General features: G+C 47.9%; 4 protein-coding genes across 13 annotated transcripts in view; 2 read left to right on the top strand and 2 right to left on the bottom strand.

Moving 5' to 3' along the window:
- Nucleotides 1–7,318, bottom strand: part of nfil3-2 (nuclear factor, interleukin 3 regulated, member 2) — an 11,825-nt gene extending 4,507 nt beyond the window's left edge. The window contains exons 1-2 of the mRNA XM_018738681.2: nt 6,968–7,318; nt 1–667 (exon numbers count right to left, since the gene is read on the bottom strand). The exon at nt 1–667 is cut by the window's left edge and continues 4,507 nt beyond it. Of these exons, the coding sequence (XP_018594197.1) occupies nt 1–36 (36 nt within the window). The 5' untranslated portion in view covers nt 37–667; nt 6,968–7,318. The remainder of the gene's footprint in view (nt 668–6,967) is intronic.
- A 7,220-nt stretch (nt 7,319–14,538) lies between these two features.
- nfil3-6 (nuclear factor, interleukin 3 regulated, member 6) lies at nt 14,539–57,460 on the bottom strand. Its single transcript, XM_018738407.1, has 5 exons — nt 57,386–57,460; nt 56,215–56,441; nt 17,145–17,214; nt 15,901–16,084; nt 14,539–15,763 (listed from the first exon to the last, which is right to left on the bottom strand). The coding sequence occupies exons 4-5, from the start codon at nt 15,909–15,911 to the stop codon at nt 14,539–14,541; spliced, it is 1,236 nt and encodes a 411-aa protein (XP_018593923.1). The 5' UTR covers nt 15,912–16,084; nt 17,145–17,214; nt 56,215–56,441; nt 57,386–57,460.
- Nucleotides 47,850–72,768, top strand: plppr2a (phospholipid phosphatase related 2a). 7 transcript variants are annotated; one of them, XM_018738673.1, is made up of 8 exons: nt 47,850–48,492; nt 50,471–50,585; nt 58,883–59,071; nt 67,749–67,869; nt 67,968–68,218; nt 68,436–68,612; nt 68,761–68,888; nt 69,813–72,768. In XM_018738673.1, the coding sequence occupies exons 2-8, from the start codon at nt 50,520–50,522 to the stop codon at nt 69,916–69,918; spliced, it is 1,038 nt and encodes a 345-aa protein (XP_018594189.1). In that variant the 5' UTR covers nt 47,850–48,492; nt 50,471–50,519; the 3' UTR covers nt 69,919–72,768. The 7 variants fall into 7 exon arrangements, with proteins under 7 accessions (XP_018594189.1, XP_018594184.1, XP_018594187.1 ...); XM_018738668.1 differs by having other exon boundaries at nt 68,761–69,895; XM_018738671.1 differs by lacking the exon at nt 47,850–48,492 and adding an exon at nt 50,200–50,314 and having other exon boundaries at nt 68,761–69,895.
- Nucleotides 72,769–85,597: 12,829 nt separating this feature from the next.
- Nucleotides 85,598–107,120, top strand: tlcd4b (TLC domain containing 4b). 4 transcript variants are annotated; one of them, XR_001965456.2, is made up of 8 exons: nt 85,598–85,739; nt 98,249–98,443; nt 99,559–99,648; nt 101,755–101,813; nt 102,580–102,674; nt 103,020–103,093; nt 103,383–103,829; nt 103,947–107,120. XR_001965456.2 is itself a non-coding variant. In XM_018738641.2 (7 exons), exons 2-7 carry the CDS (start codon nt 98,298–98,300, stop codon nt 103,711–103,713), a joined length of 795 nt encoding a protein of 264 aa, XP_018594157.1. In that variant the 5' UTR covers nt 85,598–85,739; nt 98,249–98,297; the 3' UTR covers nt 103,714–107,120. The 4 variants fall into 4 exon arrangements, 3 of the variants coding, with proteins under 3 accessions (XP_018594157.1, XP_018594159.1, XP_018594158.1); XM_018738641.2 differs by having other exon boundaries at nt 103,383–107,120; XM_018738643.2 differs by having other exon boundaries at nt 85,598–85,701; nt 103,383–107,120.
- The last annotated feature ends 2,096 nt before the right edge of the window (nt 107,121–109,216 follow it).

Consider the following 109,216-nt stretch of genomic DNA (forward strand, 5'->3'; position numbering starts at 1 on the left):
ACTGGATGCTGGGACTTGAGACGGCAAGCTTTCCATTATTGTCGGGCAGGGGGACGCTTGGAATTGTGGTACTCGGCTACCATCGAAGACTTGAGTTCCTGAACAAGTTCTACGACAAGGGAACGGAGAGGAGTTGTCTTTCGAGGGATCTTTTCTATGTGTTCCTTCCCTTTTCTCTTCTGGAAATTCTAAGTGGCTGGATCAGAAAAACCTTCCTGATGTACTTGTGCGTTTCCGGGGGCGAACCGCATTTGTAAATGTGTGTGTGTTCTCGCTTTACATTTCTGCCAGTATTTTTGAAGCTCAAGTGTCTAAATTAGCTAGAAAGATGAGAAAGAGGTGGAAAGCAACCTGAGCCTCCCACATTTAACAAGGGACCGTAAGCAGCGCAAGGCGCAAAGTCTTTGTCTCCCGAAAAGGAAAGGACGCTCTGCCGTTCTGCTTTCTCTCAGCTTTGTGGGCGTTGGCTTCACAAGGAGACGCCTGTAGCCTGGAGACAGGGATGCATCTGACCCTCAGCCTCCCTCTTGGTTGGCCGTCTGGTCCCTCCGAAAGAGCCGATCTGACAGCAGCGTGCCCGCTGCTCGGGGCGCTCCGCAGGATGTAGGTCACTCCGTCTGGCTCAACTTGCCAGGCTCCTGGGGGCACCGTTTCACCCTTCAGCAGCCTGCACAGCAGAAGAGTGTGAAAACGAAGAATGAAAAGACTCGTGAACGTTCGAACAGCATGCAGTTAGATAACATTGTCATTAACGGCCATATTTTCAGACAAATGGATGCCGACGCGCTTTCAGACGTTGCGCAGGTAATTTATTCTACTTTGCCTAATGTGTCTGTGAGGGCCTTTGTTGCGAATCCCTGTTCGTGCGCCACGTCTTTTTTTGTGTTCCCAACTGCAGCCCTGGCTCCGAGCGCAGAGCCTGCCTTAGCAACCGCTGAATAGTCTGCAACCCCTAGCAACCGTGTCTGACCTTTGCCTACTCAATTGATCTGCTCTGTCTGTGAACTGTGACCCCTGCCCTCCAACTTGTCTGGGGGGAGAGCTATAGTCTGCGTGATGTAACGGCAGTGAAAACGGCACTTTTATTCGTCGCGCTACATTTCTTCGCAAGCACCATTTGTCCCAAATCGCATTTCTGTCCATTAGGAAAGGAATCCGGGGCGATTCTCCGTAGTTTATCTTCAAGACAAATACCGCACAGTTTTAACAGACATTACAGTTTTGTCCTGGTTATTTCTTATAATACTGAAAACCACGTAGCGCATGCGGGTTGGTCGACATGACCCAGTGCCGTTGTCATGAATTCCGCAGCGCCGCAGCATCACAGTGGCGCAGCGACTGAGACTCAGCACAAATGTGAAACGATCCCCTGCGAGCGGCACGGTGAGACCCGCCTCTGTAAATGGCGATGAGGAGCATCATTGTGAGCGAGGAGGTACGTGTGATACTGCGTTCAAGCGGAAGAGGGACGGAACAAGAGCTAAAGAAGAATTAAGGAAGCGTTAATAAGATGAGGCGGTGAACGTAAAACTTTGGATCCGTGCGCTGCGCCAACCTGGCTGTCAAAAAGGGGCATAAACAAATGAAAAGAGCAATGAAAGAATTGGGCCGTGAAGAGCGCAGGGTGAGCTGCAGTGGGGGCAGGTTGAGGAATATAGGTCAACTCCTGAAGGATTTTGGGGTGGGAGGGGAAAGTGCACGGGGTGTTAAGTAATTTGTCTGGCCTGCTTGTGTAACACTAATGTGCTCATGTAACTTTGGCTTGTGGCGGAGGGGGCCTCAGTTGAAATTTGCAGTTTGGGGTACAGTTTCTAGAGCTTTCTGGGCCTTTCTGGAGTTCAACTTTTACACCACCTAGGTTGGCAAAACTCTAGGCCCACATTTAAGAATGATGTCAGTATAAAACTAGTTCAAAAATGTCATGCGATTTCTGCCAGTGTTGGTGTTTTTTCAGTCTCAGGTTTCACAGGTATCTCTGGCTTTTACCTACAGCAACTGGTTATGGTAGTGCTGTGTGTGTGTGTGTGTGTGTGTGTGTGTGTGTGTGTGTGTGTGTGTGTGTTTGGCATAACATTTAAGTTACGGACACAGGTGAGGGTGCATACAAAGTGCAACCTTTTCAATTATTTTGTTTTCATTCATTCATTCATTCATTCATTCATTCATTCACTCATTCACTCATTTATTCATTGACTCATTAATTCGTTCATTAATTCATTGATTCATTCACTGTCATTATACAGTATGTGGGTATTGCTGTATCGCACCCTCTTGGACTTTCAGTAAACAGAAACTCTGAGTAGTCAAAAGAACTTTGTTGCGATGCAAGAAGTATCTAGGTCAACCCCAGCCAACGTACACGCCTCCCAAGCCTCTTCAGGAAGAGCTCAAAGTAGAAGTATGCGTCATTACTACTGCTGTCTCTTTTTATGTGGCATCTGTTGCAAAAAGGACGATAGCAATTCCATCAGGAGAGGCTTGCTAGGGCCGCACACGATGTAACGATAGTTTAATCTGACTCTTCTTTAAACTGTTCGCTCTCAGCACGGCACTTACATAACCACACAGAGCACCACCGCATCTCGCATGGCGAGTGAAGACCTGTCTCCCGTTCTTTACATTTCTCCCCATCTCCAGCTTCTGGATGGAAAGAGGAAAAAGCAAAGAGGAGGAAGGCCTTGCTTCTCGCCATGCCTTCCAATGATGGGTGACTATTTCACCTCCTCTCTGCCCGCTGAAGGCCAGGAGGCATCAGCGGAGCAGCACTTATGGAAACGTTCTACTACCATGTCCCACTGACCTGGAAACACAGCCTTCTGCCTGCTGCACCATGCTGGAAAATAGGTCAGCAAAGCTTGCAAGCACAGCGGCAAGAGGGAGTGAGGGAGAGAATTAGAGCACGCTCTAAAAATAGAGGGAGAGCGAGCACTCCGAGAAGGAGGATGTCGGTCGAATGGGGAAAGACGAATCCTACACAAGAACGCCTGGCGGGAGCAGAAAACTAGATTATATGCAGCGACGCATCATGCCTAACACTAATCCCTCATCAGTCCAAGCTCTTGGCTGCGCGTTACGACGACAAAACGGCACACAAAAGCAAAACAACTTACGTCATTGGATACGTCACTGTTTTCACCGTTTGCCTGCCTCTGCTATGAAATGGAAATCTGAATGTTTCTGATTACAACAATCTTGTTTTATATGACACACTAGCTTCTTATTAGCATATGCAGCATTCATATAGTGTTCACACTAAGTTTGTGTTGAAACAAAACTAGACTCTTTAGACATAATACATCGAGACCACAGCCATGCTGTCTGGGATCCTGTCCCGGCAAGCAAAGCAGGACTCGGTCCCCTGTTTTCCCCCAGCCCCGTGGTGTTGGAAATCGAGGTTGAGCCCTTGCTCTGAGCTGAGCCTCTCACCTCCTCCACGACACGCTTCCCCCGTGCACGTGGAGGGGCCTCCTTTGCCCTACTCCTACGCCTGGGCTTTATCCTTGAGCGGGGGTGGGGAGCACACGGAGAGTCTCGGACAGCTGGGTTGAGTTCAGAATACCTCCTTGTGTAAACACTGGTGTATATATGAAAAAAACCACCCCTCTAGGACATCAGGCACCTTGCTCACATGGGCCCTACAGCCTGCAAAGGACTGGAATTGATTTCTTCCTATCAAAGGTTTTGTTGACAGAGCTGGTAAATTAGTTTTGTTTAATGCCATGTGATGGATGTAGCAATGCAGTTCTCAACCAGGAAGAAGTTAACTGAGGAAATGTCATGTCAATCGTTGTATTGTTCTGTACAGAACTTTAATGAAAGCAAATGATACAGTGAATACGTGTCTATGTCTGCTGGAGCACACTGGCACCTAGCAGTACGTGCGTTTGCAGTACACGATGTCATCAAGACGTGTGAAATTGGTATATTTCAAAGTAAAGAGCATGAAAAAGAGCGTAACATTTCCTAGAGGGTTTTTGATGAAGTCTGCAGTGCCAGGAAGAATATACAACCAGAATTTAAAATGAAATTGAAAATCATTAAAAGCAGGCCTAAACATTACAACAAAACTAGCAATACGTTCTGCTGTTTCGTAATATGTTCTTGTCCACGTTCCAAATCAACAAAATATTTCTGGAAAACACTTCCATTTATTTTGCAAATTCTTTTCTTTTTCCCAAAAGCAGCTTACAACAAACACTATGTAGTATTTCGCTGAAACCTTTCCACCCAAGGTGACTTATAACGGTAGACACACTACAGTACAGTACCTGCTGTCGTTCGTTTACCTATGAAACGGAGCAACACAAAAACTGACTGCAGTAAAATGATGCATTTTATCCATCAGGTATCACCGTACCTGTCTTGCAAGAGTCCCTCAGCTTGCTGGCCTACAAGTGTATTTTTTAGGCTTGCAGCCTTGGGCTTGTCCCCAGGGGGGGACAGGATTTATTTTGGTGTTCTCATGCACTCAGCTTCTCCAGGGCTCTGTGTGATGTCGACCCTCATTCATCTTTGACTAATATGAACTACATTCGAGCTGCTGGCAAAGTGGTTCGGGGTTAATGCGTTGTGATGCTTTCCAACCAGTTGCATCACGTACTGCGTCCAACTCCAGTAATTTTTTCTTTTATTACGCAACCACAGGGCATGCGTGTACGACCCCGAACCTTAATGTGCGAAGGCGATGTGAGAAATCAAACCATTCCTTCCTTCCTTCCTCCACTTGCACGCAGCGCGGGGAATGCCGTGCCACGCGCGCTGCTTTTTAGAGAGCTCAAGCAATTTTTGAGGTTGAATTTTGAATTACCATGACTATAATTACAGTCATGATTATAAATGAATATTTTTTTTCATTACCTTCATGAATGTACCATGTGTTTCTCGGCGTTCACTGTTATAATCGCAGATTCCTTTTTCTTCTAGTGAACACTTAAAGTGAAACATGCCCAAAATGGGTGATTTATGATGATGATTATTATTATTATTATTGTTGTTATCAGCAGCGGCTTCTTCATTCTTGTAAATTCCACGGAATTACTGAAAACACATTTGCGCGGTACGTTTTTGGTTTGTTTCACGCTCACCTTCATCATTTATTATTTTTTTCAGTCGAACCCTGTGTTTTGCACCGTTCTTTTACTTACAGTAGCAGGATAATAATAAGAGCTTGTATCACTGGCGTCAGGCTGCTAAAATTAGTCACTGCGGTTATGTAATTTCGCGCGTGATATTACAGCGAGCGCCACTCTCTCTGCCACCGCGAGAAAATAAAAAGTGCTGTTCGTGCGAGGATTTCCGAGCGACACGACACGCCACGCAGCGATGATCTGTGTAAATAAAAAGGACACGCGCCGTGGACACGCCGTGCCTACAGCCGCGCTTCCCCACAGTCACGACCACCACTCACACAGCGGAAGCCGGCTAGTTTATTTCCCGCAGGAATCACCTCCGCGAGACTCCCTCGGTCCCCCTCCAGCTGCCAGGATGTAGTGTCGCGCGCCCTGCCTACGTCGCAGCGTCAATTAAGCGCGTTACGGGGCCGCGCCAGCGCCACGAAAACCGTCGCAAGTAACGAGGACGCGCACGAACCAGGCAGGCTTCTGTCCGGGCGACTCGTCTGAATCACCATGACGTCACTGCGCGAGTGATGAATAGAAAATGTGTCACCTTCGCTGGAGAAACGCAGCGCTCGCAACATTACAGCAGTTTTCGCCACGCGAATGTAGTATTCTCGGCTCCTTGGGATCATCGTCGATCGTGTTTTCAGCACGTAGCGGCCGAGGGAATTTCCTCACCCCAAAATAGCACACAAAACTGCGCGCGTGGCGCAACAAAGGCAAATACTGCCATCCTACCGCCCCGCCACCAAAAAAAAAAAAACCAGACACATGATTGCTACATGGTCCATGGTGTATAAACACTGAAATACATACAACAGAACAGCACACGCAGTTCTAGTCATCTGTGCGCGGCGTGATTCTCCCATCGGATACAGTCAGCGGAGCAGGAAGGGGTTACTGGGTGGAATATTACTGTAGTACACACACCACCCGCGTGGACCTCTGCAGAGATCCCGCCGCACGTGACGGCGAGAAGCGTGCTCCCGCTGCTCGCGTGGAATTTTTCCAGTCCGCCCGCGTGGATTCCTAACCCGATTAAAAAATGCGCGTCAGCACGAGGGAAAGTCACCGATTTTTAACGCGCAGGAATTCGCGCTCCAGTTTTGACAGGCGCGCGCTGCACTTTTACCGCACCTACGTGACGGAGAAGCGTAAGAAAGGCCACCAATGGAGGGGACACGTTTTTAAAGAGGCAACTATCGCGCGGAGTCCAGGCTGCGCGTTCGCTCAGCGGAGAATGGAAAAAGAAGCGTGAAAAGCAGTTCGATGGCACGTGCGAGCGCGCGCGACCACGAGCTCATAAAGAAAACATTAGTAATAAATGAATAAAGACGCAGTTCGCAGCACTGCGGAGCATCCGCCCGCCACACACACACACACACACACACACAGGACGGGACGGGCACACGGTAACAACAGAGCACCGTGCACAATCACTTCAGTGACACGCAGTGTATATTTCTTTCATACGCTCACAACACGTCCTTCCCCAGTGTGTGTGTGTGCGTGTGTGTGTGTGACTTCCATCATGCTACTGCTGATGTTCCTGGTCCCTCTCTCCACCTGACAAATTATAACAGCCTGCTCTCTAGACTCTATTTCACGTGCACTCCTCCCTCAGTCAATATTGATTATTTATATTCCTTTAGCTGAGAAATCAGAAAAGCTCCACCTGAGTCGTCGTGCGCAGCAAATAAATAAAGCAGCGAGACGCGCCGCGACCGCGACGCCACGCACACGATTGCGGAGACGACCTTCTTCGCTTCGGTGCGGACGAACGCATAAAGTAGTAGCCAGAGAGTGTGTCACGCGTGTTTTGTACAGGACTGTGGGTCGCGAGCTCGTACCTCCGCGCGCGCCTCGAAATCCACGCACAGTGTCCGCAGCAGCGGCGTCTCCGTTTCCCTCTCCGTGTCTCTCCGAGCTCCGTCTCCTCGCCGCTCCGCTCAGATGCACCATATGGATATGCGCTCGTGCTCCTCACGCTCTGCGTCCGGCCGCGAGCCGAGTGCCGCCACTCCGCACCCCCTGTGTTTTGCTTCGGATGCTCGTTCCGTGTCGGTGACGCGCTCCAGTTTCCCTCCCCTCTCTCTCCTGGCTTTCTGTCTCAAAATGTATGTTAGTAGGTCAGTAGTTGCATAACAGGACGCTTTGGGTGCCTAGTCACGTTTTGTTTCTCTCTCTCTCTTTTTCTCTCTCTCGCTCGTTCTCTCTCTCTCTCTGTCGCTTGCACAACCGCCCCCCCCCCCCCTCCGTTCTTAGGGCTCCGGTTTCCTCGTGCAGCCCGGACTGGGCGGAGGGGGGGGGGGAGGGGCTCGGCTCCGTGCCACGCTGCGCTCAGATGTAGGCCACAGATACCCATAATAAGCGCGCTAAAGCGAGGACGGGAGAGACACAGAGAGAGAGGAGAGGAGAGCAGAGGAGAGACTCACGGGCTGAAAAAATAGAAAACCGAGGAGACATTTTTAGAAACAAGCCGGCAGCCGGCGATATAAAAAGCTCCCGTTTTAAAGGACTGGAAAAATGTTTGTTTTCTTGATGTTTGGCTTGAGCATGCATGTCTCAAAAATATTAAGCAATCTTTTGTCTAATATATATATACTGTATACATATATAGATAAATACCCCTTGTTAATTTCTGCATTTTATAAATATCCATACACACTATAACAGAGATCAAAAAGGGGAGGACATGTCTCCGGTGGTGTGTCCCCCACAGCATCTGTGTATGATTCCTCCTTTTGACTACTGCTGGAAATAGTATTTGACCTCCAAAACACCTGACGGGTTGTGACACCCCTGCTGTATGGGTTTATGTGCTGTGTGTTTCAAAGCTCAGAGTCACTTATTGTCTCAGTGTGTGTCATTGAGGACATCTGGTGTTTCTGCATTAGAAACGCTGTGATTTCATTTGGTCTCAGCAATGTCACGGGTCTCGATGAAAACATCCGTGTGAAGTTCCTCCGTATCCGGAACGCTTCTCGAGCGTGCTGTCGTGCTCGCCACGTCCTTGCCCTGATGCGTTGCCGCCTGTTGTCTCGTTAAAATACACGTATGGCAGAAAGGATAGAAGTCCAGTCGCCGGACTCAGGAGACAAACGGCGCATTTATTCTAGGCGTCCCGTGTGAATGAAATTCAAAGGCAGAGAGAGACATCATTTGGTGCTGTGTAATATTGAATGCATTAGTATTTCCTCATACCTGGTGTCCTTTGAAGTCAGTTCTCAGAATCCAGCCATGGCTCACTGATGATCATTCTTTTCAGTACGTCTCAAAACTCATATTTTTTACTTGTCACTTCCTTGTAGGTCTGTAACAGATTGATGTGCTAAGTTAAATAACAAAGGCTGAATCAAGAATCCCTTGGGGAGCTTATTAAGATTTCATTAGGCCCTATTGAGTCAACGAGTGAAAACATAATGACTTCGCTGCGGTTAGGAGGAACTGAACAATGAACACACACTTCTAGAATAAAACAGCCAACTGTACGGAAGAGGGGTGCGGTGGTGCAGCGGGTTTGCCCGGGTCCTGCTCTCTGGTGGGTCTGGGGTTCGAGTCCCGCTTGGGGTGCCTTGTGATGGACTGGCGTCCTGTCCTGGGTGTGTCCCCTGGCCCTATGCACACCGTTGCCGGGTTAGGCTCCGGTTTGCCGCGACCCCGCATGGGACAAGCGGTTTCACACAGTATGTGTTGTACAGGAGTGAGTTTTGCTCTGTGGTTTCACGTGACGCTCGTCTGTCGTTTCCCATCGCTTTTCATGGCCTCGGGTTCTCTCTGTACCCCAGTGTTTTCTTCAAAAAAGATCACTGTCTGATTAGAAACGTCTCCGCGGGTGCCGCACAGGCAGCCTGAAATGCTGACATTTACATTACTGGATGCCTCACGCTGCGCTTCCTGAGCTCTCCCCGTGACTCTCGTTTGATATCTGTACGTTTTTTCCTTTATGTTTACATCCCCGAGCCCATGAGCGCAGTCTGACGTCTCCTTGTCTCATCAGCCGTCTGTGCTTATGTCATCCTGCGGTATGACGCTGTGAAATCAGCTTGCTCTGTGGGTTCACACCTGAAAATGGAAACAACTGCCTGATAAGAATATGGATAAATATATTCTATCGTGTCCACAAGCAAACTCCTTCCTCCTGGAAGCCAGCTACTGTAATCGGTGCTATTTCTCCCTGTTTTTGTTATCTTCTTGGTCCTCGTCCTTCCACCCCAAAGGTTGGAAATGCGAGATAAGAGCTGGGGGTTGATAGTCCTCTGACCATATGCTTTCCAGGCTTGCATGAGTGCTACCAGATATACATCCTTGCCTGTGCTATCAACACTGCAATAAATCAGCGCGTGCTTTCCGGCAGGCTCTGGAGCCGATCCTCTCCTCGTACCCGGCTCTCGTTTGAAGTAGAATTCTCATTTCACGCTGTGTCATGAATGAGCGGGACGGACTGCAATGGCCTGTCTCTCAAGTAACGCTCTTCACATTGTTGTCTGTACCAGTGTATGTATTTGCAGTTAGTAACTGAGACGGCATTAGTGTAGCAGATGCAGACACAGTTATTGCTTTTTATTTGGAATCCTGGAAGTTAAGTTGTTGCAATTAAATCTCAATACTGAATCTTGAGGTTGGAAGATGCAGGGGGCAAATGGGGTCCTTTTTTATTGACAGCTCAGCTGCCGGCTTTATGTGTGCAAGAAGATTCCCTCCGGTGAGAGGAGAGCAAAGATCTAGCATCATACAGCCAGTGTGTTCGTCCTACCCCCTGCACCAGAGCCACCTCCCCTTTGTTCCCTAGCTGACTGAGACAAATTCCGAGCTGAAGTCTTGGCTTTGAACTTGACACCCTTTTTCCCTCCCATCGCCTCCTCTCATACGTTGCATCTCGGCCTCCTCCCTCCCTTCCTCATCTGCAACGGTTCCCATGGCAACTGTCGCACCGACTGCCTAGCAACAGGCTTTCTCTCCTGCAACAAAGGAGGGGCCTCGAATGGGAGGTGAGGGGGAAGGGGTGGGTTGGAGGAGGGAACCATCGATGCTGAACCCAGACTCGCTCACCCGTCAGTTGAGCGCGTAGCAACCATCCCAAAGCGCACTCCCAAAAGGCACCGCGCTCACACCCACCACCACGCAGAGTGCATGTGGACTGCCTTGAGATAGCCTCGGGAGTGATACGGCACTCTCCCTTTTCAATTTTCCATTCAGGTTAAACTTTCGAGGAGTCGGCTGTTTGCATTTCCTTCATTTCGGTCTTTTGCTTCTTTATGGGGACTTGAGAACTTGGGAAGGGGGAGACGTAGGAGACATGTAGGTTAATCCAATTATTAATACAGGGAAATCCTGAGCCCAGTTTCATGTGGCATAGATTCACAGGTGACAGAGAAGGAGCCAAATGTTTCCTCTCATAACAAAGCACACTGAAATACCGTGCTTTATATTGCAGAACAGAATGGTAAAGTGACTAAAAAAATGGGTCTTTGCTACCCTCTAGTGGTTTAGAGTTCGAATAGTGTTGTATCCATCCATCCATCCATCCATCCATCCACCCATCTATCCATCCATCCATCCATCCATCCATCCATTATCCTTAAGTGGTTGTCCAGTGCAAGGTTGCAGTGGTCCAGAGACTCTTCTGGAAGCATGGGGAATCAGTCAAAATACATTCCACACGAGACACTAATCCATCACAGGGTATTTACATACACACTTATTCACTCACACTTAGAAACATATTACAGGCAATTCAGAGCTACCGCTTCACCCAAAAAACATGTTTCTGGACTGTGGGAAGAAACCAGAGCACCCAAAGCTAACCCATGCAAATGTGCAATCTTCACACAGGTTGAGCTGGATTCAAACCCATGTCCGAGCTGAGGGCGCAGCTGACTTGGGATACATCGCAGGTATCAACCAAGAAATATTACTTCTATCATCAGCTTTAATAATAGATTTAAAAAAAAAAAAAAACTTACTGCTTGACAAATAGCAGTCAGACTCAAGAATAGGCCACAGTAAATTTAGTTGCTTGCTGGTCAAGCAAACTATTTTTTGCAACTGTGAGCTCCTCCTATTAGCTGGGTGGCACGCTGACACAGCGAGTAGCACTGCTGTCTCACAGCGGCTGGGTGGTGCAAGAGGATGTGGGCTTGATCCCTGCTCAGTCTGTGTGGAGTTTGCATGTTCTCCCTGTCTCTGAGTGGGTTTTCTCCTGGTGCTCTGGTTTCCTCCCACAGTCCAAAGACATGCTGTTCAGATTCACCCATAGTGTGTGAGTGACAGAGAGTGTGTTCTGCTGGTGTATGGATGAGTGACCCAATGTAAGTAGTGTATCTAGCAGTGTAAGTCACCGCGGTGAATAAGGTGTGTGGGCTGATAACGCTACACAGAGTTCATTGTAAGTCGCTTTGGAGAAAAGCATCTCCTGAATAAATGTAGTAATTTCCTTACGTTTTATTAGCAAGTCGAAAAAAATGTCGAGCAAGTGTTTAAACAACCCTAAAGGTCCATACATCTGGGTTCCACATGAGCACATGACATTAAAAAATAGAATGTGTGTATGGTGCTCATCTAAGGCGCACTGTTTTAAGCATTATGTAAGGGAGGCACTTAGGTTTTCCAGGAGAGATGCTGACCCTGGAGATAATATGTGCTAAAAGCCTTGCTGTATCTCATGCCCTCTTTCGTTTCTGCTTTTATCAAGACTACGGTTTCATTCAAACAGAAAAATCTAGTGTTCACTGTCAGCAGGCTGGGAGAAGTCAAAAAATCAATAACTGTTTCAGGCTTAAAATAGCTTGTTTTTCCGGTGCGCTTGTATTTCTGACTCACTCAGCAGGGCACAGTAGTGGACCACGCCATTCGTTCACAACTGTGCCCTTAAATGACACCAGGAGCAGACAGAAACACATCCCTCTTCTGATCAAGTGTTTAAAACAAGGACCGAATGATTCACACATCAAAAATGGCAGATTAAAGATCTTAGTATTATCTGAGTATTAGTATTGTCTAATTCCTACTGTTAATAGGAATAAATTTGTTTGTGCATTTTTAAATGTTTACATGTTTATTTTGTCTCAGAATTCCTCCCTTAGAGGGCAGTGTGGTGGTGCAGTGGGTTGGACCGGGTCCTGCTCTCCGGTGGGTCTGGGGTTCGAATCCCGCTTGGGGTGCCTTGCGACAGACTGGCATCCTGTCCTAGGTGTGTCCCCTCCAGCCTTTTGCCTGGTGTTGCTGGGTTAGGCTCCAGCCTGCCGCGACCCCGCTCGGGATAAGCGGTTGTTGATGGTGGATGGATCATGCCATGGTGTTACTGAACAGTGTTTCTGCACAAAATGACACAGCGCACAATGATATTCACCCAATGGGATTTGTTCTTGAGTGTTTGCAAGTGATTCAAGTGCATCGCAGTTAAGTCTGAGCAATGCCAGGTGACCCATATCGCACCTCCCCGGTGTTCCTGCATAGTACCAGTCAAAAGTTTGAGCGCGCCTGCTTGAAACAACGCGTTTCCTCGGCCGGAAAACGCAGAAACTGGACACTCGAGGAGTGGATGCTGGTCTTTCCAGATGATGAGTCAAAGTTTGAAATGTTTGGGTGCAGCCTCTGGGTATTTCACAAGATGCAAAGGGTGAGTACATGAGCTTTGCCTGTGCAGCTCCCGCTCCCCGCCGTGGAGGATGCAGCGTCGAAGTCTGGGATTGCTGTGCTCGTAGCAGAGTTGGTGATCTTTACCAAGTCCGTGTCCAGCTCAACAAGCATGGCTATGATTTCATACTCCAGAAGCGTGCAAATGCGAGAGACAATTAACAATGAAAGGTATGCTTTGTCTTTTGTCCGACGGAATCATGATGTGCGTGACGTGGGAATGTTACATCCCTTGGATGCCGCCACTCTTCATATCTCTGCGCTACCTGCAAGTTGTCTCGTACAACCTGTTTCATCACTCACCCTTTGTCCTCACTAAGCACGCGTCACTGGTGCTGTGTTTCAGCAGTTTCCCGCTTATGAATATTCATGTCCCCTCCCTTATAGCAAAACACACATATATCGACAAGCTGCATTGTTCGGGGAGCTTCTCTTTGTCGTTGCCTCCCAGCATGCTGTTTGTACACATACTTGGAGGGAATAAAGGCTTTAACGTTTCAGATTGTGTGTCTGTTTGACCTAAATTCCACGACACTGCTTGATCAGGATTTTGCCAAGATAGCAGTCCCTCTTCTACAAAATACTGGACCAAAAATACGGATGATAGCGGAAAGAGCAAGAACTATCCGGTGAAGAATAAAACTGAAAAGCAACCCAAACTAATGACCTGCATGTAAAACATTGTCAGTAAATAAAACTGTAAAACTGCTTTCCAGCAAGTATACTGAACATTTGACTGATTCCACAGGGCTTGACTTATTGTTTTCCATAGTTTCAGTCCTTGCTCTTAGGTAGACTGTGGAACGGTCTGAGATACAGCCAACTAACCAATGTCAACAACCGCTCGTCCCGTGGTGAACCGGAGCCTAACCCGGCAGCACAGGGCGCAAGGCTGGAGGGGGAGGGGACACACCCAGGACGGGACGCCAGTCCATCGCAAGGCACGCCAAGGCACCCCAAGCGGGACTAGAACCCCAGACCTCCTACACAGCGGCCGAGATGCAGCCATGTAAGTGAAATAGGCAAGAAGCAATGACTGCTGCCTTCTGAACAACATCACTCAGTAATGTCTTTTACTACAGGAAACTTGGAAATCAAATGAAAATTAGTGTATGAGTCATTTTATTTTTTTCCCCTCCATTTATGCTACAGTCTCTTCTGTATGAACAAAATGCTGCGTTAATACTGTAGACTGCCCTTATTTTAGATAAACCGCAGCTCTTTGAATTTTGACACTTGTGCAACCAACATGATTTATGGCATTTTATCATACAAATACAGTAATATGCAGATTGGCATGAATAACTTATGGTGACGTAAGTCAAAAGTACGTCTTTTCCTACTGTGTTGTGACATCTGCAGCACTCTGGTGGGATTGAGGGCCATTCAGATGAGGTCTTCTTCTTGCACATTTCTTCGCAGTGTTCGTCGGTGTACCAGGTCCATTGGAAGCCATCAGCCAAATGTGCGCTCTTAGTTTCCAGCTGGTTTGAAATTCAATGTTATGGAAGGTTTGTTCCAGTGGAACAATTTGGTTCATGCACTGTGCTTACTGTCCAAAACTAAGGTGAAGTGATGATCCCTGAGCCTGGAGGAGGTCTTCAACACACGGTTTGAGTAATTGTAGGATACGAAGATGGAAAGCAGTGTACTGCTGAACAGAGACCTTTCCAGGTTGGCAGGAAAATGGTGGCAAACAGTGGTAATGAGTCATATTCCGTGAGATTCCAGAACGGTTTTGGGAAACAACCCCTGTTCTTCTTTCTCACTGGGATCTCCTCGATTAGTCCGCCTTGGAGATCAGCTTCTGGGAGAAAAGCCACTTCAGCTGGGCCACGTCCTCGCTGAGGCAGTTCAGCTGGTGTCTGAGGACACTGTTCTCCAGGCGGCGCCGAGAGATGGCCGAGCTGCGGGGAGACTGGTAGCAGGGCTCGCTGGGCCGAGGGCAGAGCCACACTCCTTGGCCACTATCTGCCAAAGGCTGCTGGGGGTGGAACGGCTCTTCCCCTCCATAAGGAAGCCAGGGCCTCTCTGGCTCTGGCAGAACATCCCTGCCTCCCACATGCTGTGAGGGTCTTTTTTCCCCAGGGTTCTCACCCATCCTGCAGCTACTGCCATCACTCCATGTCACTTTCAAGCGCAGCTTGTGAGGGAGGCACCTCGCACTGTCCCCAGAGTCCTGCCTCCCTGCCACCTCCCCAGAGGGCTCGGCCACAGCATAAGCCCCCACGCCACCCTTGCATGCTGCAAGGCGCTCCCCTTCCGGAGAGCGGGGCTGTGATTCGTACCCAGAATTCTCTCCGTGTGACAAGGACAGTTTGCCGGGCTCACTTAATCGGTCCTCGAGGATCACGGGGCTTCCGACACTGGAACTTCCCGAGGTGGCGAAACCGGAGTCGTCAAAGATGCAGCCCATGTCCCTGGCCCCCGTCCTTCCATACAAACCACCCTGGGTGGGAGGCACGTGGGGTGGGGTCAGTAGGGTGCCTGCGTCACTGCAGAGCCCGTAGCAGTGGGGCCTGCGAAGCAGGAGGTTGCAAGGAGCTGCGGGGGTAGGCTGGACTGCTCGATCGACCGTGTTCTCGACAAGACCGAAGCGGAACTTGAGCGCCAGCAATTCGGCCCGCAGGCGGGCGTTCTCCTCCAGCAGCGCCAACAAGCGGCGCTCCAGCAAGGCGTCGTGCACCCGCCTCCTCTCCCGCGACTGCTTGGCTGCCTCATTGTTCTTCCGCCGCTTGTCCCAGTAGCTGTCGTTCTTCTTGCTGTCCGGGGTGAACTCACGCCGCTGCCGCAACATACCACCGGCCGCCGCACCCCGGGACCCCGCCGGCCCGCAGGGGCAGCCCAGCAGAGAGTGAGCCGGCAAGCTTCTGCAGGTCAGGATGGACACGGCTTCATCTGAGAAGGAACAAGACACCTGCGAGGGCTGCAGCACCCAGCCGGTTCGCTCGCCCTGGTCCTGGGGGTCCTCACACATATCCTGCTGGTTGCTGTAACGGTGACGCCACCTAGAGGCACGATGACGACATCACGTGGGAGCTTAGTATTCTGTAAGGAGTTACAGCGCACCGGTGGAATCAGTTCTCTTTGTGAAAATCCTGACAGATGTGACACTTCTATCATCCAGTGCATCTCATGTTCTCACCTTTGTGGCATGATTTACCACGTCAAAGTCCTTACTGCCCAACATTGTCGTCAAAGCTTCTGGCCAACGATCGTGTGGGTGCCTTTGTCGTGCTCGGCATGGAAAGAAAGCTGTGCGTGTGCCCATGCGACTCTGTGACGTTGAGATGTGGAAATGCGCCGATGTCTCGTTTCTTCCCGAAGGCCTGAAGGTAAAGAGCGCAGTTCAGGGCTTGTGCTTGAAAAAGGGAGGAAGAGTGTTTCTTTTCAACAGCCGGTCAGCTTTCAGTTTCAAAGTGTCTGCATGACATTAAAAATTGAAAAGGCTTCCTTTAAGTCTTAGAAACTGCCAGAATTGAGACACTTACTGGAAAATCTTGATTGACTAACCCTAACCCTAACCCAACAACCCATAGTTGGTAGTGTAGTGGTTAGCTTTCCCAACTTTGGGTGTTAAGGTTGCAGGTTTGATCTCCAGCTGTCAGACTCTTGAATAGCATACTTACCCTAAATTACTCCAGTGAAATTTTCCAGCTCTATAAATGGGTGAACTGTAAGTTTGTAACAATTGTAATCTTAACATTATGAGGCTGAAGAAAAGCACTAGATAAAAGAGTAAATGGACTTTTAATTTCATAATTTTTTTAAATTTAATGTGTCTCGATGTGGGGGGTGTGGTGGCACAGCGAGCTTGTCTGGGTCCTGCTCTCTGACAGGGCTAGGGTTCGAGTCACGCTTGGGGTGCCTTGCGATGGACTAGTGTCCCATCCTGGGTGTGTTCCCTCCCTTCCACTGTTGCCCTGTGTTGCCTGGGTTAGGCTCCAGCTCACCGCAACCCCGCTCGGGACAAGAGGTTTCAGTCATCATGTGTGTGTGTGTGTCCTGACAACAATAAGATACTCATGGGGATTTATAGAGCGAATAAAAAGTACTTTCTTACTGAACATGTGCAAACCTCATGTCGTATCTTTCTCCGTAAGGTCCAGAACCGACACCCTTGAACACACCGAGTGAAGAACAACTGAAATAATCCATTAGTTATTTTTTCCACACTTCACGTTTTCATGCGAACAGCAGTTCTAGTGTTTGTGTGACCTTTCCACTCTAATGCTGTCAAGCAAGAAGCAAGACGACCTTTAGAAATCATGAATACACCATAACACTAATATATATTTATAATTCCTGATGTTATCACGAAAACGGGCCGATCCCGTGAGTTTTGAGCACAGTTTTTCGACCACTACTTAAAGAGGGGTTGGGTCTTACCCGTGCAGGTGATGAACTGAGTCCAGTCGTGTGGCTCCAAAAAACACTGATCACTTCTTCCTTCATCAGCCTGTGTGCAAAAGTTAACACACGATGTTACGTTGAGAGTCATACTCCAGCTCATAGAGACACACTGCCTTGTGTGCTCCAGAGCAGCGCCTCTCTCTCTTCGCCTCTCCTCCCTTTCAGTGTGTCTGTGGTCTCCGCTAAGGCTCCCTTTTCCCTCCAATATATGCTCATCTGAGGTCCTCCTCTCACCTCATGTGAACCACGTAGCCCTTTTGGAAGAGCCCTCCTCCTTTACAGAGCTCCTCAGTCTGCGTTCAAGTCCCACCCTCTTGAGAAAAAGCTCCGATGTTTTTTCAGATATCCTCTTACCTCACCCCCCTCCCTCCTGTTCCAAAACATCTTCAGTCACATGGTCGCCGCCATCCTTCTGACACCATTAAGAGATGCAGAGCTCTGAAGATGCTTCCGTGTCCCGTGCTCCACCACCGCTTACCACACAGGTGAAACTGGATTTTTGGTTTGTTTTCAACAGAAGTGTACGAAATGCGTGTCCGGCTTGGACACTGTGTGATTCGGACCATGTCAGTGCTTCACTCTGTTTTACTCTGTATTTGTATTGTGGTCCTGAGGATATCAGTGAATGAGGACAGAGGCTCTGAAGTTCATTTAAATCATGGCATGAGAGATCACAGAGATGTGTGCAAATTAGTTTCTTTAATAGAGACAACATTGAGTAAAACGACATGCTGGAGGAAACCTCCATTATTTCGGTATCAGGGAACTGAATATAGTCTTCATAATAAAAATCAGTGCACAGCTATAATTAATATGTCTTTTGAATATGGAAGATGCTGTGTATCACAAACTGCAAAGCACTCATTTTTGGTTCAATGGGTGACTAGCGGGGGGGTGCGGTGGCGCAGTGGGTTGGACCACAGTCCTGCTGTCCGGTGGGTCTGGGGTTCGAGTCCCGCTTGGGGTACCTTGCGACGGACTGGCGTCCCGTCCTGGGTGTGTCCCCTCCCCCTCCGGCCTTACGCCCTGTGTTGCCGGGTAGGCTCCGGTTCCCCGTGACCCCATATGGGACAAGCGGCTCTGAAGATGTGTGTGTGTGTGTGTGTGTGTGTGTGTGTGTGACTAGCTTAGGTGAAATCTGAAGAAGGCAGGATTTAAATCCAAAGATCCTGACTTCCTCTGGCCAAGGTGTTTATATTTGGCGTTGGAGTCTGAACGCTGTTGACATCTGCAGTCCAGGGATGCTGGTTTAGACATGTCTTTTGCAGGATTTTCAAAGCAGCATAGCTGTACTGAAAAGAGAGAGCAAATACAATGTTTCTCGTGCACATGAGTGCTTGTGTACTAAGTGCACTGAGCACATGTGTGTCTTTAGTACAACAGTGGTGTCTCTAACCTAGAGTGTAGCAATTACTTTTTTTTTATTTAGGGGCCAGCAGGTGGAGTAGTAGTTAGAGTTGCTGCCTTGTGCTCAAAGGACCCAACTTTGAATCCCATTCCTGTGTCATACCCTTGATCAAGGTATTTATCCTGAATTTCTCAGTAAAATTACCCAGCTGTATTGTAAGAAAATAAGTGTAAGTAGCTGGCCACTGCACTTCTCTTTGCAGAAAAACACCAGCTAAACAAATAAATGCAAAAGTAAGTCTCCTAGCTGTTTTCCAGGAACTTGGGCTGTGCTGAAGCGTTCAGTCCCGTAGCCGTTCACGCAGATGGAGCGCAGCACTCGTGACCTTGCAAGACACTGAAAAACACACATCTATGGCGAAGTTCACAATCGAGCATATTAACAGAGCCTCGAGCTGCTTAGCCAGCCGTTTGCTTTCCGGAAAGGCCGATGGAGAGTTTAGGAAATCCTCTTTTCTAGAAACACCAAACGTAGTGAGGCACCCTCCTTCATGCAGCTTTGACACTCCCGCCAAGATAAGCGGAGAACATGGGAAATTACTTCATTGTTCATCGGCTGTGCGACTTTTCAGACAAGCAGGAGCGAAACATCCCGACCTTGTCTGCATCAGTATGAAATGCGTTTTTTTTTTTTTTTCACCATTCTGACCAACATGTCTAATTCAGCATCGTCAAACACGGTGACGTGATTTCGCTGAATTACTTTCCCTCTCTGTGCATAGCTCCCTTGTGCGGTTCGTTTTATGGCCTTGTCTGTCCGGAATGCGCTCGGAACAGCGGTGCGCTTGTGACATTATTTTAAACTTCTCCCAACAGCATTATGTAACAATGCTCTTAGCTTATTACATTTTTTTCCACCTTTGAAAATTTTTCATTTGAAAACGCTGCAGTTGTGCAAACGGTGCTACATTAAGCAGACTTTCCACTGGTGATGAGCACTTAAGGGCTATGAGCCTCTGCATGGGCAGGAGCTTCAGTGGCCACTGCTTCTCATCTGGTTTCCCTTCTTCACTTTCAGCATCAGGTCATGTTGCTCCCAGTACAGCCTTGTGTTTGGCAGCTGAAAACGTTGGCCTTGGACTTCTGCAGGACACTGCTTTCACTGGTGTGGCCCGCTCTTTGCGGGCCCACACACACACAATCCTCTTCATTCAGCACTGGCAAGACTTCAGCTCAGCAGAAGGCCAGAAATAAAAGTAAAAAGATCAACAACCACACTGTGCTCAAGGGTGACATTGACCCGTCGAAGTGAGGATACTGCTATACGCCTGCCATCCCACCAGTCTGTTGTCTCTTATGTGATCTGAGCTCCCCCACAAACGCACCGATCTGTAAAGCTTGTTCCTAATCCCCAGCTTCAAGTGCATGCTGTGCTCTATTAATCTCGGTTTGTGGAGCAGCCAGAAACAATCAAAGACTTGCACTGGCCAAACCTCAAAGAATGAGCTGGTAGAGAATGAAAAAAGGGAATAGAATTCACAGAATCATGTATAAACAGAGTAAATACTCCCTCTGTTATATTCCACAGGATGCTTTCTTTGTGAGTATCTTCACTTTTTAAAGCCCTTATGCATTAAGTGAAAATCAGACCTCTTGCTCAGTTTAAAACCTTTCAATTGTCGTGAGACATGGACAATGAAAGTGTTTAATTTTGGTCTAGATTTACATTGAGCTGCTAAAAAGCTATTTTTAAATGGCAGCCAAATTGCTGTACTGAAAATAATTTAGAAAAAGTACATTCAGCATCGAGCTCTCTTCTCCTTTGAACATACAGCAGCACACTTTCAGAGAACATATGGAACAGTATTAACCTGTACGAACTGTACAGCAGCACTTGTACTCACTGGAGTCTCATTCCCAGTTGTTTCAGTTGTGTTCACACAAAGTCACACTGTCATATACACCTGGGGTCCTTGTTGTTCCAGGCTAACACAGATGGACATGTAGATACATAAGACTTGCCTCCTGATTTAGACATACTGTAAATAGTCAGCAAAACCTCTCATTTATGTCTTCTTACATTTATTCATTTCGCTGAGGCTTTTCTCTGAAGCACCTTACAATTGTTCACTCATTTGTACAGCTGAGTAATTTCAGTGCAGTGATTCAGGGTAAGTACCTTGCTTAAGGGTACTGCAGCCAGAGGTGGGAATCAGACCTGCAACCTTTGAGTCAACTGGCAGCAGCACTAACCAATACACTACCAGCTGTCTTACCTTTTTGCCTCTATGCATTTATTCACTTAGTAGACATTTTTCTCCAAAGCAACTTCTAATGAACTCTGTGTAGTGTTATGAGCCCACACACCTTGTTCACCAAGGTGACTTACACTGTTAGATACACTACTTACACTGGGTCACTCATCCATACATCAGTGGAACACACTTTCTCTGTGACACTCACACACTATGGGGAACCTGAACAGCACGTCTTTGGACTGTGGGAGGAAACCCAAACACAGAACATTCAAATTCCACACAGACTGAGCAGGGATCAAACCCACATCCTCTCGCACCACCCAGGTCCAGAGAGACAGCAGCACTACTCGCTGTGCCACCCACATTCCTTTTAATCCATCACCTGAGTTCTGTTTTTGACAAAGCCATGGAACACTGGTTGAATGTTCTTACACAACCGACAAGAAAATATATTTTATTGCTACGGGCCGTACCCAAAGATCCCTCCACAAATTTATGTCTATTTTTTCCCGCTAGAACATTTGACTTGTATCAGAATTCAAACTGATCATGTAAATTAATTCTGGAAGGTTTTGTCACCTTTTCAGAACTTCTGAGATAGTGGCACACAATCAGCCCTGCTAAATACTTTTCCTTTGCATTGCATTATACTCTATATCTGTATTCACTGGAATTTTTATAGTCAAGAGTCCAAAAGCTTTATTGCTATTTACGCATTCATTACACTGGAGATCTTACACAGTTTCTCAGAGTATAGCAACAAATAGGAGCAGAAAGTGAAACAGACTGTAAATGCACTAAACTCTGTAAAGAACTATAAACAATACAGCAAATGCGTCGTAAAACTATACCCACTAAACACAGAAAAGTACTTAATAGGTGGGTCACGCTGACCGCATTGACCCGTGACTTACATGTCAAGGAGAGCACCGCTGCGAAAGTGTGTGAGATCCCTTGTACTGCTACCCCTCGACCCGAAGGTACTGTATGTCGCACGGATACTGCAGTGACTGGTGTTCCTTGCAAACAGAGACCGGGCCTTAAAACGGGGAGAGCAGTGATTGTGAAGCAGTGTTTCCCCATTAGGGGAAGTGAATTTTACTGCAAAGCACAAATGAGGTGTGAGCTAACAAGGTTATGGAAGACACTCCAGAAGGCATCTGCAGCTGGTATTTGCGAGCCATCAGAAAGGCGGAGATGATTTTGTGACTCATGCAGTCCTTTAGCACGCAATCCCGTTTTGTCTCCAAAGGGAAAACTTTGAATTGTGTCTTCTCAAAACGGGTCACTGAGAACAAATCTGGGGTGCAGACGGTGACACGGTGACTCGCAGTTTTTAGCCTGAGTAAAGAGTAAAAAGAAGGCTGCGTATATAACCTTTCAAAGGTACCATTTTTCAGGTTACTCGGATAGGAGACATGTTGAATTAATGATATTAGCAGTGTGTTGAACACTCTTTTATGTCAGTTAATAGCATTATATATGTGAGTTGGCAGTCAGTCATTATCTGCAGCTGCTTGCCCTGAGTGGGGTTGCGGTGAACCAGAGCCTAACCCGGCAACACAGGGCACAAGGCCAGAGGGGGAGGGGACACACCCGGGATGGGACACCAGTCTGTCATAGGGCACCCCAAGCGGGACTCAAACCCCAGACCCACCAGAGAGCGGGTACAGGCAAAACCCACCACACCACCGCCCCCCCCTTGAAACCGATGATGTTGATTTCAAAAAACTGGTTTCTCGAAAGACAATAAAATACACAATTACACACACATTGTCGGAACCGCTCAACTCATTGGGGGTCGCGGGGAACCGGAGCCTAACCCGGCAACACAGGGCGCAAGGCCGGAGGGGGAGGGGACACACCCAGGATGGGATGCCAGTCCGTCGCAAGGCACCCCAAGCGGGACTTAAACCCCAGACCCACCGGAGAGCAGGACCCGGTCCAACCCGCTGTGTCACCACACCCCCCAGTGCACAATTATTCTATGTTAAACAGTCAATAATATACAGTATAAAATACATGCAACAAGAACATTTGTTTTAACCAGTTCTTTCCTGATGTACGAGTAAACAGGCTTTTTCTAGTTTTGCTTTTATGAAGGAGACTTTCAAGTGAGCATGGTTGCTCTCCATACCCCTCTGACATCTTCAGACTTGGGCACAGAGTAATAAAGCAAGAGTTGAAGGGTTATGCAAACATACGGTATGGAACTTAACTTCAGTGGTGTCACATAATTCGTAAGTACTTAACGAAGCAGAAAGAGAACGTCTGGTCCGCAGTATTGGAATCCTAGGCATGCAGAGAATCAGTATTGTTTGTTGAATTTTACTGACATTTTAAATAATGTGGAGAGGTTTTGAATATGGGGGTGTGGTGGTGCAGTGGGTTTGACCAGGACCTGCTCTCCAGTGGGTCTGGGGTTCGAGTCCCGCTGGGGGTGCCTTGTGATGGACTGGTGTTCCATCCTGGGTGTATCCCCTCCCCCTCCAGCCTTATGCTGTGTATCGCTGGGTTAGCCTCTGGCTCTCTGTGACCCCACATGGGACAGACTGTTCGTGTTTGTTTCTGAATTGTACTGAAGACTTTTTTTTTGGAAAATTCACAACTTTAGTGTCACTTAGTTTATGTGAGTATTGAAGCACAAACCAGGAAAGGCTTGTTTGCACAATGTTTCCATATTACACCAGTAATTGTAGTAAATTCTTGCCATTGGGCTCTGTTTATTAACAGGAAAGTACATTTGACAGATACTTTTAAATTATCGTTTGTCCACCAGCTGTTCAGCTGAGAAGCTCATTAATTGACCATCTAAGCATTGCATTTTCTTGATGAGTTTTACGAGTTTGCACAGGCTATTTTCGGCCTTCCATACTTCTCTTAGCCGAGTGCAGTGGACCTCATTTATGTCAGTAAGTACTGATGTTTTGCTGAAAAGCCTTATGAGGCCAGTCGCTTGGCAACCTGCCTTGCTGTGGCGCTCGTACTTTAGCAGCGCCTTATTTTTTTTTTCTCTGACCAGATTTTCCCTCAATTCCTCCGAAGGATTAAGAATCAAAGTGTCAAAATGATAAGGTTTTCACTCTGGAATCCCGAACGCAAGAGACGATGTGCTACAGAAAAACATCAGGAATCCTGAGAATGATAATGTAACAAACAGTCAGTTGAAATTAATTACGTGATTTAATTGTCATATCGATAAGCAGTTATGTCACTAACAAAGTTAGGTCCATCTACCTATTTATCCACCCACCCATCTACTGGCTACTCCTTCTGAAGATAGAGGGAAAATGATAGACATGATTAGAAACAACAAAATGTGTACAAAGTGTATTTGGTGGTACTGGACACACAAATCTAGGGTGCTACTTTACCCCTCATACCTTGTTTTATAAAGAAATGATCAGTTTCCATTTGCCAGCGAAACGGTTGTTACCTTGGGCAAGCTATTGTTGAGTGTTTCATTTCTCAATCCTGTTGATGACCACTTTTCAAGTGCGTGCTGTCATGGTGTACACAGGACTCCAGCAGACGGACTTAAGCGCGAGTGCTGTTTTATTTGAAAGGGCAGGGAAGCGAATGGTCAGGGACAGGCAGGGGTCAGTCGATCTACAGACGTCGTTCCGAGGGACAGGCAGAGACAAAAACCAGGTGGACAGGCCAGAAGGTGAAGTAGCCGGGCAGGAGAAACACAAGAGCGAGGTGAGGGAGAACGGGTGATGACGAAGCGTTGCGGTTTGCTCTGACGAGGTTCCGCACGCAGGAACGTCCGCGCTGCCTCTTTGTCCCTTGCCTCCTGATCAGCGGCAGGCGCGGTCACTTGGGCTGGCGGTTGGGGGGCATCACATATGCTGGACAGTCACCTGTCCTTGTGTTCATTTCCTGTTTGCCTGTAGTTAATCTTCAGCCTCCAAGGACGATGTGTGTTGACTTTACCCAGCAGCACTCAGTGGTCAGAAGGACGATGTTTGCATGTGTTTGAATCATGAAATGTGGATGTTTAGAGCGATTTTATATTTGAAACAAAAATTTACCCTTGAGTCTGGGGGGCAAACCAGAAGCAAATGTAAAAACAGCTGTTTTTAGTGCAAAAATAGATATCACACTGCTTTCCATGTAAGGCTGACTTTTTGATAGATGCTGGAATACTTGTCTCCAGGTGTTTAAACAGTTTTTTTGGTGTGAGAGGATGAGAAGGAGGGAGCGGAGGTGGAAGTGGGGTAGTGTGAGGACACAGCCACAAGTGCAGTCAAGGACAGAGGAACAATTTGCGACTACCCCTTACCCCCCATCACCAGTGATCCAACAGAAGGACATTAATAATCCTCTGTGTGACTTCTGCTGCCTGAAAGGAACTAGATCCACACATGCGTCTGTCTACTTGGCCATCAGTGCAAATGGCTAGGTACAAAAGAAGCCAAATGGAATTTGCTCATCACAAAAGTGTTTTCTTCTCATTTCCAGTGTACCAGTGACTCATCTGTAGACAAAAGTGCTCAGGCAGATGCAGCCCTTCCCCCAGCAACATGAAGGGAGGGCTCCTATTTTTTGTCTGTGGCATGCTTCCAGAGGGAAGTCACACTAGTGGCAATAACACGTCCTTTTTCTCATCCTTCCCTCCATCACATTTTCCATCAGGGTGGTCTAAGTCACTCATTTATCCCTGCATAATTCAGTGATTATGTGAAGGTCTGTCCGAGCTTTTCAGAGAATTGGGAAGCTTTGCACACCATGTGTGGGAGGAGGCACCGGTTCAAGGCTGAACCTACTGGCTGCGTCTGGAAACAGCTGGAAGACAGCAGTGGAGTGATCAGGCCACACTCGTTGGCTTCCTTGTATTTGGCAGGCTTTGTGAATGAGGGCACAAGACCACAAGCTGGGAAGTTGCAGCAATTTTTTAACAGCTGTCTTAAAATTGTATTGAAGATATAATTCGTGGTCTGTGCAAAATTCACAGGGGTCAAGCCCAGAATATTGAACTAGATGCACGTTAAATGTGTTTTGAGCAGAAAACTGTTCAATGATCTATGACATCGTAGGAGCTGGGTGTGTGTGATAAATATTTTCTTCTAAACGGAAAGTAAACTTCAGAAGAATCGCAAGAGTAACTTTGGAGCTGTTTGGGTAGCAGCCTGGCCGAGTCAGAGATCACAAAAGCTCTTAACCCAGAGCTTCAGGTTCTTCAACATTTTAACATGGTCAACAGTCCACAGCTTCAGAAAAGCACAAGAGAGATCCGGAATCAGTGTCTAAATTAACGATCTCTAAAAAACATGCCTTCAACCTTATCAGTAAGATGGAGTTCTGCATTCCACCGACTCAAAATGGGGAGAAGAACAGATGGTGGACTGCTGTTTTGTTCCAAGCTGTGTTCGCAGTTCAAGCTTGGAAGACACACATTCAAACATCAATGACTGAGAACAGCTCAGGAGTGCAGATTTGCAGAGCACAACCTGTCTGTTCTGGACATAAGGACAGCCTCATCGATAGACCTCATAAAACAATAAACATTCAGACACACCGGAATGATCCAAACCAAATGATGATTTCACTTTTTCTTTCTATGTGGTGGATGGTGGTAAGCGATGCGTTTAGTGCCTTGTCTTTTGACGTGCAAGCGGTGAGTCACCATGCCATTGGTTACATAAGAACATCTCATTTTCTCCCTTCATTCAGTGCCTGTTGCTATGAGTCATTGTTCTCTGTGCGTCTGGTGTAACCCTGTGCAGCATTAAGAGAGAGGGGTTCATCTTCTCTGCTATGGCCATTTCCAGTTATTTTGCATATGAACCCAAAGTCTTAGATGTATACATCTGCACCTCAGATTTTAAGCATGAATAATAGATTACAATACAGGCGTGTGCTAAGATGTTTTAACAAAATCAAGCTTTATGACACTATAGTGTTGTCTTGAAGCAGATGAATTGCTGAACGTGAGATGCGGTGGCTGTGGAGTAAAGTTCAGAGAGAAGCTCCTTCAAGCAGACGATGGTTTCGAGTTTGTGCTGGAACCCAGCCACCTGTGCTTGAAAGGCCTGCGGAGGCATTTGGGTGACCTGAGAAAGAGTGGGTTAGATATGGGCTGCCGGTAATGCAAAGATTACTCAGGAGCCTCACTCTGGTCAGCAAGACCTTGGATATCTCCAGTGGAGGAGTGGAATGGAGGGTCCAGTTTCTCCTCATCTCTCTTGATCCCATCAGCAAAACCTATATTGGAAAGGCTTTCCAGATATGGTATCATCAGCAAGGTGTAGCGCTTTCATGATGTGGTGGTGGTGCCAAGAGTAAAGAAAGACTGGAAAAGGGACTGGCAGAGACTGAAACCCATGAGTGAAATACAGCAGCAACACATCAAGTATGTCTGGAGGTACTTTACAGAGGTGGTGGCCTTTTCTTTTTGGTTCATGGGCTTCCTGTCGTTCCCCTAAAACCTACCCTGTCTGTTTTATATAGGTACTGAGGGTTTCAGAAAGGCCACGTTCACACTGTGCATTGTCGGCTGGGGGCCTGGTGACTCTGAGATGCTTAAGACTCGATCCTGAGCAGTCAGTGAGGAGGCTTTGCATTCCCAGAATTCTGTGTGCCATCCAGGGATCACAAAGTGGAGAAGATTTTTTGTTCTCTCTGCTTCCAGATCTCATTGCTTCTGCTGTCTTCTGCACCCTTTCATCCATACTGCCACCTGGAGCCCCTGGCAGGACCAAACAGGACCAGTTTTCACGGAATTCTTAAATTACTCATTTATTTTTCCATCCCAGCAGCCTTGAGTGTGTTTCCCTCTTTTGCCTTTAGATTCACCCAGGATACTGGGTACATGCTTAGAGCAGCCATCTCTGCCTAAGGGGAACAAACTCTCCAGAGCTCTTAGCCTTTTCAATCTATTTCTAGTGTGTCTCAGAGCTGTGGAATCACTCATGGCTCTGCCAGCATCTGGCTGTGCAGCTCATCACCCTGCATGGGCTTCTGCATTCATGGATGCAGAGGATTAAGACACCTTCTAAGTCAGACAGGATGGTCAGGCAACCCCTGGTGCTTTTGCACAGCCAGGAGCAGAGCAAAGGGTCATCTTAAATCACACCTATAAAAAACTAAGTGGAGCTGCTACTGCACTACTGCTGCATGGTGTTCTGAAGTATTTGCTCAAGGCTCGTCGTGTGTCCTAGTCATGGTCCACTGTGCTGCAGCATCTGCTCCCTCTACCGTCCATCAGCTGAGACTGCTGCTCATGGCTGACTGCCAGCGTCCCGCTGGTGATGTTGAGAAGTAGGTGAAAGTGATCCAGTGGTATTGCTATCATACTAAACGCATTTAAACATCTTCACCAGGTCCATGCTATCATTCAAAAATAGTCCAGTCTGTTTTTAATTTCAATGCAGTTTAGTGATAAAACATACTTTGTACTGCAGGAATCCCCATCTGCTCATTTTATGAAACATCACATCATATTCGGTACAGATTACTTGTGTTATTCTGGGTAGTTTACACACTCTTATGAGAACTGGTTTACAAGAGAGTAAGAGATAAAAAATAAAGAGCACGGGATAGTGTGTCGTTCAGTGAGATTTAATGAGTGAACAGTACTGGAAGGAATTTAGTTCCAGAGAGCGGGGAACTGGGGGATTTGTGCATGATGCTGCCTCCCCCTCCTCCTGCAGGGATCCAGTTCTTCTCAGCTCATGACAACAACCCCCCACCCTTTCTGCCCTAAAACAACAAGGGAGACAGTGAGCTGCCTTTAGGCAAAACCAAGAAGCTGTAGTCTTCAATATTTATAGGAATCAAAAGCATGCAGTTTTGCAGAAGAAAGAGCAGCAGGACATTCCAGTGGAGAGCTCTGCTTGGGGACTCAGATGCCAAAAGGCATTGTGGTAACACCAAGTAATTGTCCCTGGTGTCACAGAAGCTGTGCTGGATGGCATGCTAATGAACGTCATCATTCATCGCTCTAACAACCCATCTCACGGTGAGGATGGACAGGCATGATGGCTTATCATCTCTGACCTCTTGCAGTGGGTCTCTAGGGCCACTGTGCACTTGTGAAAGCTGAGTCAAAGAGCACAGGGACAATATTTAATAGTTTACCTTCTGTCCAGCACCCTGCAGTCTTCCCTACTACATGCTGGGTGCATCATTAATTCTTACCCAAGGGGTTTGCACATGTACACATGAGAGATTTCTCCACTCTCCTAATTAGGATGCAAACAAACAGAAATACTTGGGTGTTGAACTAATGAGCTGTGACGAGCAGTGCTTGCCTGCGGCTTTAAAAATAGCCACATACGAAAGATGGGCCTGGCGCTACAGCGCCGCGGGGCATAGCTGTGACATCATTCTGTCCTGCTCCGGGAATCTGTTGATGGAGTAACGCCAGTGCACTGATGACTTCCAGTGTTGACAAACTAAGACCCAACCATTTATGGCCAATTTCAATATACGGCCTCTGTCCCCCACTTTTCTCCAGTAGGACAATTGCCTGGAAGGTCTCTGGCTTGAACAGCCCCTCCAGCTCTTCAGCATGGAAGCATCTTTACCTTGTGCTCTTACTGTCATATGCATCTTCTGATGTATCATGTTCTGTACCTCCCCTTCGAGCTGGGTAGTAAAAGAACTTGACTTGTAATGGAGGGGTTGTGTGTCCAGGAAGGGGCCTAGAACTGGGCACTTAAACTGTATTTTAAAATAATGCATGATTAATGCATAATTAGGGGGGTGTGGTGGTGCAGTGGGTTTAGCCGGGGCCCGCTGGGTGGTGGGTCTGCGGTTCGAGTCCTGCTTGGGATGCCTTTGATGGACTGGTGTCCTATCCTGGGTGTGTCCCCTCCCCCTCCGGCCTTACGCCCTCTGTTGCCGGGTTAGGCTCCGGCTCCCTGCGACCCTGTATGGAACAAGCGGTTCAGATGGTGTGTGTGTGTGTGTGTATTTTCATGGATTTCTAAGAGTGAGATCTGTGAAAGTCCTTAAAATGTACTGAAATACAAGCTCTTTGGCTTATGCAACAAGCAGAAAAATTGAACTCACCTCACCATATCTGAAAAGGTGTACACCACCACCTCCCTTTAAGAGGCTCCTAAGTAAGTGCTAAACCTTGTTTCGACAGTAGTGGCATTTAGAAATGTCATACTCTGACTTGTGACAATGTTCTCATCTTTTGCACAAACTTGCAGTGTAATATTGTGCCTTACATAAGAGATCAGCCCAAATCAGCCTCCAGCGCCCGGTGAAGGACAGAGGGTGTCAGAGAAGACACTGCAGTGAGCGCTAGTGGGCTCCTTCTCCTCTCGCTGTCTCTCCCTGACTAGATGTGTGACTCACTGATTAGCGCTCGGGGCGTTTTGACGGACAGGGACTCGGGTCTCTCGGTGACTGGTCCTCTTGTATTATGATACAGTAGATGACAGCAATCTTTATTTTCAGAAATGTTCCAGCACTGTCCTTTCTGTAAGTTTTCTGTACCTCCACGCTTGCAGTTTTTCACTAGTTGGGCTCCTTAACCACCGTGCCCTTTGCTTTGAACATCGTAACAAGATGTGATGGAGGTGGCGGAAGCTGAGCTAAAGACCTGCATGGCAGAGAACTATGATTCCTCATTAGGTGACCCATTAGATCCAGTATCCGACGGCTGTTACAAGAGCTGACACATAACCGGCATCCTGTAGTGCCGGAATGAAGTAGCGCAGGTTTGGTGGACGCCCCTGGGAGCTGCAGGAGTGGGGAAAGGCGAGGAGGGGGATTAATGAGCTAATGAAGCACATAGGCAATCAGCATCAATGTCAAGTCTCCGTGCCCCCGCATCCAATGTCCTTCGACAGCCCTGGGCCCTCAGAGTCACAGCTTTACCAGCAGTCAGGGGGCCACCTGACCAGCTGCAGTGACATACTCAATACACTCAGTGATCGGGCAAGGAAAGAGCAATAGCTGTGGGGATGGGGGGCAACACACAGAGAGAGGAAGAGAACCAAGAGGATGTAAGTAAGATAAATGTACTGTACAGCAAACAGTCAGAGATAAATAAATAATCTTGTGCTATATAAATCAGCTAAAGTCTATCTTGCTCTAGATAAAGGACAAAGGTTGCACATAACTCAGCTCAACATTAAGTCATCAGTCACTGGCTATTAGCAGTGTCCTGGGTGCAGCTATGTGTGCATAAAAAGCATCTCAGCATCACCTTCACAACGTACTGTAGCTCTTACTTTATCAAATAAATGCGATGTCGAATGGAGCATCTGATGTGCGTGCTACCGTGGTACACAGTAGTGAACACAGACTTTCAGATGCTTCCTGACAGGCGTCAGCTTCAGCAGCGCTGATTTGTGTCGTGAACCTGAATCATAGATGGGGCAAGAAACAAACCCAGAAGAAAGATTAGCTGCACAGAGGGATGAAACGGAAAGGGGAACGGAAACAAACAGAAAAACAACTTCCTTACAGCTCAGTGCTTCCGTGCTAACGCTCACGCACATCATTCTAATGACGGCCTGTAAGCGAGACATGTCGGTGCTCACGCATTTAGCCGCTGATGCGTGGAAAGCTGATATCCCCCAGTATTGCTCGCTGTTGCCCTAATGTGCTTATGTGCCGCTTGCTTCCGACCATAATCATGTCATGCCACCGTTGATTCCGGAGAAGTGCAGATGAAAAGAGGCAGAGGCAGGTCTTGTGTGTATGTCAAAACAGCCATGTACATGGCATGGTGACTGCAGCTCTCCCTCAGATGACAATGAGCCCAAGTGGTGCCACACATGGCATAACACATAGATAGATAGATAGCAAAGGAATATGACATGAGGATATACAGTGCCATGAAAAAGTATTTGCCCGCTTCTTGATTTTTCATGTTTTGCGTATTTGTCACAGTTAAATGATTGAGATCATCAAAACAAATTTTAATATTACACAAAGATAACCCGAGTAAATACAAAATGCAGTTTTTAAATGATGATTTCATTTATTAAGGGAAAAAAGCTGTCCAAACCTACCTGGCCCTATGTGAAAAAGTAATTGCCCCCTAAACCTAATAACTGGTTGTGCCACCCTTGGCAGGAACAACTGCAATCAAGCATTTGCAGTAACTGGTAATGAGTCTTTCACATCACTGTGGAGGAATTTTGGCCCAGTCTTCTTTGCTGAATTGTTTTAATTCAGCCACATTGTAGGGTTTTCGAGCATGAACGGCCTGTTTACGGTCATGTCGCAGCATCTCAATCGGATTTAAGTCCGGACTTTGACTAGGCCACTCCAAAACCTTAATTTTGTTTTTTTTGAGCCATTCAGAGGTGGACTTGCTGGTGTGTTTCGGATCATTGTCCTGCTGCATAACCCAAGTGCTCTTGAGCTTGAGGTCACGAACTGATGGCCGAACATTCTCCTTCAGGATTTTCTGGTAGAGCGCAGAATTCATGGTTCCATCAATTATGGAAAGTCATCCAGGTCCTGAAGCTGCAAAGCAGCCCCAGACCATCACACTACCACCACCATGTTTGACTGTTGGTATAATGTTCTTTTTATGAAATGCTGTATTAGTTTTATGCCTGATGTAACGGGATGCACACCTTCCAAAAAGTTCAACTTTTGTCTCATCAGTCCACAGAATATTTGCCCAAAAGTCTTGGGGATAATCAAGATGTTTTTTGGCAAATGTGAGACGAGCCTTTGTGTTCTTTTTGGTCAGCAGTGGCTTTCGCCTTGGAACTCTCCCATGGATGCCGTTTTTGCCCAGTCTCTATCTTATTGTTGAATCATGAACACTGACCTTAACTGAGGCAAGTGAGGCCTGCAGTTCTTTAGATATTGTTCTGGGTTCTTTTATGAGCTCCTGGATGAGTCGTCGTTGCGCTCTTGGAGTAATTTTGGTAGGCCGGCCACTCCTGGGAAGGTTCACCACTGTTCCAAGTTTTCTCCATTTGTGGATAATGGCTCTCACCGTAGTTCGCTGGAGTCCCAAAGCCTTAGAAATGGCTTTGTAACCCTTTCCAGACTGATACATGTCAATTACTTTGTTTCTCATCTGTTCTTGAATTTCTTTAGATCGTGGCATGATGTGTTGCTTTTTGAGATGTGCTTCACTTTGTCAGACAGGTTCTGTTCAAGTGATTTCTTGATTCAACAGGTCTGGCATTAATCAGGCTTGGGTGTGGCAAGTGAAATTTAACTCAGCTTTCCAAAAAATGTGGTTAATCAGAGTTCATTCATGATTTAACAAGGGGGGGTGGGGGGCAATTACTTTTTCACATAGGGCCAGGTAGGTTTGGACAGCTTTTTTCCCTTAAAAAATGAAATCATCATTTAAAAACTGCATTTTGTATTTACTCGGGTTATCTTTGTGAAATATTAAAATTTGTTCGATAATCTCAATCGTTTAACTGTGACATATGCAAAGAAATAAAAAATCAGGGAGGGGCAAATATTTTTTCACGGTACTGTAGCAGCATACATACAACAAGCAGTGGTAAAAGACACTGGAATAACACAGGTACTAAAAAAGTATTCCAAAAAGTAAGGCTGTCATTATCGATTATTTTGGTAATTGAGTAATCGGACAATTCTTTTGGAGAGTAATTGAGTAATTGTTTTTTATTCACAATAAAAATAGAATCAAGTGAACAATAACATATCATGCTTTGCATTTCAAAATTGAAAATAACGCCATGGTTAATTTTTGTAAGGGTTATAATTCCTTGATTTGTGTGATTACACACACACACACACATTTTCAGAACCGCTTGTCCCATACGGGGTCACGGGGAACCGGAGCTTAACCCGGCAACACAGGGCGCAAGGCTGGAGGGGGAGGGGACACACCCAGGACGGGACGCCAATCCATCGCAAGGCACCCCAAGCGGGACTCGAACCCCAGACCCACGGGAGAGTAGGACTGCGGTCCAACCCACTGCGCCACCGCACCCCCTCGATTTGTGTGATTAGTAACCATCAAATGTGCTAACCCAAGCGGGAGTTTATGAGTTATGAAATCGCGATGAAAAGTAATGTGAACATTTTGAAACATGGATATATTCACGCCTTAACTTCATATTTCGTCAGAGTTTATTATCATCTACATTCCACTAAATAGTGCTCTCTGACGGGTGTTTAAGTAGTGAAACTCTTTATAATACAAATATATCATACATGTATCATGTTCGATCTTGTGTTTAAAACGGCGTGCAAATTAAAAGTATTCAAAATGATTAAAGTAAAGCTAGTAGTGAACTTACCGTGCTGACGGAGCATCTGTTACGCCTGGATGTTGCCTTTTCAGGTGCTGTAGCATTGCAGATGTGCTGTTATTGTATTTAAGTTGGTTTTTGCACAGACTGCAGACAACTATGTTATTCTTCTAAGTACTTCTAATGTGAAGTGTTCCCACACCGTTGACATTTTTTGCCGTTTTTTGCAAGGACCCTCGTCTGTGCACCGCCGCCTTTCCGCCATTTTGCCGAGTACTCAACACGGCAAATTATACTCGAGGATTTTTTTTAAACCGGGTACTCGAATTCAATCGAGTAATCGTGACAGCCCTACTAAAAAGAGGTAGTGGATGCAAATGAGTGAAGATGTGAACTGCTTGTCTATGACCACATGTGGAATCATTTCTGTGGGCTTCAGAGCCTCAGGCCCTCAGGGTTGTCATATTGGGATGAGGAGGCATCTCCGCTGCACAAACAGGATGAATTATTGAGCGGTGGGAGACTGCGAGTGGTGAGAGAACATAGCCTACATCCCTTCCTAAGAAACCGAGTGAGAGGCAGTGGTATGTGTTTGTGTGTGCATGTGTGAATGCGCGTGGCGAACGTCAGCGTCATGTTTGCTGAAGCTGAGCTGCTTGCAGGGTTGCAAATCACTGCTGAGCGCAACGCAGAGCAGGTGGTCAAGGATAGTGGTGATGGTGGTGAAGACGTCTATAAGCTGGCGCCAGCCGCTATCCCTCCACGGGGTTTCGGGAAGCGAGGCCGTGCTTCACCTGCAAGCTTCAACAATGTCACCTAACATGTGTCGCTTTGTGTTTGCACTCCAGACGTTGCAGCAGGGTCACTTGTTAAAGCGAAGGGTGACTCAAAGTTCAGGTGCAGTCAGAGCAGGTCATTCTACCTGCAGCTTTGTGGGAGACACTGTCTTCCCAGAGACACTTCATTTCCCGTCATGCGCCCCGCGAGGATTCGGTTTGCTCATGGATGAGCGAGGAGGTGATTATACGTCCCAGAAACCAGTCATGTACAAAACCCGAGAGCCACGGGTTCCTGGTGCCTGATGCATTATTCACCTCCTTCTAGGCAATCGCTTATTCTGCATTCAGAATAGTCCTCTTTTTTGAAGCCATATCCATATCCTTTTGAGTGGGTGTGCGAGTGTGCGTGTAGCGTAGGGGTCATGCATGCACAGTGAAACGTCAAGGCGTTTCTGAAACAATCTCCAGAATAACTTACAGAAAACTCGCCCACCTCCTTAAGCATGAGGTCAGGGAGAAGGTGTTCTAGCCAAAGTGCACCACTGTGAGCTCTAATGTGTGCGCTAATGTGTTTTATGTGCCAGTACGCTCTCGGCAGCTAATGAGCCAGAGAGTACAGCAGCAGTTTGTCTAAACAGAAACCCGCAGGTCTGGGAATGTGGCCAGGGATCGTCAAACACAGCGGGACAGAAGCCAGAAAGACTTCCAGAATCCCCCCGGGCCTTCCTGACGGCCAGAAGTGGTAAATGGAAGGACGGTGTCTTGGGCTTTCACTGGTAATGTATTAGGAGTGTGGCGTAATACTCTGTAAAGAGGTGGACAAGGGCAAGGACGACTAACAGTCGCCCAATTTCTCCAATGAACTTCATTACTGTCGACCTGCGTCTCTCAGATCTAATCCTGGCAGGTTGATTTATGTACAGGTTTTTGTTCTACATCAATAATTTAGGACTTTCATAAAATACTTAAGGCTGAATTTGAGTGGCTTAGCTTTTTACTTCAGCACGTCATGGTGGCACAGCAGGTAGCATTGTTGCCTCTCAGCGTGCGGGGCAGCTCAGGCGTGTGGGGCAGCTCAGCGTGTGAGCAGTTTGCACATTCTCCTTGCGTCTGCATGGGTTTCATCGCGGTGCTCCGCTTTTCTCCCGCAATACAAAGAGCTGTGTTTCAGGTTAACTGATAACTCATTAATGTGTGAATGTGTGTGTGCTTGGCTACACTGTGATGTCCTGTCCAGGCAGTATCCTTTCTCAGCCTTTTACCTGCAGATTCATCCTGCCTAACATCTGCAGGATCCGTCCTTACCTCACAACAAACTGTGCAACTACAGCTGGTCCCCGATTTATGATGGGGTTACGTTCCTGAAACCCATCATAAGTCAAAAATATTGTAAGTCGAAAATGCATTTAATACACCTAATACACACCTCTGCGTGGCGGACTAGGAGATGCGGATCGCTCTCACTGCCCAGCATTGCGAGAGAGAATCGTCCCACATATCGCTTGCCCGGGAAAAAATAAAAATTCAAAATTCGAAGTACGGTTTCTACTGAATGTCTATCGCCAGCTCACCATCGTAAAGTCGAAAAAATTGTAAGTCGAACCATCGGAAATCAGGGACCACCTGTACTTGTCCAGGCCATAGTGACATCCCATCTGGACTATTGCAACTCTCTCCTGTCTGGCCTTCCCACTACTGCCACCAAACCTCTATAGCTGGTACAGAATGCTGCTGCCCGAGTTGTTTGACTTTCCGAAGTGTTCCCGCATATCTCCTCTACTCGTTTCTCTGCACTGGCTTCCTATAGCTGCCCAGATCAAATTTAAAACCCTGGTTCTGGCCTACAAATGCATCAATACAACTGCTCCTAGCTATTTACAAAACTTGATCATTCGCTACACCCCAACCAGACCACTGCACTCTTCCATGTCTGCCCCCTGGGTGGTCCCACGCACAAAAAATAAAGCACAGAGGTTCTTGGTTTTGGCTCTGTTGTAGTAGAATGACCTCCCCCTCTCACTCAGAACTGCTGAATCTTTATCCACATTTAAAAAGGGTCTGAAAACTCACCTCTTCCAGACTCACTTTGCCCATGATCTCTTAAGTTTGTGTAAGGTGTAAATGTTCATACACCATACCTTTAAGATCATGCCCAGATAAGCTTTTACACAGCTACTCCTGTAATGTAAGCAAATGTTTGTATATCTCAAAAAAAAAAAGAAAAAATTAGTTGGAAGGTGAATAGGAATCGTCGATATTCTGATCAAGTTTTCTGCAGCTACTCGTGTACTGAACATCTATTCATATGGTGGAAAGAAACAAACTGTACTTAAGAATCACAGGTCTCCAGCTATGTCGCTTTCTGCTAATGTAATGCACACATTGTATTTTCTATGAGATGTATGTCACTTTGGAGATAAGCGTCTGCTAAATGAATAAATGTAAATAAATATATACCCAATGGCTCCGGGATAAGTTCTGGACCACTGTGACCCTGAGTTGGATAAGAATCTAGCGATAGTGAGCTTCTTGTTCCAGCTATTCATGGAGAAGCAAAAGAGCCGACCACGCGCCGGCCAGCCAGGAGAAGTGAGAAACCGCATCATCCTTAGGCTTGTCCAAGAACTGGGACGTGGAGTCATACGGGCTTGTTCAGTTCTCCAAGCATAATCACTGCTCCTTGCCTGCTTTTACACAAGCATATTCAAATTGTTACTGAAACAGCCATACGTTTTTATCAAGGCTGGGTGACCTTGTGTTTCAGCTGCACATGTGTTCCAGAAACAGGCTGTACCAAAGCATGAGCCTGTGCCTTATGAGCCTCTTTGAGACCAAGGTGGTTTGCAGTGGATTCCGAGCACGTCCCAGCCTTGAACCCGTGTCCATTTCCAATGCAGTATACCGTGATTTACTGTGATATACTGATTTGAAGTGTAGCACTTTATGCACACACAGTAAAAACACTGAAATGTCTAAGAAATCAGTTTGCATATTGTACTTATGATCTGAAGTTTGCGTGTTCTCAGCAGAAATACAAGTAGCTCTTGTAGCCTTTGGAAAAAGACTTAACTTCTTTTTTATTGCAGTAAATAGCTTCATTTCTGTTTTGCAAAGCAGTGCAAACTAAGCACATGAATTAAAAAAGCTTAAGCAATTTTTGTATAGCTCCTTTGTCAACTTGTTGCTTCATAGCACTCGGTAAAGGAGAATGTAGAAACCGCAGAGACATGCAACAAGTATTGACACTTCAGGCGGTGCCTCAGCGGCTTTCTGTCTTCTCAGCAAATGTCCAGTGGAGGGTCTCACAGTGTAAACAGTGGGAGCTCACAGGTGCTGAGCCTCTTCTTCATGAAGAAAGAGTGTCTGTCAATGAATCATGATGAATCATGTTGTGGAAGTCCCACCAAAGGCCTCATCTCAGTGCCGTCTTCTTGCCTGGGGCTCTGCGTGTGAGTGGTATACACACTCTCAGATGCTATCAGCTCAGGTTTTCTCCCAGTTTTCTCGCCGTACATGAAGGCACACTGTTAAAGCTGAGCACACGGCCCTGTGTCTGCTTATACAGCTCGAGTAGCTGCTGAAGGCATCAGTGAATGTTCATCCATATTTCCATGGGGGGGTGGATTCAAAGTCCTCTCATTCCTTAATGCCTTTGGTATGCTCCAAATACATTTACACGCCTGTTATGTGTTTTGAAGCTGTGAAATGTCAAAAAAGGCGTCAGTGCACGTGCGAAAAAGGTGAGAAATAAAAAGGAAGGGCTTGGTGGTGAGCTCTGAAAAATCCCATGCTACAAAAAACCATGTACGGACTTTGACTTTTTCAGCCTCTTGTTGGTGATCTGGAAGGGTGCGAGAGCTGGTAATAGCTCTCGTGAGTGGTTTCCAGTTCACTTCCCACATCAGCCCTGCTGTAGTACCCTTGAGGAAAGTACTTAACCTGACCTGTTCCAGTGAAATGCCCAAGTGTTTGCAGGGACAATATTATAAGTTTCTTGGTAAAGCAAAACTCCACACTGACAGAAAAGCAAAGTCAAAAGTCAAAAGAGATCCATCCAAAAACTTGCATGGTTCCCAGAAAATGTTCATTTTTATGGCTTAAACTGTGACTTACTTTCTTATGACTGGTGAATATGTATTGGTGTTACATATTAAAAACTGGCTGGACATTCTTGCAGGCACAGCGCTGTGAGCGGGTGGTGGAGATATCAGCTTGGAACTGGCAAGCAGGCACTCTGGCATCACGCAGAGAAAAGCTCCTGGAGCTGTACGCACAGCAGGAGAGAGTGACTGCAGGCTGCGGCGGGGGGCTCCGGTCACTAGCCAGTCTCCTTGTTCATACTACTGGTACCCCACAAAGTCAGGGAGGAAGCCATATAAGAAAGTGCCATAGGACCTTGGAAGATGAAGCTGAAGCTGTGTCAGTTCCATCCATCCATCCATTTTCATGCCCGCTTGTCCTTCTAGGGTCGCGGTGGCAAGAGGGAGAGCAGAGAGGCCCAGACGTCCCTGTCCCTCGCAACTTCCTCCATCTCAACCCGAGGGATCCCCAGCCGTTCCCAGGTCAACTGGGAGATATAATCCCTCCAGCAGGTCCTGGGCCAACCTTGGGGCCTCGTCCCAGTTGGCCCGTGCCTGGAATACCTCCAAAGGGAGGCGCCCAAGGGACATCCGTACCAGATGTCTGAACCACCTCACTTGGCTCCTTTCAATGTGGAGAAGTAGCGGCTCTACTCTGAGTTCCTCCCAGATGTCCAAACTCTTCACCCTGTCACAGAGAGCGAGTCCCAACACCCTGCACAGTAAACTCATTTCAGCCGCTTGTATCCGTGATCTTATTCTTTTGGTCATTACCCAGAGTTCATGACCATAGGTGAGAGTAGGAACGTAGACTGACTGGTAAATAGAGAGCTTTGGCTTATAGCTCAGCTCCTCCTTCACCACTACAGTCTGGTACAGTGACCGCATTACTGCTGCCGCTCCTCCCAGTCTGCAGCCAATCTCACGCTCCCTTCTCCCCTCACTCGTGAACAAGACCGCAAGATACTTAAACTCCTCCACCTAGGACAAACTCTCTCCCTTTACCTGGAGGGGGCATGCCATCCTTTTCCGTGAGGGAACCATAGACTCAGACTTGGAGGCGCCAATCCTTATCCCAAGCACTTCACGCTCAGCTGCAAACTGTTCCAGTGTGTGTTAATGGCATCTCTGTGATGATACCAAAAGGACAACATCATCCGCAAAAAGCAGAGTGATCACTTTCCAACTCCCACATAGAATGCCCTCCTGACCTCAGCTGCGCCTTGACATCCTGTCCATGAAGACCACAAACAAGAGTGGGAACAAGGCACAACCTTGGCGGAGTCCAACACCCACACTGAACAGGCCTGACTTAATGCCCAGTATGTGGACACAGCCCTTGCTCCGTGTGTACAGAGACCGAATGGCCCGCAGTAGTGGCCCCGGTACCCCATACTCCTGAAGCACCTCCCGCAGAATTTCTCGGGGAACACGGTCATAGACCTTCTCCAAGTCCACAAAACACATGTAGATTGGAAAGGGTAAAAAGCCGGTCCACTGTTGTAGCGTCCGGACGGGAGTCCGACATGGACGCGCGTTGCTATTACGTCCAAACACAGACGAAATGTAAAATGATCTCACGTGCAGTATGATGTTAAAAGTGCACTGTGCGTATTGTAAGACATTCGGTGGAAGTGAAACAGGAAACACGAGACCAGGAAACACACACGATGTTTGAACTACGGTGAACAGTGAAACGCTACTCTGTGAGTATGACCGCAACCCCGAGACGTCACGAAATACCGGACTGGAACGATTGACCAGGACTGGAGAACAAGAGGGAGGAACTGACGGGACGGGCACTCGGGACTGGAACATGAACACCTAGGAAACAGACTGAGGGAACAAGAGACTACGAATCGCCAAGAGAGCACAATAGAACCGCTGATTAAGAATCCGCAAGTAGTTCTGCTCCGCTGGCTCCTTTTATACCTCCGTGTCCTACGAGACTGTGAGGTGATATGTGAGCGTTAACTAGCGGCACTGAGTGGCGCCACCTCTGACCAGGAGGGGCAGTGACCCCGTGGGACGTGACAGTACCCCCCCCTCCAGGGGCGGCTCCAGCCGCAGGACGCTGGCGCAGAGGCCGATCTGGATGAGACTTATGGAAGTCCTCAATAAGAGCCGGGTCCAATATGTCCTGTGCTGCACCCAAGACTGCTCCTCCGGCCCATAGCCCTCCCAGTCGACCAGATAGTACAGCGTACCCCATCTCCATTTGGAGTCCAGGAGGGTCCTGACGGAGTAAGCAGGAGAACCATCCACATCCAACGGTGGAGGTGGAGAGACTGCTGGGCTCTGCAGGGCGGAAACACAATGGGGCTTGAGGCGCGAAACATGAAACGTGGGACAGATATGATAATGCGAGGGCAACTGAAGGCGGTAAGAAACCGGGTTGATCCTCTTCAGGATCTTGAATGGGCCGATGAAACGGGGGGCAAGCTTCCTCGAGGGCAAATGTCGTTTGAGATCCTGGGTGGACAACCACACTCTCTGCCCCGGTTGGTACAATACAGTCCTACGCCTCTTGTCGGCCTTCTCCTTTTGGCTGGACACCACCTTCTGGAGACGGACATGTGCGGATTCCCACACCGATTCACTCCTCTTGTACCAGTCGTCCACCGCTGGCAACCCAGTGGTCTCCATCGTCCACGGGAACAGCGGAGGCTGGTAACCGAGCACACACTGGAAAGGAGTTAAGTTTGTGGACGGATGGACCAGGGAGTTCTGGGCGTACTCTGCCCAGGGGAGGTATCTGCTCCAATCTGCTTGATTCTGAGCACAGTAACTCCGCAGGTAACGTCCAATCTCCTGGTTGAGGCGTTCCACTTGCCCATTAGACTGTGGATGGTAACCAGAGGAGAGGCTGACTGAGACTCCTAAGCGGGCAAAGAAGGCCTTCCAGACCCTTGAGGTGAACTGGGGTCCCCTGTCCGAGACGATATCCTCTGGCAGGCCATACAGCCGGAAAACATGTTGGAACAGCAGTTCCGTGGTCTCCAGGGCTGTGGGCAGACCTTTCAGAGGGATCAGTCGACAGGCTTTGGAAAAGCGATCTATGATGACCAATATGGTGGTGTTTCCATCAGAACACGGAAGATCAGTAAGGAAGTCCACCGCTATATGGGACCATGGACGGTTGGGAATTGGGAGTGGTTCAAGAAGCCCTGTTGGCAGCTGCCGTGGGACTTTGGCCTGGGCACATGTGGTGCAGGCAAGGACGAAGTCTCGTACGTCCTGTTTCATGGATGGCCACCAGAAGCGTTCAGAGAGGAGCTTCAAGGTTCAGTTGACCCCTGGGTGTCCTGTACTTGGACCATCATGGGCCCAGTGTAGGAGCTCGGACCGAACGGTGGACGGGACGTATTCTTTGTCTTGGGGCTGCTCGTTGGGACCGGGTTCTTGACGTTGGGCCACTTGGATATTGTCGAATAAAGCCCAACGGATAGGAGCCACAAACTGCGTCGGGGACAAGATGGTGTCTGGTGGGGAGAGCTGAGGCGATACCTCGAACAAGCGGGACAGCGCATCGGCCTTGCCGTTCTTGGAGCCAGGACGATAGGTCACCGTGAAACGGAACCTGGTGAAGAACATGGCCCACCGCGCCTGTCTGGAATTGAGCCTCTTTGCCTTCTGCAGATACTCCAGGTTCCGGTGATCAGTTAACACTAAAAATGGGTGAGTAGCCCCCTCTAACCAATGTCTCCACTCTTCCAAGGCTATCTTTATGGCTAAGAGCTCCCTGTTTCCTACATCATAATTCTTTTCAGTAGGAGACATTTTGTGTGAAAAATACGCACATGGATAGAGCTTCAGGGGATTTCCCTGGCGTTGTGAGAGCACCGCCCCTACCCCTGCCTCAGAAGCATCAACTTCCACGATAAAGGGCAGTTTGGGATCAGGGTGCTTCAGGATTGGAGCAGAAGTAAAACGCTTCTTTAGGTCTTCAAAGGCCTGACTAGCCTCAGGGGTCCAGGTCAGGTGCCTAGGGGCTCCTTTTAACAGAGTAGTCAACGGGGCTGCAACGAAACTGAAGTTCCTTATGAAGCGCCTGTAGAAATTCGCAAAACCTAGGAACCGTTGCAGGTCCTTTACTGTCTTTGGCTGGGGCCATGACAGAACTGCCAAGACCTTCTGTGGATCCATCGTGACCCCATTGGGTGTTAGGATGTACCCCAGGAAATCCACAGATTGCACATGGAACTGGCACTTCTCCCCTTTCACGTACAGCTTATGCGCTGCTAGCTTTTGCAACACCTCCCTGACATGTACAATATGCTCCTCATGGGACCGAGAAAAGATCAGAATATCATCCAGATACACCAATACTGAGCTATTAATCAGCTCTCGGAGTACTTCATTAACAAAAGCCTGGAATACGGAAGGTGCATTCGCCAGGCCAAAAGGCATGACCAGATACTCATAATGGCCTAGGGTGGTGCTAAAGGCGGTCTTCCACTCATCCCCTTCCCTAATGCGAATCAGGTTATATGCGCTCCTAAGGTCCAGTTTCGTAAAGATGGCAGCACCGGAAACCTGTTCGAGGGCTGACGTGATAAGAGGCAAGGGGTGCGGGTACTTCACAGTAACGGCATTTAGCCCCCGATAATCAATACACGGGCGTAAACCCCCGTCTTTTTTCTCAACAAAGAAAAAGCCAGCGGAAGCTGGAGAAGTAGACGGCCGGATTAGTCCGGCTTCTAGTGCCTCCGCTATATACGCCTCCATTGCCTGATGTTCAGGTTGAGAAAGAGGGTATATCCGCCCCCTACGGGGTGTAGTGCCAGGCAAAAGATCTATAGCACAATCCCAAGGTCTATGAGGGGGCAGTTCTGCAGCCTTGTGTTTGCTAAACACCGCCACTAGATCTGCATACTCCCTTGGAATCTGCAGGGGCAGATCTGCATTAGGGCTCTCTATGGATGTGGAGTTACAAGACGTCTCCAGATGTTTGGGACACTGCTTTCCCCAAGACAGCAGTTTCTCCTCACTCCAAGAAATAACAGGGTCATGGGCGACTAACCACGGATATCCCAGAATAATGGGGTGATCAGGGGACTTAATCAGATAGAACCATATCTGTTCCTTATGGAGTGGCCCTACCTGCATAGTAACGGGCTCTGTGTGCTGCTCTACACGCCCAGACCCGATTGGAGCGCCATCAATAGCTTTAATAGCCAGGGGTTTGGAGCATGGGGCACAGGGCAAGCCCCAGGACGCAGCAATATCACGATCCATGAAATTCCCTGCAGCGCCACTGTCTACCATAGCTTTTGTCTCCTGCCGCTGGAAACCCCAGGATACTGTAACTGGTAATGTCAACAGGGAGGTATGGAGAGATACATCAGTCACCAGTAAGTCGGTCCGTTGGGATCCATGGGGTAGCCGCACTGGACAGGAAACCTGAACGTGATCTGCAGCTCCACAGTAAAAGCACAAGCGTTGCAGAAAACGGCGCCTCCTTTCCTCCTCTGTCAAACGCCCGTTACTGAGTCGTATTACTCCTTGCCTGACGCACTGTTCTTCGAGCCTTGCACAGCTGACAAGGTTGCGTGCTTTAGCTGGCTCACTGTCACATAGGGCAACCGCAGGCTCAGCGCGGGGACCCGAGGGGGCATCAAGACACGTCTGCTGATAATGCGTTTGTGAACTGGTCGGATCGGCGCCATGCCCACAGCGACTGAGGAGTCGTGTCAACCACTCCAATTGATCCGTGATGCGGCTAGCGGCGTTTGTGCAAACCAGGAGTTGGTCTTGGTTCGCCTCTGTCAGATCTGCCAGTTCACGCCATTCTGCTGAAGTCATATTAGCAGGCGGATTCTTCTGTAGCGTCCGGACGGGAGTCCGACACGGACGCGCGTTGCTATTACGTCCGAACACAGACGAAATGTAAAATGACCTCACGTGCAGTATGATGTTAAAAGTGCACTGTGCGTATTGTAAGACACTCGGTGGAAGTGAAACAGGAAACACGAGACCAGGAAACACACACGATGTTTGAACTACGGTGAACAGTGAAACGCTACTCTGTGAGTATGACCGCAACCCCGAGACGTCACGAAATACCGGACTGGAACGATTGACCAGGACTGGAGAACAAGAGGGAGGAACTGACGGGACGGGCACTCGGGACTGGAACATGAACACCTAGGAAACAGACTGAGGGAACAAGAGACTACGAATCGCCAAGAGAGCACAATAGAACCGCTGATTAAGAATCCGCAAGTAGTTCTGCTCCGCTGGCTCCTTTTATACCTCCGTGTCCTATGAGACTGTGAGGTGATATGTGAGCGTTAACTAGCGGCACTGAGTGGCGCCACCTCTGACCAGGAGGGGCAGTGACCCCGTGGGACGTGACAACTGTTCCAAAGCCAGGACAGAATCCACATTGTTCTTCTTCAATCTGAGATTCAACTATCAGCTGGAGCCTGCTTTCCAGCACCCTGGCATAGACTTTCCCAGGGAGGCTGAAAAGTGTGATACCCCACACACTCTCTGGTCCCCTTTCTTAAAAATAAGGACCACCACCCCAGTTTTCCAATCCAAAGGCACTGTCCCCGAGGTCCATGCAACATTGGAGAGGCGTGTCAGCCATGACAGCTCTACAACATCCAGGGCCTTAAGCTTAAGTGGTGCTTTGCCACTGTGGAGCTTTCCAACTACCTCAGTGAAATGGACTCTGATACCCCGGAAGCCTCTGGCCCTGACTCCTGTAAGGGGGCATATCTCTCGGGTTTAAGAGTTTCTCAAAGTGCTTTTTCCACCTCCTGACAATGTCCTCATTTGAGGTCAGAGTTTCACCAGGTTTGCTGAGCACAGCTCAGGCGAAGCTCCTCCAACCCCTCCTGAGCTGCCGGATGGTTCTCCAGACCTCTTTGAGGGCAACCGATAGTCATTTTCCCTAGCCTCTCCAAACTCCTCCCATGCTCTGGATTTTGCTACTGCAACCGCAGCCGCTGCCATCTTTTTTGCCTGCTGATACCTATCTGCTGAGTCAGGAGTCCCCAGAGCCAATCAGTCCCTAAAGGCCTCCTTTTTTAGCTTGACGGCTTCCCTCACCACCGGTGTCCACCAGCGGGTTCTTGGGTTGCCGCCGTGACTGGCACCAATAAGCTTTTGGCCACAGCTGTGCCTGGCTGCTTCCACAATGGAAGTTTTGAACAGGGTCCATTCAGACTCCATGTCCCCTACCTCCTCCAGGAATGGGAGAAGTTCTCACGGAGCTAGGAGTTAAAATCATTCCGGACAGGGTCCTCTGACAGACATTCCCAGCACACCCTCACTATGCGCTTGGGTCTACCGAGTCTGTCCATCAGTTTTCCCTGCCATCTGATCCAACTCACCACCAGATGGTGATCGGTTGACAGCTCAGTACCTCTCCTAACCCGAGTGCATAGAACATGTGGGCTCAAGTCAGGTGAAGCAACTACAAAGTCGATCATTGACCTTTAGTCCAAGGAGCTCTGGTTCCAAGTACACTTATGAGCATCCTTGTGTTCGAAAATGGTGTTTGCTATGGACAAACCATGACTAGCACAGAAGTCCAATAACATTTCACCCTTCGGGTTTAGATCATGCAAGCCGTTCTTCCTGATCACCCCACTCCAGATTTCCCAGTCATTGCCAACATGAGTATTGAAGTACCCTGTCTAGAACCCCACCCACTCTCTCCAAGAAGGTCAAATACTCTGAACTGCTGTTTGGTGCATAAGCAAACACAGTTCCTGGTCTTTATATTTGTCTTTTTCCATTTCTACTTTGCATGGATTTTATTGTGTGTATGAGTGATGTTCAGTTTGGAGAAAGACCCTGGAAACTCCAGCATGAATTTACATAATTTCAGTCTTTTCATTTAAGTGGGTTTTCGGGCCACCGGATGTTTATACGTGTCACTGCTTTAGGGCAAATCCCATTGAACTGGGTGGTGGTGGACCTTAGTTTGTGTGCACATGTTTGTGTGTTCATGCATGTGTGTCTGCACGGTACATGTGTGTTTGTTTTCCACAGACTGCGGTTTGCTATTTGTTGGTAGACTCTTCATTCTGGCCCTGTGTCATCTTCCCCAAAGGCTGTTTTCCTTGTACATTCATGCATTTGGATGTGCTCATTTCCCCGCATGTGGCACACAGCAGAGTGAAGATGTGATCCTCACCCTTACATCTAGAGCCTGGATGTAACAGCGCTGCTGGCTTTCTGTGACAACTACCGACATGCACTACACACACCCTTCCTGCCTCTGTTTTCCACAGTCGGTAAGGACACAATACGATGTGGCCTCACTGAGCAAACAGCGAACGGGAATCCGTGGCTCCACAGACCACAACTGCTTTGGTCATGTGTAGATTCCAGCTTGGACTTTCACAGCACCAGAACCCTGTGACAATTTGCTTCAAGCGCAGTAACTGAGCCACTGCCTTAGTGTGACACATTCAGTACCACCGCCAATTGTGGCTTTCGCCATTACTAGGCTACCGTAGAACAAGAATAAACAATTTCATGTTTGTTTTTCTACGGTTTCTCAGAGTTGCTTCTCCCATCCAACCCTCCCACCTAATATTAGCATGTGTTTCTTTTTTTTTTCTTCTGTCCTCCTCTCGGGCTTTGAAGTTGAACATGTATAAGTTATTTTGGTCAGAAGACGGAGCTGCTCTGGCACACAGCATCGGTGTACATTCCCCAACATCCAGCCCTGCCTGCGGCTTCAACTTGTGAAGGCAACACAAATTTCCAGCATAAGAGAAAGTAACAGATAAGGAAAGACAGAAAGACTGTGCCTGAGGATGGAGATGCACAGGACCAACACAACACTACATGACTCACGGTGCCGGATGTGGTTTACGATGGACTTTTATGCAGAGAAGATGCATAATGAAAAATCGAGCGTGAGTGTGTTTTATTATTGCGGCCAGCTTGGAAAAGTCAGTATGGTCCCAGGAAAGCCATGTCGCAATGACAGCCCCTGCGGCCGAAAAACCACACGACTCAGTTTGGGTGCAACATATGTGTGACTCTTGCTCTTTTACATGTACAAGATCGGTTGTGAATTGAAATAGACACCATTCCACCAGAGTGTGAGGAAGCAGTGATTCGGTCCTTCTCCGCTGAAACACACCTGAACTCAGACTCTCATGGTTCCTCCCGCTCTTTCCCTTTTTTTTGCTCTTCCGCCATTCGCTGAGAGAACGACCTGCTCTGAATACAAATGAGCTGCTCTCATTCTCGCTCATGCAGACTCTCTCTCTGTCTCTCTCTCGCTCTCTCTCTCTCTCTCTCTCTCTCTCTCTCTCTCTCTCAGTGTCTCTCTCTCCCCCGTTTACCCTGGTCTTATGCAGCTGCTCTGAAAGACACCGGTATTGAAGACACCAGTTTGCAGTTAATGACCTCACATTCACTGCTTGCAGGGGCGACCTGGGGAGAATCCGCTGTGCTCCACGCATGGAGAGAGGGAGAGGGCACGAAGGACTGCCAGGTCATTCGTGCACTTGTGTGAGTTTTTGCTCCTACGGAGCCGCAGCCTAGAGAAGGATCAGAGCCACGTTTCCTTTTTGACGAGCGGACGGAGACAACAGGAGAGACAGCACAGAGCAGGAGCTGGAGATCCGGAACCTGGTTGGCAGGCGCGTCACGCTGGGCATGGCCTCTGTGTAGGATACCCCCACGGAGCTGCAGAAGAGTACAGCAGGCTGGTATTTACGGTAAGGAGGTGATGCGTTGTTACACCTCTCTCTGGTTATGGAAGAGTGAAGCATGCAAGGAGGGCATTGTCCTGGGCTCACGATATGGGCTGTATCCCTCGTCTTAGAGGGAATTCAGTTTTTCTTTATGCCCAAAGGAGGCTCTCTTGGTTAAGGCAGTAAAAACAGGACCTGCCCCCCCAACCCCCATATCACTTGAACGAAGGTGTAGTGTGAGCAACTGAGGGAATCCCCAAAGAGTAGCCACTAATTACCCAGCAAGCCCACTCTTCTCACTGCCCCCTTCCCTCCGTTAATAGCGGTGGGACCATGCTGAGCAGGGGGTTGGAGCATATTTATGTTCGGTGGGGGACGAGGGAGCTGGGGATGGCGCCATACAGCATGTAGCAGTCTGCTAATTAGCATGCAAACACACCTCTGTGTGTGGTCTGGTGTGATAGCGGCAAGTGAGACAGGAGATGTGCTGCAGAGACCAGTGCAGGGCTGTGGTGCCTGCAGCAAAAGGGCTGGAAGAGAGCCTGTAGCTGGGGGTGGGGGCCGATGGCCGGCGAGGCCAGTAAGGGCGTCAGCGAGTGTAAGACTGCATCGCAGACAAAGCATCAGAACTCCAAATGGACATTTAAGAATAGTCGTGCGTGAATTAAGCCACTCGCGGTGTCCAGTTAGCATGTGGGGAGGTGGGAAGGAAGACATATGGCTGCCCATTCTTTATGTGGGGACAGTGCGGCTGCAGGGTGTTAGAGTCTGTTGTATTAACTCACATTATGTTCACTTGTGGCCTTCTCCACAAGTCCCTTACGTTGTGATCATTTTTCGTTTTCTGTTTTAGTTCTCCTTACGAAGGGCTTCCTGCATAGCGCTCTCTGTGTCTCTTTCGTTTCGTGCCTCATTGCTCAGCCTAGGACAAAGATCCCAAGTGCTGCTGGGCATGTGTTCGAGGCTGCCGCTTCAGAGCCCGGCCAGTTCGCGTGCGGGTCTCTTATTTTGACCCGAGAGAGGAAACGGTGTCGACGGAGCTTCCCCCGCAGGGTGGCAGCCACTTGCACCCACAGCCTCCACAGCAGCGGCCCCCTCGCTCTCATCTCAGCACCTTTCTCCAAAGGGAAAGGCGGACAAAAGTTTCGCTCCGTCCACCGGTCGGCTGCGAGCCCCACGCTTTGCGTGAGCGTTATTCAGCAGCATTGACCCTCTGTTGTTATGTGGGGTCAAATGAAGGAGAGAATCAGGTGTGAAACCCCTATCTGAGCGGAACGGTCAACTGCGCAACCAAGCAAACGTGCCACCTCACGTTTTCAAGAAAGTACACGGGTTTCGCCCTCTTGCATTGCCGCTGCCGCCGTACAACAAGTTCACCAGATGCTTGAGAAACGCTCGTTTGATTTTTCTGTTGTGGCAACTGGAACGAGGCTCAGGGTGCGTGTGCTTTTGCCGACATTTCGGAAGCCCGACTTCCCCTTGAACAGGCGCCGCTCTCTTAGTCCAGCCGAATTATGCGGCTCCCCTCTTCTCGCAGCGCCTCTCCTACGCAGTGACACTTACAGGATGTTCTGCCAGGCCGGTCGCCTGCTGGATACAGAAAAACAGGCCTGCGTGCCATCCTCTGTGGCGCTAAGTGCTGGGACTCATGTCTTATTCATTCACCTTACACACCCTTTGTCCATGAGGGCCACGCAAGCCTGTAAAAGCTTTCAAATGGCTGGAACGCTGTCACAGAGCTGGGCTCACGCTCAGGCTTCACACCGGAGATGCTCCGTTCCTGCGGGGAGAGGGCTGATGGATGGGTTCGGATCTGATCGGATGGTGGTTCTCCTGTGGGTGGCGGGTGGGTTCGGAACTCGCTGGATGGCGGTTCTCCTGCTGAGATTCACCTCCTCGATGAATTCAGCGCCTCTCAGTCGGAAGAGGTGTTTCGGCGCCCGTTTTCCGGGCTTCCTCGGCCGGCCACTTGTTGACCTCATGCCTTCGCGTGTTCCCGCAGCGGTGCGAGTCGGGCGCCCACGCTCGCGAGAGGGGTCTCCAGGAGCAAGATGGCTGAAGACAAGCCCAGGGTCAAGACCAGCAGCTCCATCGTGCCCTGCTTCCTGTTTGTGGAGGTGAGAAGGTGCTGCGTGGTGGCGACACAAGCAGTGAGCGTGAGCACTGGCTGAGTGAAACTAGCCCAGTACTGTTACTGACGAGCTTTTAAAGGCAGATTTCAGCTGTTCCTCCGAACACCGTGTTCTCGTACGTGGGAGAGACTGAGATGTTAGCACGCACTCTGCGGGGCAAGGTTCTTGTTTCGTCGCTGCATCCACATTGGCTTTTAATGATGATGTGAATATTAAAACTAGGCTCTGCAGTCTCTTAGATGTCTTTGATCGCTAAGTGATTCAGAGTGTGTTAAGCGCTCTCAGAGGCCATTATTAATTAATCCTCAAGCTGAATTTTGCTCTCGATTGGTCCACACTCAGTCCCTGTTTTTTATTTTTTATTTTTATAAATACGTATTTGCTTCTATGGATGCTACTTATATTTCACGTTTGCTATTTGTTCGCCACATATTTCCCACATTTTCTGTAGCGATTGAGTGAAAACATGGGAAAGTACTTACTGTCTGTTCTATTAGGTGCTCTGACAGATTGTTGATGACAATGTGAATGTGTGTACAGCAAATACTGATATTTGTGAATGTCAACTGAAGCCATAAATGAGCGTCACATTTTACCAGCACGCCTCATTTTTTTTCTTGGAAGTATTCGAAATATCGTGTGCGGGATTGCCAGCTGTCTTTAGTCAATTAATATCCTCGGTATTAAGAAACAAGGGCTACTTGAAGGAAGTATTTCCATCATTGAACTGCTGCAGCACTTACATGTTCTGGCAGAATGCAAAAGTACTGAAAATGTGTCCCTTGTGGATGAATAAATTTTCATTCATTCATTCATTCATTCATTCATTCATTCATTCATTCATTCATTCATTCAGGGGGCTCCAGTGGGCTTTGGACAGTTTGCTGCAGCTATGATCACATCCACAAGGGGGCGCTAACGTTACACTGGTGTGGCTGGACGGCCCTCAGACTCTGTTCTTCTAAGCGCAGTGCCACTAATCACCAGCAAGTGCTCGGCCTCCTGTTTGTCCTTGATTTCTTTCCGATTTGCAAATATTCTGCATTGTTTTGATAGGGAAAAATAGCATCGCTACTTCGGCGTGCTCCCACACACCGACAGCAGCATATGCCTGGGATGCATCACGAGAAAGAACTGGAGAAGAGAGCTTTAGGTGCCAGCTCTGATTGCGACACCTCGCTCCGCGCGACTCGCTGCCAGGTTCTCTGGCGGGCGACGTTTGTCCAAACCTGTTGGAACGAACGGAAGCGCGTTTGATCGGCGGGAATCCAGAGCTTCGCGTTCACACCGCAGCCATGTGACGCACGCAGGCGAGGTACCGCCGCACCTCTGGTGTCTTGCAGTCTGTCTCGGTGGAACCGTCCACCGCTGCTGCCGCTACAGTCCAGCACGAGGGCAGGAGACTGTGCTGTGGGCCAGACGAGCACAGGAGCCTCCAGGAACCGCCACTGTCCGCAGCAGTCTAGCGTTGCTGTTCAGTGACAGAGGAGGGAGAAACAGGGTACCCAAACTGCAGAGGGAGCGACGTTTGCTGCTCCGCTTTGCTGTCTCCTTGTTTCCCGACAGGCGCCGAAGACTGAAAGCGCAACAGCTTGTTTCAAGTGCGACTGCGCTCTCATTTCCCCAGTCATCTCGTCCGCCCTCCTTTAGCAGAGGTGACCGTCGGCGCTTTCTTCTCAAGGCTTCCCGGAGCTCGCATCTCAGTCTTCTCATAGCATGTCTCGCTAAAACTCTCTCCATCGGCGTGTCGATTCCGTAAGACTGTAAAACCGGTGTGATCGCATACAGACGGTGTCATAAATGGACAGTGACAGCGACAGCAACAGCTCGGCCTGGGGAGCACAGCGTCTCGGTCGAGAGCGATGGGTCCGGAGAGTGTCAAGTACAGAAGATAAGGAGCAGGGAAGGGGTTCATGTCAGAGAAAGAAGACAGATGGAAATGGAGACGTGTAAAAGCTAGAGCAGTGTGTGTGTGTGCGGGAGGGGGGGTAAGTCAGGGCAGATACAGAGGGAAACAAAGTGAGGAGAGTCTTCATGTCTGAGCTGAGCTCTGATCGCTCTCCAGAATATGTTCCTTTCTCTCTCTCTCTGTGAGATCCTCTTTGATGGCATCCAAAAAAAAGCGCCATCCTCTTAAAGCCGCACGCAAAACCTCACTGCTATGGTACAGCTGCGGCACTCTGTACACCTGCCACCTCCTTTCCAAGCTTCATGTCATCCTCTGGGTGTCCCTCTACTCCTGCCCCTCTCCATCCGATCCCTCAAACATCCGTTGTCCTCCACTACTGACGCTAGTGCATAGTCTTCCTCACCTCCCCTTATTTTTTTTGCGTTGAAGCAGTATAGGGTCAGTACCTTGCTCAAGGGTACTGCAGCCAGAAGTGGGGAGCAAACTTGCAACCTTTGGGTCCAAAGGCAACAGCTCTATCTACTACACCACCAACTGTCCACAGCTCCCATGCTTAGGTTTCCTTCTCATTTGTCTGTTAGACACACTCCTTCCCTTCCGTTCCCATTGTGCGTCATCAGTACCGTTTTACTTTCCATTTGCCTACACCCCATGGCAACAGACGCCAGCAGAGACAACGAACCGATTTTTTTCCTTCTCTGCTCTCAAAATGAAATTGTTCTCCCGTCCGAGACTCGCATGAAACTGGCTGAGGGAATGTTGCTTTCAGCCAACTTTTTTTCAGCAGAAGTATTTTGTTGAAATGCTGCGCTAAAAAGACCACATCGCAGGGAGCGATATGGAAACCAGGTCGTTCTTCTGTCGAGAAACGTAAATTATGAATGACTGCAAATAAACGATTGGATTCAACAGCGTTACCTTCATAAGGACACCCCTTTAATGCTACATGTTCGTGTGTGCGTGTGCTGTGTGTGTATATCAGTTGTATGTATAGGTGTGCACATAGTTACTATGGGCAATAAGCAGTGTAGTGGTTAGACCCAGGTTCAAATCCCACCGTATACTGTGTTATCCTTGAGCAAAATACTTTCTTCAATTGCACACACACACACTATCTGAAACCGCTCGTCCCAAGCTGGGTCGCCGTGAACCGGAGCCCAACCCGGCAACACAGGGCTCAAGGCTGGAGGGGGAGGGGACACACCCAGGACGGGACGCCAGTCCACCGCAAGGCACCCCAAGCAGGACTCGAACCCCAGACTTGTCCTACAGTGGGCACAGGCCAATCCCGCCTGGTGTGTGGGTAGTTGGGCTGAATTGTATATTGGCATTAAAGTGTGTGGCTCATGGTGTCCTGTGTCTCAAATGGCAGTCAGGACACGACTGTGGTGGAGAATTCCTTATTTCACATTTACATCACCTGCATCCGAGGCCTCCTCCTCCTCGTCACACCCTAGAACAAGTCGTCCAGCTGAGTCATGAGCGACATCCCGCCGAGGCAGTCCGGCACCCTTCCGAACGCGGCATTTCTAGACGCATTCCGATGTCTCCTTCCCGCACTCACCTCTCTTCGTCCTGACAGGATCCAAAAGGATGAAGCGCAGCACAGAGCAAACCGGAGTCACGTGTGTGTTCCCAGTCCTGTGTCCATCCCCTGTCATCATCGCTCGGGTCCCCTGCCATGACAGCCTGGCACAATATTTCCTATGAGAGCTGGAGTTCTGCGGGGCACCTAATGGACGCGGTGCACTTTAAAAAAACACCAGACAGCAGTTTAATGCACCGGAGAACAGAGGGACCCCGCAGTCGGTCTGGATGGAGCAAAGAACGAGTGCAATAAATGAATATAAATTACACACGCACACCATCTGAACCGCTGTCGCGGGGAGCTGGAGCCTAACCCGGCAACACAGGGCGTAAGGCTGGAGGGGGAGGGGACACACCCAGGACGGGACGCCAGTCCATAGCAAGGCACCACAAGCGGGACTCGAACCCCAGACCCACCGGAGAGCAGGACCTGGTCCAAGCCACTACGCCACCCCGAATATAAACTAATTTATAATAATGAATAAATGAATATGAAAAAGCCTCTATGCATGCGAACCAAGAGAGCCACATATTTTTCCTTTTAACCGTTACATGAAATGTTTTAAACAGCTCCAAACAGAGTTCATTTTTATATAAATGTCACTAGTTTAGCATGCGAAATGTCTTCTGGGAATTGTCACGTGCTGATGGGGTGGGTGGAGAATTGGTGCAGGATTTAATGGAACGTGTTTTGTGGTTTTCTTGTCGAACTGGTTACACGTGTGCCGCGTGTGTATTTAGAATGGTTGTGTGTGATCCCTGAAATGAGGACGTAGCTGTGGGCGGAGGGGACTGTGTGTACGGGGGGGGGTTGTGACGTTGGCCTGCCGCCCAAGGCTGCCCGTCTGTTGCACTGCGACACTGCGTAGCGGCTGGGTCACTCGCTGGAGGAGCCGCGCTGGGGTCGTGGCATGCGGAATTCAGAGGTGCTGAAAAGCCGAATAAGCGAGAGAGCTGTCAGTCCGGCGGCACTGCCCAGGACTGATCCGACAGAAGGTTGAAGGGCAGGAGGGGGGAGTCGAGAGGGAACTTCGTCTCCATGTGTTTTACTGAAACACAGCTGATTGTTGTGAATTAATTTCTGCAAGATGTTCTTCTGGGATTAGGGGGCGCAGGTGGCGCAGTGGGTTGGACCGGGTCCTGCTCTCCGGTGGGTCTGGGGTTCGAGTCCCGCTTGGGGTGCCTTGCGGCGGACTGGCGTCCCGTCCTGGGTGTGTCCCTTCCCCCTCCGGCCTTACGTCCTGTGTTGCCGGGTAGGCTCCGGTTCCCCGTGACCCCGTATGGGACAAGCGGTTCTGAAAATGTGTGTGTGTGTGTGTGTGTGTGTGTGTGTGTGTGTTCTTCTGGGGTGACCAGATGATGCAGGGTTTGATGTTCTTAGTTATCAATCCAGGTGGGAGGAGAGCACATAGCTTTCCTGTAGGAGACATGAGCCCTACAGGGCTTGCAGTAGATAGATCCTGGCTGGACTTTTACATTTATTCATTTAGCTGATGCTTTTCTCCAAAGCAACTTACAATGTTAATCTACCTACAGTTATAATTACTTAATTAATCTAAGCATTTATTTCCCTTTTTTTATACAGCTGGGGGGGTGCGGTGGCGTGGTGGGTTGGACCAGGGTCCTGCTCTCTGGTGGGTCTGGAGTTCAAGTCCCGCTTGGGGTGCCTTGTGATGGACTGGCGTCCTGTCCTGGCTGTGTCCCCTTCCTCTCCAGCCTTGCACCCTGTGTTGCCGGGTTAGGCTCCGGTTCGCTGCGACCCTGCTTGGGACAAGTGCTTTCTGTCTGTGCGTGTGGGATTTGAACCTCTGGCCTTTGAATCCAAAATCAGCAGCACTAACCACTACAATACCAGTTTTTAGCAGGATATGCGTTCTTTCACATCCCGACCTTTGTCTTTGCACACACTGTGCCTCAGCGGTAGCCTCATCACGTTACTGCGACGTCACGCTCAAGGGAACGCGGCACGGCACCGAATGCTCCTTGATTCATGGCGTAGGAAATTGTCTCCCAGTTTCAAATGCACCAGGACTCGTTAGCTCCTTAATCTCGTTAAGGCTCACTTAATCCCCACACGCCATGCATCGAAGCTCACGACTTACATCCAAAGCTACTTACGCAGAGCAGGTTGGAATCGTTCGCATGCGGACGGTACGTCTTGAGCGCGCCTCATGGACTTTGAAATGATGACTTCAAAAAGTACAGCTCTTTCGCTTCTGTGGTGCCCGATAGGTTCCGATCATGTTTCCTCCCAGATCTACAGTTTCTCCTGAACCGAGGAAATGATTTTCCCCTTATCGTCTGAAACGCGTTGAATGACACACCGTATGTTGCTTGTGTGGTATCTGCAGATGGTACAAAAATGAAACACCCGTTGAAACTCGCAGAGGTAGAGCAAAGCCCCTCGTGGACCACATTCAAGCAACATGTGCAACAGTGTTTTCTCAGATTTAGTCTCTGAAGTTTATTTGGAGTCACAACCGAGTGTTCTGGTACCGGGATCTGCGTCCGATGGGGGGCTTAAGATCTCGAATGTTCAGAGGATCCGCCCTCACGGTCAAACACACATCCGCTGCATGCAGAAGAAGCCGTCATCAAGTCGGAACCACCGTGACACAATACATTCCCCAAAAAACGCTTCATTTGTGTGGACGGTTGTCACGGCACACAGTGAACCGTGGCATCAAAAGTTCTGCTTAGGCTCATGGATGCCGTATCTCAGGATGAAGCAAAGGACCGTAAAAAGAAATCAAACAAATGGGGAGCTCTTTCTGTGCAAGACCTTTGTTTGTAATGAGGGAGAACGACAGTATGAGTATGTGTTCAGGCAAAAATGTGGACAGGTGAAAGGTTCCGTAAACTGGAAGTGGGGGTCGCTTGCGTTTCGTTTAGGTCGTGGACAGGAGAGATCTTACAGGACTTGCAGGACATTCGCAAGTGCTGCAATGCCTGCGAGGGACAGGCGTTAAGAAGCAGTGGACGTCCTCATTTGAACGCCCCTGATGCCCGGCAGAGGCAGAGAGGTGGTTTGAGGTCACTATACTCACAGACCTCTGAAGACAGGAAAAGAAGACTGCGGTGCAGACAGGCGACGCACCTTAAATCGGTGTGGATGAACATGTCTCAAAGCTGAGGAACAGTCAGCAGCAGGCACACTGGGGCACACCGTTTGTTTGGAAACATGAGCTTGGCTGGACATCCAGGAACGTCAGCTGGGTTCATTTAAGCAGCCGAAAGCCAATTTGAGACTCATGAGGTCAGAGCTGCCCGGTCTGGACCATAGACCAACCTGTTACTTAGAAGTCTTCGGCCGTCTTTCCGCGTGTCAGAAGACTCTCCGAAAGACAGCTGCGTGACATCCCGGGTGGACGGACTGGCTCGGCTTGACTCGGCTCGGCAGGGGCTCCCGGCGGCGATCTCTGCCGTAGGCGATGCTCGTGTGGCCATTTCCCACGCTTCCTCCTCGGAAAGTTTATTTTTTACGGGGGCTCCCTGCAGTCAAAACAAACCTGCGTTTTCATTCATGATTTTCATTAGCGGATGAAAATGCAGAGTATATCGTCAAGGCTTCCCTTGGGAAAAAGAAAAAAAAAAAAAAAAAAGCCCACTTCACCATGGCGACCGTTTCTCAGAAAACCCTGTTCAAAAGCCGACCTAAAGCAGCAGCGTAGAGGCTGTCATTTTGCACGGGGGGGATAAAAAGCGCTGGTTGAGGCCAATCTGCACTTCACCTTTGCGGGAAGCAAGAGAAGCAGATCGCGGTAAATTTTCACCAGCCAACGTGTTTGCACCTGCTTCTATAAATAACCGTGCGCTGCAGCTGCTGCTGGTGTCTGTTGTTTGACCGCCCCTCGGGGAGACTTTGGAGGCTGAGCACTGAAGAATTTGCCCTGTGGGGCAAGACGGGGTGCCTCTGACGTCCTGACGCTCCCAATACTTCTTCCTAATGGAAGATGAGGCCGCCACTCTCCCCGAAATACTGTCCCCCCGAACGCCGTGGGGGGAGGAGGAAGGTGCGTGTGGTGGGGGGAGCAAACCTGTGTTGTGGGCTCACGCTGACCTATATTAGTGTCCATAGTGGCAGGGTGCAGAGGGGCCGGTGCACGTCCCGCGCCGAATTGTGCTCTCCACATCGTCTGCTCGCGTGCGCTCGCATAAACGGATGCCCGTCAGAGCTTGCAGCAGGGAAAAAACGAATGTCGTGAGGGTATTATCAAAGAAGGAGAGACGCTCTTATTGGAAGGGGAGCGTAAAGGCTCTGAGTGATTCGTTTAAATTACTGCAATGATAAAATATTCACTTCTCCGAGTACACAGCATTGCTTTTTGCACTTTCTAAATATACGCTCGAGCTATTCAGGAATAAGCTCACACACACCAGTGCTGAGAGACACACACAGCGCTCCTCCCTCCCTCCCTCCCTGTCCTCTTGCTCCCACTCTCTCGCTTCCCCTATCTCTCTCTCTCTCTCTCTCTCTCTCCCTCTCTGTCATTCTGGGTTTTTGATTTTCCTTCGTACTCTACAGCAGAATGCACGCTCTCCTCTTCCTCCGCATCCCGCCTCCCTGATGCCTCCTTTCCAGCCTCCGCCGCTCCTCCGTGCGCCTTGCACCTGACCTGTTTCCTGGCGCGGCTGACCCGCTTCCCAACACCACAGCCTGCCCCCCAGCTTCCCTGTCCTCTCCCTGGAGGATTACGGTTCTGTATGCATGTGTCCGTGGACCTCGGAGAGCAGTGCCTGGCGTGTGTGTTACCTGCCTGAGCTCGGGACCATGTTCTACTTCCAGCTGGTGATCATGGCCGGCACCGTGCTCCTGGCATACTACTTTGAGTACACGGACACCTTCCCCGTCCACATCCAGGGCTTCTTCTGCTTCGACAGGGCGCTCTCCAAGCCCTACCCAGGACCGGACGAGGGCAGCAAGGTGCCCCCCGTGTTGGTGTACTCACTGGTCACCGCCATCCCCACTGTCACGGTAAGACCGCTGCCGCCGCCGACCTCCTCCCTCCAACTGGGGGCTCACGCCGTTGGGAAGAGTGTGCGTGTCTTCGTGTTTGTGCGCGTGTGCGCGTGTAAGCATGACTCACTGTGCGTTAAAGCATGTCTCCGTGTGTCTCTTGCTAAAATGGGAACAGATTGACAAGCTGTGTGAAACCCCCCACCCCCACCCCCACCCCGTTGCCCTCCCCCAGGGTTTCGGTAGAGGCTGTGCGGATGCAGCATGTCACTGTGGACCCAGGCAGAGTGAGTGTCCAGGCATGAAGGAGGGAAAGAGAGAGAGAGGGATAGGCATGTGTAGTGGGGGAAGGAGTGAGGAGGGCTTGTAAGCACAGGTTTGAAAAGGAGACACTTGGCTCTGCTGTACAACCTACCGGCTCGCAGACACGACCGCACGACACTCAGACCACATCAAGGTGGAGGATGTGAACTCCAATACACAGGCTTACAGTATATCTGCATTATTTACCTTTCTCTCTAGTAGCCTGAAGGACTTTGCTTGTCCTGCTGCCCCACCTTGTTCACTGAAACACTTTGCTTGGAAAACACCACTCCAGTTAAGTTCCTTAAGCAATATGCCCCTTAGCGTCACAGTTCCTCTTGTATGTCTCCAATGCCAAGACTCTATTTGAGATTCGGTACGAGGAGAGGGGTCGGAGTCAGAGCAGGCCAAGGACGGAGTCGCAGGCAGGGGCGCGGTAGGGGGCACGGTGGTGGAGGGGTGCAGAATATTGTGACGAGAATAGGTCGAACAGGTCGGTTTGCGGTCCAGACTGGGCAGCTCTGACCTTTCGGAGTTGCTCAGCGCTCTGGCTCTCCAGCCTATAGGTCAAATCTCTCAGCAAAACTCAAAGTCACTGACAGAATTCATGACCTCAGCTGAGTTTCCACCAGCCAGTGAGGACCGACTTCGCTAAAGACTCACCTGGAGAGTCCTCGACAACGCTAACATTTCGTTTGTCCTCACTCACCTCCATGCGGTCGGCCTTCGTTTCACTCACTCTTGAGGTTCTTGATTTCGATTTCGCAATGTTGAACAGCATATTTGACTGCCTAGTTTTAATAAAGAGGGGGTGCATTGGTGCAGCGGGTTTGGTTGGGTCCTGCTCTCTGGTGGGTCTGGGGTTCGAGTCCTGCTTGAGGTGCCTTGCGGTGGACTGGCGTCCCGTCCTGGGTGTGTCCCTCCTCCTTCAGCCTTACGCCCTGTGTTGCTGGGTTAGGCTTCGGTTCGCCGTGACCCCACTTGGGACGAGCGGTTTCAGCGCGCGTGTGTGTGTGTGTGTATTTTTAACTTAAAAGTAAACTTTTCTTTTACTTTTCTGTCTTCTTGCTCACTTCTCGCAGTAACATTTTTACACATGTCAAGTCTTGGACAGAAGGACAGATTTTTCTGCACCCTGTCGGTACTGCTTGACCGTACAGGAAGCCACCCGGATTTGTGAGGGTGTCTTTCTTTAGGGAGCAACATCTGGCTCTGTTGTATGTAAAGCAGCAACCTGTTTGTCACATGTCCTGTTCTTTAATCAAACTCTGTCCATCAACAGGCAGGCAGCTAGAAGCAAAGAGGACCATACGCTGTCAACAGTCAGGGTACTCTTCGTGGGTCAGTCAATAGATGCGGGCTAAGGCATTAGCCTAAGGGACTTTTGTCCCGAAAACGGTCAGTAATTGATCGCATAACACACATGGCATGCCAATACGCATGCAGCATGATCACTAAAGAACTGCCAATTTTGAGCAAAATGTTGTAGGTTCAAGTCCTTGAAAGGGAGCAACTGTTGTGCCCTTAGGAGAGTAGACTGAAACTGAATTATTTCACCATAATTTCCATTTGTATAACTGGGTACAAGCGCAAAAGTCTCTTATTGAAGCCAATACAGATTAAAGCATCTGCTGTGAAATCAATAGAGAAGCTGGCAAGGCAGACGGTTTAAGTGGGTCAGAGGAGCTATCGGAAAGCGACAGTTTAACTGCGTTCTACTTTTTAACAGTCTATTCCGAAAAGCTGAAAGACGGAAACTGAGCACAACTGGTGAACGCAAGGATGAGCGTTCGGCGTTCCGCTCCCATCATTCGGCAGGCAATAGTCAGTGTACAAAAACAGGCTATCAGGGTTCAGTAAGCAGCTGTCAGCAGAGAAAAGTCGAACGTAAATGTTCAGAAATTGGGACTGTATCGGAGCTGGTGTCAGACCGAGCATCTAACGTGATTCCGGAAAGCGAGGGGCTCGGTTTCTCTCGCCGAGCCCTTGCACGCTATGCCGTGTCCAGACTTCTGAATCGATATTGACCTCGGTTTTGCAGAACTTCCTGTTCTTTCTCCAGCAGAATGAAACGAGCAAGAGTACGAGTCCGGAATGTGCTCATGTAAATCACACCCTCACATTAGCTATGTTCTGTTAAGCAAATTTGAAATGCCCCGAATTATTCCGTGTTTCTAACAGAAAAACAATGCCCGTAAGCAATTATGCTAATACGCAGATTTATCTCAATGAATCCATGTAATTGCAGTGAGACTGTGCATAACGACAGAAGTGTTGCGAGAAACTTTTGCAGACGTGATCCTTTCTCGGGTCGTGATCATTTCTCCTCGAACCTTTAAAAAAAACCTTTGACATTTGGCATTTTGGCTCGCTCAGGGATCGCTTTAGTGCACGTCAGATGAATTATTCCAGAGTGCAAGTGAACTTTAAAATCCAGCTTCTTTTTTAAATATATGTATGTATATACGTATGTATGTACGTACAGTATGTATGTATAAACATATAGCTATATGCATGTGTATGTAATATATATTTACATACATACACTTATATATATATATATATATATATATATATATTTATATATATATACACATATATGTGTATGTTTATATGAGTGGGGTCCTGTCAACATTTACCCCCAAGGCAGTAGGAGAACTGCTGTTGCTGGTTCTCTTTCATTTCTGAAAACAGGGTCACATGCGACTGCGTACAAATCTGTGCCGAAATTAAATTTGTCCGGCTTATACGGTGCTAGAACGGCTTGAGAGGTGGCGGTAGGCTTTGAATGGTGGTTGTAAGGATTGAGCGATGACCGCACAGGTTGAGTGGTCGCTTTATAGGACGACCTGCGGTATAAGCTGGCTGCGACGGTGCAGTTTTGCGGTGGTGTGCAGTGTTACATACACTAGAGCCATACTTGGCGCAATGGAGAAAGAACTTCAATCACGTATGTCCGGTGAGAGGCTTGCTGCTTTATGTACTGCGTGGCAAATATTTGTAAAACTATTAATATATACAATACCTACCATGAATCTGGTTAAATCACATGATAATAGCAGTAATAGACACACACTTGAACGCACATCAGACTCAGACAAAATGCGATCAAAAAAATAATCATTTTCCAGTTTTCACTTTTCTCGTTTAAGATTCAGCATGTCACTTACTATGATTTTTACACGTGCGGCCCTCGTACCAGTTCACAGTTAGTTCACCGTAATAATTGTGAGCCTTGGCCAAAAAGTCGGGTGCCCCGGGCCTAAATAAGTGAACAGATGGAGTCATCATTGGGCTCAGTCCTGCAGAACCTGTAGGGGCCCTCACCCATCAGGATGACGGTTTGTCTAAACGTGAATGCACAGACTAACAGGATGGTTACCTCCCTATCCCCTGTTCGGTTTCTTAACCGCTATCCCTTGGAGTGTTCATAGCCGCACGTTGCATACTCTGCGACCTCGGATGTCGCCGGAAATGAGCGAGGTTATGCTAAGATGAGACACATAAAGACAAATTGAAACAGAACAGTGTACCAACCAGTAGCTAAGACCTTCGGGTTCAAATGACAAGAGCAAAAATCTGACCTCTTTCACTCCGTATCCCAGTTGATTAATGGGTGAAACTCATGTCATGTAAGTTTCATTCGATAAAGGCTCGTTTCCAGGAAATTGATTCCATGACGTCATGAACGCTCCCATGGAAAGACTTCCTGTGGTGCTCCCTTTGTTGATACATCGCTGCAGCTTTCTCTCCATTATTTCACCTAATTAACGCTCTCCATCACAGCTACCTGCCAGGCTTTACTCTCTGTAAGTACCCCTTCTCACTGCTTTTCGGGTACCTTCTTTAAATACTGACCGTGGGTGATCGAGATCTGGCTGAAACTGATGTGCCGCTTCCGTGTTTTGTCACACCGCAAGTGTCCAGCTGTTCAGAAATGGGGTTGCTAAAGAGGAGCCCAGGGAGACGATATGTTCATTTGCCAGCCGCACCAATTTTGTCTCTCTCTCCATCATGCAACAGCTGAAAGAAGGAGCGCTTTCGAAAACACAGCTTATCACTTCCAACTTTGTCACCACAGCTGCATTTCTGCTAGTGTCTCAGGTTATCCATCCTCTAAAAAGTGCAAGGGCGGTTCCCTTCGTAGAAGCAACCCCCCAATCTCTTGCGCACACATCTAGTTCTTGGAGCACCGAGCTCCAAGGTAGACATGTTTAGACAAGGACGAAAATGCATCGGGTGAACACGGGTTGAATCTGGAAATAATGGGCAATCTGAAGCACAACAGTACTTTTGATGCGCTCACATCTGTTGCTTTGAAACAGCTGTGTTAAAACGGTGGAGGTCTTGCCCAGGCCCTGGTTGGAGCACTCCTTTTGCTAGAGCTGATAAGCCATCATCACAGCCAATCTCTCCAAACCTGGAGCACCCAACCAAAGCCCCTCACTCTTCTGCCCTCTTTGAGGCAAAACACCAGCTTTCAGTCAAAAGATGGAACATTAGTTTGCTGAGCAATTTAGAAGAGAGGGAAAAAGAGAGACAATTTAAAGTCGGTTGCCCGAACTTCCCTGGAAAGCTCATCAGACGCCACTATATGCTGGCATCTTGTACAGCGTGAGGATACATCTTGGTTGAGCTGAGGTTTGATTTGTACGTTTGGGCATCGATTTGTGCTGTCAGTAAGACTAGCTCTGTATTTATATTTGAGGAAGCGCGCATGCATGACTCTCTCAGCCAGGAAAGGCTGTTTCTGGAGCAGAGCACACCATACGTGTGCATGATGGGATTAAAGCTCTCCTTGCCACCCCTCCTTAACTGTGTCCTTTTCATTGGTCCGTGAAAAAGAGGATCTGAGGCAGTCTGCGAAAGCATGCTGCGTGCTTCCTGCTATCGGGGCCTAAGGATTTTGTGTGGCCCATCTTACTGGCCAGGTTTATTTTTTCACCTATCAGCAACCTGGTGGCTATAGCTGAAAAAGGGGAGAGGTGAGGAGAGGGAGAGGAAGAGTGAGAAAGATGAGCAGGACATGTTGGGGAAGGGGGTGGCATGGATGTGCTGCTGAGAGACGCAAGGACAGATGGGATCGGCGTGAGGGGCACACTGCGTGACGCTGTGGCCAAGCGATGCCAGTGGATTGGAGGGATTTTTGCCATGGAAGTGGGATGACTGGGACGGGCGGGCAGGTGAGCATGGGGCAGTGACATGGACAATGGCCCTACGTTGGATGCTATGGGGCCCTGGGGGGGCAGCGGCTTGATGGGATGTCCTCACAGTGGAAAATGAGAAGCCAAAGGAGAGAGGATAGCAAGAAAGAGGGAAAAAGAGCGACACAGAGCAGGAGATGTAAGAGTGAGGTGTGAGAGGGGCCTGACAGAGGGAAAGGTCATCTGTAACCCCCAATCGATCAGTGGCAGGAAAAGGTGCAAAACACTTGTGACAAGAGGTAGGGAACCAACACCGTTCTCATCTGTGTCACTCTCCATGCACTGTTTATCTGCCACATGTGCTGTGCTTCCTTCACCCCACCTCCCGCTCTTGTGCTAACTGGATCTCGATCTCCTCTCGTCGTCCCTCATCCTCACTTCATTCTGCTTTCCCCAATTCCTGCCAATTGTAGCAGTTCTCCAAATTATTCCATCCCTTTTAGACTACACACAGACACACACTGTCTGAAACCACTTGTCTCAAGCGGGGTCGCGGCAAACAGGATCCTCACCCAGCAACACAGGGCATAGGGCTGGAGGAGGAGGGGACACACCCAGGATGGGACGCCAGGCCATCGCAAGGCACCCCAAACAGGACTTGAACCCTAGACCCACCAGAGGGTGGGACCCAGCCAAGCCCACCACGCCACTGCATCCCCTATCTTTTAGTCTGCAACACGTGTTGCTTGCCTTCCAAGCAGCATCACTGAAGCATGACCTGGCATCCAACACTAAGTTGGAAAACTGTGGACCTTTGGCAGCAAACCCCAAACTTCAGCCAGTTCCTTAACAGATCAATGGATTTGATTCGTGCTACATCCGTTTCGCTGGCTGACTGGGTATGTCGCTTCGCTTTTGTGCAATTTCAAATCCTCATGTTCCTTTCGATGAATCGTCTACGGCACATCTGTGCGCATGGCATGAATCAATCGGCGCAGTTTAGCGAACACTCGTCTTTGAGTTCATTCTCTTAAATGAAGTCTGTGGATAGCGAAGCAGGCCAGTCAAGTCTGCAGCTGCTGAACTCTAACTAGCGAATTTCATGCGTCACAGAGCAGGCGTACACGTCAGCTGAGGTTACGCTTCCAAGTTGAAACGGCTGAAGCATTCAGCCTCTCCAAGTTTGTGGTCATGACAAAGGTAGTCAGAGAGTTGAGGAATTGGTTCAGCTTTGTGCTGCTTTTTTTATTTGCCCTGTTGAGAAATTTGCCTCATTACCATCCTTTGACATCCGTTTTATCTAAAGCATCTCTTCATGTCCTTAAACACAACAGGAATATTTACTAAAGACATTTTCAAAAGAACAACATTTTTGAATTGCCTTGAACTTTGACAAACTCAGGCTGATTGTGAAATGCAGTGTCTTTGAAAGGATGTAAAGTCTCCCCCTTTAGAGTATGAAGAGGTTTTCAAAACTGCATTCCAAAGCTCCAAAATCCAGTCCCGTTTTATGCGATATTCAGATTTGTCCCATAAAATCAGTGCACACTACATACCAAATACTTAAAAAGCAGCAGCAGTACTATAGTAAGTGTTATGGAGTTCTTAGTGGCAGTGCACCCCGTTACATGTGCAGGTCAGGACCTTCTGTGGAAGTGACTCAGCTCTTACTCGCTCTTTTTCTTCTGAGGTCTGCAAAGTTGGGCCAGATCTAGATGGGTAGGTGTATAAGGTAAGATGGTTGAAGACCACATTTTCAACATTGAAACCCATTTCCTTGCAGTATGATGTAAGTTTGTACAAACTTATTAGATAATCGCTTAAGGTTGGTTTGAAAAAGCTTCGTTTTGAATGTCTCTCACTAAAGACAGATGGAGGGGGTATGACAACAGCGTGTGGATGTTATTCTAAGATCTGCTGCCTAGAAAGTTATCAGTGTAATAGTGATCAGTTTTACTATCAGATGTATAATCAGGATTGTGATTAGTGTTGAAGGTCACCTTCCTGATAAAGGTAGCATGGTCAGGGAAGTTGTCTGCTGCCTCCACGTTCCTCCACCAGAAGCAGGTGGTGTGTTTCAGCTTCATCCCCAACGTGCTTCTGGTGGAGATCTGCTCCTCCACCAGACTCATACTTGCCATAAAGGCTTTGAGTATATTCATCTTCCATCAGATTCACCGCAGGATCCAGTGAAGCTCATTTTTTCCCTTTCCATAAATACCACAAACGGCATCCACCTGTGGCAGGCTCCTGCTCCTCTGCCTCGTGCTGCTTCCAGCAACTTAGGACTGAAGCATTTAATTTTGTGGCTCACACATTGCATCCCCTCAATCACGTATCTGTGGTCATAGGACCTGCGGCCACGGTCGCTTGACCGCAGATGCCGAATGATCGAGGCAATGTAACCGTTGACGTGCCTAAGTATTGCACCTTTGTTTTGAACTCGAGCCAAAAGGAATCGGGCTTCTGCGAGCGGTGTTGTTTGGGAAATCATTTGCTTATGACAGCATTCCTACAGAATTTTGGGAGAAGTAAAACGAACAAATGACTGGCACAAGCATGGTCTTTATTGTCATCATAAGAAAACGCTCTTAACTGAAGCAAACCTTTGCAAATATTAGTGTAAAATAGCAACGGGAGTATTTGAATAAAAACGGGAATGCTTTATGAATTGTGAACATGCGCATAAATAAATGTACGGTAAATATATCAACGAGCTATGAGTTCAAACAGTTGGAGAGGGAGTACATGCGGGTGCACACTCTGTTGATGGTGATAAACGAATAAGTGCTCAGGATGGACAAAAGCAAAGACTTACGGGGCTTATTGCGGTCGACTTAATGCGGGGGAAGCGGACAATCCGACAGCCGGCACGGCGGTGATAAGTAGATAATGGGGAGTTCGTAAGGAAAGAAATTGTTGGCACGTGAACGTAGGAGCCATTACTGCATAGTCTGCGTTAGCAGGAATGAGCCGGGAAGAGGCGCTTGGGTGATTCGGCGATGTCGGCGTAGGCGTGAGGATTCTGCATGCGCTGCGAACGAGGTCCAAACCAGCACGAGAGGCCTTCGTCTACACCCCCATCATTTTTTTGAAACTTGAGCCCAAAACGAAGATAAGGTGTATTTCTCTTCTTTGCCCGGATTGAGTGAGTTGGAAGTTTGCCCAAATGTCGATTTCGCCCCTTTTCCTTGGAAATCCCGGTTTCTTAGTGCTTGTTGCTCCTGTGCCGATGTCCCTGCCTGCAGATACTGGCAGGTGAGCTGACTGCATTCTTCCTCAAGTCTGATGGAACTCAAGAGAAGACCATCGTGTCGGCAGATTGCTGCTACTTCAACCCCCTGCTGCGCAGGATTGTTCGCATCCTGGGTAACGACGCACACCGCACGTGTCCTTCAGTGGTACGAAGAGCAAGTTCTTTCCGCCGGCCTGGTGTCTGAACCCGTTGCGCTCCCTCCTCGTGTCAGGGGTCTACTCGTTCGGCTTGTTCGCCACGACCATCTTCGCCAATGCCGGCCAGGTTGTGACGGGAAACCAGACGCCCCACTTCCTGTCGGCCTGCCGGCCGAACTACACGGCGCTGGGGTGCCAGTCAGCGGCACAGTACATCACAGAGCGGCGCGCCTGCACTGGGAATCCACTCATCGTCGCGACTGCCCGCAAGTCCTTTCCCTCCAAGGATGCTGCACTCAGCTTCTACTCTGCTGTCTACACGGTGGTAAGAGCTTCTCACGTGCAACATGTCTTACTCAACCATCCACGCTCACCGTCATCTTCTTACTCAGCATTTAGTCATTAGGTTCAACATAAAGCCAAGCTATTCTTTACCTCCTGAGAGCTACAAAAGTATAGTCCTTTAGTTGGTACAGTATGATCCTAAGCAGACAGACTACCACTCAAATAGGTCTTACTCTGTGTGTGTGTGTTTGTTCCAGATGTATGTTACACTGGTGTTCCAGACCAAAGGCACACGGCTCACCAAGCCCACGATGTGCCTGACGCTGCTGTCGCTAGCCATGCTAGTGGGCGTGGTGCGCGTGGCCGAGTATCGCAACCACTGGGCCGATGTGTTGGCGGGATACTTCACTGGCGGTGCCATCGCCATCTTCCTGGTAAGGAACAGGGAAACGGGAAGTAGGTGGAGGAAGACTATGGAGCTCTGCTACAGGAGGACACAGCGCTCGGTCGCTCCTGGACCGGAGCAACGGAAAATTTCGTACTGGTCCTTGTCATTGTAACACCTCTTGTGTCCATTCTCAGGTGACATGCGTGGTCAACAACTTCCACCAGACCCGGCCCCCGGCGCCCCCCTCGCGACCGCAGCGCCCGGAGTCCGTGCTGGGAATGCCCGTGATGACGTTGCCTTGCGTGGAAAGTCCACTCGAAAAGTTAAGTGGCCCTCAGGTAAGGGGCGGGGAGCTGCAGAACTGCACAGATTTGGAAAAGGTCGCCCCCTCTGTCCTCTCCTGTGTCCCCTCACGCGGCCCCTACACACCTGGCATCCGCATGCCCGTGCCTCCCCTCCCCAGGACGCACGCAAATGTGAAGCAGCACACACGGCTCTGTCCTGCATCGCAGCCATCGACAAAATCCTTGCTGTCCAGGCTGACACGAAGGCCATTTCTGATCTCTCGTTCAGATCCAAACACCGAGCACAGGCAGCGCTGCTGTCACTAAAGCGCTCCTGCAAGACTGGGCCCTCGCTCTGACCCCTGTCCTCAACAGTTTGCGCTCAAGGCCACCGTGCGTATTAATATGTTTACGCAGAGTCCGCTTCGTGTTGTGCTGCGACGAGTGACTCGGTTCAGCAAGCCCGCGTTGCTTTGAGAAGGTCCGACTCCCCCCTCCAACCCCACCCCCCGCCCACCGTGCGGTAAAATTTTCGGCTAAAGGGCACGTACGCCGAGGACAGTTTCGGAGCCAGCGACACGCGCCTCAATTAGCGGAGATGGCCCCGAGACAGGAGCTCGCGGGGTGTCTCCCAGCAGTGCGCTCTTCGGAAAAAATCAGCCGAGACCGGGAAGTTCTGAGACGAAGGCGTTAATGAGATGACTAATGTGTCCTCTCCTCTGTCACCGTGCATCCCTGCTCTTCCCTCACTTGCTCTGTGTTCCTTGTCATGCTCCTCCTCGCTCTCCTCTCACATTCGTCTCCACTTTCCTCTCCCCTGTTCCAACCTCTCCACCAACTGTCTTCGCCCCCAAAATCTCCCCGGCTTTCTCCTGTCTCCCGAACCCTCCTTCTGCCCGACCCCTCGTGCCAATGCTTCTTTCACTCGTGTGCCCATCCCCGCTTCTTCTTCTCCTCTGCAGACTCCGCGATCTCCGTTCACTGAGATCACATGACCATCAGCCTTACAGGTTCCCCGCCACCCCCGATGTCCTCATACCGTCTCACTCCATTTCCAGTCAAGTCTAGACCAGCTGCCCGAGCGCCTCCACCGATGCTCCACCCACCCTGCGCGCCACCCCCTCCACCGCTCCTACTCCACACAGGTGTAGACCCTGTCTTCTCTTTGCCACGCACGCACAAACACACACACACACACACGCGGCGCTGAATTCTCTAACAGGTTCCCGCAAGGATACAAAGCCGAGCATCACATTGTCATGTGAGGTTCTCAAATTTTCTAGGTATTGATCTAGAGATTTTTTCGTCAGGTTTTATAAAGCTTTTCATACAAGTAGAAAGAACACCAGTGTGTTTGCCTCGAGGAATGTGCGAGCAGTGCACGCATCACGTGTGTACCGGTACGTCTGTCTTTTCTTACAGCTCCGCTTAGATTTAGTTCTCGTCTTTTTGCTTGAATAGTCACACTCATTGATTCCCGGGGCTGCGCCTTAGTTCCCTCTTGATTACATGGAAGAAGTGGCTATACGCACGTGCGATACCGGTGCTTGGCGCACACGCCAAACACACTGCAAAGGAAGCACGCCCTAGGGACCAGCTTATCGACCATGTCCAGTCCCTGGGACAACACCCGACCCCCGCCGGTCTCTTTAGAACCCCGTCATACTACCTGTGTCGGCCGTGCTGTAGATCCACGAAGATTAGGATTTCAGGGAGAGGTCCGTGCGAGGTAGCTCCTCTAGTCTCCCCACTCAAAGCACACGCTTTTACGTGGGATTTTGTGGATTTTTTTTCTAACTGGCGGGGATTTGTACGTTCCAGAGTTCTGAATTATGGACAAATTACAGTTTCAAGGGTCACATTGTGCATCACGCCATCAGTTGTGGAGCGTAGCTTTCAGTTACATTTCAAGTAACCTTGTGGATTTTCTTATATGTTGTAAAGTGTTCTGTAGCGCCTGCACGGGAGGGACCACAGGAACGACGTTACTGTGCCATATGTTGCAGGGGCACTTTGTCTTCTTATTGTGACCCGGTCAGCACAGCAGTATCAACACCACGGCCCTTTCACGTGGAACGCAAAAATCTCATATAACCACATATTCTGCTATTGCCTTCAGCTCTGATGAACTCTGTGTATAATGTACATGTCTGTTAATTAACGTCTCTGTTAGCAGATCGTTTATGACTTTGTTAGCGGGTTTTTCCCTGTAGTATTTTTTTTTTTTTACAGTTGCAAAGTAGCTGTGTTTACTTTCCTTCCCATGCAGTCTGTGAATTGTACTCTTTCTCTCCGCTCTGTCTCCACCGCGGCTCTTGCGCCCGGCGCCGTTTTCGCATATTCTGTGCAAAATGTCTGGCTTTTCTCCGCCCCTCCCCCACAGGGGCCGCCGAATGCCCATCTCTGTACATAGGACTTTTTGGTTTTGAAATGCGATTTCACGCGGATGTCAGAGCACCTGCCCTGGCCGCCTTCCGATGTCCCCAAACACCAGCACTGCCAGCTGTGTCACCGTTGAACTTCAGTGTAGCGTTTGGTGAGAGGAACCTGCGTTGTGTCTCAGTGGTGTAACACCGGTGGTATGTCACCCTAACCAACTTGCATGCAACAGAAGCACCTTGTATAGTGTGGCAAAGAAGCAGCAATGTATAACTTATGTAGTATAATAGCACAGACAAATTTCTCTATTTTGTATATGTGTACAAGTTGTTCCCAGTGTCACAGGCAACGACAGAGTAGCTCTGTTACTGGAGCCACAAGAAAACTAAGACTAAGACTGCAGTCTCGGGGAGGCACTGAATTTTTAGAAGTGCATAATGAGTGGCGTTGAAGAAATCTTCCCCCCAGAACCAATTGGTCGCAGGAGATCCCTACAAAACACTCCGATACCTAGACACTTTTCACGACAACATCGGCCGATGGGAGAGCCCCAGGCAGCTGGATGTCTCTCCGATCGGCTTGCGTTACCTTTTATTTATAAGCTCCTACACCGGTCATCATAAGGCATGGCAACACTTTCTAAACTTCCCTTGCGTCCTACGCAAAAGTAATCCACTCCGAACAATTTGTCCCTTTTTAAAAAGTGTGTCGGGATGCATCCTAAAGGTCAACAAAATTTCTTTGCGTCTCCTTTCCCTACCAACATTCTCCATTGAGTTAAACAGAGCATGAAGCCAAGGCACAAGATACATTTTCCGAACATATTAACTAGGACATATTAATCACTTGAACGGTATTAGCTACTTGAACGTATTTTCACACCGCGGTGACGTCGCCATTAATTCAATGAGCCTGTTGCGTTTCCGTAGCGAGGTCTTCTCTCCATAATCGTTGATGGAAAGCCACGAGACCCTACGTGTGAAACAAAAAAAAGCAGTAACTTCTGTTCTCCGGGTGTCTTTGGTTGGTTCGATGAAAATCCGAGTAACCTGGTGAAACCAATTACCATGTTTACATTAAAATTGCAGTACAATCGTTGACTTAGCTGTCAGCAATCAACGGGTTCTTTTACTAGTCTTTTATCTGATATGAGATTTGGTAAGGCACCTCTTCCGTAAATTATTTACTGCTTCATCTATGAATAAGGGTTCTCTGTTTTGTGTTCGTGTTAAGTTTACCTGGAGAACATCTTTGCCTTCTTCCACAGAAGATAGACAGAGGAAACAAAAGTTTTCCAGCTCATCCATTTGAGTGGTGTGGCAGGAGGTGTAATGGCTGGGATGATGAAGGGCGATGCCACTTTTAGTTGTGCGGAGAGTCTCAACTCCAGTCACATAGCGGATTGTTTCTCTTGCACCTTAACCATAATGCTTCAAAACTCTGTTGCTTTAATGGGTTTTATTTGGTGATGTGAATTCCAAGGGTTATGATGGTGCTGTTTTTGGATGTTTTTTACTTAGCCAGCCCTTTTTAAGAATAAGAAAAAATGTGTGTGTGTATATATATATATATATATATATATATATACATATATATGTATATATATATGTATGTACATATATATGTATGTACATGACATAGTGAAGCGCGAGCTGTCTGATGCACCATGTCATTTGAAGTGTTCTGAAGGTGACACTATTTTTCCTTCATATTATGACATACCTTCCTTTTGTAAAGATTTGTCTGATAAGAAAAATAAAATATGTATTGAAATAAAAAATCTGGCTTCTTTGCTTTACTGTTATTTAAAGCCGTTGTATGATCTCCAGTTTCTTCCCACATAGTCAAGAAACGAGTTTCTGGATAACTGGTGACCCGAAATTGCTCAGAGAGTGTAAGAGACCGTGTGTGCTTACCCTGTGATGGACTGGTGTCCTGTCCAGGGTGTACCCCATGATAGCCTAACAGCCACTGATTCCAGAATAGGCTCTGGACCACCAGAACCCTCACAAGGACAGGCGGTTTATGAAAGTGATCGAACTGTACAAGTTGTCCAGTTACGACTCCTAACCGCTACTTGATTTTGTCACATCTTTGCAGGTGCAGATGATCTGAATGTCATATCTCATGCATTCACGGAAACTGTTTTGTAGGGTTTTAGTAAGAGATGTTCCGTATTCATACTGCCCTCCCATGGTCATCATGGGCACAGTAAGTGCCAGGGTGACGTGTGTGGGTAAAGGCATCAAGTACGAAACACTTCTGTTAAAGCTACCCTTCACCTGCTCATTAAATACTCATGCATTTAAATTCTCACCTCTTCTGACTGCACACTCAAACCTTGGGCCACAGTTCTCTCAACCCTCAAGCCAGGCACCTACATGCTAACACACTTACCCTGACATATTATTAAAGCCCAATTACCATAGTTATATATATTTTAGTAAACTTCGCACAATATCTGTGTATGTTGCAATATTTCCGTTTTTTTCAACTGCCTTATTGTGCATTGAAATTAATTTTTTTTTTATTTTGAAAACATAAACATTCATTTATGTATGTTCTTCACCTCAAGTACCGTGCAGGGCAGTTTTTCTGCTTATCATTAAAACTGCTGAAATTATTGATAGAAACTGTTGCAAAACTGTGCTGAAAGTTACGTTATAGTTCATTCCTGCACTTATTATCTACTGAAATAATTTTGTTTTTAGGCTTACAATCTGACAAAATGTGACAGTTACCCTAAAATTAACATTGAAATATTTCTGAAATTAATTGCACCTCTTAAACATTTAAAAAAGACTTATCGATACAACTATTATATCTCTGTAAAGCTTAAAGTATTTAAACATTTTTCAACAGACTGTGAAGAACTTCCAACTATTCCACTTATTGGGTAGGTAATTTAGGTCTTCAGGAGAATATAGTCAGCATTTTTATTCCTTGCAGCAGTTCCTTAGAGGGAGGCATGGTGGTGCAGTGGGTTTGAGCGGGTCCTGCTCTCCAATCGGTCTGGGGTTCGAGTCCTGCTTGGGGTGCCTTGCAATGGACTGACATCCCATCCTGGGTGTGTCCCTCCCCCTCGAGCCTTGTGCTGTTGGGTTAGGCTCCGGCTCCCCATGGGACAAGCGGTTTCAGGTGGGGGGGGGTTCCTTATCACAGTTTATTCACAGATTTTAAACAGTGAAGGCATCTCACATTATATGTACAGTATATATTATGTACTTTTTTCAATGTATATGTGTGTATGGATAAAGTGGAATTCTGAATAGAGCATATCGTGTGTATCACTGTGATCTGAGCAGTGTATCCTTAGCAACGGTATCTATGATTAAATATTTATTAAGTGAAAGGAATACTCCAAGGTAGCAGTAAAATGGTCTCAGCATACATAAAGCCAACAGACAACTGCATTCATTCATACACGCAAACACACCGTAGCACAGAGAACCACAAAGGGCGTACGTACACACACATACTCAGAAAGGCGGACAACCCAGAACACACTCATGGAAGCAAAATGATAAAACACATCTAGAAAGAATCACAAAGAACACTGGCATGCACAAAAATAGAATCATGAAGAGTACACACTCTTGCATATAGAAATACAAAGGAAATACACACACACACACGCGCACGCACACGCACACAAAACCCCCTCTCGTTCCAGCATTATCTTTCCCGGAAATTGCATTTCCAGCTCAGCCGAGGCTCCATTATAAAAGAGGAGGAACATGCTGTAACCTTTTTAAAAAACTATTAGCAATCCACCTGCCCCTCCCTACCGCAGCCCTTTTCCGACCCCCTCTGCTCAGCCTCTCCACCCTCCCTCCTGTCTAAAAGCCCTGTAATGTTATTTGCATTTTACACTAATTACACTGCTATCCACAAACACCCTGCTGCCCCACTCAGGAGCGCGTGTGTGTGTGTGTTTCAGTGGAGGGAAGGGGTCACCTGAGGGTAGGCCTGCCAGAGTCGAACAGACGTCAAGGCCCCGAAGAGCGATGCTCCAGCACTCTTTGCGAATCCAGGCTGTAAAGACCCCCCAGGGGAACAGCTGAATCACTCCGCTGAGTAGGATGAAGCAGTCCCTGGAGCGAGAGCACGGCAGACCCCACACCCAGCCCAACCTCACCGATATGACGAGGGTTAGGATCGGGCACGCGCACGGCAGCGTGGGGCCGCGGCCATGTAACCTTTCAGGTCTCAGTCGTAAAGAATGTCCTTTCCATCCACGTATGTCTGCGTGTGTCCCCGTTATCATTTCAGCCTCTGTCCTTGGAAAAGTCCAAATGAAAGGAAATTGAAGGAAAAACATGGGAGGAAACGTAAGCTGGCCAGTCGCAAGTAGGAAGCTACAGAGCGGGAAGAGATCTTCCGCAGGAAGAGTCGTGAACGCGGATTTCAGTCCGATCTTTTCTACCTCCACTCTCAGCTGGGCCTCCTCTTTACACTCCATTCATCATCGGAGAGAAAACGTGGGGACCGGCAGGCGTACGCCGATTAATCTTCTCTCTCACCTCATAGTAGTCCAGCTGAGCCGTTATGCAGAGAGTCGACTCGCTGAAGTATTTTGGGTCGAAGCTCTGACATTATCAATCACCATGGTCACGATGCCGGATCTTTAATTTCTTTTGACCCCAGACTTTTTGAAATGCAGAAATTCTAATCTACTGCATAACAATTTTAATCTGAATTAGGAAATACCTTGATTTTGCAGTGCCAAACAGCACTCATCAGAGAAAAAGCCTTAAATAATCGCTCACTGGTCTCTGCTGTCAAGATATTAAGAACTTTGGTGCCCTTCATCTCGCCTGTATAGTTTGCAGATCACAGCGCTGTCACATTTCTTAGGTGACAGCACCCATTTACTGGCACCGCGAGGACGCATCAGCATTATGATGTCACCACACTGAGACCCATTATGATGTCACCACCCATAAACAGTGGTGAGGTCACCATGACCGCACTAGTTCTCAACCATGCTTTGGAGGATTTAGAACAGCAATAAGAGATGGTGTGTGTTGGGGTGGGGGGTTCCATCATGTCTGGGTGAGGTTAGGGTTATTGTATTATCAGACCTACAAACTACAAAAAGACTGTGATGGAAACACGACTGATGCACTAGATATCATAGAACCCTGCGCTAAAACAGGGCGCCTTTAAACATATTCATGCACTTAATTGCTCATCAGACGCCCTAATCGGCAACGCGACGCATCCAGTCTGACGTGTCAAAATACTTTGGTGATGTGGCTGGCTCTCTGTCCACTTGAGCTGCCCACCACACCCTCCGCGCCCTGCTCCCCCGCTGCCCACACGGCCTCTGATTTGCGATTTGGGGCGGTGTTTTTCGTCAGAGGTTCAGCGTGGCAGGAATGAGGAGCAGATGACGGGGAGGGAGGGAACGGGACCGCGGTGAACGCGCCTTATCGATCCGCTGTCTGGCAGAAAGGACAAGACATCCATATTCAATGACAGTAATCAGGCTGCTCTTTGTTTTTGCATTTATGTCATCAAAGATGCAGAGGATCCATCACGTCTAATTCACTCAGGCCACAGAAAGAGAAGTATTGTCGGCGTAGAGTTTCCGCACGACCGTATCGGTGCTCTTAGCAGCCTGGTCTCTGCAAGAAAAATAAATTACAAAGAATAAATAATAATAAATACATCCTTCTTATGGCAGCAAATTCTCAAAGGTACATTTCTTTTGACCGAGTTCGAGGGTGAAGCTGACCTTTAACCTGTGGCAGGAACACAAAACACGGTGACCTTATATTGTAGTGTTTGCAGGTATGTTGTGAGGCCACAGAACTGGAGGAAAAAACAATCCATGTCCCTGGTACTTGTATTACTCTGGCCTAAGACTGGCTGCTCCTCTATTTGTGTGTGTGTGTGTGTGTGTGTGTGTGTGCGTGCGCGCCTCTCACTGTGTATGCTTTGCCAGTCTTTTGAAGATTTTTGCAAAAAACATCCCAACAGAGATTGTAAATCCTGAAAAATAGATGTTTTGGAGATTTACCCACAAAACTTTTTCAAGTTATGTTTGAAAAAATCTGGACATTCAAAAAGCATTTTGTTGACAGCTGTGCCCTTGAGTTTCATCGGGTTGTGGTTCGGAATGATTTGCTACAGTAAATGGAGAGTTGGCGTGAAATCTCCGCCGCTGTTAAAAGAACGCTGCAGCTAGGTTGCACACGGCATTTAAAAACACCGGTCTAAAGACTTCCAGTAATGAAAAATGGGGAGTTTTTCAAATAGATTATCCCTTATCTCCCCAGTTTTCAGAATACATTATAAACCATTCTTAGAAATGCATCGTGTATAATTTACAGATTTTTCATGAGGCGCTTCCAAATAGCAACTGCTACTATTTCAGTTTATGGGCAATCAGTATTAGGGTTTTTTTTTTTGAATACTGTAAACAGTGTGTGCGTGTGCGTGTGTGCAAATTGCATAACAAAAGTGAGAAAGGGTCAGATGTAGAAGGGGGTGATGTGGGGCAATGGTGCAGTGGGTTGGCCTGGGTCCTCCTCTCCAGTAGGTCTGGGGTTTGAGTCTCGCTTGGGGTGCCTTGTGATGGACTGGCATCCCGTCCTGGGTGTGTCCCCTCCCCCTTCAGCCTTTTGCCCTGTGTTGCTGGATTAGGCTCTGGCTCACCACGACCCTGTATGGGACAAGCGGTTCAGACGATGTGTGTGTGTGGTCAGGTGTAGGGGACAGATATGCACCAGTCAGCCACTTCAGCTTAGGAGAAGGTCCACAGATCCAAGCCCGAAGAGCAGGTCTAAACCCCATGTTGTAATGGATTCAGATTCTGAGACGTAGTTCATCCGTGATGCATTTCACACCGGAATCCTTCCAGGAAAAAATGTCACTTTCAGCACAATGACTAAATGCTGTTTGGTTCAAACCTGGTAACCTAACCATTTTCAGTTAGAACATCATTTCTGAACAGTCTTCACACTGAGAGGATCTTGGCATTACGTAAAAAAAGCAACACAGAGACCATTTAGGCATCTTTAGGCAAGATCATGGTTTCCATGGCTACCAGCACATTTTAAGGTTGGGACTATAATAAAAATGTCTGTTATAAGACATTAAATGAGTTTTATTACAACCCAGTTCCTTGAGGGATTTCAACGGACTGACACACCTTCTTGCGCAGAACCAACATGTGTGTTTGCGACGCTACGTAAACAGAGAGGAGTGTGTTGGTGCAAACGACTGGCCGGCGAGCTCTGATCATCTGCTCTGACTCATTAGATTATCTTCACAGCGTTCACTGTACTGACGTGTGTGGCCCTCTAATGACCGTAATAAAGGAACAAACCTCCAGACTTAGCCCTCAACCCATTACAAATACATGTTAGCACAGCAGCGAGGGACATTACCTTGTAACCTCAAGGCTGTTGGTTCAAGTCCCAGTCATTACCGCAGCTATTGCACCCTTGTGCAACATGCTTAGTGCTGTTGTAAAACCCACAGTGGTGCAAATGGTCCAAATACTCTAAGGTGCTTTGGGTTAAAGGGTCACCTCAGGAAAAAAGTAATAATAGGACCTGTTTATTTAATTTTTCACCCACTTTCGGTTATTATAAGAGCAGGCTCTGGGATATGCATATTTGGCCTCTTTGTTGAGTCGGATGTCCTGAAGACCTCAACAGGAAATAATAATCGCCGAGAATGAATTTTTTGGGACGCCGGGCCGCGGTGGGCCGCACACGACCTCCTGCTGCCACGTCTGAGCTCATGCCTTCATATGTTTGTCATGAAAGCCGGTCGGGAAAGAGCACGACGAGCCTCCCGGTCTGTACGCCGGCGCAGAGTCACAGTGTTTGTCACCTTCAGACTTTGGGAAACGTTGTGGCCACTGCAGATGGTGGCGGGGGGGGGGGGGGGTTACCTTCTATCAGGAAAATGCGTCACGTGACGACACTCTTACGCGTGTAGGTGTGTTTACTGTCAAACTTTCTCTCGTTATGAGAAGCTGTGGACACCGCGCCCCAGCGGTGCGTCCCACCTTCGTCCTGTACGAAAACAGGGTCTTCCGGTGATGCCAGAAGGGTCCACCTGTTCTGCTGTCTCTCACACACACACACACGAGGGACAGGCTCGGATGCATGAAGCCTCTCGCGCCGCAGCGGCCTGTCCGCGCGCGCGCGCGTGCGCGTGTGCGTATTTCGAAGTGGAGGGAGGGACGGAGCCGTCGCGAGTCTGAGCGCGGAGAAGCGCGTGTGTGCGCGCGCGTGCAGCTCGCGACACCTCCCTTTTTTTCCTCGGGAAAGATTTGCTGGAAAGGGAAGAGAGAGCGAGTGACAGTGAATGTGTGTGTGTGTGTGTGTCAGAGGGGGGCGTTTCCTTTGCCATTAATTCTGGCATTTTCCCGAGCGCTCGCTGAAATGTGAGAAGTGCGCTGCGGTTCGGACGCGGGTTTGAGGACAATGGGGCCACGCGCCGGACGGGTGAGTTGCTCTGGTCGAACCTGTGCTCAGTGCGGAGGGATGCCGACAACTTCAGACAGGAACGCGTTTGCTTCCGCGAGCGTCCGGCGTGTCACACACCTTTTCAGTTTACACTCACCGTCCGCTTACGCGTCTCGAGCCCCCTTTACATCGTTTTACACCGTTCGTTCCCACACGTCTGTTGGCTGCCCTGCAAACTGCCACGTCCGTCCGTGCAGAGACGGAAGCGGGGCTCCGGGACGTGACAGTGACAACGCGTGACGAGTGCGGTGTCGCGGGCGGGCCACGCGGCGCGCGGCGCTCTCTCCCGTCTCGGTTCCGTCTCGTGCCGTGCGCGCTCCAGCGCGTCCACACCTCGCGTCCAGCGCCGCGCGTCAGTCTTCGGGCTTCAGCATCACACAGAGGAGCTGCGGCGCCTTATTGTTTACTCGACGTTTTAATCATAAAACACTTCCTGAGTGCGTCGCCTATGCAAGTGCACATACATAGTAAGTGACTGGTAACTTATTTTGCCACGGACACGCACAGGGAGGGACACGACACGGCCGGACTTGAACAGTTTGTGTCCAGCGCCAGTATCAGTTCCGTGAGCTGAGCGCTGAAGCCAAACTTCAGTAACCAGTTACTTCACTGAAACCCTGATGCCTTTCCTCCTGCGGGGAAAACTCATTTTCATCCCACTCCTTTGCTTTGTCCAGTGTGGTTTATACTATAGAGGCAGTTTACACCTGTATACAGCAGCATATTGTCCTGGAGTAATTCAGGGTAAGTATCAAAGACACTATGGGGCGTTGGGCGTTGCAACACAACACCCTCACTTTACAATGCCACAGTAGCATTGAAAAAGCACAATAGTGAGTGAATGAGTGAATGGCAGTGATTCGCAAACATTCACAGACCACATCCAGATGCTGATCTGTTTGTTTTGTCTCACTTTTTTAATATATTTAAGTAATGATATCCTTTACCACAAAGTCGACTCATATTTCCAGAATGTAAAACATGAAAGGAAACAATGATTATATTTGTTAGTGTTAGAATTGCATAAAAAATAAATGTAAAACACTTCATACCATCAGGATAAACGCTGTTATTTAAAGCAGTTCATTTCAGCATCTGGTGATTTTTCTTAGCTCTTCTGGAGCCTTCCAGCCTCACAGGCCTTGGTGTGGTGGCTATCTTTCCTCCGCACAATAATGCTATTAAGGGGAAATATAGAAGCAGATGGAGTGCATCATTTTTCTTGGTGAGTTTTAAGGGACAGTTTGCTCTTTACAGTCTAATGAAAGTTTCTGCCTTTCATTTAATTTGCCTCCCTCAATATATCTGGTCCTCCTCTCCTGTTCAGTGTGGGCCTGCTGAATCTTTCCTGGTGATGGCCTTATTGTCTCTTTCTTTATTTGCTACAGTCTTTTATGTTTAGTGTACACATCTGTGTTTTTCCGTTAATTTGTAGAATTATGTGTACAGTTTGCTTGCCACTTATTGGCAAAGCGGTATTTACGAATTTTGTGTATTGCAGTAAAGGCATTATGTATCTGCTCATCATATCCTCAGTGGAGTGTGTGTGTGTGTGTGTGTGTGTGTGTGTGTGTGTGTGTGTGTGTTTCATCTGGGCTAGAGGCTGAACTCACTGAACTCACTCATTGTCTATTAAATTCCTATTGATCAGGGCAGAAACAGAGCAAGAAAAAATGCTTTCCCATCTGGTCTTTTGAGGCTGGAGCTCAGACTGTACATGTGACCATTACCAGTCTTCATAAAAAGGGAGGTGCGCAGGCAACAAACACACAGATAACGTGAAAAGTCACCCAGTAAGGAAAGGGCAGAACAGAATAACAACAGGGGCACAAAGAAGATGTGTTGGAAGTCATCCTGGAATGCTAAGGTGGGGTCGGGGGGGAGCAGGCAGAGAGCAAACGAAAGGAAAGGATAGAGGGAAATTTGGAGGAAATCAAAGCAAGAATGGAAGAAAGCACCTTCAGGAAAGAAGATGAAAAGGGGGAAATTGCAGGAGCTGGTAAAAGAGTATCTGAGAAAGAAGAGCGATGGACAAAGTAGGATGGGAAGCAGAAGGGCGTGATGAAAGGCATGACGCAGTACAGCAGGGCAAATGAGAAATGGGGTGGAGAGAGGTGTCCCCTGTGGAGGAAGGACAGTACTGAGAAAGGGGAACTGGGAGCTGTCCATAGTCCTGAAACAGACCTCCTGCCATACTGTGCCGATGCATTGCTGAATGCTTTAGCTCTAGTAAGGTACATATGGAGATGGGTCAGCTGGACCCCCAGTAACAAACTCTGTGGGTTTGTAGGTGTGGGAGTAGTGGGTGGGAGGGAAGGGGAGTGGAATGGAGATAAAAAAGTGGTTCTTTAATGGTCTTTACTCAGGACTGAGACACAGTCGTTAACATCCTTTAGATATTAGACTTTTCCCAGCACTGCCTTCTGTGTTGGACTCAATGACACTTGGGTATAAAGACAAGAGACTCCAGTTTAGACGGAGGAGCTCTGCTGGCATGACCCAGAAGTCACAGTACCACTAAAGGAAGGTAGTTGAATGTCTTCACCACTTGGAACAACACGCTCAAGGACTGAAGTTTTGCACTGTGTTGAAACCTGAAGGCATCCTTTATTAATGCTCATTTATCACTATGAACAAGATGGGCCTGAAGGACTCCTATTATGAATGTTCCCTTAATAGGAATGAAAGAATCAGTACACTAGCGAGGTTGTCAGAAGCACTGCTGCTATTGCTGTCTTTGTCACTGGATAGATAGCTTAACCCTGGGCAAGGCTTGTGAGCTGAAAGTTCGAATGGAAGCCCTGCGTTCCTTCTGAGCAGAGTATAGCTGAATATGATGTGTGGGAGTGGAAGGACTGGAGTGTGGGAGAGGAAGGACTGGTGTGTGGGATCACAATGCCGATCAGCATCGCTGCTGATGTAACACCAGTGGCATTGCGCGTGTGCGTATGGATCTGTGTATGTGAGACGTAGAGGAGAAGGGGTGGGGTACCGTGAAGTGTCCAGTATCACCTGTGTCTCTGCTTGTGCTGTTATCAGTTTCTAGTTATTAGCTATTTTGCCCCAATGAGTTGGGTAGAAGTAAATCTGCAGAAAGCCTCAGACTCAGATATCTTCTTAGTCACTTTCGGTGAGGGAGAAATGAGTACATGCTCTGTTGGTGCAGCTCAATTCCATGAACGAGAAGGAAGGGAAAAGGGGTGGGCAACTGTCTGGATGTATGGGGCTGTAGAGTTTATATCTGATCTAAGCACAAAAGTGGTGTTATCTGTACTTTACTTCCCACCTCATACCCCTCAACTCAAGCCATCCAGCTGACATTAATTTTTTGCAATTTCACTTTTCATACTTTTGTAATAGTATTTGTATTAGTATTCTCGTTGCCGGGGATGGGCAAAGAGACGGTCGATCGGCGGTCAGAGTGGGAGCGAGGATCCGTGGACGAAGTCAGAAGATGAGGCGAATGGTCAGAAGTCGGGGAACGAAGAACTGGGACTAGAAATGACGGAGATCAGGACATGAGCGCAAATGGGGACGGTTGTCTCAGTGAGGTTCCGCGAGAGTGAAGGGGCTGAGGAAAGTCTTTCAAAGACAAGTGCTCTGCTTGTCGCCCGGCGCTTGAGCAGTGTCAGGTGCTGTTGACTGCAGTGCGGGCGTGGACCTGACAATTTCATGGGACTCTAAAATGTCTTTAGGCTGTCCCTGTTTGGGTTACATTGCTCTGTTATATGGATGGGTAGAGAACTCTAAGTAGCTTAGCGTATCTAGTATTATAACTAACCTTGGACAAAAGCATCACCTAAATACAGCGTAATAATATTACAATTGTTGCTGTTATCTTCTCACCTTGTAGGAGCAATTTGTGAAACAGTTGTATTGTATCGTACAAGACGTCAGTCTGTGTTGTGATTTTTATTTTAATCTTCACAGGGCTTTTTATATATCACCTCTAGTGATTTTCTGCATTATTGCACATTTTTGTTGTGAATTTGCTCAGGTCTTCAAGTAAAATGTAATGTTAGATAAAACATGTGCAAGTAAACATATTGCACAAAAAGTAATACTTATTTAGTTAAGTATTGGTCTGACATTCTCCTGTTACAGAACAGAATTAATGTTTTTTTCTTTCCGTTCATGGCAAGTTGTCCAGGTCTTGAGGCAAGGAAGCATCATCAGGGCATCATGCTACCAGCATACTGCTTAACAAACTCAGTGGGTTTAATTTACATTTATTCACTTAGCAGACACTTTTTCTCCAAAGCAACTTCCAATGGATACAATGTGGCATTATCAGCCCACACACCTTATTCACCAAGGTGACTTACACTGCCCGATACCCACCTTACAATGGGTCACTCATCCATACATCAGTGGAACACACTTTCTCTGTCATTCACACACTATGGGGAACCTGAACAGCATGTCTTTGGACTGTAGGAGGAAACCAGAGCACCCAGAGGAAACCCACACAGACACAACATGCAAACTCCACGCAGACCGAGTGGGGATCAATCCCACGTTCTCTCACGCCACCCAAACGCTGTGAGGCAGTAGCGCTACTCACTGTGCCACTCTGACAGGACTATGTTTGGTTTTCACCAGATGTAACAGAGCCCATGTTATCTGGAAAGTTTCACTTTTGATTAATCAGTCCCCAGGATATTGTTCCAGGAGTCCTGAGAGTCATCTAGGCAGTTTTTGGCTAACTGGAGATGACCTCTCATTTTCTTTTTAGTGAGCACTGGTTTCTGCTTTACTGCTCTCTGGTATATCCCAACTTTATAACCATCTCTTTTTTGTTGTGCAGTCATGAACATTGAGGGTAGCTGAGGCAAGAGACGCCTGTAGCTCCCTGGGTATTGCTTTATAGTTCTTTTCTGACCTTACTGGTGATTTTATGCCTGCTTAGAGAGATTTTTGCAGGATGGCCACTTGTGGTTATTTACTGCTCTCTGATGTTGTTTGCTGCTTTCTCTGTCTGGGGAGTTTAGCTCTGATCATGGTTTCGTTCAGCTTCAGAGTTTCAGAAATCACTGTGCGACTCCTTCCAGTCTGACTGGCTGCAACAATGTTCTGTGGAGGTCTTCAGGCTTGAGCATGATGCGCCTCTAAAAACCTGTGTTTTGCCAACTTGACTTGTGATGGTAAGGGTTTAAGTTGGTGAGATCTGTTTTGGACAGGGATGATGGTTTACTTAGGTATTCAAATGGCTGACCCCAATTACTCCCTAAAATAGCATGATTTATTTTAAAGGAAAATTATATTTATACACCTGATTGCACATTTACCTGCACACCAAAGAAACGAAAGAGGAACAATGCTGATTATTATTACTCTACAGGCTCCCTTCATACAGCAGTAGAACTAGCAAAAACATTCGATCAAGTTTGCTGTAAAAAATAAAGACAATCAGAAGGGTGGTAAATTAAGATTAAAATATATGAAAAGCTTTATTCGAAGCAACTTAAAAATGCTACAGTTTATGTTCCTTGCATATACATATATAAAGCAAGAGAATTACACACACACTGAAATAAAATTACCTTGCACAGATACAGTAAGGGCTTGAAGACCTGCAACTCTTTTGGAGTTAAGCCCACAATCACCTCATCACCCACTGTTCATGATTTCAGTATTTAGCTTTATTGTCTCCCTGGTGAGGAAGAAAGCAGTTTGTGTCATTGTAATTTAACAACAATTCCCTTTTCTCTAACAGCAGATTGAAGAAATGGATGGGGAGGAAGACACATCCAGGACAATGAAGGAAAAGAAGGGCAGCCCTGGGCGCTCCTGTCTCGACCACGGGTATTCTTAGGTTGATAATACGGATGTCGATGTTATTGCTTGAGAATACACGTAGCTGAGTGGAAGCCATTGACTTCGAGGGCATCATCTATCACTGGAAAGAGCGATTGCAGTTTGAAAATCCACAAGAAAGAAATGGAGGGAAAAATCTTCTACTTCTCAACTCCTCCATCAGAAGGTAGGAGGGTGGACTTGAAACATCAAAACTCTTCCGGGGTAAGAACCTTTATAATTATATTTCATATTCCATTTTATCATTGCTGTTCGTAACTCGCTTGTCAAAAAGACCTTATATTTGACAGGATGCGCAAAAGGAAACATCCTAAAATCCAATATAGAAGTTAGAACATTGGAACTAACTCAACAAACTAACAAAAATAATTAAAGTTCAGTTTTAGGTAGGAAGGTAGATGACATGACATCACAAGGAATATGTTTAGTCTTTACTGAAAAATGCAGGGGTAAGTATGAACTTCATTTTTTAGTTTTCGTTTTAACAGCATTTATCATTTTTCATTTTCAAAAACCAGGTATAATAAGATTATGTAAATCTCATGGTTTTACATTTGGTGAATGCTCCTCTATCCTTGTAAGGCCCTCTGATAGCCTTACCTCTGCTACTGCCTGAAATACCGTAGGGAGGGAATTTTGAGCTGTACCCACTGTCCCCGATGCTCCTCCCTGCACCTCAAGCAGGAGATAAGCTGGCTGTTGAAGCATTGTGGGGGGTAGTAGAGGTGCAGGCAGGTGGGAGTGGAGTGAATTATGGGGTGAACATCATCATCATGTGGTGAACACCACCACTAACCCAGGGGAAATGAGCCCATCTTTTCTCACACTATCAGTCCAGAAACAGTTTTATAGATAGTGTGCATTAATTAGTGATCCGTTCACTTAACGAAGATCACTTCCACCTCCATTATGTTCATCATTTGTCCCACACTGAGCGCTTTGAGAGGCACCTGGTGCTCTGTACTGAAGTAAAGTACTGTGTTATTGCCGCAGTTTGAACTGTCAACTAGTGTTCCCCTTTTTCCACGTTACTGTCAGTACAGTTTCCTGGCTAAAGGATAAGTAAACCCCTTTGGGCATATAGTATGTCAGTGCATCAGTGAAATAAAAGCATCCGTAGAGTTGCCAAAATAAGACCAAGGGATACTGGAAATGTGATATACAACACGTTCAGTACCAAGTTGGCGCGTCTCACCATGAATACCAATATTTTAAAAGTGCATAAGATAAACTAAGTTCAATTTGTAATCCACTGTTTGGCTGTCCGATCAGCTAAAGAGACGTACTGTATAAGTGCGTGATGAAACTGGTTGTAGCTTCATTTGAATCGCATCCAAAGGCCTTAATGAGACCGCACATCTTTCGAGATGTGCCAGATGAAACGGAAAAAATAAGCGAACAAATTATTGAGCACGCGATCGCCATGTCAACAGTTGAATCGTTCTCCCGCAGATGTGCACATTTGCACTGTTGTTAAATATGCATTAGTGCCAATTTGACAATGAGAGCAACAATATACTGCAGTCAATATGGTGCCCTAGCTCGTACCTCATTAGTCATGCATGTGTCTGTGGGTATCTGTCTGGAATAAATAAACTAATACAGACAAAAATAAATAAATAAATAAATAACAATCCCTTGCATAGCTCCTGGTACCTAGCAACCAAATCCCTTGGTTGCCTGGACAACGGTTGCTGCAGAATATGAGGTGATTGGCAACCCTGACAACAAGGAGGAAATGACATTTGACCCTGGATTTTGACAAAAGGAAAATGGAGGGGGGGGGCAGCTGAGGGGGTTGAAGAAGATTGAAGAATAATTGCTTTCATTTAATACACCCCTCTGTCAGACACAGGCAGACACACATACATAAATAAACTGAGATTCATTCCATAAGATTTGTCTCCATCCAGACTCCCAAACACCGTAAAACGGAAGGGAGCCCGAAAGCGCCCGTTCGGCTCTGCTTCGCGGAGACGAGGGTCTCTTCCCCATCCCTCGTTCTGTGCACTTGGCAGGACCAAGTTAATAAGTGCACAATTAATGGGTTGCTAATTGCCGTGTAATGTTTTGCTAATTAGCCCCATGATTTGATAGAGGGCAACGGTACAGGAGCGGAAGGGGGTTTTCAGTATGGGGAGCAGGGCCTGAAGGTGAGGCCACAGCTGAACTGACGCAGCACCCTACTGAGCGTGCCCTTCGAGATGTTTTGAATTACTTAGTAAATTGTTCATTAAAACTCAAATATCTTAACTCTAATACATCTCCCCGTTCATCTTGCAGTTCCCCAAGCACACACACTCGTGCTCGTAGGCACAGACCACGTTGGTTTCCTTGCTCTTAACTAGCAGCTAAACAAAATGTGACCTATAAACCTGCAACAAACAGTGTATGGCCAGCGCTCCAAGGCACAATAAGGGACAGGTCACGGGCTGTGAGCCTTCCATCACTATTGCGTTTCATGGGTATCTGAGCGCTGAAGCGCTTCGCAACACTTTTTCGACAGAGGTTTTTCAGCGTTGACAGCAAGCAGTGTCTCCGACTGTTGAATCACTGTTCTGCTTTTCAGCAGACGTGTCAATGCTGTCACAAAACAGTATGCAGGCCCCCAGTTTGCATGGCATGTCGCAGCGGCTCTTGACGGACGTATAATAGTTGTCAGAAAGTGGGAGTTGGGCATTTTTATTCGACATTTAAAGTGTTCAAATCGTATTACACTTGTGTGACCAAACTGCTTTTCTTCTTGAGAGTGTTGCCGCGTGTGAAATTTAAGGCCGCCCACAAATCTTCAGTCCGATGCAGGAATCTGATGAAAGTAAGGAAAGAGTTAGATGCTGCTGTCAGCACCTCGGGTTATAAACCGCATGCAGGGCCTCACTGCCTCACTATGGTACACAGCATATAAGAAGATGCCACAATCTCATTTCGGAATTTGCACGTCCTTGTATATGTATGGAAATATTTGTGCACTATATTTTCCAAGCGGGGGTGCGGTGGCGCAGTGGCGCAGTGGGTTGGACCACAGTCCTGCTCTCCGGTGGGTCTGGGGTTCGAGTCCCGCTTGGGGTGCCTTGCGACGGACTGGCGTCCTGTCCTGGGTGTGTCCCCTCCCCCTCCGGCCTTGCGCCCTGAGTTGCTGGGTTAGGCTCTGGTTCCCTGTGACCCTGTATGGGACAAGCGGTTCTGAAAATGTGTGTGTGTGTGTGTGTGTGTGTGTGTATATATATATTTTCCAAACTTCGGGAGACATTTTTGAGGAATATCTCTTCACAATGATAGTGAATCCTAAAAAATAAAATTACAAGCATTCCTTGATTTATGAACTCTCCTTATGTGAAATTTCAGTATAATGGCTCTTGGCTTTTGATAGGCAATTTTTGATTTCCACATTGAAAAATCAGTATGCTGAAGTTTATCTCAAGTGAAAAATTTGAAAGTCACATGTCATGCCAGTGAAGCGGAAGTGCAGTAATGTACTGTAGTTGGTGCTAATGTACCATCAGCTATTTGCTCTTGGTTTCGTACATCGTGGTTACTTTGTTACCATGCATTTCTGCAGCAGCAGTGCAAGAATGATTGCCTAGCCTCCTTCCTCCTCCACCCACCACAACTCACAATTAACTGTGCTTTTCCTCACTTGATGAGTACAGAAACTGTATATTATGGTAAACTGTCTTGTTTGTGGGGGTGCGGTGGCGCAGTGGGTTGGACCACAGTCCTGCTCTCCAGTGGGTCTGGGGTTCAAGTCCCACTTAGGGTGCTTTACGACAGACTGGCGTCCCGTCCTGGGTGTATCCCTTCCCCCTCCGGCCTTGCGCCCTGTGTTACTGGGTTGGCTCCAGTTCCCCGCAACCCCGTATGGGACAAGCGGTTCTGACAATGTGTGTGTCTTGTTTGTTTGTTTTAAATGGCTTTCTACACTTATTTGTTAACATAAATATTCCTTCTTAAATACTGGATGTAAGGAAAACAGTTTCTAAAATGTTCTGCTTAGAAACATACACACATTTTCAGAACCACGTGTCCCATACAGGGTCACGGGGAACCGGAGCCTACCCGGCAACACAGGGCGTAAGGCCGGAGGGGGAGGGGACACACCCAGGACAGGACACCAGCCCATCGCAAGGCACCCCCAGCAGGACTTGAACCCCAGACCCACCAGAGAGCAGGACTGTGGTTCAACCCACTGCGCCACTGCACCACCGCACGCCCCCTGCTTAGAAACATGCCAATTAATTGCTTCATTAAATGTTTGAAAACCACAAAGTGCATGAGAGTCACTGTGTGCATGTTATCTAAATAACTATTTAAAAAATTCTATATGCAGCTTAGAGGGGGTGCGGTGGCGCAGTGGGTTGGACCGCAGTCCTGCTCTCCAGTGGGTCTGGGGTTCGAGTCCCGCTTGGGGTGCCTTGCGGCGGACTGGCGTCCTGTCCTGGGTGTGTCCCCTCCCCCTCTGGCTTTACGCCCTGTGTTACCGGGTAGGCTCCGGTTCCCCGTGACCCCGTAAGGGACAAGCGGTTCTGAAAATGTGTGTGTGTGTGTGTGTGTGTGTGTGTGTGTGTGTATATGCAGCTTCTTGTTGAACAGACATCGGTTTATACAGTGGTATGGGATGAATTGGCTGTATTCAAGAATTGTGTGTATATATCCAGATCACTTCTTCTGTTGGTGTAATGTACTTTTATATCATTTTCTGGGAGAAAAATGCCTGCTAAATGAGTAAATGTAAATGTGTGTGATTTATATTATGCTGAAATCATGGGCTGACAGTCATAGAAATGTTTTACAACGTTTTAGTGTTACTTGGGAAAATTTGTTAGAGGTTTTCGGATAGCCTGGGAATGCATTATTATTCTTCCCATTTAAAATAATGGGAAGTCGGCTTTTATTATCCAAGATTTCAATATACGCAATATTCTGGAATGCATTAATTTCATAAATTGATGGATTGCTGTAGTTGGGATGTAATTTGCAAGTTTTGAAATCATAATAACAGGAAAAATAACTTGTGTGTGTGCCCACTGCTGCCTCACAACATCTGAACTATTTGGCAGTAGGTTCGAATTTGGCTCTGTCAGTGTGGATTTTGCATGTTCTCCCAATGTCTGTGTCGTTTCCACTGGGTGCTCCGGTTTCCTCCCACAGTGCAAAGAAATGCAGTTCAGGTGCACTGAAAAAAATGGAAAGTAGCTCTACTGAAAACACTAAAACAATACATTTACAATCAACTTAATACATGTATGTTTGAGATGAGAACATAATTATATTGCATAAAGTCCAAGTGAAATTCAACAGTCATCAAAAAGTGTTATGATCACGCTGCAATAAAATGTTCCAATCTATTTAGACTTCTAACAGACGGTGTTCACTCAACATGATTTTTACTGCTTCTTCAATTTACTTAATTAAAATTAGTTAATGCAACACAGTTCTTTTGCGTTTTGTCTCCACTTAATTTCATAGTGTACAATCCATCTATGTTTACTTAATCTAGTTGTGTTGGGACTATGTGAATAGTATTTCTTGGGTCAGGGTATTGCTGAAACTGAACTGAAAAAGGGAGGCTCTATTAAAAATATATATATATCTATTTATATGGTACATTGTATTATATTTAGTTATAATTTAGTTTAACGTTCTATCACTTTATTAATTAAATATATATGAATGACACGTAATTAATAATAAATATCATTAATAATGTTATGCAGATGACATAGGGATACATGTTTTCTCGAAAAAAGGAGAAAACCTCAAGCTTCTTTTCGAGATGATAAAAACAAGACAGAAAATGTTGGCTTCAGTTCAGAATTCAATGTCCTGAGTCTCAACTGCGAGTGCGTGTTTCCACTAAGGTTTATCACACAGCTTCATTTTTATGGGAAAAAAATGAGATGGACTTCTGTTCAAACGCTGCCCATGTATTTAGCTTGTATTCAAGAAATATCAAGTTCATTCCTCACGTATTTTTGTCTCTGTCTTCTGCGAGTTTTTTTTTTTTTTTCGTTTGCGCGGGAGCAACTTCAAAGTGAGCGAGCGCGCGAGCGTTGGACTACCGCGAACAACTTTCGCAACTGTCGCAATCAACTATCGTGTAACTGTCGCGGCGATCGTGACAGTCGCGACAGTTGATCGCAATAGTCGCGACCACCGACAGTCACAGTGGTCGTGATAAACACTATCGAGGAGTGTGATAATGAGAAGGCCGTTAAGACTTTATTATTGTTATATTTTTAAGGTTTTGATGTAATGTCTGGTTATTTGAGTGTTTTTTAAATTCTATTCCTCCCTGGCTAGGTTGATTGTTCTGAGTTAACGTTCTTGTAATGTGTGTGATTTGTAATTTGTTGAGTAAAAAAAAAGACAGTGGTCGTGATTGTTGTGACACTTCTGGGATCGTGATAGTCGCGACAGTCGATCTTGGTCGCGATAGTTGCGACAGTTACGTGAGGGTAACGACAGTCGATCGCGGTCGCGATACTCGCGACACTTATGACAGTCGATCACGATAGTTTGCGACAGTGGTCGTGATAGTCGCGACAGTAGTGGTCGCGGGGGGTTGTCGCGATAGTCGTGGGAGTGGTCGTGATAGTCGCGGGAGTGGGTCTCGCTGTGTGCCGGTGTTCCAATGACTGTATCATGGTGATGCTAAATGTCGGTGTACCCACCAGCCTTACACCCTTTGATTCCGGCATAAACTCCAGACCTCCGTGACCTTTTTACCAGGACAACTGGTTAGCGAAAATGAGTGAAGTGAATAAAGATGCCTGTTGAAAAGAGTCATTAATTTAATAACATTGCACATTTTAAGTAGTTTTCAGTAGTGTTGCTACACAAAAGAATTAAAAAACCCCTAGCCAGCGATTGTTTGCCCAGCATCTGCTTTGTAACACATGAACTTACTTGAATTAAACTTGCAGACACGTTTACCCATTTACGCAGCCAGATACTAAGAGAAGTAAATGGGGCTCAAAAGCAGTGTCTCTACTGGTGACTGAAAGACTAGCATTGAGCATTTTGCCCATTTTTTCCATCTTGTGCTCAGTGGGAATTCCAAACTCACAGAGAACAAGGAGCTTCAGCACTGAAACGAATTGTGCTGTTGTAGGAGGCGGTGATATGTTCTTCAGTTATAATAGTTACAGTAAAGGCCCATCATCACTTGAAACAGTCATTTTCCGCTGCTCTCCTTGTAAACTTAATTTATGGTTCATGTTGGCTGTGTTAATCAGTGCCAGATGGTCACGGGCAGTGGTCCCAGAAAACAGCCCTTCCACACACGCCATCGCTGTGTTAGATCGTAGCCTGATTTGTTCACAGATGCGCAGGATTTCAGTCCTCATACTGAATGCTTTTGAATACATCTACTGAATAATACTGGACCATATTTCGGAGTCATTGAACATGCAGAAGTTCGTTGTCTGCTAGTAAACTGTATTTATCAGCCATACGGAAGTGCAGGAGTATGTAATGAGTATGTAATGCATTTTACTGTAATACTAATTTTATTTTTTTCATCGTAACAAAGTATTATAACCACTGTCATGCATGTTGCATAACTTTCTGATGCCTACTAGGCCATAAATCCACAAAGCCTTAATACCTTTGGTCATATGGCTATTATTTATACTTGGGTTCCCTTAATCAGAAATAACTGCAAGAATTGATTCATTTATTTAGCAGACACTTTTCTCCAAAGCAACTTCCAATGAACTCTCTATGTAGTGTTATCAATCAGCCCACACCCCTTATTCACCAAGGTGACTTACACTGCTAGATACACTATTTACACTGGGTCACTCATCCGTACATTAGTGGAACACACTCCCTGTCACTCACACACTATGGGTGAACATGAACAGCATGTCTTTGGACTGTGGGAAGAAACCAGAGCACCCAGAGGAAACCCACACAGACACAGGGAGAACATGCAAATTTCAGACAGCCTGAGCAGGGATCGAACCCACATCCTTTTGCGCCACCCAGGTGCTGTGAGACAGCAGCGCCACTTGCTGTGCCACCAGATTATAATTTGCATCTCTTGTAAAGTCATGTAACCTGTGACTTTTCACACAAATAAGATCAAAATCAACAGCACACTATCAAGTGAAGTAACAGAGCAAAGTCGCCAATGTATGTTCAGCATTACTTTTTATACAATACAATAGTATTTCCTGTAATAATGCTTTTTGTTCCTTCACTTCAGGCATCATGTATTTGTAATCTACCTGCAGTGGAAGACAATTCCGAGAGTATATTGTTACAAAGCTTTAATAGCTTTGAACTAACTCGCGTTTTGCTGATATTGATTATTCCGAGTAGTGCTCTGGGATTGCTTGAACTTCAAGTTGAAGTGAAGATCATGTCCGTACAGTACCATGTTTTGGATTTAACTCAGTGATACCGTACTATGTGTTTAGATCCATAGACTGGGTTGCTATAAACCTTCTTGATCTTTTTGATGAAAAGGACTAAAAAACATTTGCGCCTTCTGTCCTTGGCCGTCAAGATCGGGCGTTCAGACTGACGAATCGGGACGCCTTCGTAACCAATTATCTGGCGTCAGCGCAGAAGCGAACAAGGCGGGGCCACACGGCGGGGAGGCGTGGCCAAGTAGGAGAAAGGCGTGGCTACTCTGAGGGAACTTCTGGTGCACGAGTCGGGGTCGTGGCCAAGTCGATGTCATTGGTGGTCAAAGGCTGTGAGGGCGTGGCCAAGTCGATGTCATTGGTGGTCAAAGGCTGTGAGGGCGTGGCCAAGTGGAGGGGAGGACGAACTGAGGGACACGGACTCGGAGGGGGCGGCTTTCACTTCGTGACGCAACGTGTCATGCTGATCTGTAAATTCCAAAATAAAAGGAGCACGAACTTTGGGAAGTTTACACGGCGACTGTTCTCTGTAAATGTAGAACTTCTTAAAGAATCGCGCATTCGCAGATCTGCAGAGGGTTCGCAAAGCGCGCGGCGAAGTACCCGGCGGCAGCAGGGAACCGAGCAACAACTTTTCGGGGGTAAGACGGAGGGTGACGAGCGGGCTGCCCCTTCGGAAGCGTGACGGCATGATGATGATGATGTGGAGCAGGCGAGGCGAGTAGCGTGCGGCAATCCCGGCGTCGGCAGAGGTCCGGGTCGGACAGGCCCGTGGGACCTCGAGTTCAGCGCGTCTGTAGCGGGAAGTAACAGACCGAGACCGCGGTCGCGGGTCGCCGTGGGTGGCAGCGAGAGCGGATGATGAGGCTCGAGCCCCGCCGCAGGTAGCGAGCGCAGGACCCTGGGCTGGAGTTGCGCGATCGGGTTCGTTGACACGTCGCCCGTGGACCGGGGGCTCATGCCGCGAGCGGCTGCGCCGGAGCACGCGCGTAACCACCCAGGGCTGGAGGAGCTCCGGGTCTTCTCCTACATACAATACATGTGAGCTTTCGACGATGGTGCTCATTGATTGAATAAGTAGCCTGTCAGGCGAGTCAGTTCACTCCGCGGGCGCGTGCCATAATGAATGAATAGAGGAGGTAAGCCGCGTCCGTTCAGAGTGCAGCACTACATCTGTCAGTCCAATTAATAATTCAGTATGTGCAATGTGGTGTTTTGAAAATCCAACCAGAAAGCGCAGCGTACCTATTTGAGCAGTTCATGCAGTTGCGTAACAGGTACCGGCAACCTTCACGTTGCACGTGCGGCTCCTTCATCACTATGCCACCTGCTGCCCCTAGCGGTCGGCGAACCTGCCTGGGTCCTGTGGGCTAGCGGTGTCCAAAGTGCAAAGGCAAGAAGAAGAGCGCAGTTGTTTGCAGTGGACCTGAGCGCTCCCGTTTCTGAGCACTGTGCCCGGGCGTACTGTACAGAGTGTGCTCTTCTGAAAGGAAAAGCCAGATCTGCTTCATTTTACTGTGCCAGGAGCTCCTCGCACTGTCGGGACAAGACAGGACAGGCTAACGCAACGCTGTGCCCGGACGTCTGCGTCGCCTTTGCTTTGTAGGTACTGCAGCGTCCGGTTACTTTGACTCCGCTGGTCGAGGCCCTTGAGATGACAGCATCGGTATATTTTCTAGCAGGATGTTGGGGTGCGGTGGGTTTGGCCTTGGCCTCCTCTCCGGTGGGTCTGGGGTTTGAGTCCCGCTTGGGGTACCTTGCGATGGACTGACATCCCATCCTGGGTGTGTCCCCTCCCCCTCCAGCCCTACGCCCTGTGTTGCCAGGTTAGGCTCTGGCTCCCCAGGACCCCCTATGGGACAAGTGGTTCAGACAGTGTGTGTGTGTGTGTGTGTGTGTGTGTGTGTGTGTGTGTGTGTGTGTGTGTGAGAGAGAGTGTGAGTGATGTTGTTTGGCCGTAAACCCAGTTGCAGCTGGGTGGCACAATCTCAGGGCCGTCAGAAGGTGCAATACTGTAGCATGTTCTGTGTCTGTGCAGCATCTTAGCTCGGATCCCTGTGCTTGTTCCGAAAGTCTGCCATGTGACGTCTTAGTATGTAAGTATGACAAGTCGGAGTGCTCAGGTCTCAGGTGGGACTCAGACTTCACTTCATTTGATTTAAAGAGAGTGGGGAAGCAGCTCGGCGGGGTGCAGGGTGCCAGCGCAGTTGGGAAGGTCTCTGCATCTGCACCCTTGAGAACGGCAGTTAATCAGAATTTCTGCAGTGTAAAAAAAAAAAAAATCTCACTGCATAAATGGCTAAAAAGTTGCTTTGGGTAGAAATATCAGCTGAGTAACAAGATTGTTGTAATTTCTTTTAATGCAATGTTTAGCTCTTGAGATCATTTTAATGCTGTTTCCTTAACAGCAATAATAAAGTTCTCAGAGTTTAAAAAAAAAAAAAAAAAAAAAGCTGTGTTTTTGCCCTAAAGCACCTGATTATTTATAAAAAAGGACCCCATTGTAGATTATGTAGGGTTGCTCTAAACTGGTTTATTTTTAGTGTTGCGACATGGCAAGTCAGGTCCATATTCGTGGGGATAGTAGATTAGTAAGTATTTAAAAGGACAGAAATCCACTTTCCCGTAATCCCTCTCTTGGGTAATTAGACCCTGTGAAAGGGCGTTTGAATGTTTTCTCTCATTTCTCCCGCAGACTTAGTTTAAAATATCAGCGTAGTGTGAACTGTACCTACCAAAGCTGTGTTTGTGCGTGAATCCATGTTTCTGCCTGGGGTCTCCGCGGAGCACTTCAGGACATTGACCTTCCTGCACTTCACATTCCGTACGCAGTGCAGAGTTCTTTCTGACAGTCTCTCTCCACATCACACACACACACACACACACACACACTCATACTATCCTGATTACTGTCATATTCTGTAGAATCAACTGACATGCAATCGAATCCCATGGTGGCGCAGCAAGCACTCGGGGCTATGGGATTAGACGTGGGTTCGATCCCTGCTCGGTCTGTGTGGAGTTTGCATGTTCTCCCCGTGCTCATGTGAGGTTCCTCTAGGGGCTTCACTTTCCTTCCCCAGAGTGTGTGAGTAAGTGTGTGTGTGCGATTGCCCTGATGATCTTGCCTCACTCCATGTTCATCCAGGATAGGCTTCAGACCACTGTGACCCTACACACTGGACAATTGGTTTCCCATAATGAATGAGAATGTATTCTTAGCATATAAGTGGATACTGTATCTGTTATACTGGTACTTATTATGTCACTGCAGATATTTTACAGCCTTCAATCCAGTCACACTCAAATTCTAACAGGAATTTTTGGTTACAAAATGACCCGGTACATCTACAGTGACATCACAATAACAGTGTAGCCCGAGCAGCTGTTGCATGTTAATGCAACTTTAATTGACTTTCTCTCCTTACTTTCTATGACGGATGCAGAGATAAGGTTACCCACTGTCTCCACGGTCAGGGCAGCACTCAATGAAACCCCACGTGTGAGTTTTAGATAAGGCAGCTGTTCATGTAAGAATGGACTAAGTGTGTAGGTGATCACGTACCACACTTAAAAGGGGGACAAAAGCTGTTCCAAATACACTTTTAATTTGTTCGCTTATTGCTGGAATGGGAATCGCGCATTCGCCTTCAGCTTTCATCATGTGTCAGCTCAGCTCAATTCACTAAAGTTTTAGTTTATTTTTATGGAGTGCTCTTCTCACTAGTGACAGAGGACTGAACAAGGCTGCCGTGAATGATGCAGCGTCAAATGTATAATAGATATGAATGGTAAACCAGCTGGCTACTGAGGAGAGGAAAACAAAAGAACTCCCGATCTACAAAGAAAGGAAGAGAAAAGGTCCACGGAGCTGAGATGCTCTGGGGGTCCGCGAATCAGTGTCTGCCCGCTCCTCCTGGACACTCTGCTGTGGGAACAGAGGACCTGTGTGGATATTTCTAGAACAAAAAAGACAAGTACAATCAATCAAGGATCAATAATAGATTTACAGCGGGATTTACGGTCTTGCTCTGTAGATGTGTTTTAGACACGGCTGTCGGAGGGCCTCGGCTTTAGCTTGCTTTGACCGCACACAGCTCTCGTGCCCAGCTGTACAGACTCGCAGTTCTGAAGGTTTGATGATCTGAATGTTCAACAGGGAACATTTTTGCGCTGACATACGTCCATGCGCTCGGAGGACCTCCGTTTCTCTCTATGAGCAGAATAAGGAAGAGAGATGTATGCTTTCTCAGCAGCAGTGTTGTGTGATGACTGAATATATGATTTTGATCATTTAGATATTCATTTTTTTTTTTTTTTTTTTTTGCTCTCTGCTCTTAGTGTCCGTGTTTCTCTGGCCCACCCCTGTCACTGGCAGCCCAGTAGAAGGATGGAGGCGAGGGACCTTGCTGTGATGGGCGGTAGTTTTGTGGGATTTCAGCTGCTGTTCTTCCTCGGGAGCCCCCTCCTCTCAGCGTTCATCACCCCCAGCTATCGCCGCCTGGCCCCTGGCAAGCTCACCGAGTGGAACTCCAGGTACCCCACCCTCCGCGCACACACCCGCAGCCGGACCAGGTGCCGTGTACTTGCTTGAAGCACGATCCTTAGGATGCGGTGAAAACCCATGTTTAGGGTTTCCATTTATCTCATCTTTACAAACTGTCCCCTTTGTTTCAATTTCAAACAAAACACTTGAGTTCCACAAAACGGACACCGTAGTCTCAAATTCCTGCGATATATTGATTTACAGAGCTGACGATACTGAGTTTACCATGTTGTTCTGCTGGGGGAGGGGGGGGGGTCTTTATTTTGAGGTCATTGGCTGACAGGCTGTGTAGTGGGTGTCCACTGTGTACAAACTGTAACCGTGCAACGCTGGAAAAGCCATTAACCATGTGCACGTAGGAGTTTTATAGTAACAGGGTGAAGGACTGACGACAGACAAAGGAGAATCTGTAGATGTTAGAGTCACTCCTAGCGAAGTATTAATGCTTCATTTCGTCTGTCCTGTCTGGTGTCCCGCTTAAAACAGCTGGACTGATGTCCTCTATTTCCAATTCTGAGTATCCAGACAAGAGTGCAACCCATAAAGTGTAATGACTCCAGTGCTTGACATCACAACATTAATTAGATTTGAGTGACTTTGTTTCCTGGACCTATTTCATGGAAGCTGATAATGCCTTTAATGTCTGTGTCATTATTACTGTACATCGTTCATACAAGACTTGTACGCTGTACATGGAAACACTACCAACTTACTCCTGCAGCATGCAGATGCAGACCTTTCCCCTACAGGCTGGGGGGGCGGTGAACAAATGAAAGGCCCGGATGTAAGGAGGGCATTTAGTGACCTCAGGTACAGGTTAAAGGCCAAGACGGGGGATTAGGCTGCTTATGAGTGCATGATGGTGGCACTGCACTGCACTCCTCGCTGTGATTTCATGATAATAAGGTTATGTTTTAAAAATTGGCAGACCTCCGAAATAACCAAAGCAGCACACTTGCGATAGGATTGGTTCGGATTGCACCTGGTTTCTCAGGGCTTGAACGGTTTTGTTAAGGTGGCTTTCTAACGGGCTTCAAGCATGTCCCTATACTGTCGCATTAGTGTGTCTCAATATCTCCACTGCCTCTTGTGTCTCCCCTTCCAGAATGGTGTCCACCATCCATGCATTTGTCGTAGGGCTCTTCTGCCTTTACATCCTGTGGTTCGATGACGCCGTCAATGCCGACCCAGTCTGGTAAGCAGAACAGGTAGACCCTTAAGGGCTTGAACATTGGATACCAGCTGTGCTGGACACCCTACCTACTCTGTGGTCAGGGGATCAGCATCACGGAGAGCAGAGTGCATCACCCGTTTAACTTGACACAAGTTGGGATTTTATACCCATTCCTCACATAACAGGGTTAATTCATTCTGTGGTATCACCCTGTTTCTCGAATTCCCTTGTAAGGGGGGGGTTAGATTACATCAACCTTGCGCCCAGTGCTTCCTCGATAGACTTCAGCTCATCGGGATCCTGCGCAGGACAAGACTTAATAGGTAGTGCATAAAATACTTGTAGAAATAAAATGACCATTTAACACTGGGGAAAATGCAGTTGTACTGAATTAATAAGCGAGTTGCATGGGGGGGAAGAAAAGGTATATGTTCTCTTTAGCCATCGTATCAACTTTCTTTGTGATACAGGAGCACATTACGTTAGGGCTGAGTGACTTTGTGAGTGGTAAATGTTTCCAGATGTCAGTGTTGAAGAGTTTGACAACAAGGGGAATTTACTACTTCTAGCTCTTTCTGCTCTTCTGCTTCCCTCTGTGTACCCCCCCCTTCCCCCCTCTCAGGGCCCTGGCTCTGAGCAAGAGGAGTGGGGCCGCATTACAATAACTTAACGCACGATAGAGACTAGCTGGACTTCGGCTTTCGCTGAGCACACCCCAGTCGGCATCGCCGACCTTCCGAACAAGGCCCCTTTTCACTTCGCAAAGCAGGCCGGCCTCCCATGTGACCCCGAACCCCTTGAACCGGCACCATTCATTACGCTTTGTTTCCCCTGTTCAGCATCTCGGCGGAACACGGATGCTGGATGGGAGGGAAAGTCGCCTTTCTCCTTCTCTCCTCTGCCTCAAATGCATTTCTGCCCACTGTCTTGACATTATCTGCTTGCGTTTGGCTTTAAATGCCAGCTCAGTTTCCGTATGTTAACGGGTGAGCTCGAACTAAGCTAATGTACAGAGCAACAGTTTGGAGTTACAATGATTTAATTTTATTATAGCGACGATTATATTACAATATTCATGATCAGTCTTTTCCTCTTCCCTGTAGCATTTCCCACGTTCCTCCCCTTCCAGGTCCTCTGCTGTTACTCGCCAGGCCCTTTTCTTTCTGCAACCATCTCCTAAAAAATGTTTGTCTCAGCTGTTCGCTGCCATAATTACGCATTTCCTCACAATTACTCACAATTGTCTCCATTTTTTTTGTCCCATTTCATTTTAAGTTTGCCTTGTCCACTTTTTTTTTTTTGTCATTTGAGCCTTCCCGTCTCTCCTTGTTCCTTTGTGTCTCTTTCATCCCATTTCTTTCACACAGCTTTGATTTCCCTTCTGTGTGTTTTTTCCAGATATTCATTGAATCACTTGCTGTCTTTTTTTTTTTTTTTTTTATTTTATTTTTTTTGCTTAGATGGAGAGAAAATAAATTTTGAGCGGAGAGATCATCGATTGCCACATTGAGTGCTGCAATCATTAAGGCTCTCAGCAATCAGGCGGCACAAATGCACAATTAAGTAGGAGCTGCACTCTGCTGCTGTGGAGGGATTTACTGAATTAATAACCCAAAACCCCCGTGTGACCACTTAACAGTCTGCAGTATCACACTGCTTTGCCTGTTTCCTATTAGAAAGGATTACTTTTGTCTGTATCTGATATTTGTTACTGGATTTTTGCTAATAAATACTTTTTATATAATAATATTATGTAATTTATTTTTTTTCAGTTATTCTGAATTTCCATTGTGTTTGAACAGTACTTTTTTTAAAAATTTTTTTCATTGAGTGTTAGAGGTCCCAGTTCTGTGTCATTAAATTGACTGTGTGTGTGTGTTGATTGGCAAGGGGTGGTTTGTAAATCTGAGCAAGGACAAGGAGCTGTTGCTAATTACTTGGGATAATTATCGAATGAGGCTGCAGTTCTAGCAGACGGTAGGCGGCAAGAGATGCGCCGACTGCTTCGCTCTCTGCGAAATGTTTTCCCGCCGCAGATGCCACCCGTGAAGATGTATACACCTCGAGTGTGTGTTACTTGTCAGCCTCCGCTGCCCTTGTTGTAATCGGTGTGTTGTTGCTTTACAGGGGGGACCCCACACTGGTGAAGCTCAATGTGGCCATAACCTGTGGTTACCTCCTTTATGGTGAGACTGAGCCCTTCTTGCTCACACTCCTCCTACAAGGGATTATTGATTATATAATAATTATTATTACATTATGAAGTGACTTAGAGCATTAGTTTTGTGTATTAAGATTCCTAACATAATCTACCCAGGTATACGGCAGTGTCATTTTTATTTGAGCAATTTATGGCAAGTGGCTTGCTCTCTGGATCCTGGGTGCTTTGAACGCAGTTACCGTAGTCACTGCAAGTACCCAGTGACACATGATAGCCTGATCATAGATCCCATATGTACGGGCAGCAGGTGGCGTAGTGGTTAGAGCCGCTGTGAGGTACTTGCACTGAACTCCTCCAGTAAAAAAATTACCCTGCTGTATGCTTGGGTGTACAGTTGTCAGTAGGTTAATGCCACAGAGAAAAGCATCATCTAAAGTAAATTAATAATGGTGTGGTACTGTAGTACTTTTTACAGATGGTAGAAGAAAACCCATGATCTTGAGACGTACAAGCTCACCTGCTTTTTTTTTTTTTTGCTTTTTACTCTAAAAGTGGGTAAATAAACAGGAAGCTGCCACTTCTCGACTTCTCAAGGTTTCTCTGTTTTGACTATTTAGCCCCATTTCGTACTGAAAATGCGAGCAGCTTTCGCTCTAGCGGAATGAATTCAGTCCAACGGCATTTTCGCGCTCGCTGCGGCGCTGCCCCAAACCTGCCGTTGCACAGCGCTACCAGTAGGTGGCGCAGCAGCCCCAACTGACCGCCTCTCATTGTCGTTCTCTCCAACACAGACCTCGCGCTGCTCGCCTGCAACTGGAGCACCATGGGAGACGGCTTTTTCGTGTGTCACCACGTGGCGGCGCTGTACGCCTATTCGTACGTCTTGGTAGGACGAGTCGAGCTCTTCCGCCGAGGCGGTCGAACGCGCCGGCGGCTCGCCGGGCGTCGCGTGTGACGCTCTTGTGAACGAGGCACTAAATATTATTGCGAGGAAGCGTCCGCCGCTCATGTTTATATCTTTGTGTTGTAAACTTGCTACGCGTTATTGGTATCTGCGCATCGTTGTCATTCCGGTCACGGTGAGTCACCCTGAAACTGCTCTTTGTCCGCAGATGAGCGCGTGGCCGTCATAAATGTCACGGGGTCGGCTGCGGACATGATGCTGTGTGGCCCGTGTCTCATTGCTCCTTTGTGCTGCCTGCGTGTTGACGCTGTTGCGCGTCTGTTGCAGACCCGTGGGCTGCTTCCGTACTTCGCCAACTTTCGCCTCATCTCGGAGCTCTCCACCCCGTTTGTGAACCAGAGGCAAGGCTTTACCCCGTTTTACCTGGCACCCCATTCTTTTTTGGAGTCCTTACTCCCTGTGGAATGATGTGTGGGCTCTAGTAACGGTCTCCGAGTCCCTTACTCAGAGTCCATCCCCCAAAGAGTGTGAGCCCATCTGTGCAGCTGCTACCTCCTGTTCTTCGCTGTAACGCTCATCTCTGCATCCCTCTGCTCTTATGCCAGCGTTCTCCTCCACCACAGGGTTTTATCTTCAGTTGCAAGTGCTTTCACTGACCCCACTTCCCCCCCGTTTCCTCCGATGTTCCAGGTGGTTCTTTGAGGCCCTCTCGTTCCCCCGTTCCCACCACCTGGTGGTGGCCAACGGCGTGGCCATGGCCGTCGTCTTCTTCCTGGTCCGCATCGCCGTGATACCCACTTACTACGCCCGGGTGATCGCTACTTTCGGGACGCCTGCCTTCTATCGCCTGGGCCTGGGTGCCCAGGTGGCCTGGATCCTCTCCTGCGTGTGCCTGGACATCCTCAACGCCATCTGGATGTATAAGATCGCCCGTGGCTGCTACAGGGTCCTGACCGGCGCCGGCCAGATGGGCAAGTACGGGCGGCATGGCAGCGCCCACGCCAACAACCACAGAAACTAAGGGAGCGCGGTGCTCGGAGCTCCTCCGGCTTCAGTGTCGTTTGCGACTCGAGTACGGTATCGCTTTGCTTTGCTCGTGTGGTTGGAAACGCCGGAGGAAGTAATAACGGGACGACGGTGAGCTGACAGCCGCTCTTGGCCCTCAGTGCGCTGTCGCCCACCCTCAGAATAAAGCTCTGCGACTCCTGACCCCACCCCTACTGTCCCCTTTCTCTCACATGCGCTGCACGGAAGGTGTGAAATCAGCAGCCGGACTTCGGAGATGTTGCGGCGCCCCTTTGGGCGTGCATGTACCGCGGTAGCCCCTGCCGCCCCCTAGGTGGAAATCCCTCACTCACCACCGGAGGGCGCCGGTGGCAGCCATACAGTACAGCGTTTCCAACAGTCCCGTGGACACCCCTGCCGAGGCAGCCGGCAGGCTGTGAGCGAAGGTGTCCGTGAGCCAGACAACAGACACGGCGCTCGCGCGGGACACCATGAGACGTAAGGGGGGCTTTTCGGGCTGCGCGCTGCCCCTGCGGCCGCGGTTCCCTCACCTCAAAACCAGGAGCAAATGAGCCACGCCGGACTGACTCTCTAAATTACGCGCTCAAAGTCTCCTGTTGAGTGCAATTACATTAATATTTGCTCAGTCCCCTCTGTGTGTTACATTCCTGCCCCGATGAAGAGAGGCGACGCGAGATGTCTCAGTACCGCAGGCCACTCGCTCCGTCTTGTTCTGCTCAATGGTTTTTTGTTTCATTGATCGTAACTGTTCTGCAGAACCCAGAAAAAAAGAGCCTCCACGCTGTATTGCTACATGCAGCAGCTTCAATGGCAAAATTGACGTACTATAAATGTAAGAAGATATTCTTTCTGATGCCTTAACTTGAAGTGGCCCTTGGGCTCGTCGTGGCTCTGCCATGGGAACCGCCAGTGTGCCGTGCGTGTTGCGCGCGACAGCCGTGGCGTGATTGGCGCTGGTAAAAGAGCTCGTTCCGCCGCAACGCGCACGCGACACGGGCATCGTGTCCCTGTTCTTTGTTGACGGTTCCGATTAAGCTGGACTCGGACCGCATAGCTTTGTCGTCCTTCGGAACGCAAAGGCTCGGGCGTATAGAACGCGATTACGAGGACCGGCGTGTCGAGTTGTTTGCCCCTCCCCTTCCGCCCGGCAGCACCGCTCGTGACCTGAAATCACCCGTAAAGCTGCGAGAAATGCTGTAAGACGATAAGGAAAGAGCGCCGACTTGCCCGCGGTGCTACTCCTCCGGCATTTTCCGAAAAGGAAATTTCGCTGCACGAAGTCTTCGCTGCTCTGAGTTGATTTGTCTTTGTTGATTTTGCTGTGTTTGCAGCACCGGAGCCCTGAGGTGTGATTTGTGAGGTCGCCTCACACGCTTCGCTCTTGTAGGCCGGTACAACACGATAGCTATGCTAAGACTTTAAACACATCATAGCCAGATATTTTGTTTATGCAGTCATTAGTGCACGCAGGAGGGTCGGCCTCCTCTCCCCTATTAATGGGCGAGAATTAATGGGCGCCACTCTGCCCGAACGTGCGGTGACGGGTTCTTTTCTGCCCGAGAGCGGAATCCTCAGTTGTAGCTTGACTTACGAATATCACGAGAGCTCTCGCTCCGATAACCAGACGCTGTGTTTTTTTTTTTTTTTTTTTTTTTTGTTGAAGTCTGGATGATGACTGGAACACTTGAAAATTTGGTAATACATGTATTCTGCTATTAGTGCATTGACAAGGGCATCACAGCTGGTAGATCCTGGCAGGTTTGTTGTTGTGCCACACTGGGGACGCTTATGTACTCTGGTGTTGGGCAGTAACACTGGAACCCGTTGATACAAGAGAATGTTCCAGAGGCCATCTAGCAGTTGGTGGCATAGTGAGTAGAGCTGCTGCTTGTGGACTTAAAGGTTGCAGGGTTGAGTCCTACCTTCAGCTGAAATACCCTTGAGCAAGGTACGCACACGTTTTCTGAACCGCTTGTCCCATACGGGGTTGCGGGGAACCGAAGCCTAACCCGGCAACTTGGGGCATGAGGGGACACACCCAGGACGGGACGCCAGTCCATCACAAGGCACCCCAAGGGGGACTCGAACCCCAGACCCACTGGAGAGCAGGACCCGGTCCAACCCACTGTGCCACTGCACCCCCCTCTTGAGGGAGGTACTTACTCTGAATTGCTCCAGTAAAACCACCCAGCTGTATAAATGGGTAAATAACTAAGTAGTCTAACACTGTAAGTGACTTGGGGGGAAAAGTGTCAGCTAAATGAATAGAAGTAAAAGTAGCAGGGATCTCAATAATATACACACACACAGTATATTATAATCAAATAATGCAAATGACTTGGAAATCAGATGTGTGTTTACTTGTTGTTTTAAGCAACGAAGTGTATAATTGTGTTATCCTTTCTTTTTTTGGTCATGTGAAGTGATCACTACTGATTTGCCGTCTCAACGCGATATGAATGAAAAGCAGCTACGACCCATGTTAACAGTAGCACACGGTTGAGATCTACTCAGAAGCGGTTAATTTCAATAAATTTGAAGGCAAGATATGTTGTGTTGGTTGTTTTCGTTTTGTAAAGTGAAAGCATTCTGGAAGTTTCTGGTGAACTTCTTAGTCGCTTGTTAACCAAACAATATCGTGACACTGGCGTCATCGGCGAGCTGAACCTCCATCAACATCATCATGTTTTCCCATGACTGGAGTACTTATGTTGAATACTCAATCAGTTCCATCAGCAAAAAACAGATTAATATCATGAAGCGCTTGATATAAAATGCTCCGAAGTGTCTTTTAGGGGCCAGAAGGACGCGAAGAGTGAGTCTCCCTGTTTGGACTCCAGCAGGTTTCATGGTGTGTCGCCCTGTGGTTCAGTGTGTCAGTCTGTCCGCCATGGTACCCGTAGCACTTGCTCGGACTGTGGGAGGTGGTGGAGGGAGAGCCCGGTCCCCTCCTCCCCCCCCGGCTGATTCCAGCTCTCCTCTGTGCCTTTTGGACAAGGGGGCCAAGAGAGCGACTGTGCCCAAAGTGTTTTACCAAACATGGTCACGTAAGCAAAGTCTGGCCGCAATCCCCCCCTCCACGGTGCACTCGAAAGCATTCTCCTCGGGGTCTATAGGTTTGTCCGGCCTCAACCGAAACTGAACTGAAATCTGAATTCCTGAAAGTTAGGGCTTCTGGGAATCTCTGTAGTAAATTTTGTGTGATATTCATGTACATTGTGTGGTCATTAAAAAGGGAAGGAGCTGATTTTGCTGCCCTTTAGAGTCCTTTGTATGTTGATGGCTGTCCTAGTATTTGCCCAGTGAGTCTTCACCTTTGCCCTCCACACTATCCTCTTTAGTTCTGTTGTAATATGGTTCACAAGGCGTTCTTACAGCCTGGCATAACGGCATATATACAGATCATCACAAGTATTAAGAACACCCGAATAGGGAATTTATAAGACCCTTTTTGTGAGTGTGTTCTACACGGTTAACCTGTGCCCCGCTGCGGGCGGCAGATGCAGGCACACGTCTCACTGCGAAGGCCCCTACTCTAAATCCTCGTTCGAAGCCTCGGGAATTCTTCTCAGGCGTGTAGGCTGGGGAAACCTTCCATAAATAGCCAGGCAGCTGGACCCAGGCAGGCTGGACGGGGGGGGGGTAAGAGGGGCTGTGGAAGCACTCCCGAAAGATTCAGTAGCAGAGCATCGCTCCCTCTACCCCTCCTTCTGCAGCTGGCTCCTCGCTCGCTGGCCTCCAGAGCAAGTGAGTCGTAGTCGGTGCTTTCTCACCGGAGGTCTCGCAAAGGATGCTCCGTGGCCACATATCTCCGTTTGCTTCATCGCTTCTTTGTTACCCATGAATTCTCCCACCACAACTTTCAGATGAGGGAGATTGGTATTACTCACATTCTGAAACCAATTCTATGTCTTTTTTTTTATTTTATGCATCCTCTCAAAATACCTCCCCAAACCCTTTCTCTTGTACAACAGGACCGAAAGTGAAAGTGAAGTCCTGTGGAAGTGGACAGTCACTAGTCAGTTACAGGGCAAACTTTATCATTACATGCTTTAAAAAAAAAAAATCTTTCTGCTGCTGTAATGCACGCATTATATTTTCTATGAGATGTACGTCGCTTTGGAGAAAAGCTTCTGCTAGATGAATAAATGTGAATGTAATGTGTGTTCAGTCGGCTTGGAACTGCTGGAGCCAGACCTGCAGGTGGCCCCTAGGTGGCGTATGAGCCAAGATCCTCCTTGTGTCATCCTCAGCAGTAGACCATGTTTTCGCGGCAGGCTGCAGCCAGGCGTCCCTGCACCTCCACCATGCCCAAATAAAGCAGTCACATTCCTCCTCTTTTCTCTCCCTCAAGATGTTTACAGGACCTTCACTCGGTCCCTCCCCCACGTCAAGGCTTTCTTACTACCTCTCGCTACCCGGGGTGCTACTGCGCTCCACTCATCGCCATGTTACTTAACGCCACGACGGCCCCGTACTGTCATCGCATTCATTGAGCATATACGTAATGCGGATGCTGAGGCCGAGGCCAGACGGCTCGCTCTTCATCCTGACCACAGGAGGAAAGAGACCCCCAAGTCCTCTAGCGGCAGCACATTTAGTTTGCGTAGCACAACACCTGTATCGGACACAAAACAGCAGAGCGGCCAAAATTACCTTCTGCCACATTGTTATAAGACATCATTTTTTTTTTTTTTTTTTTTTTTTGCAGGGACCTAAGAAAAGGGCAGCGTTCCGCTTCCAGTCGCTCTTTGAAACATTTTCTACCAAAGTCCCATGTAATCCGTTCGGTAGAGAGGGCAGGCTTGAGCAGACCGTGGTCGGCATCAAAGAACGTCCGAATGCTCAGTGTACGAGGGATATTTATCGCACGGTGACTACCTTCGGGTGATCAGACAAACCGGATGTTCCAGAGAAGCTCAAGGCCCTCTGTAGATTATGGAGAATAAACACCACGTATGAGACGCTGTGTGTTTCAAACTCCTCGCTCTCCATAAATTCCATGGATGTTAACTCGTTAATGTATCGATGAAAATAAAATTGTCTCATTAAATCGTCGACAAAACACCTGTAGGAATTAGATTCAGCTGCAGGCAGTGAATTGTGACCTTCTTAATATTGCCACGATATGAAATTATTCTTAAAAAAGCACATATTTATGTATATTTCATGAAACAGAGTCACTTGTAATAAAGCTTTTCCTGGGAAACTGGACTTGCGTGTCCAGATGCCAGACATGAAGAAGAACCTCCGTTTTACTGTTAAGAGAAGTTCCAGTATTGCTGTAGCAAATATTCAACTTTTTTAAATGCATCGAGAAGAAATGTGTAAAATCGTACACTACGAAAGTGACAAAGTCATCTGCTCTGTGACCAGATAACGCAAACAATATGATAAATGTTTTCTAACTAAGAGTCCATGCATGCAATTTGACTGGAGGTGAATATGGGCATCACTCACACGGACCGCGTGGACAGAGGGCTGATTCAACCATATGT

The sequence above is a fragment of the Scleropages formosus genome, chromosome 3 (genome assembly GCF_900964775.1).
Source record: "Scleropages formosus chromosome 3, fSclFor1.1, whole genome shotgun sequence".
NCBI lineage: Eukaryota > Metazoa > Chordata > Actinopteri > Osteoglossiformes > Osteoglossidae > Scleropages > Scleropages formosus.

Excerpts from the sequence above, each read along its gene's own strand:
- plppr2a (XM_018738667.2), top strand. The coding sequence starts at position 58,805 with ATGTGTCCGTGGACCTCGGAGAGCAGTGCCTGGCGTGTGTGTTACCTG. Across the intron at positions 67,870-67,967 it reads CAGGATTGTTCGCATCCTGG|GGGTCTACTCGTTCGGCTTG; the intron begins GTAACGACGCAC and ends TCCTCGTGTCAG. Across the intron at positions 68,613-68,760 it reads GTGCCATCGCCATCTTCCTG|GTGACATGCGTGGTCAACAA; the intron begins GTAAGGAACAGG and ends GTCCATTCTCAG.
- tlcd4b (XM_018738641.2), top strand. The coding sequence starts at position 98,298 with ATGGAGGCGAGGGACCTTGCTGTGATGGGCGGTAGTTTTGTGGGATTT. Across the intron at positions 99,649-101,754 it reads GTCAATGCCGACCCAGTCTG|GGGGGACCCCACACTGGTGA; the intron begins GTAAGCAGAACA and ends GTTGCTTTACAG. Across the intron at positions 101,814-102,579 it reads CTGTGGTTACCTCCTTTATG|ACCTCGCGCTGCTCGCCTGC; the intron begins GTGAGACTGAGC and ends TCTCCAACACAG.